Source organism: Chroicocephalus ridibundus, chromosome Z, assembly GCF_963924245.1.
Source record: "Chroicocephalus ridibundus chromosome Z, bChrRid1.1, whole genome shotgun sequence".
Classification (NCBI taxonomy): Eukaryota; Metazoa; Chordata; class Aves; order Charadriiformes; family Laridae; genus Chroicocephalus; species Chroicocephalus ridibundus.
Window position 1 is genome coordinate 42,590,934 of NC_086316.1, and position 144,179 is coordinate 42,735,112.

The following is a 144,179-nucleotide window of genomic DNA, read 5'->3' on the forward strand; positions in this document are numbered from 1 at the left end:
TATAAGCAAGTAGACTTTAAAGTGAAAACGCTAACTTGACCCACCACCCTTTCCGTTCACCCTGCTCAAAGTACAGAGCATTTGTACTTGGAGGAAAAGCATGAGGAGAAAACTCTGTGAGCTCTTAAACCGACGACAGCACTTACTTTATCTGAAAGAATTTTTTTCAGTTCAATGGCTGTTGAAATATCGGGTGGTTCACAGCTGCAGTGTACTTAATTCCTGAGCTGATACAGAACTCTGTATGATAGACATCTTATAAAGGTAGCAAAGAGTAGATTGTGATTGTTGAACTTGATGGCGGTTAAAACATCTGTAAATGAAAGTTGGTTGTATCTTTTTTAATACAGAAAAGTGGTACCTGGCCCAGCGCCGTGCTCTGTAGGAAAGACTGTCTATTTTCTGGAGAATTCCATTTTTAAGTTCAAGAAAGAAGGGCTATAGCCCATATAATATTCTCTAACAGTTATTTAACTATGAAACAAACAAATCCAATATTTAATGAAAGTTAAGTTCTGAAAAGGTAGCGTATTTGGAGTTTGTCACACATGCTTGTGCTAGCAAGTACCTTTTTGTGCTTCTGCAAGGGCTGAATGGTAGTGATTATCAGCTGGCTTTTGTGAAGTAATTGTGGCGATCTCAGTCCAGTTCTCAGTAGACCAATGTCCTAATTAGTTGTAAGCAATTATCACTTCTCTTGGCAAAAATACCAAGCATCAAAAATGAATAGCAGGTTGGTTATGTGTGTGTGAAATAATCATAGCAGTTTCAGAAGTTAACACATGTTCACTGCAGTAACGCCTAAGCTGAGATCCTTTGCTTAGAGAACATGAAAGCACTTTAACCTGATACGATACAATGAAGTTGTATGGAGCACCGATGAAGCATTGATGGAGCGCTGTTAAGGACTGATCTAATTTCTGGTACGTTATACTTGCATGGGAACATCCAGAGAAATAAAATCGCTTTTTACATAGTTTTAGGTTCCACACACGCAATTATTTTTGGAGGGATGGATTACAAAAGTTAAATAGTATTTAAAATGCCTTGGTGTATAATACAAAAGCATTTTTCTCAGTCAAGCACATACGTGCAGGATCCACAAGGTAGTCCTCAATGTTAAGCAAAACAGAAGAGAAAAGCAACCTCCAGATAATTCTTGGTGGTTGTGTTCAGAGCATGTTGTGTGCTTCCTTCTGGGTGAAGTGGGAGTAGATTAAGAATAATGAAGAGCTTGCTTCAGTGTTAATTATGGAGTACCTTTGTTCCTGTAATACAGTAAGAGCACATCATCATATATTTGACTTAAATAGGCTGCTTTGTTTAAGAAGACTTCAGCTAAGCGTGTACTAGTTTAGGGTGTAGTCAGTTGAATGCTTATTATTTTTGTCTCCAAAATGACGTTACATTTAATTTTGAAGGTACTGATGTATTTTGTATGAGTTTGTAATAAAGAGTGTCTATTTTTACTCTGTAGAAACTCACACTAAAGCATTATGAATTTTTTAAGAATGCTTAAGAGGAGAAATGAGCAAACTTGTCCTCTACTGTTCAGCATAAGAAAAAATCCTGTAAAAGAAATGTTGACAGGCATAAGCAAAAGGGCATCTGCAGTCTTTGAAGTAGTGTATGCACAAAGGTTAGTTAAATCAAATGCAAAAACATAATTTACCAGTAAGTTTTGTATGTTTATAATGTATTCTTCTCATGGTCTGGATGCTATTCTTAAAACATGGTAAATAAATGGAAGCAGATTTAAAAGATAAGTCTCCTTCATTTGCTCTAACATCAAGGATCTTAAGTGTGTAGAGTTACATATTGACCTGTTTGTACAAAATCACATCATTTGTTTATCATTTTCTGAATAACAGAGAACCCGCCTCTCCCTCAAAGTGTCCTAAGTCTGTCGTGGGAAGAGAGGTCACCTGCTGCAAGTTAGTTTCAGTCAGCTTTCCCCCAAGAAGTAGGTATCTCTCTTGAAGATTGTTATTTAGCTTTTGCCTTGTTTGACGTACAGCTGATTTTTCAGGAATTTACCATTGCTTTGGATGCCCTTGTTAATGGAAGTAATTGGTGCAGGGGGAAAAGGAAAATGGAGGTATGTGAAAGTATGCAAATACTTTCATAAATGGAAAGGTGACCTTCAGCTGGGCCAAAGTCTATTTTAATTCTTGCTGTTCTTTAATGTGCCTGTATATGAAGGAATTTACCATGGGCTATTCCAGAATAAGGGCCTGTTTAAAAACAAAACAACCCGAAAAACTGCTCCACTTTGCATTTCGTAGTACTTAGGACAGCTTTGTCCTAATATAAGATGTCAAAATCTGGTGCAGTGATATAACTAAAAATGCCTATGGTAGTAATCAGGATATGAAGAAGTAGCAACATATTGCCCTTAGTGCACAAATTAAATGATACACGATTATTTTATTTTTTTTTTAAATTTCTGAGTATGTAGGTTCTCGTTTGACTGAAACACATGAAATTTGTTCTTGGTTTTGTTTTTTTGTTTTGTTTTAATATCCTGTACATATAAATTAAATGTGATTGTCAGTAGGTATATGGAAATAAACGGCTGACTTGGTATCAGCTTTTGAAACATGGTGCATCACTTTAGAAATGTGTCCCCTTCCAGCCCTCAAAAATAACACCCACTCCTTCCCACCCCAATCCCCAGAATGCGTAGATGAAAATACCCACCAGGGTACAAATCTATATGATGGGTTATTTCAATTGTAGTCTTACAAATGCAAGAATAGCCTAATGAACCACAGATGTGAAGCTGAACTGAAATGCTTTTGTATGCATTGAAACGCACATTTAACAGAGCACAAAAGATCTTCTCAAAGGTGAAAAAGAACAGGCTATGTTGGAAAAGTACCAAGTGTTCTGATGGTTAGGGAGGAATGACGTATCTAGAGATAAAGAGCCAAAACCAGATTCTCCAGTGTGTATGTGGAGACAGGCACTGGCTTTCAAATGAGGGAGTGTTTTAGAGTTAAGGAGAGCTGGTAGCCACGTTCATTATCTGGAACTGATGATACGTCCAGTGCATAGGAGTATAGAAGCAGGCAAGGCAGATTTAACTAATAATACACATTAAGATTTAATAGTAAACAGTGAGTAGCCAGCTGATAATTACAAATGAAGAAGGTAGGATCTAATAATCCTTACACATTGCTGCCCATTAAAGTATTTTGAGAGCTTTTTCTTATTCTCCTTACTTTCCTGCTTCCAGAGGGGATAACCATGAAATCTTAAAAATTTGTGATTATTTTAGCTGTATGGTCTGATCCTGGAAGTCATGATGTACTGCATACATAGGAATAAATGTTGATTTCACAGACTATAAACATGCAGCTGGGAGTGGGGAGCCTGGCTTTGTCTGAAAACTTGTGTCTGTATAAACGTCTGCAGTATGTTGCTTGATTAATTGCTTGTATTGCCTTGTCAAAAATACTAAATGAATGCAATGTGATCTGTGTAAACGTATAAGCTGACTTTTTAGCTTATGATGCTGGACACCTCTAATGTCCTTGCCTTTCCGTACTGTGTGTAGATTGACAGATATTTGTTACTTTTTTTTCTAAGTGTTTGGATTGTCCTGTTAAGAATTATATACCTATGGCTGAATTCCTTACAAATATCAAAATCACAGATTTAATTTTGTCTGGAACCCATTTTGCTCTACAACGTAGTATTACTGTTGCTGCTGTTTTCAAAGAAGAGTGCTGGGCTCCCCATCAAGCTTTCACTTAAAGGCAATATAGTTTGCCATCACCTTATTTTCAAAACACCACAGATTTATGATTTTCTCTGGCTAAATAACATGTTGTTTGTTTGCAGTAGTCTTACGTGCCTGTTAACGATTTTACTTGAAATGTTGTAAAATTTTGTAAAATTAAAAGAATAATAAACCATTATATTAGTTTCATAGCATCAGATAAATGTTTAGAATTGTATTTAATGTGATTCTTAAGTATATCTTTCCAAAAGATTCAATGGATAAACTATTCACTTTTGCACACAGTAATGTGTTCGAAAACAAATAAAGCTAGGGCAGGTGCCTGCAGTCTCGTGTAAGTAAACTGCATCTGAAACAGTGAAAATTATTATGTAAATAAGAACGGCAGTGGCCTGCTATTGCATGTTTACACCAGAGTCAAGTTTGCTAAAAGTAAACTTTCTCTGTAGAAATAAATTCTAAACTTGGAATCACTGTATCTGTCAAAAAAAAATAATCTAGGTTCAATCAATCAATGACCTTTAACTTCCCATAAACAGACATTTTGCTAGTAAAAATAGGAGTTCTGCACAGAACAATCTTTTGGGTGAAGTAATTAAGAAAAATGCAGCCAAAAAAACTCCACAAACTTTTATTTTCTGCATTCTTTATTTACATTAACAGTGAGAAAAGTTAATGGGTTTCAGTAACTGATACAAGCATTTGTATGAGGCATGTTACTATCACTCATTTTTTCTTAAATGAAATTACACTTTTTGCTAGTCTTAAATTAAATGGATCTACTGCTATGTCCTCTTTCTTCACTAGAAAATTCTCGTATTTCTAACTGATTTATTTTTGTCATGTGCCAGGACACGTGGAGAGCTGTTTAAAACCATTCTTAACTAACGTCAATAAACTGACTTTGACTTCAGCTTTAAAAACTCTGAGATTTTTATCTACACCCCCCTTATTTGCTCTTTACTTGCAGAGCCTGCCTGATGCTATTTTTGTCTTTGCCAGAGTCGTACTTGAGTTTATTCCATGTCTTTTGCTTTGCTTTAGATAAAATCATGCATTAAAAAAATTCCATGGATAGAACTTCATGGATAACTTGTAGCTGTACTTTTTTGCTGTTTTAAAGTACTCTCTCTTAATCATCGTCCAATATGACTGCTGTTAGGGAACAAGTGAGACTGTTCCTACTTGTTGCCAATGTGCTGGTAGATTCCTGCATTCTTGATTATCTGCATTCTTCTCGTTCACGCTAGATGACTCCAAACCTGTAAGTTTGGATAGGAAGGAATCTTGCTTCCAAATACATGTGTATGTTCTGACCGCAACCCATAGGTTTGTAAGTTCTAGGAAGCATAATTAATGTTGAATTATTTGCTGGAGAAAGACCAAGTGAACAATAAAATCGAGGACAACTAGTTATATCTATTCATGGTGGGGAGGGAACTTCAGAAAATGTAAGCAAGCGTTTATGGATAAATTATATGATAATGGACTAAAGAATTTGTTATACCACTTTAAGCTTGAGTTAACTCCACCAAAACTCTAGTTGATGTTCCTGATTTAATGGATACAAACTGGCCGATGATAATTAGTGAGACACACTGTATTGAACCAGACCAAGCTGAGGACTGGGATCTTGTGTTGTCATAGCTACACAAAAGTAGTCCCCTGCTTCTGACTTGTGTGGCTTCTCCTGACTTGCCAATAAAGCAGCTTTGCTCTGTGTAAGGAAGGTATAGACAGATGTATATGTTCTCTGCACAGATCATCTGTGGACTGTTGCATGGATGAAGAATAGAACTTGCCTTTCTAACACTGTAACAGCATCTGACTTAATGGAGTAACAAGAAGTAACTGTGAGCAATTCTTCAGGGGAACCAGCCCTAAGGAGGAGTTGCTGTCACCCAAAACGCACAGCTACTTCCTAAACAGTATAAGAGTCTTGGGTATCTTTGTTCCTGTCTTTGCGAGTGGAATAAACTATGGTGTGTAAAACAGTAGTTGCAAGTGCTGTAGCCAGGTGTATGTATTTTGAAAGGCAATATGAATAAAAGTGTATACAATTCAAAGGATCTGAAATCTGCTTTTTACGGAATGGGTAGCTTCATGGTTACACAATGTTATTGGGAAATGAACTCTCCGTATTTCTAGTAGGGATTGTGCCTTTGTCATTTGCTGTTATTGGTAGAAAAGAGATTTGAACTGGATTTCAATTTACCAGCCTTCACTAAAGGGCTGCTTCTTCTTTTTAAGTTTTGTAAACTATCAGTATAAAGATTCAACCTCGTAATCTTAGGAGTTTCCTTGCTTCGAGGGACTTCATGAAAAAGGAAATATTACTTCTTTGTTGTTAGAGTGGCTCACAACTGAGCACAAAGAGGTTAGTTTGCTGTAAAGTGTAATGGTGGTGACGTGTATGAAGTAGTATTTCCCTTTTGCAAACATCTGGAGGGAAAGGAGGGGGGTGGGAAGAGAAGGGAATGAAGCCTTTGGCTTTTACAAATCACTAATCTGAGTTTTCTTACGTCCTCCAGTGCCTCCCCAGAGGCCTAGGCAGAGGGATCGGTGGCTTCACTGCAGCTGCGAGTACTCACCTGCCGAGGCAGCCGGGCTGCGCGGGTTCCGCCGGGCGGGGGAAGCACCACGGGGAGGCGGGGAGCGGCCGGTGCCAGGGGCCACGCTACCGGCGAGGCAGATCCAGGGGACTCCGTCATGCTGATCCCCCAACCGTACCAGTCCCAGGCGCCTCTCGCTTCGTGCAGTCTGCCTCAAGGCCGCCCGCCCCCTCCTCCTTCTCCCCCGCCACCCGGCCCTGGCCGCCGGCGCGGCGCCTCAGTGGCCGCAGGGAAGGCCGGCAGGGGCGGGAGAGCGCAGCCCAGGTGAAGGCCTACGCGCCTTCCCCAGCAGCCGCTGGCTCCGCTCCGTTTCTCTCCCGCCGGGCAGCAGCGGCCGGGGCGGCGCAGAGCCGCCGCGCAGGCCGGGCACCGCGCTCCCCCCGCCGGCGGCGGCGCCTGCGCGAGTCCGGGGTGCGGCGGGACGGGGGGGGGCCGTGACGCGCTGCGGTGCGGGCAGGTTCCTACCGCCGCCGCTCGCATGAAGACGGTGGGGGCGCAGCGCGGAGCCGCCGCCCCGCCGCGGCCCGGCGCCCCCGCCTGAGCGCCGCGGGGTGCGGGGTACCCCCCGCTGCCACACCCGGCCCTCGGGACGGCGGCTGAAGGTGAAGCCCCGTGGGCGGGCATCGCTCTCGGCATCGCGGGCCGCAGCGGGGTTAGGGCCGGGCGGGGCGAGGCGCCCGCGGGGAGGGGCTGGGGTTGAGGCGAGGCGAGGCGAGGGGAGGCGAGGCGGGGCCCGCCCAGCCACCGGCTTTTCCTCGCGCAGGCACCCGCGGACCGGGCGCTGGCGGCCCCCGCCGCTGTTGGGGAGCGGCGGGTGTGCGCGGGCACCCGCCGCCGCGCTCTCCGGGAGCCGCGCCCAGCGCGTCCCCACCTGCGGAGATGGTTACGGACCCTGCGGTAGGAGCGGCGCCGGGGCCTGGCCGGGGTTCGGCGTAGCCGGCGGCCGAGGGGTGCGGTGCGGGGCCCTTCAGCCGCGCTTCCCGGCTGTGCGAGGCGGCCGTACAGCAAGACTTGGTCGTTCCGCTGAGCGGGAAGGCCGTGGGAGACCCCCGGTCCTGCGGCCTCCTGACGGCGCGGGTCCGTGGCCCCTGCCCGGCCTCGCGTGGTAGCGGCGTGGAAAACAGGGCGGCCGGAGTAACGCTAGGTTCGTGCACCGTGCGGCACGGCCGGCTGGACGGCCGCTTGACCTAACGCCCCTTGGTAGGAGTTTGTTCACGTTTTGGCGTCTTGTTTTTTTTTTTTCCCTTTCCTGCCTCCTCTCACAGCTGTGGAAATGTAGCACAGCAAGTATTCCACCAGGCGCCGGTGCAGATGCTCGGCACAGAGAATCGGGGAAACAGGCTGCACGTCGTGGGGCGGGTGGTGTTTTCCTTAAGCATAAACTTCTTTCAGGCACGGAGCTTTGTCAGATGTTTAGGTATCCTGACCTGGATGAACTTCCACTATGTGCACTTAACAGCTGTAAGCTTTCCGTGGTACGTTATAGGCAGAGGTGAAATTTTTCTGTGTACCCGTATGATGTAAAAACACTATGAAACTTCTGTAGAGCCTTATGGTACGAATGTTGATTTTTTTGTGTATTTGTTTTTCTGTCATGAGGGAATTAGCTTTCCAAGGCGTGTATTCCCATTAATGGCGTTCTTTTAGAGAAATACATGTGTGAACTACGTTCATAGGTTATATTTCATGGAAAGGCTTCCCTGTTCTGCAGGTGGTATTTTGGTGCTGCACATAATGATGGGTGACAGGATGCTGCTGATGGGATAGCCCCACCTTCTGGTTAGTCCTTCAGTGAAATCATACTTGTGACTTAAAGAGTTTTTCTGGAAATTATAGCTCATGATATGCATTGTGAATGCGAGTCTGTGTTGGAATATCTTTTTATTTTTTGGGCTGGGGAGTGACAAGGTAATATCCTTTTCTGGTGACCTTCCTATTTAATGTCAAGATTATCACATGCTGATCTTTCAGCAGAACAAATTTTTATTGTTAGTTTCTGATGTCTCCGTTTCCTACTGTGTTTTTCTTTATGCCAGCATAAATTAAGAAAAGTACATTATTATTTTTTTTTAAAGCTTTGTAAAAATAATTTTCTCCTTTCATTTTTTTTCAAAAAGGTGGGAAAGAATGCCAAACCAAGGAGTAGTCTTAGTTGGTAAAGTGATACCTGATCTATGTTTGTGTGAAGTGATACCTGATCTCAGGCTTAGCTTTCAGTTCAGGTTTTGGAGATGGCAATTCTCATACTTAAGTTTTCATATTTAAGAAGTTCACAAATCTTCTTGTAAATTGGAAGCTTTTGAACTTGAAAAATACTTATTTCTCTTGGTGATAAATGGTAACTCACAATCAGCTGGTTGTGGTATTAGTCAGCTTACTGCTGCTGGGAGCAACTTCCCTGAAATTATGTGTGAAAAGCTACAATTAGAGAGGGAAAACTCGGGAGAAGGCTCTCTGAAGTCCCCTTGGCTTACAGAAGGAGCTTGCTATTTCACCTCGTGTTTAGGTTTTAGTCTATGGAAGAGATTCAGCTTGTCACTCAGCAACTTGTCAGCAATGTATCTTATGATTAGAGACTTTGCAGTCTTTAAAATTCATGGTGATACTCTGCTGGACATATCTGGGAACCACCTGTTTTTTGGCTCGCAACATGTTAGTTGAAACTTCTCCTTGAATTCCAATATCTGTGAGCTGCTTGCTCTTAGGAGATTGCTCCCGCGATTTGAATTTCTAATGTCCAAAAGAACCGAGTGCTACTCAGGTCACCCCGGCCCTGGACTGTAACTGCAGCAACCGAAAGTGTTTAAGTCCTTGAACAACTTAGAGGGGAAGTCTGGTTTCTTGGAGTGAGTGTGAGCGTGCTGAACAAGGCAGCTGCTTGTATGAGTGCTTAGGAGGGATTTGTGATGGCAGTGTATCTCTGGGTATGTTTTCAAGCCCTGCCACTATCCACAGCTTAACTGTCCAATATCCTGTGCTAAGCATCAAGAAGATTATGGACTGTTCAGTGTGTGTCCTGGATACGTGGGCAGTTCAGCATGGTTTACATTTGGAAATACAGTTTTGTGACGGTTAAACATAGAAAGAATGGAAGTAGGGGGGGAGGAGGGGAGCACCCAAACATCCTTCCTTTCTTTTGCAACAGCTGCAGAGCAGGCAGGCCTGAAACTCATCCTAAAAGCTTAATGTATTAAAAGGAACGTATAAATTTTCACTACATCTTTAAAAAAACCTTACAATTTATGAGAAGGAGGATGTCCAGGGTTTTGCATTCTGGAGGTAGGTAATACTGTTGTAATTGCTTCAAGTATAATTCATAAGCTAAATGGTACAAATCAAGGTTTTCAAAGTAAGAATGGTTGCTGAGAGTTTTAGGGATTGTGCGAGGATTGTGTTTCTGCGTACTAATGAGGTTGAAGGGCTGGAAGTATATTTGAGTAGGTAAATTTGTAACATGGAGCTACAGATTTCTTTTCTTGTCTTTTTTTATTTCTGGATTAAAACCAGGCTTGAGGGTTTGCTTTAACTCAGCTGGTGAACTATCAAGTCTAATTGTCTGTGTTGATTTCTTTACAGACCAACCTTAGCTGTCAAGAGAGTGTAAGCCAAAGGAGCAGTCACTGGGTTAGAGGCTGGGAAGCACCTCTGACATTTAGCACTGTATCAATGAAGCGTTTCCAAGAGCTGGGGAAAGTTACTGGGTTTCCAGTTCTTGTTCAGTTTTTGGTCTAGGGAAATGCGTAGTTTCTACTATGACTGTCCTTTCCCTCCTGGCTATTTTTATTGCCCCCTCTCCGTGCCATTCACCTTCTACCTGATGAAAGGGTTATGCTAGCTGGGCAAGAAGTAGCTGACTTTTGCAGTATTTCTGTCAACTTAAATCATGCAAGCTTTGAATGTGATACTCTGTGAGCCTGGTGATGGCAAGTTTGTCGTGTCTGGAAGAGTAACCTTATGCTTGCTGTGCTCGTAACTTTCTAGGAGCTTCTTTCCAGGCAAGAAATGAAGTACTGTTTTCTTATTTTGCTCTTTTCCTGATCTTTTTTTTTTTTTTAAGGGACTCACTATTGGATATTTACAGCTTTTTTTTGGCTACACGTATCAGACTTTGTTTTTACAGTTAAGTGGATTGGTGGTAAGCGGCTGCATGACATAGTTGGCAAGCTGCTGTTCAGGGCTTTGATGCTTCAGTCTTCTGTGCGACTTTATGTATGTCATCTTGAAAGTCTGATTATATGCTGCAGTTTATCTAGTCACGTAAAAAAGTCAACACTTTGCTATAATGCAGCAATGGGTAAACTAATCAGCTGACTCTGTTTCCTACTATAAATGTTTATAGCAAAGGGTACAAGGAAAAGGCAGTAGCTGATTTTCAGAAGTATTTTTTTTCTTTGACTAGAAAGGTTGTTAGCCTTCTCATTTTATTTTGAATTTGAAAATTTTACTCTTTTCCACCAAGAACTTAAGATTTTTTTGCGACTTAGAGGAGTTGGTTAGCTTTAGTCATTAAGTAAAAGGTTATTTTCTGCCATTTCTGCCATTTTCTGCCAAGTCTTACTATTAAATCTGGAAGAAAAGAATCTCTAGTTTTTCTAGTATCTTGAACAAACTTTTTTTTTCATGGAAGGAATTCTTTTAGAATCATCATTTAGGTTGGAAAAGACCCTTGGGATCATCGAGTCCAACCATCAGCTCCACTCTACAAAGTTCTCCCTTACACCATATCCCTTAACACCACATCTAAACGAGTCTTAAACACATCCAGGGATGGTGACTCCACCACCTCCCTGGGCAGCCTATTCCAGTGTCTGACCACTCTTTCTGTGAAGAATTTTTTCCTAATGTCCAGCCTAAACCTACCCTGCTGCAGCTTGAACCCCATTCCCTCTTGTTCAATCGCTAATTACCTGTGAGAAGAGACCAGCACCAACCTCTCTGCAATGTCCTTTCAAATAGTTGTAGAGAGTGATGAGGTCTCCCCTCAGCCTCCTCTTCCTCAAACGAAACAGTCCCAGCTCCTTCAATCGCTCCTCATAAGATTTATTCTCCAGGCCCTTCACCAGCTTCATTGCCCTCCTCTGCACTCGCTCCAGCACCTCGATCTCTCTCTCATATTGAGGTGCCCAGAACTGGACACAGTACTCAAGGTGTGGCCTCACCAGTGCTGAGTACAGGGGGACTATCACCTCCCTCCTTCTGCTGGTCACACTATTTCTAATACAAACCAGGATGCCATTGGCCCTCTTGGCCACCTGGGCACACTGCTGGCTCATGTTCATCCGCTTGTCAATTAGAACCTCCAGGTCCTTTTCTGCCAGGCAGCTCTCCAGCCACACTTCCCCAAGCCTGTAGCGATGCATGGGGTTGTTGTGGCCCAAGTGCAGGACCCGACACTTGGCCTTGTTGGAGCTCATACCGTTAGCATTGGCCCATCGGTCCAATTTGTCCAAGTCTCTCTGTAGAGCCTCCCTATCCTCACGTAGATCAACACTCCCGCTTAGCTTCATGTCATCTGCAAACTTGCTGATGACACACTCTATGTCCTTATCAAGGTCATCAATAAAGGTGTTAAATAGAAATGGTCCCAACACCGAGCCCTGAGGGACACCACTTGTGACTGGCCGCCAGCTGGATTTAACTCCATTGACCACCACTCTTTGGGACCACCCATCCAGCCAGTGCTTGATCCAGCAGATTGCATGCTCATCCAGGCCATGAGCCGCCAGTTTTTCCATGAGAATTCTATGGGGGACAGTGTCAAATGCTTTTTGAAAGTCTAGGTAGACAATGTCCGCAGCCTTTTTTAATATACTCTTGGGTACGTTATAATTTTTTGATGACACTAAAAGCTTTTTCTACTCTTGCGTATTAAAGTATTAGGAAGAGATAACTGTTTAGTGTGTACTCAAAGCCATTCTGTCCTAATTCACAATTGAATTTAATTTAAGAAACAGCTGGTCCTGAACATTCTCTCGCTTGGGGTTGTTGATTAGGACTTTAGCTCCTATGACACTTCCCCAAAGTTAGACTGGGGATGGGAAGAGTATGGTTTTGTTTCCCCGTTCTTGTAGAAGGTTCAGGAACTGGGCTAGGAATAAGCAACTTCAGAAAACAAATTTTCACTGTCACGTTCATTACAACTCTTCATGTATACGGGTTCTGTTTACTAGATTGCGGTTGAGTACAATGTAGGATTTGCCAACTTGAAATTTAGTTGTGAAGCTTGAAAGATTTCCCCAGGTTTTCAATCGCTAGCGTTTTAAGTTGGATTATAGATAATCAAAACATGTATTGTACTGTGGATTGAGCTTTGAGGATATGAATCAGTTCGTACAAATAACTGTGGCATCTCAAAATGGCCTGTGAGAGTTTTAACCTAATACTAGGTCTCACGTTTTTATTAAGGAAATTATTCAAGTCCAATAACTTCGGTAGTTTGTATGGCTTTAAAATAGAAGTGTTTTCAAAACCCCCAATTTTTCATAAAAATACTTGTGGAAGATGGCACTTGGGGTACTGAACTGGGAAACAATAAGTCATGTGTGAATCAATAAATGATTGATTGAGGGGTTATTTAAGGTGTAATTTATAAGCCCTTTGCAAAGAGAGAGTCATCCTTATCGTACAAGAGGACGAGATGGTTGAGGCAGCACCGCTGTTTTAATAGCAGTGGGCAGTCCTTACTGCTGCCAAAGGAAGAGCACTGTGCTGTCCTGGTGAATGCTTCTTGTATAATCTCAAGTAACATACTGCAGTTTTCCGGATTGTGCAGGGATATTTCTGGGGTTTTGCTCTATACTCCGGGTAGTTTGCTTTTTGGTACTAAGACAGCGAGGCTTGCTGCCACGTCTTGCTGCTCATCCTAAATTTTCAGCACAGGGCCTGTTTCTACAAGTGTAAATTTACTTAGGTAAATAGTCTGTTCCTGCAAACAACTTACTACTTCATGTAGTTTACTTTTTTAAGCATAGTATTTTGGAATTAAGATTGCCGAGAGCCCAAAGAATGCAGTAGTCTTTTTATATGGTTGTGTTTAAACAGGCTTTTTCAATGTCTTGAAAAAGAATATTTCAACTTAGGAACAACTGCTGGGATTTTGGGTTATGTGAAATGATATGCTATGAAAGGCCAGTTTGCTTCTGGTTTAATCTGCACTAGGACTGGGGGGGACTTGTGTACTTCTGTGAGAGGTAAAAATGTCTTTTGGAAGCATAGCCTAGAATGCAATCACCTGATCTAGTGAAGGGTTTTGATTTACTGTTTTTCTGCCTAGCATTTATGAAATTTTAAATCATTACATGTTTTCTCAGTTCGTGCCTAGTTCCTAGTTATTTTTTAATTCATTGCTTTTTGACACAATTCTGTCCTCTGAACTTTTGTATTCCTTCCTTTTTGCATACTATGTTTTTTTTATACTACAGAGTTTGCAAAGATTTTGCTTAGTTACTTGCTTCCACTATTGGTAAATAAGTATGCAACAAAGAAGTGACTTATTTTGCTGTGCATGTGTTCATTGTTATTTTTTCTATACCTTTCAAATCAGTAACTCCATGATGAGCATACATGAAGTCTGAGCTCTGTCTTTAAAAGTACGTTGAGATGCACCTAGCTTTGGGTACAAAGCAACACATGGAAATACATGTAGATGAACAATCTTGCAGGTTTTGCAAACCTATTATGATAGAGCTACAATAGAACTGAAGCTTTGGTTTGTCTTTTCATTAATATGATTTGATATGTGGTTTTCGTAACTCATTTATTTATGATAATAAAATATCTTCTTTCAATATATAGTGAACAGACTCAAAAAAAGGCTTTTCTTTATAAAGTATACTAGTTAAGAAAAGGAGTTTGTGGAGAATAAAACCACAAAAAATAGAATATCCTGCAAGTAAACCAGATTTAATAGTACCAGTAAACTTTGTATATCCATACTTAGTTTTGATTTTTCTAGTTTCATTAGAAGAAAAGAACGGTTGTCTTTGGAATGTAGTTACATGGTACTTTTCAGGAAAGTCCTAGTATTAACCAGGGTAAATTTCAGAGGTCTCTGGCTTTCTTAAGGAGTTTCTTTTCTGGGTTGTTTTGCTTGTTTGTTTTTCTTGTGTGTGGGTGTGTGTGTGTAGGTTTGTTTGTTTTTTGTTTTGTTTTGGTTTTTTGAGGGGGATTGGCATTTTAAGAAAAGAAAATACGAAGATACTGTAAATTTTTTAGTTACACTTACCTGTCCACGACAGTCACGCTCCATGTTAAAGTATTTTGGTCAATTGAAGCATGTGAATTCTGTTTATGTAAACTCAGAATCTCTTCCAGCTTCAGTAGCAGACAGATTATCTTTGCTTTCCCTAAGAGACAGTTCTAATAGCAGGACTTTAGCATGAAAAATGGAATTTTTTCAGCCTGCATGGTCTCAAGAGGTAAGCTTTATCTGGCATGTGTTGTATGTTTTGCTTTCGAGCACGTCGGTTTTTATGGCAGAGTCATTTTGTGCTGTCTGACTAGTACTGCTCCCTTGGCTTGCCATTAGCTTGCAGGGTACTGTTAGATCTGCTTTCCATGGCAGTTGTTTGAAAACATACTCTTTCGGGAGACTTTCCATTGCAAGAAAATGGGCTTGATGGCTAGACAGTCTTGTATAATTCCCAAATATAGAGAGATATTTTGAATGTATGTATAAAAAACTTCCAGTTTCAGTGAAAAAGAAAAAAGGGGGGGGGGAAGTCAACCATGAAAGCAGAGCTGCTGTTGGTTAAAATAATTGAGCTTCAGATGTGACGTTACTCTGTGTTTAATATATGAGAATTTCCTTCGCATGTGATGTTATCAAAATGATAATGAAAGTACTCAGCATTGACGTAATGGTGACTATGCGTTTTTTTCCTTATTATGTTTGTAAATTAGAGTAAGGATTGGAGTTTGGTTTTGTTTCTGCCTTCTTTACTGTCCCTTAGTCATTAATGGAAGGTAAAAGGCAAAACAATTTACAGTGAATACACTTAACTGCAGGTTCCAGTGCATTTAAGCCATACATCAGTGTACTGAGTTTAATTTGATTTCTTCAGTTTTATTTAGAGATGGCTGTTCAGAGCATGTATAAATTCTACCCGGATGGCTTGCACTAAATAAGGGGTATACTCACTGTCCACTGAAATACGTGCATCAGTTGAAGTACCATAATCTTAAAGAAAATGCAAGCAGAGCAATGTGACAGTGTATGCAAAGTATTTAGTTAGTAGCATTTACTTCTTTTTTTTTAATTCCCTCTTTCCATTAATAGGTAGAGGATTGTGAGTAAATTTGATGATTAGGTGGCTTTCTACTGTGGTATGAAGTTCCTGATATTTGTGTGAAAACGAAAAAGGATTCCTCTAGGAGAGAAGACAAACAAGGGGAGTGGGGCAGGCACTGGCCTGATTTTAGTGAAGGGGATTTTTATTGATTTGCCTATATTTTTGAAACGGATGGCATCTTAGGTTTCTCTTCCCTCAAAGCAGCGGATCTAGGATCACAAAAGTAAATGAATGCCTAAAATGGGAATGGGACTTTGATTTTTGGAAGAGTTGGGATCCAGTTTTGACTGTGCAACAGATACAGATATGTGAGATCAGGGAAAAAGAGAGTTTGTTTGGTATCCCTAGTGAACGCTTTTGGCAAGAAACATCACAAGTACCTGATGTGTGATCTTCAGAGACTGCAGTAAGGAAGGAAACCTCAAACCTGGCAGTTGGCAAAGAAAAGTCCAAATCTAAAAGTTTCTTCATCCACATGGGGAGAACTAGGGCTGATTCTGATATAAGAGAGGATGGCACCACCTGGATTCTGTGACCCTGGTCATAATTCCTTTACGTTTTCTTGCAGAAGCCCTGAGGTCCAGTCACCTGTGCTAGCAGAATGGTATTAGTAGCAAGCGTTAAGATCACAGTACCAGAATTACGAATTCCCCTTTCATGCCCCATGCAGGTTTCTACTTGTGTCAGTAAAATGTCTTCTGAATCCTGTTACAATGTGTGACGAGAATTACTGCTTGCCTGGAGAGGCTGAGCATCTTAGTGTTCTTTTAATGCATATAAATCAATTTAGTATTGATGAAGGTGGTGTCCTTATGAGTCTTCTGTGGTCTAACAGGCACTCCCAGTAATGCCTAATAGATGCGCCTGAATATGAGGTCTGAATGAAATGGTGCCAGTTCTTTTCTTTAGCCATTGTTTTGAGCAAAAGAAAATAATTTTGTAATAGTGCTCACCATTTTGTGCAGTAGCTTTGTGGTTAGAATATTCATCCAGGAAGTAGGAGTCTGGTTTCCATATTATTCTGTTACATTTCAGCACATGCCAAAGCTTACATGAAAGGTAAATATTGAGGGGTATCCTCTGCCCTTTTGCACAAGCTTTGTCAATGAGTGGCAAAGTTTCATAGGGCTGAAAAGACAGATCAGTAGAGGAGGTGAGTCAGTGGCTCAGTGACAAAGAATTCACCTACAAGGGAGACAAACATGTCACATAGGCATGTCTTTGTTTTTCTGTGGAGAAAGGAAAAGGTGAAGATTATGTATAACTTCTTGCAGTTCATTTACGTTATCTTGGTGTTGGTGGCATTATTATAGTGAGTGCAGCTTTCTTACTTGGAACTTTACCTGTCTGGAGAAGTTTCCTGTGAAGAAGCTGCCTGTTTCCCTGGTGCAGGTGGGAGGATGGAGGGGATAGCATTCCACAGAAAATATGAAAAGGCAGAGGAAGATTGCACAGAATCCAGCACATGTCAACTTGGAGTTTAATGAGTCAGCACTTCCTGCTCTCCTCTGTTCCCCTCCAGCCTGAGGCTTATTTTTATTAATTGTTGTTGTTGGTCTTTTAAATGTGGAAGAACTTAGGCTAATTTACCCTGTGCCCTGCTGCCACTGGCAGGCAACTGAGACTCATGCACCTTCTGCTTTTACCTTTCCATCAATCCTTTATTCAAAATAAGCATAATATTAAAAGTTTTTTAAATAGTTTAGAAGTGACTTCTTTGCATCACCTAGTAAAATGCTAAAGAGAGATTTTGTTGCTTTAGTATGCATAACTGTTCCACCACAACTCTCTGGATTGCTGATATGTGCATTTTATCTCTTTTATTTTTCTCCCTGCTCCTTCTCACTGTTTTTCTTGTTTGTTTGTTTTTTTGTTTGGTGGGTTTTTGTGTTGTTTTTTTGTTTGGGTTTTGTTTTTTTTTTTTTGCGAGGGTTCCTGTGCTTTTTCTTATCTGCTTGTCTTTTCCCGTTGACCTGGAGCATTTGCACATTAGTGCTTACTGAAATACTTTGTGGTGAATTTAGAGCAAAACAAATTAAGACCTTGCAGTTCAAGATAGTTCAGCTCTGTAGCTGGCTCCACTTGTACAGCAGTTCAGTACACTATAATATGTAGACGCTGTTGGCACTGGCAGACTGTTCATCATCTGTCTGACAGCGGGTCAACACTGCAAGCAAAACGGCACTTGGCTATTTGAATTCAAGAATCTAGTATTTTCTCCCCAGTAAGACCTGCAACCTGGTTAGAATAATCCAGACCTTATAATTTATGAAGTTGTCTGCATTGTGATGCACACAGCTATTCTTCTCTAACTATTCATTTTCTTTGAAGGAAGTCAAGATAGTTTACATGTGAAGGGTACTTGAAGAAATCTAGGACACCTGTTAACTTGAGTCAAGCTGGAATTCTTGTGAAAAGTTGAGCAGTTGCTTGCTGGCTGCTGGGAAAAGATTCTGCTTTCAGGTAAGTCTGGAAAGAAGCTTGATTCATACTTCATCTGCCTTAGGGTTTTAGCAGTTGTGGGGTGGAATTTACCAGTAATAAAACCCTGATTATTTTATGTGCTGAATAACAAGATTTTGAGAAGTCTTACAGATTTCTTTTTTAGGGGGGTGCAGGGCTCTGTGTGTGTGCTTGACTGAATTTCTTGCCTGTATTTCCTAAGAGAACGAGTGCTTTATTTTCTTCATTCTCCACCACCCGTATCTTTGAACATCATTTTTTCCTTTTACTCTGTCTTCTACCTTAAAACTAACCACTGTGCCCTTTGACGACACTGTTGTGTTTGTTGTTTTTTTTCCAGTGGGAGCGTTTGTCATTCATACTAAATCCCAAATGCTACTGAGGTTCAGTTAATGGTCCTGTAGACTGCAACCTTAATTGCTTGGAGGCACCGTTTGAGGAAGCGGTGTACCCTGAGGACACTATGTCCTTAAAAGGATAGGAAAATTGAGTTCTTAGCACGATATGGTTTCTGTCCAAGAAATGTATTCAGGTCTTGCTTAAATAAGAACACCAAACACTCCATGTTTCTCACTGTGCCTCTAGTCCTGGTTATCCTATAGGTACATGAAATGGCAGTCATAAATAAGTCTGTTGTGGCATCTCACAACATTGTCAGTTAAGTTTAAAGAAGTGTATTTACTGGCTTCAGCAAAAGCTTTCTTCAATAAAATTCTGTCATGGACATGAAAATATTGTCTGTTAAGTAACTGATATGAATTTCTGTTTTATTGTAATCAGGCTCTCTGAGCTTCGTAGGACTGAATTATAATGCAGAATCATACTCTATAATTATATTGCAATAGTTTATTTTAAAAGCTGGATCAAATAAATTGAAGAGAGAAGAGCTTGTGACAGTGTGGAGAAACGTAATCAATGGGAATTAACTTGTTTAATGCTTCTAGTATAGAGACATCCAATATGGTGGTAGCATTTCATCATTAAAGAATGAAAGATATTGATAATTTTTAGTTTAATATCTTCCAGGTTATTGGAGATGGTGATTTGAAGAATCAGGTTTCCGATATGAACAAATTAAAAACATCATCTGAAAAAAGGTAAATTTAAAACTATAGTGACTTCTCAACAATCAAGCTATTTGAGATTTGTGAAAAAGCAGTCTTTATCTTAATATTAAGATAAAAAAAATATACATTATGGGTCCCTAGTAAGTATGTGTAAGTTGATATCCTGAAACACTGACGGAGTCAATATTGGTTAGCATAAAGTAGCTTCACATTTAATAAATAACTTTTTAAATGTAAAAATTTCAGTGTATGTTCAAATATAAAATATACATTAAATTTCATTGAAACAATTATCAATAAATTTAATCATTTCCTGCAAACATTGGCAAAACATAAAATTACTTTTACTGAAGGAATTAAAGGCCAAGTTTATAATACTATATAAGAAGCCATGAATTTGTCATAAGAAGCATATCATTCTCTGACAGTCCAGCAATCCAACATAGATCTAGGATAAACAAGAGTGAGATTACAGAAAGGTTTCAAGCGTTTCAAAGTTGTGTTTGTTATTTTCATGATAACTTGTTTTAGCAAATATCTGAAAAAGTCACGAGATTATCTATGGAAAGCAACATGTTTGTTAAGCATCAGGAAACTATTGAAAGGCTTTCTTTCTGTCTTTACTCCTTTCTTAAGCTATCACAGGTTAAAACACCTCGTTAAATCAAACCATCTAATCAGATTTAAAAAAAAACATGGCAAAATAGAGATTTTTAGCTTAGGTCTTAGTTCTCTGAAATACCAGTTATTTTCTAAATGAGTGGATGAATTTGCATGAAGGACATGCTTTACTGTGCGTTGAAGTTATATCTTGTGATGGATTTAAAATTTGAATTTAAATGCTTGCATTTAGAATCATCTTTGCTTTTGCTGACTTCAGCAATGGAATGGCTTGATATCAGAGAGTGGCCATTCCTGTTTGTTTGAGGAATGGATCAAAAGAAATAGTAAAGAAACTATCATGTTTTCTACTTATGATATATTAGTTTCTTAGGTATCATGATAAGCAAAGTCAAACTCTCAGTCAGCAATGGGTATTCTTGGAAATAATACTAATTATAATACATAAAGTATACTATCACAAAAATTACTAGATTTTTGCAGAGTGGCTACTAAAGTGCCATTTATTCTTCTTTAGTTATTGAATTAAAATGGAAGTTTCCATCCTGCAATTCAAAATAGTTGTTCCATAAACCGTGAATAAATTACGGTGAATTTATTGTACAGAGATAGCTATGAACTTATCAGAAATACCAGCTTGCTAAAGATTATTTGGTAACTGGGGAGGTGGTTGAGGGGAAAAAAAATTAGAAAAGGTTTGCCTTGTGATAAAATGAAAACAAACTCAGGAGAAGCCTACCTACTTTAAAATAGTTTTTTAAAGGCTCACTGTAACATGCTGAAACACAGTTTGCTGTGGGGGGAGAAAACACTCGCTGATACTTCAGTGTGCTGGCTGGTCAGCCAGTAGTTTCAGAGGAAGTAGGAACAGTTGGGAAACTGAAGGCTTCTGATTACTTCCTTCATTTGACTGTTATCTTTTGGAAAGCTTCTTGCAAGGTGAGGAGCCAAAAACAATTCTAAGATAACTGAATTTTTATAAACTCACTTTATAAGTAGCTATAAGTGGCTGCCATGACAGCCATTGGAGTTACCTTTCTCATTGTGGGCACTTAGAAAGGTGTAATGATGTGTTTTAGCATTTGAGTAGTGAAAGTCGTGTACAGTGAGCGAGTGGGGAGTTGTGAATCCAGCACTTCATAATCACAGTAAGAATGCTTAAACCTTTGGGGAGTTGCTGGGACTGAAAGAAATGTCCCTGCAGTGAAAAAAATGGTCTTTGAGTAGATGTTTTCTTGTTGGTGGAGTTCTCTTTCAAATGTGAACTCTTGACATCCTGTGTTCCTCACTGTCTGGGCAGTTGCTTCCTCTGTATGTAGTCATACCTTTCCTAACCAGAGAAAGAGGAAATACACAAAGCTCTCTGGTTAGCTGGAGTCACACCGTACACTTTGGCAACAGCTGAGATGACGGCAAACTTGGTCATGCTTCCTTTCTGCAAGTAAGATGGTGGTGTGATGGGTGTTTTGAGCTGCAGCATTTGAACATGGGATGGAGAAAGTGTTTCCTGCTTATGGAGACAGGCAGTGTATGGGATCAAATAAGCCTGGTAAACTTCACCTCAGGGTGCTTATTCTGGGTTGCTAAATCCATCCCAGAATAATAATTATCAGTTGTCTTCAGAACTCATGAGATTTGGGTTAAGTAGTGAAAGACAGAGAAAGCAAACCTAACGGTTGTGTCTGTGAGAGTCAGGGAGCAGAAACCAAGTAGCTGTAGGGCAGCCACCTTCTCTTCTTTGCACAGAAGCATCCTGGAATGGGTGAGGCTGCAAACAGCCAACGGTGTTTTGAGTTTTGAGTTTTGAGTTGATCTTGAAAAAGCATCTGATCTTTTCATGTGTGAGAGAGTAACAGGTCCCATGGGCAGGAAAGTGGCATTAAAGTACCACAGATGTGTTTAAAGCTTTACTTAAAATAACCATTGCATATGACTGCCATCAGGAAGCTAAAGCGAGTGCTCTGTCCACGTGCTCTGGCGTAGGGCACTGGCTGGATACCAGAGCAGTGGTAGGTGGTTGCTGTCAGAAGGAAATAGTGCACGGTTTGTTTCTGCACGTGCTTTTTCTTTCCCTTTCTGGTTACAATTAATGACTGAAAATATTTTGAGCTTTGACTAATGATCTGAAAGAGGAGGAACAGTTCTGGTTAAAATTGCAGGCAGTTTGAAGCTGGAGATATCTGCAAAAATGTTGGAGGACCAAATGATTTCAAAATGCTCTTGTGAAATGCAGAAAATGGTTAAAAATATTTGATGGAAGTATGTGTAAAGTACCGTGCTTGGAGAGGTATACCCCTGGAACAGATAACGGACAGTCACATTTGTCGTGAGGAGAGCCAGAAATCACAAGATTAAACTGCAGGGAGAAAAACTTTCCAGTGAAGGGATTCCAAGTGTTTGAACAAAGTTGTGTTTGGTTATTGAATCCCCATTTTTGCTGGCTGCTGAGGACTGGTTGGGCCTATCTCTGTCATGAAGAGCACCTGTGGTGTTCATCCAGCTCTGTAGTTATATGACCTTATAAAGTTTCTTCTGGTGCTCCTTAGTTATGTTTTTGATAACTAAAGATAGTAGAGAGTATGTAACGTTCAGTGGCTACAGAGTGCACTTGTGAGAAGGCTTTAGAATGGGTGGGGTGAAAAATGTCTCTTTTAGTAACAAGAAGGCTTTGTCACATTTTGGGGAAACATGTCTTGTATGAAAGGCTGGCCACAGTGTTCGGGGTTTTCCTGTGAGGTTCTGCAATGTCAGCAGCTTAAGAGGAAATCATGCTCTGACAGGACACAGTTTTTATCGTGCTATTCTGACTATTTCTGTGGTTCACCTAGCTGTTGGATTAAAAATACTGAATTCCATGGGGTCTTTCTGTTTTGGAGAGCTGTCTTCTAGATTTAGATGCTGAACAGTTTGTTAGTCAAAACATATGTATTTGCATTGTAAATATCAGAAAGAGTCCCACTGCAAATTGGGTTTGCATTTTGTTCTTGGGTGAAATGGGTTGTCACAGCAGTACTACGTGCGGAAGCAGTCGGTCAGGCTTGCTGCTGTAATTTTTGTCCTACAGCCTTTTTGATTTACTGTGCAGACATTGAAATCTGTGTCCTGGTTTGAGGTAAAACAGAACCAATTTTCTGATTTTTAATTTTACTTTTTAGCTGGGCTCTTCTAACTAACTAAAGTCTGAAATTAACAGCACATTGTTCAGAAACTGTTCACTCAGAGTGATAAGACCTGATTATACCAAGGAATGGTATGCACAGGGGCTCTTGCTTAGACTTATTGCTATAACAACCAAGGCCAGCTAACTTCGCTGTTTTGCCCCGTTGGAGGGTCGGAAGCGGAGAAGTGTAGAGACGTCCCACCTGCAGGGAGGAGCAGACGGGACAGGTGACCCAAAACTGACCAACAGGGCATTCCATCCCATCTGCATCATGCTCAGTATAAAAGCTGAGGGATCAAAGGGGCAAGGCTGCTTTGGCTCGCTCTTTCTTCAGTGGCTGACGTCTGAGGAGGACCCTGTCTGTTCGTCTGCCTTTGGTTCTGATCTGAGCATTCCTGACTCTAGTTCAGGAATTCAGCTCCTGTCCGTCGCTGACTCCAGTCTGGGACTTTTCCCTGTGTCTGCTGGCGATCGTCATCCTGGGAGCTGAATAAGGTTTTGTATATATTGTATACTTTTTTCTTCTTTAATTTTTATTTTTCTATGATTATTTAATATTTTCTTATTTATTATTATTTTCATTAAAGTAGTTTAGTTCTTTTTCTGAACTCGTAAATCTCCTTATCTCTTCCTCTCCTCTCTGAGGAGCAGGGGGGGCCCATCTGTCATTCTGATTGGCCGGTCTGGCCAAAACCACGACAATCTGTCACAGCATTATAACCACTATGTTATATTAGTGTAGAATATTAATAAATAAGAGTACGATTCTTCTTCAAGAAGAAAACTCAGCTGTAGCTAAGAGGAAGGCAGGTCTTTAATTTATATTTCAGCATAGACTCTGGGCTGGTCTTATTTTCAAGGACACTTTATTTGGTATGCTGAAAACATGAAGCTTATTTGGCTATATTTCTGTTGGAAGACTTCTTGCAAGATGAAGAGCCTAAAACCATTCTAAAGATATTTCTTTAACTGCTACGAGTACTCATTGCTCTTGATAGAAACCCTGTCCCCCGGGAGGATAGTATACCTCTTAATCTTAGGACTTAAATCATTATACCAGCCAGTAGTGAGAATGACTTATTTCAACCTTTTAAAGCTGTTTGTAAGTATGGAGAAATTATGTTAGATGCTAACTTTATGTACATGGTATATTACTTCCATGTGCCAGTGTTCTTTGGATTTTGCAGGCCACAGCAGTCAAAAATCAGGTTTGCTGTAAATGAGTTTTGTCTTTATGAAAACTTACATTTTCCTTTTTTCTTTGTTCCTAAGGATCATATTAGCTTTCTTGGGTTGTTTCCAGCTTTAAAACTACATTTATTTCATTGTGAGACCAATGATATACCACAGTGGAAATTATATATACATACTGTTAAGTGAAAAGGGGCAAAGCGGTTTTGGCAGAAGATAAACCCCCTTGCGTTCTACCACTCCTCACCGAGGTGGGAGGCTAGGTGCGGCTAGGTTTAAATTATGAGTGATGCCCAATTCACCACTATCAGTCCAGTTGTGTTTAATGTGTGTTAAACTGTTACGATTTGGATACACTAATAGTGGACTGCACCTTCAGACTAGTCGTGCTCCTGAACTAGCACGGCCTCTCTCAAGTCTTTGGTCGCGTTCAGTGAGAAATCGAAACGACTAGCTCCTTAAACAGTGCAGTTTATTTAAACAACAGATATACAGGTTCTTAGGATTGCCGGTGATAAATACACCGTCTGCAAAGTGCGTGCAAGTAAAGATATTGTTAAGTATACAAAATGCGCAACAAAGTTATAAACAATACAGCCTGGCTATAAATGTAGGAGAGAGATTCTCTAGAGAAATTTCTAAGTTTCCTGAGAAAGCACTCGGTATAATCAAAGTCTTACCCAAAGGCGTCCCTGTGTTGTGGGGGAGTGGGGTGGGGAGGAAAGAAAGGCTCAGCCCGTCGACCGATCCAGGAAATCAGTGATGGAATTCTTCGTGATCGTATCTTCCCTGCGTATCCCCCCACTCTTGGGCTATTTTTACACTATTTGTTATCTTCAAAGTGGAGTTTGAATTACTTTAGTCATACATACTTTTATTATGTTTGGTGTAAAATTCTCTCACTTCACAATTAAAGGTATAGTTTACAAGAAATTCAGGGCGCAGACTCAAGGAGTGGTTGCACCTTAGAGGCACGTGGCCTTCGGGATGGAGGTGTGTTTTGGTATTATAACAACATTATAATGAGCAAAGTTTGCACAAAGGACAGCATTTCATCAAAATTTGACAAAATGTTGGCTCCAAGTATCGAGTGGGCAGCTAATTGGCAGCTTATCTGTTTCATGGTATCATCCCATTCCCACATCTGCTATACATCATAAGGTAAAGCTGCAGAATAATTGCATCCCATCCCATACCTCATGTAGCTTCACAAGCATCCTGATCAGGGAACCACAGGTGTTGTATTCTTCATGCCAGCTGCAGCTGTTTTCTACCTCAGAAGCCTCTTGATTTTATACTTTTCCTTAATGTTTGAACAATGCTGTACTTTTGTATTTTTAGCCAATTTAGTAATTATTCCACACATATACACACACAAATTGAAGCAGCATTTCTCATACACATTGGCTTATATGTGGGTTGGCTAGACTCTGAAGGTTTAGAATGTGGAGCTGGTGAAGATAAAATCTTTTGGACGTTTGATAGTTCATATACCAGGTCAACAGAGCTTGTGGATTCCGTTAAAATCTTGGGTTTATTTTGGGGTATTTCAAGTTCAGTGGATAAATGGAGGAGTAGAAATAAACAAAATGAAGCTTATGCAAGTAATAAAGGTTTTATACTATTCAGCCTGGTTTTGGATTATGTGAAAGGATTGGAAGAATTATGCTTTACTTATACAAGGAAAATAATATTTCAGCCACCAAGACAGACTTCTTTTAGTTCAAAAAAATACTTGTAACTCAAAGTCTAGCAAAAGATTGAGAAGGTGATATACTTCTCAATATAAAATTATTTAGATGTCTCATTTAGATGTCAGTATGGAAAAGTGACAGTGGTGGACGCAGTTTCCTCAACAGCTGTTACATCAGTTTGTTTTCACAGCAGTACAACCTTTGCTGTCAGCTACCTTTTTCCTTAATTTTAATGTTTTTTTTTCACACATCTAAATTAATTATTTTGGTAGAGTTAACTGTAAATGTGAAACCTTTTCACAGATGTAAAATACAAATCAAGGAATAATAATTCCTCATTGTTATAAGCAAAGCTGACAGTATTTATAAAGCTAATGTTATATACTTAAGTTTCATTGCATTCTTTCTGTTTAATCTGCCTGTCTTTGTGTATCATAGAATCATAGAATGTGTTGGGTTGGAAGGGACCTTCAAAAGCCATCTAGTACAACCCCCCTGCAGTAAGCTGGGACATCTTTGACTAGATCAGGTTGCTCAGAGCCTCATCCAGCCTGGCCTTGAATGTCTCCAGGGATGGGGCCTCCACCACCTCTCTGGGCAACCTGTTCCAGTGTCTCACCACCCTCATTGTAAAGAACTTCTTCCTAATGTCTAATCTAAACCTACCCTGCTCTAGTTTAAAACCATTGCCCCTCGTCCTATCACTACAGGCCCTTGCAAACAGCCCCTCCCCAGCTTTCGTGTAGGCCCCCTTCAGGTACTGGAAAGACGCTATAATGTCTCCCTGGAGCCTTCTCTTCTCCAGGCTGAACAACCCCAGATCTCTCAGCCTGTCTTCGCAGGAGAGGTGCTGCAGCCCTCAGATCATCTTCGTGGCCCTCCTCTGGACCGGCTCCAACAGGTCCATGTCCTTCTTGTGCTGAGGGTTCCAGAGCTGGACACAGGACTCCGGGTGGGGTCTCATAAGAGCAGAGTAGAGGGGGAGAATCACCTCTCTGTATTTGCTGGCCACAGTTCTTTTGATGCAGACCAGGATGCAATTTGCCTTCTGGGCTGCAAGCACACATTGTTAGCTCATGTCCAGCTTTTCATCCACCAGTAGCCCCAGGTCCTTTTCCGCAGGGCTGCTCTCTATCATGTCAGACACCATCCTGTATTGATCATGGGGATTGTCCCGACCCAAGTGTAGGACCTTACACTTGGCCTTGTTGATCTTCACAAGGTTTGCTTGAGCCCACCTCTCTAACTCATCCAGGTCCCTCTGGATGACATCCTGTTCCTCTGACCTGTCAACCACACCACTTAACTTGGTGTCGTTGGCAAACTTGCTGAGGGTGAACTTGATCCCAGTGTCTAAATCATCGATGAAGATGTTGAACAACACCGGTCCCAGTATGGATCCCTGAGGGACACAACTCGTCACCCCTCTCCATCTGGATATCGAGCTGTTGACCACTACCCTGTGGATGTGACTATCCAGCCAGTTCCTTATCCACCGAACAGTCCATCTATCAAATCCATATCTCTCCAACTTAGAGAGAAGGATGTTGTGGGGGACCATGTCAAAGGCCTTGCAGAAGTCCAGGTAGATGATATCTGTTGCTCTTCCCTAGTCCACTGACACAGTCACTCCATTGTAGAAAGCCACCAGGTTGGTCAGACAGGACTTGCCCCTGGTGAAGCCATGCTGGCTGTCTCGAATCACCTCCTTGTCCTCCATGTGCCTTAGCATAGCTTCTAGGAGGATCTGTTCTATGATCTTCCCAGGCACAGAGGTGAGGCTGACAGGTCAGTAATTCCCAGGGTCCTTCTTTCTACCCTTTTTAAAAATGGGTGTGATGTTTCCCTTTTTCCAGTCACCAGGGACTTCACGTGACTGCCATGACTTTTCAAATATCATGGAGAGTGGCTTGGCAACTACATCATCCATTTCCCTCAGGAGTCCGGGGTGCATCTCATCAGATCCCATAGACTTGTATATGTTCAGGTTCCTCAGATGGTCACGAACCTTGTCTTCACTTACAGTGGGAGGGACTTTGTCCTGCAGGTCCCCATCTTGTGTTCCTTCAACTTGTGAGGCGTGAGGAGAGAAAGGCTGGCAGTGAAGACCGAGGCAAAAAAGTTGTTGAGAACTTCAGCCTTCTCCTAGTCTGTTGTTACTAGTTTGCCGTTCTTGGTCATCAGGGAGGGTATGCTTTCTTTAACCTTCGTTTTCTGGTTGACATACCTGTAGAAGCCCTTCTTATTATTCTTTGCATCCTTTGCCAAGCTCAGCTCCAGACATGCCTTGGCCTTCCTGACCTCATCCCTACATAACCGGGCAGCATCCCTAACTCTTCCCAGGACACCTGATTCTGCTTGAACTGCCTGTGCAATTCCTTCTTGCCTTTTAGTTTGACCAGCAGGTCCCAACTCGGCCATGCTGGTCTCTTCCCTTTCTTGCTTGATTTTTTACAGCTGGGCATCGAGAGCTCTTGTTCTCTATGGAAAGTATCCTTGGGGATCTGCCAGCTCTCTTCTGTCCTCTTGTCTCTGAGGACCATTTCCTAGGGGGTCCTATTAACTAGAGCTGGAGATTTGCTTTCCTAAAATGCAGGGTCCTGACCAGGCTCTTGATCTGGCACACACCCCTCAGGACTGTGAACTCCACCAGTGTGTGGTCACTACAGCCCAGGCTGCCTCCGATCTTGACATCCCTGATGAGTTCACTTGCATTGGTGGCCATGAGGTCCAGTATGGCATCCCCTCAGGTAGGGCTGTCTATTTCCTGTCTTAGGAAGTTATTGTCAAGGCACTCCAGGAACCTCCTGGATTGTCTACAGCTCGCTATGTTGCTTTTCTAGCAGATGTTGGGGTGGTTGAAATCCCCTAGCAAGACATGAGCCTTCGAGCGTGATGCCTCCCTTAGCTGGAGGAAGAAGGCTTCATCAGTAGGTTCCCCTTGATCAGGCAGCCTGTAGTATAGACACCAACCACAAGGTTCCCCTTGTTGCCTCAGTCTGTAATTCCTGCGCATAAGCTTTCAACTTCCTCTTGGCTGTTCTTTAGGGACATCACACTCTATCCCTTCCTTAACATAGAGGGCAACACCTGTATGGCTGGTTTTAAATAGTTTTTTATATTAAAATGAATTTTCAAGGTGATTTTATGATGTCAGGCCAAAATACCCTTGTGTTCGAAATGAATCTAAACTCTGATGATAGCTTTGAACACTTTCCAACTTTTTTTCTTCAAAATAGTGGGTGCTGGTTTGCTCACTTCATGAATGCTAGACTTTTTCTTTCACTTCCGAAACACCAGCCTTTAAGGCAGACAGTCTTTGGGACTGTTTGTAGCCAGTTTTTCCTTGAATGGCAGGTTTGATACAGTATCCTGGCACGTAACACAAACTATATTAAGTTACTCTAATTGACGTAGATAAATAACATTTGTACTTATATCTTGATTTTTATTTAGTGCAACCGATTTCCCTGTTTACATTTGCTCTTGGAGATGCTGTTATATATAATTAGTCTGCTGCAATGCAGGCTTTGAAAAATCTGTAAGTTTGCCAGAATTAAGGAGAATTAAGACTTGACTGTTTTCCAGTCAAGATAAAATATGAAGGTGAAGGAGCCACTCCCCTTAATCTGACATGGGGTTTCTATGGCTGGTGGGTTTTTTTCTCTGTTCTAGATGCAAAAATGAATGTAAAAAATCTTTCTTGTAGCGTTTCTACCAGTTCTCGGACTATGTCTCTGCTGTCACAGCTGGAGAAGTTAAATTTGGACTCTGTATTAGGAGAAGCAGACAATGCCAGATATGTTACCTCAAAGATCCTTCATCTGGTTCAGAGTCAAGGTAAATATCTAAGTTTTGTGGTTTTGGTAGTTTTTGATTTGAGGCTTCTTTTTGTATTTCTTTCTTGATGGACTTTTCTTGAATTTTTGTTTCTGTTTGAACTTGATTATCCATCCATTTTTGCACTGATTGTTGAAACTACCTGTTTAAGGCCATGTTTAATGCTGTCTGATATAGTATTGGTTACATTAAGTGCATTTTGTATTGTGAAATAGCAGTAATTTAAGTAATAATTCAGTGTGTATATATATGTGTGTGTTTATATATGAGAAGTAGAATTATCTGGAAGAGAGCTTTGTTACAGATTTTTGTCTTTACAGTTTGTTTTTTTTTTTTCTAGGGCATGACAAGATTGTTGGACAAGTGAAAGCAAAAATGAGTTTTAAAATACCTTAAGTCTTGTACTTATTTCAGTTAGTTTTGTATACATATATGCAGTTTTTAATAGGTTTTTTTTTATTTGCAGTGTAGATTTTCTGGTATGAAAATGATCACTTTCTGATATATCATCACTTTTTTTTCTGCAAGCTAGTATATTAAAAGAAAAATGGTCTTTTTTTTTTCATTGGCAGAAAAAACCAGGAAGGAGATGACTTCTAAGGGCTCTACTGGAATAGAAGTTATCCTGTCAACCCTAGAGGTAAAACCTTTTAATCTGTGTAGTTATGGGTACATAGCAAGCTTTCGTTTTATCGCTGGGCTTTTTATTATTAAACATGTTATCCTGGCTAGTCTCCAAAACTTGTGTAGGATTGTAATGATTAGATACGGTCCGTAAGTATCATGACCTACCTAAGAATTTCTCTCCCTTATTTTTAAATATTCTAAGAAATTATTTGTCAGCTGTCACTTCTAATTAATATGCCATATTACAAACTAGGTTTCAGTTGGTTTTGTGGCTGATTCAGGCTGCGTAGTGGGTTTCCTGGGTGGTCACATCTTAAGTTATGTTTGATTTTGTCATGTCAGTTTCTTCAAGCTTTCGGTATCTAAACCACTGTATTAGACATCTCCATTAAGCAAAGAAATCTTTCTGGTTTTTATTGCAGAATACGAAAGATCCTCAGACTATTCTAAATATATTGAATATTCTCATTGAGGTAGTCTCAGTTGGTAAGTTTTCATTGAGGAGCAATTTCTGATTATATTCCTGTATTCTTCTGCAGACTTTTGGGGGTTTTGTTTTTTTGTGTATGTGTTTTGGTTTTTTTGTTTGTTTGTTTCTGACATTTCCTAAAGCTGATTTATATGCAGAATAAAAAGAACATAAAGAATGAAGTCACATTTCAAATAATCATACATAAATAATTTACGTTGCTAAGTCCAGCATGTTCTTGTATACCGCAGTCACATATGAAGGAAATATTGCTGTTCTAAAGACTTTCTTTATGATAACTGTAGCTTAGATATTTAATTGTTCTTTGCCTTCGGAGATATCAGTTGAGTTTTAATTTCTAGGTGGTGGTCGGAGAGCAAGCGTCTTAGTCACTAAAGGAGGGACACAGATCTTATTGCAGCTGCTTTTGACTGCCAGCAAAGACTCTCCACCAAATGAAGAATTAATGGTGCTTCTTCATAGTCTTCTTGCAAAAATTGGTCCAAAAGGTGATAATGATATACTTAAGTAATATGGCTTAATACTTTACAGTTTTGTAATTGAAACTTAAGAAAACTTTTCTTTCTATTACTGTGTAAGCTTCCACGTACTCAGAATTGATAGAGGAGAACAAAAGGAGGAGTAAAATAGAGGGGAGGAAAGAATGGTGAAAAATAGATATGCAGAGTTGATATTATAAGTAGAAGGAATTCACAGCTCATTTAACTTTTATTTTTTTATAATAATTTCAAAATTAGTGTGATTGATCTTGTATTTCTTTGATGTCAGACAAAAAGATTGGCATGAAAGCAAGAATTAATGGTGCCCTAAATATATCATTGAATTTAGTGAAGCAGAATTTGCAGAACCACAAGCTAATATTGCCATGTCTTCAGGTATTAAGAGTTTACTCAACTAACTGTAAGTATAGATGATAATTATTTTCTTTCCCATGTAATATAAAGTTTTTTACCTGGATATGGTTAAAATATTGGATCTAATGTTAGATGTTTAAAATAATTATTTTTATCCGAGAATTTGCTTTTTATATTGTAGAATTGCTTAAATTCTAATAAAAGCTGTGAAGCATGTTTGTACTTCTTGTGTATCTTTGTTTTTTGTTCAGTCTGTGTGTACATATATATATGTATGTATATATATATATATATATAGTTGGGGGGTGTTTAACCAGTGCTCTTGTATGTCCAGAATTTTGAGTCATCTAATTTGCATAAATGCTGATGATTTAAGATCAAAACCAGAAATGATAACATTGTGTGCAAAAGCACTTTAGATTAAATAATAATTCTCTTTATTGTACATGTTCATGATTTTTTTTCTTTTATAATTTTATTTTATTCTTGATTGCTAATGTAAGACTTCGTTCACACTGGAAATATTTTATTTCTTTATTTAACGTTTCCCTTATTCCTTGTGTTGTAGTGCCCTACTGTTGGACTAATATTTTTCCATAAGAGCTTAATTTTTTGTTTGGACAGGCATTAGGAAGTTGATGAAAATAGTGTGGTTCTTGCTGTATCTCTACGGTCAGTTAGATGCTCTGGAGTTTTTCCTTTGAGTTCAAAATGACCATTAAACCTCTTAAATAAGTGCAAGAAACTGAAAACATAACCATGTTCCTCCAAGAGAATTGATTTGACGATCTATAAGATTATGTTTTAAGGACATTCGCATGAACACCTGTAATTCATAAATCCCAGTACTTTTTAAATGTGGAAGCTTTATTTCTGTTGAACTGTCTAATAATGAGGTAAAATCCTTCTAAATGGAAGAGTTTAATACAGGTAGTTGCATAGCTTAGCTGAAAACTTGCTACATCCCTAAAATGGGAAATTGAACTGAGTCTTTAATTCGGATTCTGCTTAGATCATTTCTATTTTTCTGTGTTTCCTTCTCCTTATAAACAGAAAAAGTAGTAGCTTATTACATTCCTATGAGTAGTACTATTTAAAGTGTGTGTGCATTTGCTACCAGAATAGAGTCCTTACTTTTCTTAGATTCTAGTGGTGTAGTGTTGCTGCTAATGATCATGAAATTGCAGCTTGGGTTCAAGTACTAAATTCTACACTACTAATAGCATTTGTTAGGTTGAAGTTAATTCTTATTTGCTGTCTTCATACTTTGTTAGGCCTACATGTTGCTAAACGCAGTTGGGAACTGAATTCTATGCCTGTTTCAGCAGTTCATATTTTCAGTGGGCGTTGGACTTCAGCCATACATCCATCCAGCGTGTGTTCCCTGAACGTAGGATTTAGCATAATTTCTGTTGAGTTGCTCCCTTTCAAGTAGATTATTTTTACAGGTTTTTTTTTCCTGATAACATACATGCATAGTGAGTAGCTCAGCAAAATTTATACCAATTGGCATTCCTAAATCTTACAGTGAACGCTTGACTTTCAAATCCTGGTGGACATACTCATCTGTCCTGATACTGAAGGATAATAGCAAGTCATAGAACTTATTAGACTTGAAATTTTAAAAACCCTGCTGTCTTGATAAGCTGTGGGATTTTTTTTTTTTTTAAAGAAAATTCTTTTTATGTCTTAATAACAAAGAAAGTAGAAGCATGCATTGGAAGTAGTACATGATTTTATTTGTAAAGTAATAATCTTTTTGGTTCTTTTCCAAGAGTTATCAGGATTGGATTATCACATTATGTGTAGTGTCTGCTTGTCGTTGTATGTCTTAAAGCATAAACGTGTCTAACTGTTTTGTACTTCAAAATAAGATCACATGGATTTTAGTTTGAGTATATTGATTTTTGCTGTTGCCTTTCTTATTACATTACCTTAAAATGGATTTAACTCTTAAAATGGTTTTAACTCTTACAGCTGTAAATGCAGTGTCCTTGGGAAAGAATGGAGTAGTAGAATTGATGTTTAAGATCATTGGCCCTTTTACTAAAAAGAACACTAGCCTTATGAAGTAAGTAAGGTTTCTTTAATATAGTATATGGAAAACCTTAGATATGTTTCAAAACTTACTTTTAAATGAAAAATAATATTAGAGAAATAAAATTAACTCATATTTGAAAGTTACAGTAAAGGGAGGTGGGAAGGAGAACCACAGATCTGACAGTTTAATTTTACCCAGTAGAGTCATACAAAATATTTGAATGTCTAGTTATAGTACTGGTAAAAGAATATAAATGTTATTTTTTGTCTCTAATGTTCCTGCATGGAAACTGTACCATGGTTATTCCCAAATCAGGACAAACCGATAAAGACAATCCCATTGTTTTTCAATTTGTTGAATTGGCTCCCACATCTCCCTTGTGTTTGTAGAGTGACACTGTCTGTTTTATTTTGTAATAGAATTTTCTTTCTGTTTTACTTCAAATCAGTTATAGACTCTCAAAGCAAAAACATAAAACATACAGTAGGAATCGCAAGCAATATCTGTCTAGTGGGCTGTTGTGTTTTTAAAAAAAACAACAAATTCACTGTGTACCTTGAAGTGGTGACTTTAGTTCCACCCCCAACCATATATTTTTCTTTTTTTTTTTTCTTTTTTTTAAGTGAATTTAGGGTAAAAATAGATAAGTGGATCTAACTGGAGATAGCCCTTTCTGGGTACACTACCACGCTTTTGAAGTACATAGCTACGGAAAACTGAATTTTTCATCTGGTTAGCAAATTAATAATCTCATGTTGTTCATATTCTAACTTCAGTACAAAAGAAATAGTGTTATGTTATCTAAATCTGGTATTTGTGGTCACTGGAATATCTTTTTAAAAAAAATGCCCTGCCCCTTAAAGCCCCAGCTAAAAATAGACACATGAACTTACTATTCCATGATGTGAGTAGTCGTGATACCCTTGTTTATGGTCTAAGATCAGATGCGTGAAGTCTCTTTTTACAAAGAGATTAAAGATAAGTAGATATGTTTTCTAGTTGTACATCTTGAGTTAATTGAGACAAGATCTTTGCGTACAGGAAAGATCTTGTGCTCACGATCTTATGCTGTAGTATAGATTGATGGTCATTGCTCCTCAATATATTCATACACTGCCAGTTTTGACCTATGCTTTTCTAAAATAGTATCCTTTACTTTGTGGAAGTACTTGTTCTGCTGCTAACGTAAAAACATGAGTTTCAGAAGTATCTCATCCATTGAGTATGGTTCATAAACATTACATTGTCACTTAAGGTGGGTTTTTTTTTTTGCAAAGGCTGAAAGTTTGTATAGCCGATTACACTGATGATTTTAAATTTCACCATCAGACTTCAGGTATAGCAGAGATGCATGATATTTTAGTAAAATCAAATTTTAAAAGCAAAGTCTGTGATACAGTGCAAGCAGGAAAACATGGGGATAGATGCTAAATAAATCTGTTAGCAGTAAATATTTTGTATAGATTTATAGCGTTGTAGATTAAGTTTATTGGTTGGTTGTTGTTTTGACTTTTCTTGTTATGTTGACAGGGTTGCTTTAGACACACTTGCTGCATTGCTAAAATCAAGTAAGTGACTACAAGAAACTGTCTAGTTGAGAGAGAGGTGTGTGTGTGGGTGTGTGTATATATACACTCAGAGTAAAACTAAAATTAAGTCTGTGGCCAAAACAAAATCAAGGCTAGGAAATTTGAAATAAGGCTAAAGTTTTATCTGTAATCTCTGGTGCTTTAGTATTTGTGTGGTACATACATAATATGTTTAGTTACTGTCTCTTCCTCAGTTACGCAGCAGAAATGCTGCACTGCTTCTGCAGAACTGGTCTGGATCCAAGGTGGAGAAATAGCCTTTTACAGTCACTCATCTCAGCCCTTCAGTAACAGATATCTGTAGCTTAACTCCTGTCCATCTTCTTTATATGTACATCCAAAAATATCTGTTGGATGGCAGGACAAAAAACAGGGTTTCTTCAGGTACCTTTCTGAGTAATTAGGTCTTGGGTCCTAATGACAAGTCTGTCAGTGATGCTCACGAAGTGGAACCAAGGCTAATGACATGATGGTCTGTTCCCAGACGCTGGCTGTCTTGGCCATCAGCAGTGGCTCCTGACAAATGTCATCTATGCAGATTTTGCACCAGGACTGTAACTGAGAAGGAATTAAAAACTCGTTCTCTTCAAACGGTTGTATAAAAGCTACAGCATTCCTAGGAGTTGGATGAGAACTGAGGCCTGATTAGATTTGCAGAAAACTATTTCAGGCAAATGACAGGAAACTTCTGTATCGATTGTTACAGGGTGCAGAGTTTTCCCTTGTTTTATCATTGTGATACCTTGGTCTTACAGACGTGTGTATTTACCAATTTTAGAATTTCTCCTTAGGAAATTTAGGGAAAGAAATATTTCCAAATTATTGTCAGTATTCTGTTCTTTAAATTGGCAGTTAAATTTTAATGTTTGGGAAAGAAATAAAATGTTGAAAAGGTGTGTCTTTGAAATAGAAGGTAACTTCCCACACTTTATGTAAGTAAATCTTTTTGTAAAACCACTAATCTCTGATGTGTAGAGTCCAGTTGTCATACTGATTATCCAGTATTTGGGATAGAGGTATTTTGAGTTTGTCAAATCTGAGTGATAACTGTTGCAAAACTGTATGGATTACAAACGGTAAGAAGTTTGTTTCAAGTCTTGTAGCTACCCAGTGTGTGTGGATAGAGATAGATATGCTTTATAGAAACACTTTTTTTTTTTTAATTTGCTAGCTGACAGTATCTTACAATTACCTTTAAGTGTAATGCACACTTAAATGTGTGCATAAATGACGTGAAATGTTATTATGAAGAATGAAGTGTGGATTACTGGCCTCAGTTATTCAGTCATTTCTGTTTAGGTTGATGTAAAATTCGCAAAGAGTGGCTAAAATACTACTTTAAATGAAACAACTCAGTTACTTGGGTAAAAAAGAATAATTTTAACATTGATTGGGAAATGATATTGAAGTCTTTGGGCAATTTTTAATTTTCTTTCCTAACTTTTTTTATAAAGAAACAAATGCCAGGAGAGCAGTGGACAGAGGATATGTGCAGGTGCTTTTAACGATTTATGTTGATTGGCACCGTCATGATAGTCGACACAGATACATGCTGATACGGAAAGGAGTTTTACAGTGCATTAAAAGCGTTACAAACATCAAATTGGGAAGAAAGGCATTCATTGATGCCAATGGGATGAAAATTCTTTACAACACTTCACAAGTAAGTTTATCTCAGTTGTTTTCTTTGGTATTGTTGGTTTTGCCTCTTCAGCTTTAAAACTCCTGTCCTCAGATTTGTTACAGTTCTTTTAATGATATTCATAGCCATTCCTGATTATGGGGATAAGGATTATTTTCTGTACTTGACTTAAGTGGAATGAAAAAACAGAATTTAATTCATGTTTGGTATTATTTGGCTGTGACTATTTCTAGGAGGGGTTGTTGAATTTAATTTAAAAAGGGGGGGGGCAAAGTATTTTAATTTTGAAGTTTGGGTTTTTAATAAACATGACTTTGAGTTGGTTGAAGTTCTTCTGGCCTTTGAAGGAGACAATAGTAAAATTTATTATAAACAAAATACTTTTCTATTAGTGAATTCTAGAAATCATAGAATCATAGAATGGTTTGGGTTGGAAGGGACCTTAAAGATCATCTAGTGCCAACCTCCCTGCCATGGGTAATCTGTAAAACAAATCTGTAAAACAAATGTAGTTTGACTATTAGTTTGAGAGGTACTTTTCTTTTGTCTTCCTGTTAATAGGAGTGCCTTGCAGTAAGAACTCTTGATCCCCTTGTCAACACATCCAGCCTAATAATGAGAAAATGTTTTCCTAAAAATCGTCTTCCTTTACCAACTATTAAAAGTGCTTTCCATTTCCAACTCCCAGTTATTCCTGCCAGTGGTCCTGTGGCTCAGCTGTACAATTTGCCTCCCGATGGTATGGTAGTTTTGTAATATTTTGTCTTTGAGTATGTCTAACATTGCTTTATGTAAGGTGGAATCAATTGCAGTTATTTGTGTTCTCCACTAAAACTTGGACTCTGAGACTCGTCTCAGCTGGCAAAGGGTCTGTGACTGTTAGCGTAGAGCACCAATTTCTGATGTTAAGTTTTAACTGATGAAAATTCTGTCTACACTTGTGGTTATGTTTCTGAGATATGAAACAGGAACTAAAATGTGGTGTTCATCAAACTCTGAAGTCTAACGCGCAGGCTGTACATAGTAGTCTACAAACTTAAATGGTCTTTCTTTTTAACCCACTTATTATATACATGCTGCTATATAAAATGTAATGTAGTGTGCATCCTGTTTTGCAGGAGTGCATGTTCCTTGATTTCATTCTGTTACTCTGATAAACTGCATGTAGTGAATTTAGATTAACATGTACCATTTGAGGCATTGTTTTTTAGATTATTGTGGTTATTCCTTCATTTGCATGATGAGAAAAGTAGAGCTGCTTTCTTGGACTTTTGCAGGCTCTTAGGCAACACTTGTCTGCAATGTATTTGTATGGTGCTTTGTAAGAAATAGATTCATCCCATTGTGAACACCTTTCATTATTTTTGGATAATTAATGTTTAATGCATTTTCAGATATGGTGAAACAGCTTGGTACCTGGGTAAGCAACTGATGAAGTTGCTGTCAGAAAGTTACTCTAAAATGAAGAGGCAAAATCAGACTTTTCAGTATCTTCTTATTCACAGTATCTCGGGAAACAAAATGTGGTCGTAGTCTGAAAGAAGGCAGCTATCCGATTGGGGTTCACATGGGTCAGACTCAAACTGCAGGAGCTTAGAGTTTGTTTATGTTTTATCTTCAAAGTAGAAAATAGATTAGAAATGTGTTCCAAAATCCACAGAAATTTAGCCTCTACTTAATGTAGTATTTATAAACTTCGTATTTTATTGAAGACTACTAGTTTTGGGTTGTTTTTTTTTAAATGAGTCTGTTATCTGCTAAAAAAGAGTAGTGAAAAACCTAAGGAAATAGGATGCATAGGATTTTCTTTTTAAGGAAAAATGTCTGTATTAAAAGACATGTAGACTGTTGGGGTGGGTACAGCTCTGAATTTATTATAAGTATAATCTTGTATAGGTGGCATTGTAAAAGCAATACACGTAATCATTCTGAATGCACTAGAGAATCAGTATAATTTGTAAACCTCTGAGTGAGCCTTTTACTGACAGTCAACAAATTTCCTGCATGGAAAACTGGAAAACACTCATTCAGAAAACATAACAAAAAAACCCCAGCACTCAAACCACATGAGATTTCTAGAAAAAGATGAAATTTGCCACTAGTAATCAGTACATCTGCCAGAATAACCAGCTGATGCCCACTTCCACATATTAGGAAATTAGCTTAATTCTTCTTACTCATGTAAAAAATGAGTTTGCTTCCCCTTGTTTTTGTTTATTGAAAAAGGATGAAGTCCTAAATCCTTCAATGTACTGGGTCTCTAACTCAAGTAGAAATTAGTCATTAGTGTCCAAATAGTTCCACGTGTCTAAAAAATAACACGTCACTGTATGTTTTGGGGGTAAAATTTAGTTCCCAACCTGTCCATGCTAAGCAGTTGCAGTGACCACTCTCCATGAGTGTCTTCCTTACTGGTTGAATCTCCAGTGATATGTTTCTCTTTTTTTTTTTTTTTTTTTTTTTTTTAATTGTTAGTCCCCATTTAAGTGAGACAAAAAACGTGAAGAGGGTACTTTGTCCCACTGTTCTCTGATACTGGGTCATTACTAGCTGCCACAACTAAAAGCTGCTGAAACCTCACTTTTGTTGTTTGGACATGGTTGTCATTACTTACTTTGGGAAAAGGTGTTAGAATCATCTCATCTTGTGCTGACTTCAAGCCATGCTGAGATGTTCTTGGCACATCTGCTTTGTGAAGTAATTCTAATGGCCATCTGCTGTCTTGCTGGGCTTTTTTGGGTGGGGGGCATGTTGGGTGTTTTTTGGTTTTGTTTTGCTGCGTTTAAACCAGAGATCTTTGTTTTGACTTAAAACTACATGGAAATATAGTAAAATGAGTCTGCGTTATTGTCAAACAAGCATTTTGTTTTGTAAATCTGGTAGTAGTAATTGATGTTTACTAGTTGGTTTTCACAGTTTTTTGAAGTGGTACGTAAAAAAAAGAAACACAGAACATAGATATTTAAATTTTTTGAGCATGTTTATTGGTTTAAATGTATAATCTGCTTTACAAAACTTTTTTGTGTCTTAGTGGATGATGTAGTAGATGAAAGTGATGATAACGATGATATTGAAACAGAATCAGAACTTGAAACCGAAAATGATGATGACAAGGACCAACATTTTAAGGTTGGTATGAAACAAAATTAGCAGGCAAAAATCAGGCATAACAGTTTTTTAATTTTTTTAAGTTGCTTGAATCATGTATACAGCCATATGTTTTAAGTGTTAAAAGGACTTTGAGGAGGTTTTCCAGTCAATTTCTAAAATTAAAAAAGCTCCTGAAACTTGAGGAGGGTGGGTGCTGCGTGAAGATACCAACCTTTGTTGTTCAGATTGCTTCAATATTTTTATCAAAGCCTGTTTGCTTCACACTTCTTGTGTCTGGAGAAGTGGAACAGAACTGGAAACTCTTCTAGCAGTGCTCTGTTCTCAACTTTTATTTCTCTCAGCTCGGTCGTCCCACCTAAGCTGCTGAGTATGTAGGAGCTGCTTTAGCTTTTCCCGTCATTCTGGACTGGGATTGCCTAGGTCAGTGTTTCAGCGAGGTAACTTTGAAGTTCAGCCAACTGTAGAGGTAGGGATCAGACCTCTCACTGTTGTATCACTTTAGGAGGGCCTTATTTTGCTCTCCAGCTGCCAGTCAGGACATGAAAGGACATTTGGTCAGAACTACCTTATTCTGTTTTTATGTTACGTATATTCAGGAGTTAATTGAATTGTCTGTCCATGGACTGGAATGACAAATTTTATTCAAGGTAGTCAAGCCCCGATGAAGAGAGTATCTTCCATAGAAGCAGTTATTCATTTGTCACTGTGGTCAGATGAAATCTCCACATTCTAGGTTGCAATAGTTGGATTATGCACAGATCTCATGTGAAGTATAGTCTGATGTCTATGCATAATATATTTGGATGAAAGCAAGAAAATTCAGATGTTTTTGTAATCTGTTGAAATGGAGCCTCTGGCATACTAATAAAACTTAGCTGCTTAAAGCTTCATGGTAAGAGCTGCAGTTCAGTTAATTTTAGAATAGTGATATTCAGCTTTTAAAGCATAGCCATGTCAGAAGTAAAAGGTGAAAGTAATTATTTTAGAAGTTCACTGATTCTAGATGCACGATTAATTTGTTCTGGTGCTCTTTCAGAATGATGATATTGAGACTGATATTAATAAACTGAAACCTAGACAGGAATTGGGAAGACCCATAGAAGAACTGAAAATGTATGAGCAATTTTTCCCAGAACTTTCAGAAAACTTTCAGGTAAAGTATATGATTCCCAGGGCATTCCTCATCATGATGGGTTGACTCTGGGAAACGCTTTGACATTCTTTTTTGGTGGATATTTCCTTGAACCAAAAAATAAGAGTCTGAAGTTCTAGATCCTAGTGTGAGTGTGCTACGTAGTGAGTTACTAGTTAAATGTTATGGGTTACTTTAATCTGACTGAGAAGGGTACTGTGGGCAGGTAGAAAGGAAACCTGTTTTCTGAGGTCGGATTACTGCACACAGTAGAAAGTAAAATAATGAGAAAGAATACAAGATTTCTGACAAAGATTAATTGTATTAGGTATTTCCTTAAATGCTGTGTACCTCTTTAAAGTAGTTGGTTAAAATGTCTGGGGAATCGCATTGATTTGGTAATTTGTTATTGATGAACCACTTGTTTATTGTTTTGACACTATCTTCTTATAAAAGCTGAAACTTCATCACTATGTTTATGTAAGTTTAAAACATGATAACTGTTGTCTTTTAATTACACTTATTTTGGATTATTGCAAAACATACCTCAGGAACAATGAAAGAGAAAGGTTTCTAGTATAAATAAAACTTTAGGAACTGTTTAGATTTTGTTGTGTTGCATTTTGTTTAAATAAATCTTTCTATTATTTTTTTCCCTTTTGTTTTTTAAGGAATATGACTTAGTTTCCAAGGAACCAAAGCCTTTTGTACCTGATGCAAATCTGAGTGGACCTATTGTTGTTCCTACAGCAGGAGAGGAGCACTGTGTTGAAGCAAACCAAACAACAAAAGGAGTTGCTTTGAAGGAGAGTAATCCTTTATTGACAGAGGAATGCAATAGAAGGCCAGCCTTTCTGGAACTACCAAAGAAAGATAGTATCAAAGACAGTAGTTTACATCAGCAAAATGATCAAAGAAGCCTGCTTCCATCATGCCAGTGTCTAAGCCAAGAAATTGTGAAAGGCTTGGACAGAATCAGTCTGCAGAACAGTGCAAAAAATGATCAGTATTATGGTACAGGGTGTGTAATAAAGAAGGAAAGCAAAACTATCCTTACCACACCTGCTTTTAGTAAACCTTGTGAACATGTTTCACCCTGTGGAAGTAGCCTCTTTGAAGGATCATCTGTCCAGCTGGGAAAACTCTGCTGCACTGGAGTGGATTCAGAGGAGGAGGATTCCAGATCTAGTTCATCAGGGGAACAAATCATGCTTGAGGTCTCTGATGTATCACCAGTTCATGACTGTGACCTTTATATTGAAATGGTAAAAAACACAAAGTCTATTCCTGAATACTCAGAAGTGGCCTATCCAGATTATTTTGGCCATATTCCACCCCCATTTAAGGAGCCTATTCTGGAAAGGCCATATGGGGTGCAGAGGTGAGTTACCATACTTCTTTTTTGTTGTCTTCATTCCCTTGAGAAGCTGTTTTTAGGATGAGATTAAGAGGCATATATACAATGTTTACTTTGGCATCTAAAACTGTTTTCAGTGAGTGGGCGTTGATCAATGCCAAGGCATAAACCAAGGACACAATCTGATTCTGTAATTGCTAATTCTGTAATACAGTTTTTAAATACTAAGTTTAATTCATAGTCTCCCTTTCTGCCTTCCCACTGTCCCCATCTAAATTTTGTAGTTTGTAAAATAAAAAAACCCAAACAACAAAACAACCCCTAAAAATCCCCGACAAACAAACCAAAAAATGGCACCTGAATGCTCCCTTCAGGTCTTAGCAAAAATAGAACAGTTAGTAGTTTAAAGGTACTTCAGCTCTTCTCTTTGCTGTGCTGACAAAGCTATCTTTCAGGAAAAAGTAGTGGGGAAAAATTAAAAAAATAGTACACCTAAGTGTCTGTTCTTTAGCGTTTGCAGTATAACAGGATTTAGAGGTAGCAAATGCTGAGGATGCAGTTTGTGGTAGGTCCTGCAGAATGACACACAATAAACACAGAATGAAAAATAAAACAAACCAACAAAAACCAACACATCAACTCCCCCATTTTTTTCTTCACTGAGAGATGTTAGAATATGGTGAAGGGTGATGTGACTCTTCAGAATAATTTGTAGAGTGGTATGAAGAACTGGCTCATATGCATAGTAAGTTACTATAAAGAGAAATGAGCATGTTATCAAAACATGTAATAGTAGGTATGAGACCTTGCCACTTCCTTAATTATTATATTGAATGCTTTCAGCTTTATACTCATATCTTTAACCAGTTTCATGAGATTCTTCATATTTACATTTAGTTATTAAAATGGATAAGAGATTAAATGTCTTTAGGCTGTATAATTAAAATCTTTTGCTGTTTCACACATTGTAAAAAAGTGATCTTCCTAGTGAAATGACCAAGTGTTGGAACACTAATGACATAATGAATATAGCATTACTAGAAGGCATGGTTCAGTGTTGAAGGACAAGAATCTTACCTATAAGCTTCTTTTTAGATAAATTCAGCTGATTTAGAAGGGAGATACTTTTGAGTCAGAAATCACCTAGAACTGCATTTTAAGAAAATCTTGCAAATCTTCATGTATATTTTTGTAGGACTTCATAATTCTAAACTTTCCTGAGTAAAATTGCGTGAAGTCAGATAAAATTCATCATTCCAGTGCTCCTTCTTCAAATTTAAAGCACTGTATTAAGTCTGACTTTTAACCAACAAACCCACTTGTGTGGTTATACGTAAAGCTGATTTCTAAATTGTGAACATAATTCCAGAGTACGTTGTATTTTAACTTTAAAATGGTTTATTTTTGTTGCATTTTCTAGGTTGAAAGTAACATTTTTAGGTATTGTGTGAAACAAGAGTGAAATACCCTGTAATATTGCTAAACTTAAATCAAAAATCCTGTATCACCTTTTGAAGTTACACTGTTCTAAGAATTCACTTTTCTACAAATGACTCAGTCTTGTTACTGCAATGTAACAAACTTCTGAGAAGGCAACCCATTTAAAAAGGGCTTAACCTTTTTAGAAATTTATGGGAACGTGGTGAAATGAGTTTGGTCAGGGACATGGAGGCGCTTTTAAGTCTCTTACAAAGCTGTGTCCAAATTCGTTTGGCATCCAGTGGGATTTACATTCTCCTTAATGTAAGCAGTTAGTTACTAGTCAGCAGCTAAGTTTTCTTAGAAAACAAATTGTTGCCTTAATGCATCCTTGTAATTTAAGAAAATGTTATGGGGGGCTGAGGTGGGGAGTTAGTGGGTTTTCTTTTTAGTTTTATTAGATAAATGGGGCATGGAGTTTGGGGAGTTTTTTTTAGTTTTGCAGTATGCTAGGAGACTCAATGTTTTTGAATTTGTGCTTTGGAGTGCTTTTGCTTTTTCATTTACATTTAGTAATATGTAATTTTCACCAAATGTCTCAGCAAATTGCTGTTTTTTTTGGAAAAATATACTTGAGAATAACTGAAGTGTTTTATATTATTCTACCTTTTAGGGAAGAAAATTGTTACATAATTCAATATCCTATAAATCTGAGTTTAATTTCCTACTTTTTACCATTCCTTAATATTTTAGGTTGGTTTATGCTATACACTTTAGTATTTTCTAGTCACTTTAGTATTTTCTGATCATCTGACACTTAAAAGTGATCATCAGGTAACTCAGGATCCACAAAGGACTAATCTATGAACGCAAAACTCCACATCAACAGTGTTGTGTTTATATTTTTTCCTTTAATTACCTTAAAGTAGCTTCTCTTTTCTCTTGAATTTTTGGAACCTGAAAATGTCTGCTACTACTTTTCCTTTTTGTGTGCATCTTGAACACCACTTCTTCTTTCCTTTTTTCTACATTAGTTATTACTGTGGTATTTCAATGCCTGACATTCATTAATGGATTTTGTCTTGGCTAAACTCCTGTGATGATAGGAAGTATTATGACCCTTTAGAGCTGAGGTCATTCTGAGATCTAAGGAGTTGCTCAAGATCAAAAATCTGTAGTTCTGCTCTGAGCTGAAGCTGATCAGATAGATTGTGGTGAGTCAGCCTCTTTACAGTTTTGTCAGTACCTTGGACTTGTGACTTGTTGTCTTTTCCAGTTGGTTTTAATTTAATAAGAGGCCCTAGAGTTGTGCACTTACCTCCTTACGCCTGAACGTACTTTACCACTGTGTTCCTGTATTATTCATTGTTAATCTGCCTCCTTTTCTTCTTATTGCAGGTGCTGTGCAAGCTTTTCCACACAGCTCTGCCACTATATTTCATTCTTGAACTGCAACACATTCTTACTTTTCCAAACCAGGACCTAGATACTACCAGTTGTGCAATGGTTTTATGATCTGGATAAGCATACACCTGACATTTGGCTGACATCACCAAATTCATTCTTATTTGTTACCTAGTTGATAAATGAACCTATATCTCCAGAGGTGAAAAGCTAGTGCACTAACACACTCACTGCACGACCTACTCTCTAAAACTCTTTAATTTTAGTTATGGTAGGACTCATGTAAGTTACTAATGTTATCAAGAGCTGTCCTGGATTAAAGCATTAACATAAGTAATGTTTGAGTAATTCCTGCTTCTACTATAAAGTATGAAATGGTGCATCTTTTTTTCCATACGATAAAACCCAGTGGGGTCGTGTGCATGACAACTCAGTTCCCTCACATACAAATATCAGACTCAGTCAGCTGTGAATGCAGGTATTTAAACTTAAGTACACTTAGTTTGTGCACATAAGTGGGGGTGAGGCTGAGGTCTCTCTGAAAATCTGTCCCACTGTCTTCATGTCAGCTTTGTTGGTTTACATTGTTGTATGAGGTAATTCCTCTTTTGTAATTGGAAATAATATGCAACAATTTAAATGTTAACGCTGTTTTTTATTTTAGGACAAAAATCTCTCAAGATATTGAAAGACTGATTCATCAAAATGACATTATAGACAGAGTTGTGTATGACCTTGATAATTTGAGGTACGTTTTTACCCTTCTGAAAACAATATTCGGCAAATACTCTAACCCTGTTCTACTTTCTCTGCGGTATCATCTGTAAAACTTAAAGCAGTACTATTATTGAAGTTCCACCTGAACATGAGAAGTAACTTCTTTACTTTGAGGGTGGCAGAGCACTGGGACAGACTTCAGTGAAAGTTTCATCTGGTGTTAACAGCGTTTCTGCTATCCAGGCTGTATTTAGAAGAAGGTTCAAAATAATTTCTAAATTACCAAGTTAGGGCTAAAATAGACTTAATGGGTTTGGTTTAGTTAATTTTTTTTATTATTAATTTTGGTCCCTTTTCTTTTTCTATTTATAGTTTTTCAATACCAGAGGAAGCAGATGTTTTGAAGTTTAATTCCAAATTTGAATCTGGAAACCTGCGCAAAGTTATTCAGATCAGAAAGTAAGATATTTCAACTCTTCTTTTCACACTTAAGGCCTTTTATTTCTGCTCCTTAAAAAAAGATTGATTTGTTTTTGTTAATCTTTAGAAATGAGTATGATCTAATACTGAACTCGGATATAAATAGCAATCATTATCATCAATGGTTTTACTTTGAAGTCAGTGGAATGAAAACTGGCATTGGTTACCGGTTTAACATCATCAACTGTGAAAAGTCAAACAGTCAGTTTAACTACGGTAAGATGCATTTCCCATATTTTGAGAAGAAATTCATAGAAAAATATCTGTGCTAGAGAGTTCAGGATCAGTAGCATATTCACGTTGTCAGATCAGATTCTTTTTTAACAGTATTACTAGAAAATATTTTGACAAATTTAATTTTAAAAGAAAGTGTCTTAAAACAGTGGCATTCAGTTTTTAAAATGAAGTTTAGTTGTAAGTGAGGCCAAAGCAGAAGAAATCTGCTGGTGGCTGCAGCTGAAATTTATCCTAAGACCACTAGTGTGACAATACCAAAGCCTGTTGAACAACACAGCTGCAGGAGGAATGACAGCTGTCATCATCGATCCCTTTCTGCATAGAGGTGTGTTTTCAAATGTGAAAGTAAGCGAAGACATTCTCAAACTGTTTTGTCTTATTGATGGGAAGAGAGGCACGTTATTTGAGAAGGAAAAGTAAGTCTCCTTTGAAATGTTGGGCTTCATAGGTGACCCTTGTCTCCAATGAGTAATGTTTGCTGTTTGTACCTCATTCAAAAGTACTGGCTTACTGAATATGCCTTTCTTTCACTTGTCAGAGGCAGGGAGTGTGGTGTGTGTGCCATTCAACTTAAACCCATTTGTTTTGTGAGGGTTTTTTTTTTTCTGCTGTGTTTTCTGAAATTCATCCTTTAAGAAAGAGGAGGAGAACCTCCTCTTTCCCCACCCCCAACCTCAAACTCTTGGAATAGAGTAACATCATATTATTCTTTGTCATAATTGAACAGTTCACATTGATAAAATCCAAGAATACCAGGTAGCTTGACCAGATGCTTTGAAATTATTTACTAATCTTCATCAGTTACCTTAGATCTTCATTCATATGTTGCATATGGTTACCTGATAGTTACTTTTGTTTTAATTGAATCATTCAATGTATTTGGCTAATTATCTAACTAGTAAATGAGGTTCAATTAATAGGTATTATTTTCTACTCTAATTTCATATTAAGTATTCAACTCAGTTATACTTAATATTAACTGAAGTACACCCTCCAAAAAATGCAAATGTTAAAGAGTTACTGTTTTTTAAAAAAAAAAAATTGTCCTGAAACTTCGGTTATTTTCCAGCTATCTAGGTTAATGGATGATAGTATCAACATATAAGTGTTGTTGTGGTCCATTACTGCTAAGATTAAGCATTAAATTGAGATGTATCTTCTTCTTTAAGGTATGCAGCCCCTCATGTATTCTGTTCAAGAAGCATTAAATTCGCGACCATGTTGGACTCGTGTTGGGACAGATATTTGTTACTATAAGTAAGTACACCAATCAAACATACAGCAAATTTCACACTGAAGATTAGTATGAGGTACAATTTCTGAGGATTTATGTTTGCTTCTGAGTTTGATAATGCTGTTTTAATAGTTCTGTTGTGAATAGAATTTTCTTCCTGAGATAATATGGAGAGTAACACAAGTGACTGAAATACACAGGGTCTTATTTTGTTAGCACACTGCTTTTCATCTTTTATACTTCTGTCAGAAATTGCATACTGTTACAGAGAAGCTTTCAATGGAATGTATATGTGCATGCTTACTCAGAATTTTAATAGTGACTTCCAGTAATACTGATCACATGTTGCTTGTGATTAGGCTCCTGTCTTCTATGGTGCAATCATTGTAGAGCAATCCTGGAACACAGGATGAGGTGGTACAGCATATCTATGCGTTACCCTTCTTGGTTGACAGTTGTTTGCTTCCTTTTTTTTTTGTTTTGTTATTTGTTTTTGTTTACTCGCTTATTCCCAATATGAATGAATGTATATCACTGCTATAATAAAGCATCTTTACAGATGGTAGGAACCAGTGTATTTAACCTGGATGTATGCATCAGAAAAATACAATCACTAAAAATCTTCCGGGCTCTTGGAATGTGTGTTTAGGTATAGTCAATGATATGAAAAAAATTATTGTCATGTGTTAAAATACCTAATTGCCTTCATTTTACTCGTAGAAATCACTTTTCAAGAAGTTCAATTGCTGCTGGAGGTCAGAAAGGAAAATCTTATTACACGATTACGTTCACAGTGACTTTCCAACATAAAGATGATGTCTGCTACTTTGCTTACCATTATCCATATACATACTCAACTTTAAAGGTAAGCAGATTATGATTTATTATGTAGATAAATATTTATACTTTTGGACAATGAGAAACACAAGCATTCATGAGTTAATTCTTTTTATTTCTTTTTATAAAGAAAAATGCTCCTTAAAATGGACAATTTTCATAAAATATTAGTGTTTAGACTGGTGGATTGTGTAGGTTGATCTAAAGAACAGTCCCAAGGAAAATAAAATTGATACTTATTTGCAATCTAAATGGATTTTCTGGGAATAATAATTCATAACTGACTGGAAACGGTGCTAACTGGATGAAGTATTTGTGTCTAAGTCAAATGACTCATATCCTGCTGGTCTACCTATGCCTCTGCATAACTGACCTATTCAAGTTATTATATTCAAGATAATTAGAGACCTTTCTGTGATAATGAATTGACTGAAGTAGTGTTGTGAAGCTTTTAGGACTAAGCAAAGCTCTTGGCTAGAATGTCTGCTGGTTATTTCTGTCATAGCGATAAAAGCGAACTTGGGGATTCAGTAGCCAGAGCGTGACAATGTTTAATTCAGCTTTTTATTAAGCCATACTTGCTCTTGGAAGAAGTACCTATTAAGGGATGTTATACGCCTCTATCAGCTCTGGGGTCTGGTGGTTCCTCCTGCTCAGCTTCTGGAGCCCAGGGAAGGGACCCAGGGGTGTCTGTCCCAGGCTGATGGACATGTCTGCTGCTTTCCTGATTGCTTGTAGGTTCAACCACTAGCGAGTCTGAGTGTGTATCCCAAAGAGAGAGAGAGAGAGACTCGCGCACACAGGCTTGCACATCCCCCTCACCCCAAGCACAGCTGGCTGCACGGACACCCGTGTGTAACACTCCCAGGACTTGCTTAAAACATAACTACAGACACGCAAGTCCCTTTCCTCCTCTCCAGCTTGTAAGGATGGCTGTTCACTAGTAAAAGTACACACCCACACACCCTCTAGAATCGCAAGCACATGCACATTTGTGGACGACTGGCATGGCCCCTCCATGCCATACCCCTGCCTTGATTCCGTTGTCTCTTACCTGCTGTGCAGGCCTCCATCTTGCAGGCTAGTCCAGCCTGACGCTCACTAGCACACAGATGCGTGCGCTCACATGCTTTTCTCACAGGCACTCTGCAGTTGTTGTTCCCCTCAGATGCCAGCATGGACTTTCTGCCCAGCTGGTACTCCTGCCTCCACCTGGGGCCTTGTCCTGGCTGGGCAGTGGACCTTGAAGTTTGCTAGCAAATTGCACACGCAGCCCCCCATGCACACTAGCTTTGGGGAAGGTGCATATGCTTGTCCCCAGCCCCCAGCAGCTGGTACCAGGCTCATAGGCTCGTAACCCATGTTCCTAGTCTAGGTGCTGACACTGAGACACCCTCCCTTGCTTCACGCTTATCACCCTGCTAGCTGGTTTTTGGGACACGCACTGTTCTTGCCCCAGTGGCTGGACACTAAGACCCTTACCCACTCCAGTAGCTGGCACTGAGACCCCCTCTTGCTTCTGTTGCTGACACCACAGACCGAGGGGTGCCTACACTGCCTGCAGCTCTAGCTGGTGGCACCAAGTCTGCTTGCTTCGATCCCAACAGTAGCTGGCACTTTGGACACAAAATCTGTCGTGCCCACACAGATGCTCGCAAGAGGTGTGGCCGCTCCAACTACTGATGCTGAAACCCTTGCTCATTGCAGTTGCTGGCCCCAAATCCACTCAGACCAGTCTTGTTATTAGTTGCACCTACCCCACACAGCACTGGCATGTGTGGGATAGAGAGCAAGGCTGCATGGAGAGATAGCTAAGGGCAGACCTTAGGGATCAGGTGCAGAAGATCTGTATAGCCCCACAAGCCCTCCTTGAATATCCCAAATGCACGTTCCCCTTGTTTCCTCCTTGACCCTCAAGGGAACATCTCCAAAGCCTTGCCTTGTACATCCTTAATGGCCTGTCAGTTAGAGACTGGAGAGACTTTGGTCTTTGCTATTGTTTCTGTTATGTCTGTTATGTCTTGTCTTCCATGATTGTTTCTCTCTGTTCCCGTGTATTGCTTCTGCTTCCGTGAACAGATAACCTTAATGAAGCAGAGGTTCTCGCCTTCCACATAGATTTAGAGTATCATCCGGTAGAAAATAATGTACCCTCTGTGCCTTCAGCTTCTTCAAAGCAGTTGGAAAAAACAGACTTTATAAAGAGAAATAGTCAGTCAGAGATGTAGAGAATGATATTTCATGGTAAAAATTATGATGGAAACTTGAACGTTGTTTAGAAAACCAAAAAGAAAGGTTGATTAAATAGTACCTGTGGAATACACTGTGATATGTGACTGCAAAAGATTTGAAGTATTTTTTCGTTATTTTTGGGATGAAGATGCACCTTCAGAAGCTGGAATCTATGCACAACCCTCAACAAATATATTTTCGACAACACGTTCTCTGTGAGACCCTGGCTGGCAACAACTGTCCCTTAGTCACTATTACAGCCATGCCAGAGTCCAATTACTATGAACATATCTGTCAGTTCAGTAAGTATGACTTTTCATTCTCATCAACTGAAAATAATGTAAAACTAGCTCTTTATGAAAAAAAAAATCAGTATTAACTATTGTGCATTGTAAAAATAGCAATGTAAAATAAGGTTAATTAATTAAATGAAATTAAGAGTCGTCAATATTTAGGATTTGCTTTGTGTTTAATAATATTTATTTGTGGTAGTCAAATAAGGATATTTATATTTGGATATATAAAAGTATATATAGTCTTATATTTTAAATCAGTTGCTAGATATTTTTTTGTTACATTTTGCAGACAACACTTCTTGGAAAAGAGTTCCTGACTTCTGAGTAACTTTTTTCTCCAAATGCTTGGGTTATTTCCTTGTCAAAAGATCTTTCATAAACCCAATATCTAAGCTACTGCGATTTGAAGTGAGCTTTAGTTATGACAGCATTCCTGGTTTGTTCCTCCACCACAGTATTTTTCTTGGCTATTGGGAAAAAAAAAAGCCATCAAAGTCAGCATATCATAATTGCCAGCTCAAACTACTTCTGACTGTATAATTGTCCAACTGAATTTAAAGCTCCATTGTGAGAGTTCTGTAATTAGCAGAATTACAGCAGAATTAGCAGTTCTGTTATTAGAAAATAACAATACTCTGGCAAACTCTGTCAGTAATACTGATACTCATTAATATTCAACTCCCAAATACTGTATTTTACACTGTAATAAATGGAGCTGGCCTACTGCCTCTTTTTTCAATTAACAAACTGTTCACTTAGCTTGAATCATATTTTGCCACTTCTGTGCATACTTCTTTTAGGGAATCGTCCTTATGTTTTCCTATCTGCTCGAGTACATCCTGGAGAGACTAATGCAAGCTGGGTTATGAAGGGAACACTGGAATACCTTATGAGCAATAATCCAAGTGCCCAATGTTTACGAGAATCTTATATTTTCAAAATTATTCCTATGCTCAATCCAGATGGTGTCATCAATGGAAAGTAAGCATAAGTTTACTCACAAATATGTAACCTGTACTACTAAGTCTTTGCATCTGTTATTTTAAAAAAAAACAAACAAAAAAGAAAATCTAAACTAATCCCGAAAACATACAAACGCAATACTTAATATGAAAAAAACAACCACTTACAAAATTGCTAGGATTTTTCAATTTTTTGGCATTTTAAAGGCAGATGCACTGTTCCGTGAATTTCAGTTTTATAAAAAGTATTTTTAGTTGTTCATGGATAATAATCATTCCTATGTGATTTGACATTGCATTTTAATTGTCTCTCTCAACTACAGTTTTGGATGGGTGTAGAGTGTTATATGAGAGCATATCTGCTTTTTTAGGAAAAGCTAAACAAGTTCTCATAAAAAAGAACAGTCCTTGTATCTGAGAAAGCTTTTTATGTAACTTTTCTCTTTTTTTTTTTTTAGTTATAGTTTTTAGAAGGATGTTATGGAAATGGCTGTTTTCAAATGTTATTAAAAGGGGGAAAGTTAATAGATGTGCAAGAGCAAGGGTAAGAGAGTATCCTGATTTAATTTATTAATGGTAATTCTTTCACTTACTACCACTTTTCTTAATAAATTTAAGGGATATTTCAGAACCTTTTGATACTGCTATGAGTAAGCATTCAGCAATCTACATTTACTTGGTTACGGGGAATTCATATGAACTGGAAATTTTCGCATGGTGAATCTACAGTTCCTTCTTACCTAGTTATGGGTAGTATTTTAAAAGGTTTTGTGGACAAAATAAAAATCAAAGCAATTGTGGATTTATGTAGAACCCTGTCTTTATATATGTAAAAGCATGTATATAACAGAACCACTGGAATTAAATCATTCAGAATACAAGTGAAAGTTTAATACAAGAAATCTGTCCCAGCAGACACACCTAAACACAGATGTACTGAAGATGACTGCATGAACATGAATTTCTGCAAGTTTGAAAGTTCTTGCTGATAGTTTACTGAATACAGAGATGATCCTTATTTGTTTGCTGGGATTTTTAGTTGTCTTTTTTTTCTCACAGCTACTTGTCTCCTAGCAACCTCATGTTTCAAGTCTTAGATTTCTGGTTTACATTAGTCTTTATATTACAGAAATTAAGACACCAAAACTGTAAAAATGCCATATATTCGAAATTAGTGATTTTGAACTAGCATTTGAATAGAATTGCAAGCATTTAGTTTCAACAGCAAATAAGCAAGATTACAACTGACTTCATGTAAGAAGCTGCTTCTAATTTATTTTTAGATTTTCTGTAACATAACTTAAAAACCCCCAAACACTTCTGTTATTTGACGTGTTAGAAAACTGAAGTTTGTTTCTTGCCAGACTCCTTCCAAAGAAGCAGTGGTGACAAGGAAAACTTGAGGTGGGGGGGAGGCTTATTTAACAGTATGATAATATAGACTACATCATGCGTTTTTCCACCCCCCCACAATAGCCACCGTTGCTCTTTAAGTGGAGAAGATTTAAACAGACAGTGGCAAAATCCAAATCCAGATCTGCATCCCACTATTTACCATGCTAAAGGGTTACTGCAATATCTGGCTGCTATAAAACGTTTACCTGTGGTGAGTATGTGTGTGTAAGCAATTCTGAATCTTTTTAACCTTGTCTGAGTAGCTAGTCTGTAAAGTAAACATTTTAATACGGTCTTGTAAACTGTGTCATGCTTAACTTTGGGTTGGAGGACTGGTCTTCTGTAAACCTTTAGATCTAAATCTGTTCCTTTACTAGGGTAGAAGGTTAAACCTTGCTTAGATGAATCCTATGGTTTTTGTCTTAATGCACAAGTTAATTATATAAGGAGTTGTGTTTCTTAATTCTTTGGAACTTTCAACAGTACAAATAAAAATTTGTATTTGTCCTTCTACTATTGTTATAAAATGTTACTTCCATATGCCTTGGCTTTATTTTGCCAAATGATTTGTTGTAGGTTTACTGTGATTATCATGGTCACTCTCGTAAAAAGAATGTATTTATGTATGGCTGCAGCATCAAAGAGACAATGTGGCACACAAATGTTAATGCTGCCTCTTGTGACCTGATGGAAGACCCTGGTTACAGGGTAAGTTTGGCGTTTGTACCTTTTCACTTGGCATGAATTGGGAATATACTTTTCAAATAGCTTCCCAAGATTATTCTGTGCACATCGTGACTTTCTAAATAAGTCTGTTTATGCTATAATTATTTCTTCTTAGTTCATGAGTGTATTTCAAAGTATTTTGAAAGCTTTAAACATTGTACACTAATACAGCTAAGGATTTAATGTTAATAGAGCGCTTCATTTTTTTGAGTCTTTGTACAAACGGGCTTTTTTGGGTTCAACATTACCATTATGGTGAGTATAAGGAAAATATGCTTCTGTAAATTTACAATTACTGGATGAAATAATGAGTCCTTTAAGCACGTGTCGTGGTTTAGCCTCAGACGGCAACAAAGAACCACGTGCCGCTCGCTCGCGCCTTCCTAATACAGGAAGAATCGTAAGAAAAGGCAAGACTCTTGGGATGAGACAAAGGCAGTTTAACAGGACAGCAAAGGGAACAAGCAAACAACAACAACAACACGGATAGGGGAATATACAAACACGATTACGGAACCGCCGCTCCCCGCCGCTCGCCGACCGGCCGGACCCGGGACGGGACGCCCCAGCCCGCTTTTAAGCAGCAACTTCCTGCCCCCTCCCCTGGCAGCTCAGGGTGGGCGTGGCTCACATGGCATGGAATACCAGGGAAAATTAACCCTATCCCCACCGGAACCAGGACATTATCCACCCCTTATTCCATACCATCTATGCCATGCCCAGCAGGTTCCAATGAATTGCCACCACTTTCCCCTGTTATATATATATATATATATATATATATACACACATATAATGCCCTTAATTTATGGGCCATCCCTCCAAAGTGTCCGTTGAGTTCTTTTAATCCACGGCTTTGGGCTCCATCTGTTAGAACAGTCTCTCAGGGCAGGTGAGATGCTGGGTGGTGCTGGTCTGTTGCATGCTGTATTTTTCGGAGCTTGTGACTGGTGCACCTGGTGTGGCTCATGCATGCAGTCCGTGGGCTGAAGATGTAGATCTTGAGGAAACTGCTGGGCGCCAGCTGCTGAGATCAGTTCTTATCCCATCATCCCTGTGCCTTACTTGTAGTACAACTGATAGCAATTATAGCAATGAGGACATATTTCTTCTCATTTTCTGGCAGTTTATTATATGGTGGGGCCTTTTCTGCACGCGTCACCTCCTCCTCTGGTGACATTCCGAAATCCTTGCCTTCTGGCCAGTCCATGATCACTTCCAGAATTCCTGGGCGACTGGGGTTTCCCATTCGAGTTCGCTGCGTGATCAGTGCAATCCACTTACTCCATGTAGCATCGGTTGCATGATGTGTGGTGGGGACCCTTTCTTTGAACATCCAACCCAGCACCGGCAGTCGAGGTGCTAAGAGGAGCTGTGCTTCTGTACCAACTACTTCCGAAGCAGCTCGAACCCCTTCATATGCTGCCAATATCTCTTTTTCTGTTGGAGTGTAGCGGGCTTCAGATCCTCTGTATCCCCGACTCCAAAACCCTAGGGGTCGACCTCGAGTCTCCCCTGGTGCTTTCTGCCAGAGGCTCCAGGTAGGGCCGTTCTCCCCGGCTGCGGTGTAGAGCACATTTTTAACATCTTGTCCTGCCCGGACTGGCCCCAGGGCCACTGCATGGACTATTTCCTGTTTGATTTGTTCAAAAGCTTGTCGTTGCTCAGGACCCCATTTAAAATCATTCTTCTTCCGGGTTACTTGATACAGAGGGCTTACAATTTGACTGTAATCTGGGATATGCATTCTCCAAAAACCCACAATACCTAAGAAAGCCTGTGTTTCCTTTTTACTAGTTGGTGGAGACATAGCTGCTATTTTGTTGATCACATCCATTGGGATCTGACGGCGTCCATCTTGCCATTTTATTCCTAAAAACTGGATCTCCTGCGCAGGTCCCTTGACCTTACTTCGCTTTATAGCAAAACCAGCGTTCAGAAGGATTTGGACTATTTTACTCCCTTTCTCAAAAACTTCTTCTGCTGTGTTTCCCCATACAATGATGTCATCAATGTACTGCAGATGTTCTGGAGCTTCACCCTGTTCCAGTGCAGTCTGGATCAGTCCATGGCAAATGGTGGGACTGTGTTTCCACCCCTGGGGCAGTCGATTCCAGGTGTATTGGACGTCCCTCCAAGTGAAAGCAAACTGTGGCCTGCACTCTGCTGCCAAAGGGATTGAGAAGAATGCATTCGCTATATCAATCGTGGCATACCACTTGGCTGCCTTGGACTCCAGTTCGTACTGGAGTTCTAGCATGTCCGGCACGGCAGCACTCAGCGGTGGCGTGACTTCATTCAGACCACGATAGTCTACAGTTAGCCTCCACTCTCCATTAGATTTTCGCACCGGCCATATGGGACTGTTAAAGGGTGAGCGAGTCTTGCTGATCACTCCTTGAACCTCTAGTTGACGAATCAGCTCATGGATGGGAATCAGAGAGTCTCGGTTAGTGCGATACTGCTGCCGATGCACCGTTGTGGTAGCAATCGGCACCTGTTGTTCTTTGACCCTCAATAACCCCACAACAGAAGAATCCTCCGAGAGACCAGGCAAGGCAGACAACTGTTTAACTTCCTCTGTCTCCAAAGCAGCTATGCCAAAGGCCCAGCGGTACCCTTTTGGGTCCTTAAAATACCCTCTCCTGAGGTAATCTATACCAAGGATGCATGGAGCCTCTGGGCCAGTCACAATGGGATGCTTTTGCCACTCATTCCCAGTTAGGCTCACTTCTGCCTCCAGTACAGTCAACTCTTGGGATCCCCCTGTCACCCCAGAAATACAAATGGGTTCTGCCCCTCTATAGCTTGATGGTATTAAAGTACACTGCGCACCCGTGTCCACTAGAGCCTTATACTCCTGTGGGTCTGATGTGCCAGGCCATCGAATCCACACCGTCCAATAAACCCGGTTGTCCCTTTCCTCCACCTGGCCGGAGGCAGGGCCCCCCTAATACTGGTCATAGTATCCATTACTCACTTCTTGCATAAATGACTTGGAAGTTCCTTCAAGAGGATCAGAAGCAAGATCAGGCCTTCTGCTTTGTCTGGGGAACGGCCCACTGGAAACTGGGGCGGCACTTTTCCTGGAGGGATCCCCTTTTGTGGTTGTCCTTCCTTGCAACTCCTGTACCCGTGTCCGCAGGATCGAAGTAGGTTGTCCATCCCACTTCCTCATGTCCTCTCCATGGTCCCGCAGGTAGAACCACGGGGTGCCTCGTGGTGTGTACCCTCTGTACTCTCTCTCTTGAGTGGAGAAATGCCTGCTTCTAATAGCTGAGATGCTGGCCCGTGCAGGTGGGGAGTAGAACATATTCTCTTCAAGTTGCTGGACCTTCCGCGACAGTTTCTCCACAGCTGAGACAAGGGGGGAAGAGAGACTTTCTTCATATCGCCGGAGCCGGCCAGCTACCTCATCCCTCTTCCAGACATGGTAAACAGCATCGCAGGGAGTACATAAGCCATATAGGAATTTATGTAACACAGCCATGAGAACAAACCAAACAACATGATGACCAGTGACTATTTACCTAATAAAATAAATGCATACAAAAAAAAAACCAAAACCGTTTTTTTCCACGTTCTAGTTGGATTCTGTTGTTATCTCAACCCTTCGAGCCCCACGTTGGGCACCAAAAAGGACTGTCGTGGTTTAGCCTCAGACGGCAACAAAGAACCACATGCCGCTCGCTCGCGCCTTCCTGATACAGGAAGGATCGTAAGAAAAGGCAAGACTCTTGGGTTGGGACAAAGGCAGTTTAACAGGACAGCAAAGGGAATAGGCAAACAACAACAATAACACGGATAGGGGAATATACAAAGGCGATTACGGAACCGCCGCTCCCCACCGCTCGCCGACCCGGACCCGGGACGCCCCAGCCCGCTTTTAAGCAGCAACTTCCTGCCCCCTCCCCTGGCAGCTCAGGGTGGGCGTGGCTCACATGGCATGGAATACCAGGAAAAATTAACCCTATCCCCACCGGAACCAGGACAGCATGGCAAACAATATTCTAGCAGCAAGAAAATAAAAATACTGAACTGCTCTGAGAAATACTAATTTTTATTTATGGGAATAGGCAAGGTTCCTCTTAAAGATGTGTAGTTAAGGCATGTGCCCCTAATACATATACATAATAAACTTGTACAAACAACATCCACTGCATTGTATAATCTTCTGGGCTCCCTGGCTCAAGAAGAACAGGGAACTGCTGGAGAGGGGACAGCAAAGGGCTACCAAGATCATTAGGGGACTGGAACACCTCTCTTATGAAGAAGGGCTGAGGGATTTGGGTCTCTTCAGACTGGAAAAAAGACCACTGAGCGGGAATCTTATCAACGCTTCTAAATACTTAAAGGGTGGGTGTCAGGAGGATGGGGCCAGGCTCTTTTCAGTGGTGCACAGCAACAGGACAACGGGTAACAGGCACAAACCTGAACATAGGAAGTTCCATCTAAACAACAGAAGAACTTCTTTACTTTGAGGGTGCCAGAGCACTGGCACAGGCTGCCCAGGGAGGTGGTGGAGTCTCCTTCTCTGGAGACATTCCAAACCCGCCTGGACGCGTTCCTGTGCAACCTGCTCTGCGTGACCCTGCTCTGGCAGGGGGTTGGACTAGATCTCTAGAGGTCCCTTCCAGCCCTGGCCATTCTGTGACTCTGTGATTTAAAAAACTTGTTACCTGTTTGTTCTGTGTAACTCCACTGCCGCCTTGTGGCAACTGCAAATCTGTGCAACCTAATGCTTCCAAACCCCGTGTTTTTTTGATGAGATGTAGAGCTAAGCTTGAAAAGCGTGTGGATGCACGTAAAAGCGCTTGTTATGCATCCGTGAGTGTACATGAGTACAGATGCTTTCAGATTTTTTTTTTCTCAAATCTTCCTCACTTTTAAAGAAAATAATCAATTGCTCCTTGATTTTCTTGTGTGATTTCCTGGACGCTGAGTCTGATTCACGTCTGCTGCTCAACATGTTTATGTGGGGTTTTTCCACTTCAGCCTGCACTACCATAGTCCACAAAAGACAACAGTCGGTAGAAGCAGTAGGGAAAAATACTTTTGGTTTCAAAAAGGCAGACTGAAAAGTTTTGGCAAGCTTACACTAATAATGGTATATGTATTATTGAAATAGTACATATAAAAAAAGAAAAGATAAAGCTGGAAAGAATGTCATGATTTAGCATTAGTTGAATACATACATTTGCATAACTGTTTATTGTTTGTTGTTTTTTTTCCCAAAGCTGTCATGTAAACAGTTATATTGAACTTTGATTCATGTTCTTGAAGTTAAATATGCACCTAGTGCTTTGCTGAATATGAATGAATTTTATGTACTAATAAAATACTGCCTGTGTTAGGTCTGCAGATTGGATTGTTGAAACAGTTTGAAACTGAATTACATCAATTAATTATGCGGGGTACGTAGTACACTTAATTTGAGTAAAGTTACCTCAGTGAATTAGGAGATGGTGATCACATGAAGAATTCTTTTGTATCCTGATACTTCCCCTCATGACTAACACTTAATTTTAGTGATTGAATCTGAAAAAGACGATTTTAATAAGTAGGAAATGGCAAACCTGTTGTCACTTGAACACACTATGTTTTGAAAACTCAAGATCATGAAATGTTTTCATTCTTGTTCCTTTAATTCAAATTGCAGCAAAGTTCTCTGATAACGGTTTGTAATTGCATGTTCTCCTCCCCCCTGCTTCCGTAAGTGAAATGAAAGAATCGCTGCATTTTCCAAATTGCTGTCCTGCAGGCACTCCCCAAGATCCTGAGTCAGACTGCCCCAGCATTCTGCATGGGCAGCTGCAGCTTTGTAGTTGAAAAGTCCAAGGAATCTACAGCACGAGTTGTTGTCTGGAGAGAGATAGGAGTACAAAGGAGCTACACAATGGAAAGCACGTTATGTGGATGTGACCAGGGCAAATACAAGGTAAGAAAATATATCAGTTAAGCTGTTCTTGCTTTATAATTTCTTCCATTTGCATTGGTATCTTGTTCTATAGCTTTGCTTGCTTGCTTTAAACTTCTAAAACTCTTTTAAGATCTATGTACACTGTTAGAGTGAAATTACATAATTTATAATATTATAGGTTGCATAACAGTCTTCATCTGTCACTTAGCACCCTCCCCCCCCCCCCCATATGTTATGCTTATTGGCTGTTTTAACAAGATTAATATTAATTATTGCTTATAACACATATATATGCATGTAGTTAAAAAAAATAAGAACTATTCTTTCCATTAGATTATTAAAATTGTGTAGTAATAAATGCCAATACTACAATAAAAATTTCCTTTACACATGGCAGTTTTAGACTTCACCATGGCGGTTCATGGTTCTTACCAGACACTTGCTAGTGTGCCTTGCAGAATTTTCCTGTGTAGCTACAGAAATAGGCGTATAAATCAGCATACTTTCATATCAGCTTACTAGAACTACAAATTACATGTATCTGAACTCGTCATAGTTGCTTAACTTCTTGACTTAAAACTTGCTTCCAGTTTGTCTCCTTCGAAAGTGCTAATGGGACTGTATATTTGAAAACAAAAGGTGACCTTGTTGATAGTTTCTCACAAGTAGAAAACTTATTTTAAAGGAAATATTTGTAGGGGAAAAAAGGATAACAACAACCTTAACATCTATCTGATCTCCGACTTCTGTCACTGGGTTAAATTTAGCTACAAATGGAAGCAAGTCTTTAAAATGAACATTCATGGAAGAAGTCACAGTTTCCTCCCTGAAAATAGTGTTTAGGAATGCTAATCAAGAAGATGCCCACAAGCCTCGAATAAGATGCTTGACAAAAAGAGGATCAGAAGGCCAGGATCAAGGGGGAGAGTTGGGCAGGAACAACAACGACAACAAAAAGTTGGTACAAGGTACATTTAATGTATGTTCCAACACCCATGCTTATCTCCCTAGACAGAAGACAGACAGATATTTTGGCAGGAATTTTAGTAGGTCTGTAACTAGTAAATGAATGAATTAATTTTGTCAGTTAACAGAAGCTTTCCTGTTATTGTCAGAATATTATTATTCCTCAGATGACATCATCATAGAGCTTTAAAAAAAATGAGAACTTATACAACTTGCTTATTTTGAAACTTCCAGAATATTCTTAAACAACCTTCATGGCTTTAGCAGTGTTGCTACAGGAAGTTCTTAAGAAAGTGAACTGAAGATGCTTTGTGGGCAAACTTTCAAGTTGCTTAACCTGCAAAGCCTTTCAGTAAGGGAGGAAGACAGCTGAATTATGTGGAAAAACCATTTAGTCAAAAAGGAAGAGCATTCTTCTAGGTAATATGAACTAGCTGATGAGATAAAATTGCTGTTCTGTCATTCATTTTATTTGAATAAAACAATTTGTGAGGTCTTAGTCATTCTCTTGAAAACACAGGAAGATTCTTCATTTTTTTCTTCACTATGATAATGCTCAGACTTATTAAGAAAAGGTATGTAGAAGGCTAAGGTGACTAGACAGCACAAGAAAAGGGCAACATTTCTCCAATGAGAAGGTCAAAGAAATGAAAAAGCTCAGTCTTTTCTTTTCTTTTCTTTCCTTTTCTTCTTTTTTGTAGAGGGAGTGGGGCCAGCAACTCTATGAATAAACTTGTAGTATAAATTAGATGTCATATTTCATAGTATGTTATTTCAAAACAGAGTGAGGAGTTAAACTGTAGAAATTCCCTCCTCTTCTACTTCCCACCGAAAAAACATGACAATTCTGATCTAAGGAACTGGACTGTGTATCGTGTAAAGGTCTGAAGCAATTTTCCAGTCTCCTTCTGGTTTGGCATCATCACTGAATTTTGTTCAAATCACAGAGAGGATTATTCAACAATTCTATTCTTTGTGGAAGAAATGCTGAGTCTTTGCCAAAGCTGGATATTATCAGAACATCAATTTTTCTTTTTTTAATCCTTTTTATTTTACTCAGGCAATGGTGATGCTAGACTATTGCCAGCCAGGAAACTGTTGAAGAATTGAAGTTATCAGTTCTTACCAGAATTTAGGATCCCTGGTGACAGAGCTATATCTCTTGAAGCAATCTTGTTTTAACTGCTTGTATGGGGCCTTTGTAATGTCTTGAGAATTGGTGCTGCAAATATTGCTCAGTCATCTGTGATTCAAGATACTGAAAAGCAACTCCTCAGTTTAAAAGATGTTCCAAGATCTACTATGGAGGACAATTAATATGTGAGACAAAAGAACAATTTCTTTAATAATTGAAACCACCTGAAAACTGAAATCAGTCCCTTTACCGATTGGAGATTAACAAGTTTGGGAGTATTGCTTAATTTTTAACTATATCAAGAAGATTTTTTTATCTGGCAATTTTGTGATGCATGTAAAGAGAAGACTTTAGGAGATAAACTTTCAGTCAACAAACTTTGTCAGTTACTGTGATTCTTCAGTCTCTAGGTTTTGAGTTCTCAAAAATGATGCATCTTTGTAGCCTTTGCTGAATAAGACTGCAGAAGAACAAGATGATGTTTAACTGTCCAACTGACTTCTCCAAATCTTAGTATGGCTGTGTTCAATTTATTAAGTACCTATGGCAGGAATATTCTTCTCAGCTTGAGGTCACATTCTGATCACCGAGACACGCTATTTGTGTGAAGGTATTCTCGTGATGTGTTTAGTAAGGAGGACTTCAGTGAGCCATCTAAAATGTCACAGTCTAGAAGAAAGACAGTTGTATAAAACGTAAAGAAAAAAGAAAATCCGTGCATGTTTAAAAATAAAAAAGCAGCTACTTGAAGGTGGCTTGTGCTTAAAAGCAATGCTTGTAATACCTAAGGAACTTCAGTAGGCCACAGTTAAAGGTACTAGAACAACAGTTGAAGGTAATTAGAAGGTCAAGAAGAGGAGTGTAATTAAGGCTTCAGTGAAAATGAACTTCACCTCAGGTCCCTGAGTTAGGGCAACTGTTTATTGTTATTTCCTGAAACAGGCATTGGATCTCTTGTTTCATGAAATTAAGAGATTTGGCTGATGGAAGAATAATAATGGATTAAGAAATCTGGTATTTGGCAGCTCTGTGTTATTGCATTCTCCATTATGTTTTAAAGAAATGACAGAAGCAAATCTAGGATTTGGCATGGACTTTTAGCACAAGTATGTAGACCCTTCAGTATAGTAAGTTCAAATTTTATTGTCCAGGCATTTCACAGATATCTACCTGCAATCTGATCCATTTAGGTCTGTCTTTAGTTATATCCTCTTCCTGCTATGCTGAAAATAGCAGCCTTGGAACATGCACACGCTGTTTTATCTTTCTAACAATTGTCTTTGCATCTTCTTTCATACTGTACTCTTGTCTTTTTTTGACTTACAGCCACTTCTATTATACTGTCTATAAGGAATCTTCCAACTAACGATAACTTCTTCAGCAACAGATGTAGACAATGATTGGAAAAGTTTCTGAACCTTCAAGTTGTGCACATTAGTAATCTGTGTAACAGTGAGATTACTGTTACACTTCTCCTTCCTCTTCTGCATACTTGTTGCCTCTTGTCCTTAATGTTATTTTAATCTCTTTGGGGCAGGGACTGTGTCTTCCTGTGATTAGCGTAGTGGAGCCCCAGCTATGATTGGGGTCTTCGAATGTTACTGACGTGCAAACAAATACAAAACAAAAACAAAAAAATTGGCCTCTGTGGATAAGGTACTGCACTGGGAGTGAGGAGAACTGATTTCTGTTCCCAGCGGGGTCAGTGACATGCTGTGAGACACTGTGCAAATCGCTTCAACCCTCTCTGCCTCCATTTCTCCATCAGTAAAGTGAGGATAATTCTTCCTTTATTAATAAAGTGCTTTGAAACCTCAGCACAAAAGCATTATAAAAGAGGTAAGTAGTATTACTATTAACAATAATTCTAAAATATCCAATTCTTGTTCACTGCTAACAGGTTTCTGTACCATTTGGCTGGAGGATGGCACTGTTTAGAATAGTGGATATAGCTTTATCTCTTGTTACTAAAAAGCACCTTGTTTGTGAAGACTACCGAGGGGAAATAAAAAAAAAAAAAAGAAGTCACAAGAAAAATAAACTTTCCGTTTATTAAGTGTGCATATGTTCAAGACAGAATTACATGAAGAATGTGCAGACTGTACCATTTCTGGAGCAACATAACACTTGCTTTTAAACCTTGCATTTTAAAATACAGTGTCAAGTGAGGCAATATACACAAAGAGTGCGTGTGTTAGCTTTTTAGTAAAAAAAAAAAGTTCCTCCTCCATTCTTTTTGCTTCATGTGTTTTCCTACTTGATGACTTAGCTTACCACCACTTCCAGGTTCTTCTGCTTCCCTGCTTATTTTGTCAAAGCTCCTTTTTAACTACCCTTTACCATAAGAGGCTTAGAAGATCCAAACTAAAATCCTTTTAAATTCTCCTAAGATACAGAAGTTGCAAAGGGGGAGATTGAGTTGGATTGTGACATTGAATTTGTTAGTGTATATACAGTCAGTACTAACCAATTCCATAAGCATTGAGGGTCACTCTGGAATATCACAGAATCACAGAACAGTAGGGGTTGGAAGGGACCTCTGGAGATCACCTAGTCCAACCCCCCTGCCAGAGCAGGGTCACCCAGAGCAGGTTGCACAGGAACGCGTCCAGGCGGGTTTGGAATGTCTGTAGAGACAGAGACTCCACCACCTCCCTGGGCAGCCTGTTCCAGTGCTCTGCCACCCTCAAACTAAAGAAGCTTTTCCTCATATTGGAATGGAATGTCGTTTCTTCCAGTTTCTGCCTGTTATCCCTTGTCCTGTTACCAGGCACCGCTGAAGAGTCTGGCCTCATCTTCTTGATGCCCATCCTTTAGGTACTTACAAGCATTGATAAAATCATAGACTCATAGAATGGTGTGGGTTGGAAGGGACCTTGAAGATCATCAAATCCCCTCTCAGTCTTCTATTCTCCAGGCTAAACAGACCCAGGTCTCTCAGCCTTTCCTCATGAGAGAGATGATCCATTCTCCTGATCTCCCATAGCACTCCACTGGACTCTCTCCAGTAGTTCCTTGTATTTCTTGAACTGGTGGCCCAGAACTGGACACAGTACTCCAGATGGGGCCTCACCAGGGCAGAGTACAGCGGGAGGATGACCTCCCTTGACCTGCTGGCCATGCTGTTTTTAACGCACCCCAGGATACCATTGGTCTTCATGGCCACAAGGGCACATTGCTGGCTCAGGGACAAGTTGTTGTCCACCAGGACTCTCAGGTCCTTTCCAGCAAGTCAATCCCTAACCTGTACAAGTGCATGGGGTTAACCGTCCCTAGGTGCCCTACATTTGCCCTTGTTGAACTTCTTTAGGTTCCTAGTCTCTAGACTGTCCAGGTGTCGCTGAATGGTGCCACAGCCTTGTGGTGTGTCAGCCACTCCACCCAGTTTTGTATCATCAGCAAACTTGCTGAGGGTACACTTTTCCCTCATCCGGGTCATCGATGAATATGTTGAACAAGGCTGGACCCAGTACTGACCCCTGGGGAGCACCACTAGTTACAGGCCTCCAACTAGACTGTGCCACTGATCACAACCTTCTGAGCTCTGCCATTCAGCCAGTTGTCAATTCAGCTCACTGCCCACTCATCTAACCCACACTTTCTTAGCTATGAGGATGTTATGGGAGATAGTGTCAAAAGCCTTGCTGAAGTCAAGGTAAACAACAGGCACTGCTCTCCCCCGGCCAGTCATGCCATCATAGATGGCTGTCAGATTTGGTCAAGCATGATTTCCCCTTGGTGAATCTATGTTGACCACTGCTGGTTACCTTCTTTTCCTCCACATGCTCAGAGATGACATACAGGATGAGCTGTTCCATCGCCTTTCCAGGAATGGAGGTGAGGCTGACTGGCCTGTAGTTTCCTGGGTCCTTCTTCTTGCCCATTTTGAAGACTGGCATGACTTTGGCTTTCCTCCAGTCCTTAGGCACCTCTCCTGTTCTCCATGACCTTTCAAAGATGATGGAGAGAGGCATGGCAATAACATCTGCCTGGTCCCTCAGCACTCGTGGGTGCATCCCATCAGGGCCCATGGATTTGTAGGTATTGAGTTTGCCTAAAATGATCACTAACCCGATCCTCCTCAATTGAGGGGAGAGTCTTCCTTACTCCAGGCTCTCTCTCTTACCTCCAGGGTCTGGGGTTCCTGAGGGTTGGCCTTAGCAGTAGAGACTGAAGCAAAGAAGGCATTCAGTAACTCCGCCTTCTCTGTATCCTCTGTCACCAGGGTACACACCTCATTCAGCAGCGGGCCCACATTTTCCCTAGTCTTCCTTTTGCTACTGATGTACTTGAAGAAGCTGTTCTTACTGTCCTTGACCTCCTAAATACTCTTTTCAGAGGAAAGTGTCTTGGTATATCATTTGATTTAGAAAACAGCTATGGCTTTTGATACTTTGTTGGTTTTGATTACTAAATGTGTGAATAAATGCTTTCAGAATTAACACATGTAGCCTCTAACTTACAGGAGGAGAAGAGATTTTTGTGTCAATGAGTAACTCGTGGCCTTAAATCTTATTTAAGAACAGCAATGAACTTGATCACAGCTACAGTATGAGTTCACTCATTTTCATTCTGATGGAACTTCTGTTGAAGAATCGTGTATTTGAAATACTAGTATTTTAAATTCCTTTTCATAAATTTTGTCTCAGGTTTTTAAAATAATTTATACATATAAACTTTACATGACCTGTGTCTCTCTTCCAATGCCACTGGGTTAAGTCCTGTTAATATTGATGTGCTAGAACTGTAGACTAGAAACCTTCAAAGAAATGTGGATGTGGCCAGAAATGTCTGTTCAGCCGTAGAGGAATCAAGTGGTTACGCTCTGAGTTTTCTCTGATACTCTACAGTTCTTATTTTTTCTGTCTTTAGATGAAGAAAGTGTATTAAATAAAATAACAAAATGTGTTTTAAATAGTAATTCTGCAGCTTGTGTTGATCCATCTGCATGTACCTATTTCGTATTTTTAAATCTTGTTTTAAATTAGGGATTGCAGATAGGGACAAGAGAACTGGAGGAGATGGGAGCAAAGTTCTGTGTTGGCTTACTGCGTTTGAAAAGAATGGCCTCACCTTTGGAGTACAATCTACCTTCTAGTCTGTTGGACATTGAAAATGAGCTGATTGAATCAAGCTGTAAAGTGACAAGGTAGTGCCCATTTATTATATTTACTTTTTTTTTTCAGGAAAAATTGAAGTTTCTCAAGTAACATAAAGATTCTCTCAAAAATGTTCTTCCACTCATCAAAAAAAAAAATTGATGTGTTGTGACCTGTTAGTGTAACTTTTAATCTAAGTATATTAGCGACCTGTTGTGTTAATTCAATTGCTTCAATTTCTGAGAAAACAATAAATACAGAGTTAGACTTTGTGTCACATTTTTTACTGGGATAAAAACTGGCAATTTTAATGTCATTGGGGAGTTGTTATATGCAGTAAAACTCAGTAGGTCTTAGGTTTCAGTTGTCTCTTTGAGAGCATTTTTTTCTTTTTTTACTACTGTCTACAGTATTAAAAATACATTTAGACAGACTTAAATTATATGAGTTACAGCACTGTGAGAACTGCAGATTTTTCTTTGGAACTTTTTTTTTCTTTTTTCCCTTCGGTAGAGATATATATCAACATTTAAATAATCTAAAACGTGTGAAATAAGGTTTGGGTCACAAAAGAAATGTATTGTATCTGCTCAGTAGCTAGCTTATTAAGTTGACAATTCTTAAAGCTCTAGATAGGCTTGCAAAAGTATGCATGCTATTGCATATTTCCGTTTGCGTAATTCATCACTGAAGTATCCACACATACGCAGTAATCGGCGATGCACAGCAAGTAAGTGATTTCAAATGTGCAGACATCTCTTTCTGAAAAATCTGATTAGAGATTAAATAAAGCAGAGCCCCTACTTCAGAAAAGCATTAAATTTAGAAAAGAGTAAGATTTGCACACTATAATATGTTACCATTTGACATACTTAGAGCTGAAAATGTTTTTCTAGTGGCCTTGGCTGTTGCTCCAACTTAGCTGACGTGATACTGTGGAAATTTGCAGAAAAAATGAAATTTATTATTGTTTGTGTGCAACTGAAACAAGGAGATGCTTAAGACTGAGACTTTGATTAGATGCTAGACTAAGTGTAGGTAGGATTAGATGCTACACTGAAGTGTTGGTAGGCTGACTGGGAGATGGTCGTATGGCAGATGCTGAAAAAAGCAGAAAGTACTCTACAACTCCTGGAATGGTATTAGCATGGTGTCTCCAGTGCAGGCGAAACACAGCATTTTAATCACTAAGAATGCTTTGGTGTTGTTTACTGTACTAATGTAACATTTATACCAAAATGATGGTAGCAGCGGAGAGCAGTGCTCAGCATTTGTAACGTTACTGTTCAGTGTATCACTCTAAATTTTCATTTAATGTTGTATGAATTTCTGTTAGCCTTGTTAGATGTAGTCTGAAAGTGTAAATGAATGAAGTGTAACTGTGAATGGTTTTGAACTCTTTTATCCCTTGCCTTGGTTGAAAAGTTGCCCATTAGAATGAATTAATGTAATTATCTGCTTTGCTCTAAAATGTCTCTTGCTTGTCCATTTGTGTAGCATAGTAGTTTAATGAGCAATACTACAGGGAGATTAGTACAGAAAATTTGCTCCACTGCTGTTATGCCAGGGGCAGAGATAGTTGATCATCAGGTAACTATGGAAAGCAGCTCTCTTGTCTTAAGCTTTTGGATTAAGAAAACACTGATTCAGTGAGTTTTATCTCATGGACAGGGATCAGCCTAAGGAGAAAAAACCTGAATTGCTTACGTATTGTTTTATATACGTTGCTAGGGATTCTGGATATGTATCATCTGAAGGTAGTCTGTTTAGGATTCTTCTTAAATCAATGAGAAGCTTATACTGTGTGATAGACACTTCAGTTGTTCATTGGGATGGGATGTAGGTGTTGACAAAAGAGACCAAAGCTTGAAAAGTGAAAAATGTTAACTGATAAGGGTGTGTGCAGATGCTTGAAAAAAATTATATAGTGTACCTCAAATAAATAAATATCTTCCTTGAAATAAAGCTGGGGTGTAAGGGGCAATATTTTATACTGTAATGCTCTTGAGAGAAATCACCAGATGGAATTCCACCTTTATGATAGAGGAAGTCTTACTACAGCAAATAAAATTAATTGTTTTGATTAGTTTTCCTCACAAGGCCTTTATCAAAATGAAAAGGAAAACTAGGAGATGGAAAAGGAGAAAAGCACACGACAGCTCCCTTCAAATACAAGAAGACAGGTGCAAAGAGCCTCTTCTCCCTAGGGCAGACAGGACCATGAGTAATGAACTTAAATTACAAGGAAAAGTCAGTTTAGACTTTAGGTAAAAATTCTATATGTCAAGCAAAAATGAAGTTTTGGAATAGTCATCTGGGGAAGGTGCAATCTCCACACGAGATTAAGACTAGTATAGACAGGCTTCAGTCTAGAATGGCAGTGGGAATAGCTGAATTAACCTTAATGCACAGAGGTGCACAAAGGGACTGTGGGAAACTTCTTCACTAAGTATCATACTTAATATAAATTACTTATTCATAAATTCTAAATAGTTAAAAGTCACTTTGTTCTCTTTTTTAAAGCATTGCTTTACAGCATTCTCTCAAGCCATTTGCATGTAAGCAAGGAAGTGCCTATGAGGGACCATATAGGAAAAAAACCAGACCCTTTCTGGGAAATAAGCATGCTGGGGTGGGGGCCTCTTTGAAGTGCTTGCACATTAATGCGTGCCGCATCGGGCATAAGTATGAGCAATTAGAAAGATCTGTATGCAGTTGCAGGGCTATGATATTGTTGCGATCATGGAGACGTGATGGGGATGCCTCCCAACTGGAGTGCTGCAGTGGAGGGATACAGGCTCTCTAAGTAAGGACAGGCCAGGCAGACAAAGAGGGGGAGTTGCCCCTTATATGACAGAGCAGCTGGAATGCATGGAGGTCTGCCAGGGGATGAATGACAAGCCAAGCAAGAGCTTATGGCTGAGGATTAAAGAGCAGATCACTCTGCATGACATAATAGGGGATGTCAGCTGTAGGGCTGCCTGACCAGGAAGAACAAATGGATCAGAGCTTCTACAGACAGCTAGAAGCAGCCTCATGTTGGCAAGCTCTGGTCCTCAAAGGGGACTTGAACCACCCCAATATCTGCTGAAGGAACAACACAGCAAGGCATATGCAGTACAGGAGTTTTCTGGAAATCATTGATGGCAATTTCCTTACCCAAGTGATACAAGAACCAACAAGGAGATGGATCTGCTGGATCTGGTACTCACAAACAAGGATGTTAGGATGTAAATATCGAAGGCAGCCTTGGCTGCAGTGACCATGAAGATGGGGTTCAGGTTCCCAATAGGAGGGAGAAGGGCAAAAAAGGCAAGATCACAACCCTAGACTTGAGGAGAGCACACTTTGGTTCTTCAGGTGTCTGCCTGATAGAGTCCTGTGGAATAAGACCCTGGAGGGAAGAAGGGACCAAGAAAGTTGGTGGATATTCAAGGACCACATTCTCCAAGCTCAAGAGCAGTCCATGCCCATGAGCAGAAACTTAAGCAAAAGTGGCAGGAAGCTTGCATGGATGAATGAGGAGATCCTGGCAAAACTGAAACATGTAAAGGAAATATATGTAGAAGGTGGAAGCAGAGACAGGTAACCTGGGAGGAATATAGAGGCACTGAGTATGCAGAGACATGGTTAGGAAGGATAAAGTCCATCTGGAGCTGATTCTGGTTGAGGTACTGAATGCCGCCTTCACCTTAGTCTTTACTAGGAAGACTAGCTTTCAGTAATCTAAGGACCCAGAGACTGGGGAAAGTCTGGAGCAAGGAATACTTACCCCTGGTGGAAAAGGAATATGTTGGAGAATACTTAAGCAGACTGGATTTTCATAAGTCTGTAGGTCCTGATGAGATGCATGCATAAGTGCTAAGGGAGTCATCTGATGTCACTGCAAGGCTACTCTCAATAATCTTGGAATGATTGTGGTGATTAGGATGGGTGCCTGAAGGCTGGAGGAAAGTGAATGTCATTCCTATCTTCAAGAATAGCAAGAAAGAGGACCCAGGGAACTACAGGCTGGTCAGCATCACCCTGGGAAGGTGACGAAACAACTAATCCTGGAAAGCATTTCAAGCCATATGAAGGAGAAGATTGTGAGTAGTCAATACAGATTTACTAAGGGAAGTCATGCTTGACCAACCTGAAAACCTTCTCCAATGAAATGACTAGCTTGGTAGATGTGGGGAAGGAAGTGGATGTTGTCTGTCTTGACATCAGTAAAATTTTTGACGCTGTCTGCCATAAGATCCTTGTAGAGAAGCTGATAAAGCATGGGCTAGATAGGCAGACAGTGAGGTGGATTAAAAACTGGCTCAACAACTGGGCCCATAGAGTGATTATGAGAAGCACAAGGTCTAGTTGGAGGCCAGTAACTAGCGGGTGTACCCCAGGGCACAATACTGGGTCCACTCTTGTTTAGCATCTGCATTAATGACCTGGATGATGGGGCAGAGTGTCCCAACCGCAAGTTTCCAGACGATGCTGGACTAGGAGTGGCTCATCCAGAGGGACCACGACAGGCTGTAGAAATGGGCTGACAAGAGTCTCATGAAGTTCAGCAAGAAGTGTGAAGTCCTGCACCTGGGGAGGAACAATGCCATACACCAGTACATGCTGGGGGCTGACCATCTGGATAGAAGCTTTGCAGAAAAGGCTGTGGGGGGTCATAGTGGACACCAAGTTGAACATGAGCAATGTGCCCTGGCTGCAGAAGGCTGCTGGTATCCTGGGCTTCATTAGGAGGAGTGTAGCCAGCAAGTCGAGGGATGTGATGCTTTGCCGCGATTGAGAGACGGGACGCTGCTTGATGCAAGCAAGATGTCAGTTTATTAGACGCGTTGGAAAGCTTTTATACAGCTACTTAACAGTTACATAAATTACACAAATTCTATCATTTCTAATTGGCTTAGCTCTAAATGTTTCATTACAATAATCCCTCCTACCCGCGGTTTCGCTACATGCTAGAAGCTACAGTTTTGGAATGTGTTAAAAGCTACAGTGATAACTTGTTGTCTACTCCCTACTTCTTCAAGGTTATTTATCTCAGACCTGCAAGGCCAGTTGTTCCCTGGCTCCTCAGATTTATTTGTCTCAGGTCTGCAAGGTCGGCATACCCTCGAATTTCTTGCATACTTGTACTTTTCTGCTAGCCGCCCCCAACAATGCTTCCTTCTTCTCAGCAGCACTGAGGCCACACCTGGCGTACTGTTTCCAGCTCTGGGTTCCCCAGTACAAGAGAGACATGGACATACTGGAGAGTCCAGTGAGGGACCCTTAAGATGATGAAGTGACTGAAGCATCTCCTGTAGGAGGAAAGGCTGGGAGAGCAGGGACTGTTAGTCTGGAGAAGACGACTCAGGGGGCATTTTATTAAGGTGTACAAATACCTGAAGGGAAGTTGTAAAGAAGTTAGAGACAGGCTCTTTCTGGTGGTGTCTGGTGATGGTCTAAGAGGCAATGAGCATGAACTACAGAGGACATTCCATTTAAGCATTATATATATAACGGTTAGATATATACTTGTTGTGAGGGTGTTCAAACACTGGAACAAGTTTCCCATGGGAGTCTTTATCCTTGAAGATATTCAAAAGCTGAATGGGCATGGTCCTCAGCAACCTCCTGTAGATTGCTCTGCTAGAGCAGGGGTGTTGGACAAGATGACCTCCAGAGGTCCTTTTCAACCTCAGCCATACTGCGGTTCTGTGAAAAGGGGGAAATGTCTTTAAGTCTGTCCTCAAAAGACGCTGAGTGCTGGTGTTGTGGGCAGCTCTGAATTGGAGTGCTAATTAGATAATTAGAATACAGGGTTCTAAAATCACAATATAGTTATATTTCTCTCCCTCAGAACTTTCACAGCCAGACTCCTGATCCCTTGGCACTTCTGCCATATACGCTTTAATAATTTTGTAAATATGAAGTCTTCCATAAATACAGGGCGACCGTAAGGCAGTTGCACTTGACAGCTATTGTAGATGGTCTCTAAATGATAGTTTTTCAGCAAGGGCATGTGTTTCTTCCTTGAGTTCCTTGTGTGTGTTGATGCAGCATGTTGAACTTCAAAATTTAATACTGATATGTTACACCTATTAATCATACTTGCCAGTTTTTAGGGGGTTTACTTTTTTTCTTCATTTGCAGCTACTGTTATATGTTAATGAGACTGTAATATTTTTCCCATCCGTAAGTGTTATATCATTGTCAATTTTATTAGAAATAAGCTTCAATATAAATGTGTCTTATGTTGTTGCTAGGAGCGAGGGGCACAGGGACTGTTTCATACTGGGTTTTCTGAAAGCACTAATAAAAGACTTACTACTGCGAAAACACAGTGTAGTTGGCTTGGCACATGTGAGCATAGATGAAAAATAACATGAGGCTCATAATAAGGGTAATATTATGGAGACTGCACATGGAAATGTTTATAATCCTGTTGTGTGAGGAAGGTAACTGGTAGTCAGGAACTTCAAAAAACAGGAAGGTTCAGTCTCCATCCCAAAAGACCAGGTCCTGAAAATCACAAAATTAATTCTACTGCAAGACAAAATTTTAAGTTGGAGAGTGATCATGAATAAGTTAATTCAGTGTTTTGAAACTGAATTTGTATATAGAAAAAAAATATATTTTCCTTTGGTCATTGCACAGCTACAGATGGTGAAAGGTAATAACCAAATGCTCCTGCACTGAAGAAATTAAGGCAGTGGATAAAAAAATCAGATCCTGTGCATTGCGAAATGAACACTGAAACCTTCATTGGAGAAATCTGTTAACAACTGTTTAGATTTTTCTAATGTCCAATGGCTTTGTTTCTTAAATTTATTAAATTTAAATCTACTAAATGTAAATCTACCTTAATAATGCTAAAATAGAAAAATAGGTAGCGTGAAGTAAGAAAATAGTGCCTTGCTCTCAGTGTTCATATAGGAATATTGTATACCTATGTGAGAATCTGTGATGGAAAAACTACGTGTGTAAATTCGAACAACTTCTCTTTAAAATGTGGCATTAAGACTGAAATATGTTGTGTATTTGTACCTGACTCTCTGTGTGTTCTGGCCCCATCTTGAAAGTGATTTGATAATTATAATTATTTATACAGAGACTTATTTCATTGAATTCAGTGGAAGTGCTTTTTATTTAAAAAATGGGAGTGAAATCAGAGACTTAACAGGGAATATTTTTCAGAGAAAAGTGCAAAGTGTACTGCTGTCTCTGTCACTACTGGAGTATTGACCAACTATCAGACTGTCTCTTTTTTCAAGTGAGAATTTTCTTAAACTTTTTGTGTAACCACGGCAGCCTTATGTACAGTGACTGATTTTCTGTACATGCTGATGCATCATCAAACAGATTTGTTCATGAAAAGTTACCTAAGCAATCATCTCTAATTAAAAAATTGAAATATATTTAAGTACATAATACTTAGCCTGGCAAAATGTTCCTCTAGTAAATCTAGAACAACACAGCTAGATTTTTTTAAAAAATTATAATTTTAGTATCCTTCTGAGACAGGAATGACCCATCTCTATGCATGATAATAGGAATTTGCTATCCGTATAACTGGGTTGACTCCATTTTATTTTGATAGCTGCGCTGTGTGCATACAAGCCATCATTTTTGCATAAACAAGAAGCTTTAATTTTTTTCACAGTGCCTCCACTATTAGCAATAAAAGTCATTAATGCTTGCACATTATTTTCTTTCATTCTTTGCTAAAGGGATTAATACTGCCATAGGTGGAATTAAGAGATGATCCGATTTTTGTTTGCGGAAGCTCAGAAGCCGAGTTCTGACATATTCTGACATTCTGACCTCAGGCCATCAGACTTTTTGCCTCAATTACTTGGAAAAGTCTGTCTGGAGCAGAGCAATTTTATTCAGCTCCCCAACAAATATGTGCATGTGACAACTGGGCCAGATATCCTTGGGGTCCAAGTTTCCTGTCTTTGGTACACTCGCTGCATGTCTCAGCAGAAAGTTTAAAAACCTGTACAGTTTATGAATGATGATGCGCAAGGGTGAAGTCTCATGTTATTTATTTTTAGGGACTGGGTTATATTCAGAACTGAAACACATACTGTATAACAGATTGTAGTTACAGGCCAGCTCTTTTATGGGATAATGGCGATACCGTGTTCCTCTGTTTTGGATATTATTTAAAATAGATTTTAATATAATAGTCTTTTCTAATTAATTCTATTGAAGTCAACTTTGTGCTGTCTCAGGAAGTACAGGATGAGGACATAGTGGATAGGTGTTGAGAACAAAAAAAAAAGGAAAAAAAAATTATGAGGAATATTTTAACAGCCAAAGAAGAGCATGGATTTTTTGCCCTGATCTTTCATAGATTTGAGGGTTTTGGGGAGGGGTAGGTTCTATTTAAGCAGTATTTTTGTATGATCACTGAACAAGTTTTCAAGGCTATTCTGTAACTCCCTTGTACAGTGGAAAGGAAGACTGGACACTGCCTCAAGGTGTTAAAGTTCATTCAGATTCCATAATCATAATTTTTCTTATCTTCCTGGGGGTGCAAGAGGCATTCCAGAACATTTTGCTAGAAGGCTGCAACTAGTTTACATACAAACGATGAGTACCAGCTCCTCAGCAAACTCTTGAGCTCTCCTTTTCCCACTTCCCCATCCAATGACAATGAAATGTAAAGAATCCCAGGGCTGATATTTCTGGGTGCACTTACAGCTGAAGCACAGGGGAGTTGGGCTCCCTAGCCGTATGAGACCTCACTCCTGTTCAGAGGAAAAGTTTGCTTGGTAGGGTTTTCTTTCTCCCCCTCTGCTACCTGTAAGGATCTAGTTACTTTTCTGTGCAGCAGACGTCCCTCTCTTTGTAATTAACAGGAAATAGATTTTCATTTTTTTTTTTCTGTTTCTTAGTACTTTAAAAAAACAGATTTTTATTAACACTTCTTGAAACCTGTAAACTTCTTGAAATCTGGGAACTATGTTGTCCATTTATCCTTTGATTCAATCCTTGTATCCAAAGTGCTGAAGTTTTAGTGTTTCTGTACGGTTCTAGACAAGATACTAAAAATATCTATCAGCTGAGGCATCTGTTTATTAGGTATCTATTTACTTGACTGCTGGCAATATACAAAGAGCCTCTATTGAGTAAAATTCATAAAGCTAATGTCTATTTCTCTTCAGAGAAAGTTACGGGTCAGAAGACAGTCACACAATTCCTTGCTTTATATGCCTGGACTTTCATTCCCATTATTCTATTATAATAACAGTACTGCTTATACTTCCCTCACACCTACATGATTCATGGCTCCTTTCTTACCATTAGAGATGAATGAGAGGCTTCCTACAGAAAATGCAGGTAAAAAAATCATGACTAAAAAGTATAAAACAAAGTAGTTTTTACACAGCTGTAATGTACCTGTAATGTTAGAGTAGAACAATTAATAAATTGTAGTTATTTTCTTTTATTTTGGATGTTGTTTGTGTTACTTTTTACAAAAACACAATTTTAATGTTTTGGGGGATAAGCAGGCAAGTTTAAACATTCAAGTCTAAACACACAGAAGCACTGCTTTTATTTTTTGCAAATGATTTTGAGAGTTTCTCAAATTCTTTTTGGTTTTACTGGTTATACTTAAAATGACCAAGTAAATGTTAATATTCTAAAATATGCCTCCAGTATTTCATTACACATAGGCTTAGTTTCCATGAGTTCATTTTGAACCATGGCTGAAACACATTTGACTTAAGAAAAACAAAACAATAAGTAGATTTATTTCCCTCTGACAGTGCCCTTTAACATTTTAAGTGATGAATTAAACACTTTATTTTCCTTTAATTATTTCAGACCCATTTGCCAATGTTTTCCCCCCAGTTCCAAATGGAAAAGATTAGACGAAATGTAATACTGATCTTGTAGTAAGAATTATAGTTGTTATGCTGACAGGTTTGATAGGGTCTGTATGCAATGAAACAAAAACACATGACTGCAGTCATAACTGTTAGGCCTTACTGGAATTATCCTTTGCGCAATAACTTGACCTCTTTTTGGAAATTCTAGTCGTTTCATTGATTGTTTTGAGGCTCATTGGCGTGTTCTAGAACATGGTGTATTTTTGTTTGTTAATTTGATTTAATTATAGCAGAGAAGCAGACTTGAGCTTTTGGGACTCAGCATGTCTAGAAAATGGTAGAAAAAGTAGGCTGCCAAAAGGAGCCGTGGGAAAGAAAAAACCTGATGCAAAATCCACTTCCTGCACTTAGTCTTACACTTGAGAAAAGACAACAGACTGGTGGGGCAAGGAGTGAAGGGTACATGCAGCGAGAATGTGTCCAAGATCTTCCTGCAAAGGGTCTCTCTCTAGGCTGCCAGAAGGAAACGGGATCTGTGCTACTTTATTTCCCTCCCCCTTCATAACTCTTAAATTTGCCCACATATTTGCATACTTCTAATCTCCTTCACTTGGGAGTAAAAGTTTTTTCCTTCCTATTCTCCTGCAGCATTTGAGCTTTTCTTGCCCTTTCTTCCAGCATATTAGGAGTACAACTTAGTTAAAAAGCAGGCATCTTACACTGCAACTTTTGTTCTGTCTGTCTGTCTGAATGTTGGAAGAAAAGGCTTCCAAAAATGAGACCCAGAATTTCAGTGGTGGGCCTGGTGGCAGTGCCCATGCACCAGGACCTTCCTCTGGCCCAGGTGAAATTGATTGCTTTTTGTTCTGTGTAGACTGTAGCATCAGAGTACTGTTTGTCTTCTCTAGGGCAAGATAAGGAAACTAGTAATCTTGCAGGGGGGAGACACTTTAAAACAAGGCTTGCATGGGATTTGGATACCCAGCTTCTTATGGCTTAGAAAAGAGTTGGACATGTTGTTCTGCTCTTTAGCCTTGGAAATTCCCTTGAGGAAATACCCTTACTACTTGGGAAAAACACATAGGTGAAGAGCTCCTGAAGGGGACAGCACGTGTAGCTGCGTGTGCGTCGCTGCCTACTGTAGCAGCATTGCTTATCCCTAGAAGAGAATGTAGACCCTAAAGGGAAATTAAAAGGAAAAGTGTGGAGAAACAATTCCTTTGTGAAACTTCCTGACTCTCTTTCTCCTGTAAAATTTTCCCTCCGCTGGTAACGCAGTTTTAAAAAGAATCATTAGTTCTTCAGATTTTTCTCTCCTTCCTTTCCCAACTCCCTCAGTAGCTACAATTCTCCATAGTTTGTCAGGGAATATTTCTTAATTTTTTCTTCCAAAGTTTTAAGATGTGTACACTTCCCCTGCAGTCTCAGAAAACCGCTGATCTCCATGGGGTTGAAATCAGTAATGGTTGTGTCTGGCTTGTGTATTAATTTCTCTGTAATTGAGTCATAATGAAAAATCCAAGTATGTCTTTTGAGGGACAAATAAAATTTTAGTTTGAAAGTTAGTGAATAAGTTTATCTTTTAATATGTATGGAGCATTAATATAAATAAGAAAACACATAGTAAGGTATTGTCATTAAAAAAAATCATGTAAATACATTTTAGAAAAAGAGTTGTGTTAATTCCTAAATTTAGTGTATTCAATGGCAGGTGATGCAGAAGTACTCTTTTTTTAAACGAAAAGGATATTCTTATGGTCTTCATGTTTATGAAGAACTTTAGTATTGCATCAGATATATTAATCAGGTATTTAGGAGCTCATCTTCTTACCCATAAAATTTTGTTAAAGTAAAATCTGCGAAACTTCAGGTTTTCATATAATATTCTCTTTTAACTGCTGTGACTTCAAAGCAAATACAGGGATTATGGCATCCCTTACATTACAGAACTGTAGTTGTGTGATAAACAACCTCTGCTAACCTGAGCAAAATAATGGTTTCCTTTTAAAATGAAAAGCGGGAGGTGTAGGGGTAAAGGAAGAGGGATTATTGAGCAAGTTAATTAGAAACAGCCCAAGGGAAATGTTAGGAAATTAAAACCCAGAGAATCAGCATGACGGTAGCTAAAAATATATTGTCACAAGATATGCCGAGGGTGGGGAGCGGCAGGGAGGCATATAAAGAATTTGATTAAACAGCAAGAAATTTTTTCAGGTGTTTTGGTTTCTACACTTTTTTTGTGCCCCAGCTTCAGTAAAACAGTGAAGTAATAATTACACTCTGCAGATTCAGGCGAGCCTGTAGAATAAAGATTGATGGAAAATTAAATATCCACGTTTAACATTTGCTACATCAGACAAAAACATGCCATGGGAGAGCAAATATACGTGAGTGGTTTGTGACACAGGTTTTTCCTTTGAATGCAGAGAGTACTCAGATACAATTCTGTGAGGAATAAAGACTCAAGAAAGGGAAAGTGAAAAAATAATCTTAATAAATATAATCGTAACACTTATTTTCAGTAAGAAATGATTGAGAAGTCATGGTGCATTGTTCTGGATGGTAATAGAAAGCTAAGATTATTATGAGGCAGCTTTCAGAGCTAGTTTTAACATTAAAAGCTTATGTAGCTTTGAAAATAAGATCTGTTCATCTATTCTAATGGTACTTTTCTCGGGTAGAGAAAGTAATTTATAGTTTTGATTTTTATTTTATTGAATGGGTAATGTCAACAGAAAGCATCCCTCGGTTTCAGACGAGAATTTTGAATGTATACACGCCAGAGCAAATGTCTAAAATGTGTTGCATCATACACACTGACTTTAAGACTGTGCACAGTGGCTGAATTTCTATAAGTTAGGGGCATGCCTACATGCTTACACGTAACTAAGTAAAATAAATTTATACAAATGTAACAAATACGTATTTAATACATATAACTGCCTGTTTCTAAAGACAATATAAACCGGGACATATTCTATGAACTGACAAGCCACTTTGAAGAGGTGAACTATGTGGTTTGTTTGTGTGTCCGGTTCTGTGTTTGTTCTTTAAAATACATTTTGTTAGTTACTTTTTTAACTGGATCAACTATGCAAGGCTAATTTCCAAGTAATGACACTTACTAAAAAGAACAAATAGAATTTTTGTAAGAGCTTTATTATTCTGTATTATACCTCACTAACATGAATTTTTATAAGCACCTACTGTAATGCATTAACATCCCATTATCAGTGTTAATAAACATTGGCATAGGTCATTGTAGTTTTCTGTTTCAGTATTCAGAATTATTGGTTAATATTAGGTCAGCATTCAGATTTAATGGCTCCATTTCCTGTGAATTTAATTAGTCTATCCTGCAGTTGCAGCGTGGATTCCTTGCATACAAAAGCTAACAAGTCAATGCCTGCGTTAAGTTACTTGAAGCAGAAGTTGCAAAAAAGCTGTCTGCTTGTTGGATTGTGATATATTTGGTGAAGTTCCTTTCATTGTGTTCTTTAAATAAATGAAACATTTAAGCTTTTTCCTCCCCCCAACTTTTTTTTCCTTGGAAAAAGTGTTGGTAGGTAGTGACTTCCTAGGGTGGAAAGCGTCACAGGAATGAAAGCACAGAAAAATTGTATTCCTTTGCTGTTTCTACCACAGGTTCTTCATGAAAAGCATGTGTCGTTATGGTATGTTATGTTCCCTACCTGTAAAATGAAAAAGGTGTCTTAGCAAAGATACTGGTTATTTCCCTCACTGTCTCTCTTACATGGAAGCAATTTTGTTTTAAGCACCCAGTTCATTAACCAGTGTAGTGGGTTGTTGCCCTTGTTACAACTTAAATAATCTTTAAAAGTATTTAGTTTTGTGGACCATTCTTTTTTGCATGGCTTAAGCAGGAATTTGTTTAGTGAACTATGATACATATTATTTTTAATGTAAGTCCAGAGACCGTGAGTGAACTGATTTTTTTATAACTTTACTAGTTTAGGTCTTCTGTCCTTTTTTTTCTAAGCTAGGACTAAGTGTTATTCTCATTTGTTCTTCTCCCAGTATTTGAGCTAACTGTCAACAGCACAAAACATTACAGTGTAGCATGTCATTGAGGGTACAGGTAGAGGAGGAATACTAGGAAATTTATTTATATTGAAGAGAGATTGCATTGCAGATTTCAGGTGGTCCACTTAAGGTCCTAAAAGACCTGTAGGAAGAAGCAGTGATTAATCCTTTTAATTATAAAGCCATAACCAAGCTAGGCTGTTGTGTGGCTTAAGACAAAATTAATGAAAACTAATACGCAAACGTTTCTGCAAGTACCCTGTGATCTCAATAAGAACATTCTCATTGTTTTGTATGAGTTCTGTATGATTTGATTATTAGGTAAAATGCATTACAAAACCCTCTTAGGACTTCATCTGAATATAAAATCACTTATGAAGTATTTAGGAATACTTAGCACTTTTAAGCAGATATCTTTTTCTGTCCCAAGGGAGGTTAGTAAAACTGGGTCTGGAAAACACTTCTTTTTTCTCTGTCCTAGGGAGGTGAGAGGATCAGAAAGTCATATTTTAACCTTTCTTCAGTTAACACTGAAGGTGTTAGTCCTCTTATTCTTGGAGGCCACTAGCTAAGGGCAATAGACCATTCTGTGGGCAGTCTCTCAGTTCCTTAAATCCACTGCCTCTGAGTTGCAAGGTGTAACACACAAATTTTAAGTTTTAACTGCGTGCAAGTGTGTGAGGACCTGATGTGAGTCAAGTGATTCAGATAGGAACTTAATCTTAGTTGTAGGTATAAACGTGACTTCTTGTTCTGTCATCTCTGGTACATACAGTGCAATTGCTCACAACGCTTTTCAGTAAAATGGGTGTTTTAATAAAATACAGAGGTTTCCTGATGGAATTTTGAGACTCTCATGTGGTTTTTAGTTTGTTTATACTTTCTAGGAACTGCTATTTCTTGATGTAGTTGTATCCTTCTGCAACAACTTCTGATACTGCTGTAATTATATGAATTTCTTGCAGGCCATTAATGTAGGTCTATAATGTGTCACTGATTTGTCATGGCACATTTTTATAACATGCGGTGTATGACTGACTAATGAGTTCAGGGTCTTAGGAGTGTGGTTTTGGCTCCCAGATGTTTTATGTGCAATTAAAAAATCCATACTATTTCAGGTAAACTGCTCCTTTCCTGAAGTAATTTTTGGATTATGGTGTGTCAGGACAGGGACAGTGCACAGTCTGAATGTGTTGTTCCAAGTAAAACTTTTGACGTGATTCGTGCAACTTCTTGTTCATTATAGCCCCACTACATATGTTTTGGATGAAGATGAGCCTCGCTTTCTTGAAGAAGTTGATTACAGCGCAGAGAGTAATGATGATCAAGACATTGAATTAGCTGATAATGCGGGTGATTATGAGGCAACTAATCAAGAAGATGGACTTTCAGACTCAGATTCAACAAGGATACTCCTTTCTTGAACGATCTTTGCAGCCAGTAATAAGAGATGAAGTATCCTGGATTTTCATAGTCACGAACTTCCTCACCTTTGTCTACTAAGGGGATATGCTTAAGGAAACACAAATAACTGGGCCCTGCCTAGCTCAAGGACAATAAATATTTGTGGTTTCTGATAAATTGGCATTTGTTTTATTTAAGGAGTTTTGTGTTTTCTTTTAGCACTAAATAGATAAATCTATTTACCAGTTAATTTTCTACTAAATAGCACCGCATGGCATTTTGTGTCCTTAACTCCATTCAGAAAAATGGAGTATAATTTCTGTTGTGTCAGAGTACAGAAACTAATTCTTTGTGGTACAGTTCTTCGAGTTGCTTCCCGAAAAATACGTATGTACAAATTTTCTAAATTAATTTGTGTATGTGTGTGTGTATGCGCATGTGTATACTGAGGTGAAGAGGTTATTTTTCAACATTATTTTAAAGATACTTGATTGTGTTTTAAAGTAATGTAGTGCCTGCTCTGGAACTATTCAATAATTACTAAATTAAAAATTAAGAAGTGATGTATGAATTGTTGCACTTGTTTCTTGCTTCTGATGATTATATGGTTTTGCCACAATACTACCTGAAAATATATAATGTCTGTTCACAGTTAAGGAATTTTGCACAGTGACCAATGCAACCTGTGCTTACAAGAACTATACACTTGTATAAAACTCTTTCCCATAAAGTAGGCATGGTCTTATACGAAGAGATTGGGTTTTTTCAAGTGTACATGACTACAAGAAGTGGTTAGATATATATACCATATGTATGTTCAGCTACTCAGTTGCTCAATTTTTCTCATTCAATATGCACGTAGGAAAAAAGAGTTCACTTTACTGGGGGCACATCAACTATATACCCAATTCAAATGTTTTAAAAGGGAAAGTGCATTTTGTTTTAAACATCTTTTGCCTGGTCTGAATACAGTGTTTGCTCTGAGAAGGAGATTGGACTGTAACTTCCTGAGGTCTCTCCCAGCCTGAATAATTATTCAGTGATTCTATATTCTTCACGTTTAAAGTCGTCAGGCATAGCATTTACACTTCTTCATCTTTTCCTGTCATCTACGAATTCTTATTGCCTCTTGCCTCTGCTTAGAATAAGACCTAGTAAAGAAATGAAGTTGTACCTTGTTGTTTACAGACTGACATGTTTTGCAATGAAAAATATTTTTCCAAAATTATTTTTACTTGGTGTGACCCAATTGTGGCATTCATTTTCTGATGCATGTGCAAGGGCTTTAAGAGCATGAAGAATAACACTTCTAAGTTACAGCAGGTTTTTAACTGATAAGAACTTCGTGTATGTTTAGTGTTGCAAATAAAACTGTATTTTGGAGGGGAAGAGTGCCTTTGGTAGAAGCATAAAAAAAAAAAAAATGAAGAGAATTAAGTGTATCAATGATTCTCAGTCTGGAGATGGATTTTCACCAGAATCTGCTGTTTCATATGCAGCATTGTTTGGTGATGACTATCATACCATTCTGATTCTGAAACTGGGGAAGGGTTTTTGATCCCTCGTGATATGCTACTGTATTGTGTTAAAAGGCTTAAATTTATATTAATAACCACACAGTTTTGAGATGTAATTGTATAATGGAAACATTTACATTCTTATCCCTTTATAACTCTCTCTAGTGAAAACTGTCATTCCTTGTGTTCTGTACTGTAAATAAGAAAGTTAATTAATACCCTGCTGAAGAGGAGCCCTCCCCACTGAAACTGTAGAGGAGTTTGGGAATCTGCCAAACAGAAGGATTAACCTTGCCACAGAATTTGAGCTCTCTTTAAGTGAGCCCAGTGAGAGCAGACCAGAACGCTTACATTGCTGCATCAGTCTTATACTAGTTATCTGCATAAATAGATTTTCATCCTTAAGGACTTGTACTGCAGTACCTTACATAAATAATTTTGACTTAAATTTCAGGGATGCAGGATGCCACAGGTTGGTTAACCCCATTGCGCGTTTCTTCTTAGTTTCATATGAACCTGTATTAATCCTAGAAGACTATTTTCATAATACAGGCAAGACTAGAAATGGACTTCATCCATTTAGAAAGAATTATGGCTTAGTCCTACAAAATCATCTTTTCATCCTGAGTAAATGTGCATATATGTTCTCATGTCTTCTACAGCTTTTAGTCTGTGCAAAGGAGTTACAAATTACTTATATAATGGCTCAGGATAATGGGCATTTTCCTAAAACAATAATGTGTTTATGCATTAGATTCTAATGCACTTATACATTAGATGAGATGTATGCATTTGATTAGATGAGATGTCGGTTTGTCAGTTGTGGGTCTGAACTTCTACCAGTGCAGTCCCAGTGCAAGAGTGAAACTTTATCCTTATCTTACACGTTGTTGAAAATGCAAAGGCCTTTACCTCTTACGTGTTTTGTGGCACTTCATGTAAATTCTGAAAGGCAGCGTCTCCATCCGTGCTCACGGGGTTGCCAGTTCCTGGGAAGAACTGTCACAGTGGTAGCTGCTTCACACTGTTTATCCCTTCTCTACTACATGTTGCCATTGTTGCAGTGCTGTTGGAAGACATGCACTGGTATCCCCTTTTTATATGTTTTGGTGGGAAGTCTGGTGTTTAGCTGAAAATGGAATAGCTGAGGCTTGATTCTGTTACGCTCCATTCTGTTACTATGGCATTCACCCCGAATAAATGGGCAGAATGGATAGCAAAGAATGGCAGTTTCTTGAACTGTCACAAATCAGTTGTCTAGCATGGCCTGTCCCAGACAATTGACTGTCTTTATTTTATGCATTGGCATTCCAATGTTTCTGGTTTTAAATGATGCTCTTTACTATAAGCATGGCTGATTTTGTATAGGAAAAGAAGATATTCTTATATCTTTTTCCAGTAATAACACCAAATAAGATTATAAACAATAATTACATCCATGTTATTTATTGTCTTGGTTTTAAATAATTGCTGGGTGATTAATTACTTTATTCCCCTTTCAGGTATAATGCAAGTTGCAGCACAGATTTTGATATTGTGTCTTCACTGGTGACATCCCCTGCTGTAATGTAACTTACAGCTAAGACTGCAGTTTCTGCTGAAATCTTGGCTGGTCATTTTTGGAGGTGGATTGCTTTATCAGCCTGACTTATCAGGGAGAACTGTTGTGAATCTCAAATAAGAATGCAGTATCCGTAAACACTGTTAACAAAATACAAAAATTCAAGGTTTCAGATAGGTCCTAATGTAAAGCTGTGATGGATATAATTGTTGCAGTGTTATTATGTATGCCCCAAATAACAATACTTACTAATAAAAATACATAATAAAGAATTAATTACAATCATTTTGCTTCCCTATTATTGGTTAGAAATGTTTAAAGGATTTCTTATCATAGCATTTGCAGCAATGTACGTACCTAGAACAATTGGAGTGTGGTTAGCATTTCAAGAAGGAGAATATTTTGTTCATTGTCAAGTTAAAGTCAGTGTGCTGCAGGCTTAGAGTACCATTTGCATATTAATAGATTGAATTATAGCTCTTAAAAAGCTTAATATTCAGCAGCATATGTAAAACTTAAGAAGACTTCAGATGAACCACAATAAGCAGAGCGCACAGAAGAAGGAGAGTCTTTTGATGAGAGTCTTTCCCTCCTACACAACTAATAGACTTTTCATCTGATTTAGGAAAGGCACAAGTTTATTCGTCGCTAAGTTACCACTTTACAACTAAGCTCAGACTGCAGTTGAGGACTAAGTTATTTTTATTATTTATATTTTTACAGTAGCAATTTAAAGATTTGAGACAATTTATGGAGGGAAAGCTTAAGATAAAAGTGGATCTAGTTTTATGGAGCTGTCTGAAAAGAGCAAGTGGTTACTAGGAATCATCAGTGACATTTTGCAAATACGTATGCAGTGTACTTAACTAACATCTGTCATGTTAGTTTAAGTTGAACAACTTCGTTGTTCATACTTCACACTTCTGTTGTCCAGACTGCTGTAGGATATAGAAGAGTCACAATTAATCTTAAGGATATCTTTCTTTGATCTTAATCATAGAATGGTTTGGGTTGGAAGGGACCTTAAAGATCACCTAGTTCGCACCCCCCTGCCCTGGGCAGGGACACCTCCCACTAGACCAGGCTGCTCAAAGCCCCATCCAGCCTGGCCTTGAACACTTCCAGGGATGGGGCATCCACAACTCCCTGGGCAACCTGTGCCAGTCTCTCACCACTCCCACAGTACCGAATTTCTTCCTAATATCTAAATGTATCTAAATGTTTCTAAATGTTTCTAAATTTTAATGTTTCTGAAGTCATCAGGATGTAAAGCATTTGAGATGTGACCTTGCATCTTGTTTGTTTAAATAAAGTAACTGTAGATTGCTTTGAAAGAAGGGCTTCAAAATATGAAAAGTTAAACAGCTTTGAAGCCTAGTAAAGAATACATTTCCTTAAATTATAGATGGTTTGGCTGTTTTCAATAGTATCATATAGGGGATTTGTTTAGTCCCTGTAAAATACTTCATAACAATGAAATACCCTCCCTTAATTCTTCTGGTATTAGAAAATGTTAGATGCATATATCTTTTTTCTATTATTTTCTCTTTTTTTTTTTTTTTAAAAAAAAACATAATATTGTTAGTGCAGCTTTTGAAGCAGTTCAAAAAGAATCATCGCTGAAATTTATGGGTTTAGCAACAAAGGAAACAGCACACTATAGGATTTGTTGATCCAAATTATGTGGTTACCAAATGCCAACCAGCTGCTGCTTTTTGCTGCCTATGCAGCATTTTTACCACAAGATGCTTGTGTTTCATGCGTGCCCTTCTTTCTTGGAATGAGGTTATTTAGCATGCATAATTTTTCATTGTAGGTTGGTAGAATACTTACTTAAACTAGCAGCACCACATAGCACTACTGTAAATTTTCACTGGGAAGAATGCTAAATAATAAAAGAACCCAACTAACAAAATTTCACAATAGTACTTCCATACGTGAAACACTGCTGTCAACATGGAGTGGGGAGATTGACTTAGAGTGATCTGAAAAAGGACTCTTCTTTGCAGTGTCCCTCCAGAAAAGGATCCTGTAGAAAAGGATCCACAATTTAGTACTGATTAAGAACTTTTTTCCAAACCCCAGACCTATCCTATCTTTTGTCCTACTCGCTTCAAAAGAAAAGGGTCAAGATTTGCTTGTAGTGTATTTAGAGAATAACTCTGTTACTCAATTATTTTGGTTTCTCTCCCCCCCTCCCCCGCCACGAAAAAGGCAACTGGGGTCTCAAAATTATGTAATACCATTGTAGAAATCTTCATACAGCTTAAATCTTTATAATGTGTCTCAATTTAAGGTAAGTTCTAAGCTTATTAAAAAAGCTGTCAAGGTCACAATGAGATTTGCCCCAGAACATGTATGTCCATGGCCCAGGAATGGCCGAGACAGGGGTTTAGCTTTTACAGAACAACAGTCTTGCTTCCCCTCAAACTTGAAAATGAAACAAAGGTTATTTGCCTTCCAGACAGCTGGAAAAGGTGATGCAGGCTGACGCCAAAACCCAGGTCACCCTGCCCATGTTTTACTTAGATCTGGCAGTCTTGTGTTTAACCCTAGCACTTGAAACAGCTCTGGGAGGCTACTGGCTTTCGGAGTTGAATTGCTTTGCACTGGGGTGGTCTTTCATCACTTGATTGGTTGCAGACCGCTCTCACTTGGCCTTACAGGGTTAAATCAGAGCTGTTGTCTTCTCTGGCTAATCATTAAGGCAACATAAACGACTCTCAGATGGCAGCATTGTATTTGTGCTGACTTCATTCCTAAAAGAAAATGAACATGAAAATATTTCAGCATAAACAAGACATGAGACACAGAGTAAGGAGCACAGATGATCTTTAATATGTTGTATAATATTTGCTAAATTGTACCATATTTACATAAATCTTATTAATGATAGGAGCAGTCCAGCTGACCGCACAGATTAAAATGGCTCAGTTGTACATTTTGTGAAGACAAACTGGAACGAGGTGTCTCACCCAAACCCTCAGCCAACAATCTGCCTTAATACTTGGCTTTGATCCAGCATCCCAGCTAATTTAATTTAGTGCAATACACTGCCAAATGAAATGTCCTAAACTGGGTCAGACGCAATTCCAAAATAATGTATGCCTTGGGTTTTCTGTCCTGTGAAGACTGTTGCAAAATTTGCAGATTCTCTGCAACAGTCATCCTGCTGTTACTGCTTGTGTATAATCACAAAAGGGACAAGTTCAATTTAAGTAGATCTTGTGTACGCTTGTACACGAGTTCAATTTAATCCACGTCTGCTCTAGGTTACTTTGTTCTTCTAAAGCATCCAGTCTGGTCAAGCCAGTCCTTCAGCGATTAGCCAGCGACATTTCACTCTCCCTTTGAGTTTGACCTCGCTGTTGACAGAAGCTTTCTGTTATGAATCACATCAGTCAGGGTTGCTTGAAAACTCTGCTGTTACCAAATGACACCTTGAATGCATTCCAGAATGAAAGAAGGACCCCCAAATCATCTATTTAAATACAGTAAGTACCTCATTACTTACTATGTCAGGCACTTGCTTCTTTTGTCCAAAGACAGAATGTCTAGAACAGAGTAGACTATATTTCAAAAGAATAATTTTTCAGATCTATGTTACTGGAATGAGTGAATTCAGGAAGATATTAACTATATAAATCCCTTTATCCTAAGCACCTGGACCCAAGTTTTAATAGGGAAGCAGATGAAATCTAATGTACTCAAGCAGGGGCGGCTCCTGGTCAGCGAATTCTATATGGAAGCCAAGTCACTTGGCGTTCCCTCTCACGCAGCTTCTTATGTTGAGGAGGAAATGCCACCATTCACAGCAGAGGAAGAAGTCATCACCTTAACATCTTCACCTGGCCGCATCTGCCTCACAGACCATGGAGATTTGTGCGCAGGTTTTCCTCTGCCCTTGAGCTGTGTTCTGTGGTACAGGGAGAGGGAGAGAAGGATAAATTACAGCTTGCCAATATTAAGAGTCACATAGGCTAGTGCTTAAGAGCATCCACCCTCATCCGTGACTCATCCACCAGGGCAAGATGGCTCTGGGCAAAGCACCTATTGGCAGTGAAAGGAAACGGAAGATGGACACAAGAAATGCCTCCTTTGTTTCTAGTCTAGCAGAGGCAAATGGGGCCTGAGGAAATCCTCGGCTACCTGGGAAAATCCCTCTCCACAATGCCTACTGTGAGCTTCGCCCCATGCCATGGTGAGGGTTGGCCAGGTGCTGGGGGCCCTGATGGAGCACCATTGCCTGACTTGGTGCCAGGCCAGGCTACTGGCACAGCTGTGAGAGCATCCCCACAGCAGAATGACAGGTAACGCTGAAGGCAGGAGCAGTGTTGTTGAGATGGGAACATTGATGGGTCAAAGATTCAAGAAAGAACACACTAACCTAGATAACTTCATAGAATCATAGAATGGTCAGAATTGGAAGGAACCTTAAGAATCATCTAGTTCCAATCCCCTCTGCCCTGGGCAAGGACACCTTCTATTAGACTGGGTTACTCAAAGCCTCATCCAGCCTGGTCTTGAACACTTCCAGGGATGGCGCATCCACAGCTTCCCTGGGCAACCTGTTCCAGCTGAATTTCTTCCTAATACCTAGTCTGAATTTCCTCTCTTTCAGTTTAAAACTGTTACCCCTTCTCCTATCACTACACTCCCTGATAAAGAGTCCCTCCCCATCTCTCCTGTAGGCCCCCTTCAGATACTAGAAGGCCGCTATAAGGTCTCCCCAGAGCCTTCTCTTCTCCAGGCTGAACAACCCCAACTGTCTCAGCCTGTCCTCATAGGAGAGGTGCTCCGGCACGCTGATCATCATTGTGTCCCTCCTTTGGACAGGATACAACAGGTCTGTGTCCTCCTTATGTTGGGGGCCCCAGAGCTGGATGCAGTAGATGGGGTCTCACCAGAGCAGAGTGGAGGGGGAGAATCACCTCCCTTGACCTGCTGGCCACACTTCTTTTCATGCAGCCCAGGATGCAGTTGGCTTTCTGGGCTGTGAATGCGCATTGCCTGCTCATGTTGAGCTTGCCATCAGCCAACACCGCCAAGTCCTTCTCTTCAGGGCTGCTCTCAATCCATTCTCTGCCCAGCCTGTATTTGTGGTTCGGATTGCCGTGACCCATGTGCAGGACCTTGCACTTGGCCTGGCTGAACTTCCTGAGGTTCACAAAGGCCCACCTCTCAAGCCTGTCAAGGTCCCTCTGGATGGCATCCCTTCCCTCCAGTGTGTTGACCACGCCACACAGTTTGGTGTTGTCAAACTTGCTGAGGGTGCACTCAGTCCCACTGCCATGTTGCCAACAAAGATGTTAAACAGCACTGGTTCCAGTACCAACCCCTGAGGAACGCCACTCTTTACTGCTCACCACTTGGACATTGAGCTGTTGACTGCAACCCTTTGAGTGTGACCATCCAGTCAATTCCCTTATCCACCGAGTGGTCTATCAGTCATATCCACGGCTCTCCAATTTAGAGACACGGATGTCATGTGGGACAGTGTCAAACATTTTGCACAAGTCCAGGTAGATGACATCTGTTGCTCTCCCCTTACCCACCAATGCTGTAACCCTGTTGTATAAGGCCATGAAATTTGTCAGGCACAATTTGCCCTTAGTGAAGCCATGTTGGCTGTCATCAGTCACCTCCGTATTTTCCATGTGCCTTAGCATAGTTTCCAGGAGGATCTGCTCCATGATCTTGCCAGACACAGAGGTGACACTGACTGGTCTGTAGTTCCCCAGGTCTTCCTTTTTCCCCTTTTTAAAAATGGGGGTTATATTTCCCCTTTTCTCCTCAGTGGGAACTTTAGTGGACTGCAATGACTTCTTGATAGTGGCTTGGCAACTTCATCTTAGGGGAAAAGTAGAGGGCAGGTAGGTGGGAGTCACCGGGCTGAGCTGCCGGTACCAGTGTGTGGGTGGCAGCCGCCTTTCTGTGGGGCTGAGAATCCCATGTGAGCCGATGCTGCCTATGGACCAATGCCTGTCTGGCCCCCAGAGCTTTACTGGGGTGGTCATCAGACTAGCGCTTTACCTAGCAGCTCGCTAAATACCAGCTACCTTTTGTGCATGCTAGCCAGTGAAAAATTGCTTTATGCTTTGATGTTGTGTATATCCTGCTTGCAGCATCTCTTTGCACACAGAATAAGATGTGTGAACAAATGGGCCCAAAAGAAGGGTCATAACATGTCTTACAATGACGGATCAACCCACTTGGGTGAATCATACAAGATTTTGGGCCTTCAGGAACAGAGTTGCCAGTCTGCAGAAGCGGGATCCTTGGGTATATGGTTCTGTGAGCAGCAGGGCCAGGGATCTCAAGTAATTGCATATTTCTAAATTATGACTTGCATGTTCTATTTCTACCATTCTCCCTCCTATATTCGTACAGATCTTTAATTATTGCTAGCTGTATCATTAATATCTCAGTCTGAGGAAAAAATTTTGTTCTACAAAAACGGGCCATAAGCATTCAGTTATAACTTAAAATAATCACTTTAAAACGAGGATCCACCTACAAAGTTATCCCTGCTAAATGTAGTGATTTACATCACAAGGATTTATGTTCACCCTTAGCAGGTGCTCAAGTGAATGGAATAATAAAAACGGAGTACTTCAACAAAACTGTAGAGGTATTTGTCAAATCTGAGGGTGGAAAGAATGTGTCTGAGACCGAAGCCTTACGTGCAGGAAGACTTATGTGTAGATTGAGTTCTGGGGTTTGCAGGAAGAGACATTTAAGCCAAATGTGTCTGCTGGAGGCAGAGAAACCTCTCAGCCTCTCTGCTGGAGGCTGAGAAATTTGGAAAGGCATTTTCTCATTCCCAGCTGAAAGGCTCTCTATGCCTCTAAGTGCTAAGGATTTAAACTATGCCAAAAGAGGAAGAGAAGAGGTTATGGTATTGCAAATTACGGAGATGGCAAAGAGGTTTCAAACAGCTTAAATGTACTTATTTTCAGTGCCTCAAAAAAGGGAGAGGGGGTCATGACACAGTGTAGGTACAACAAATTCACTATTATTTCTGCAATCACTAAAACTCTGAATTTCTAAAATTCAGGTTCTCAAATTAATTCATTTTTAAACTAGTAAATTCCAGTATTGTCTTGATAGGAAAGAAATTTTTCCTGGTATACTGACAGAAGCGGTACTCTTTCTTACAAAAGACCACCTTCCACTTCAAGGATATGGCCATGTATAGCACAAACCCAAGCCCATTCTTTCTTCTTCTTTTTTACTGATGTCCTTTAAAGCTTCATTCATAATGTAGGTCAATACTGTGTAAGAAATATACCATTTTCCAGCCCAAGGTTTGTAAATTGGGAAGGGCAGTTATAGTACATCATGTAAGGATATAAAATATTGATTGCTATAATAAAAGCTATCATAACTGGTAATACACTTAGAATGCACTGCCCGATAGTATTACGTATGTAAGAGATTCACATCCCCACGTGATGCCAGTTATTAGAATAATCCCTTGAGAAAGCTTGTAAAGAAGTGGAAAAGCAGTCCATACGGCATTCAGCGATGTAGCATGTTTCCAAGCTGCAAGACTGTTCTGAGAAGAAGCTGTGTCTTATTTTACACAGAGTTCCTGTTTATGCATCTTAAATTTCATTATTTTCACCATACGCATCTGGCTGCCAGTTAATATCTTACAACCAAATAAACAGCAGAAGGTTGCACACCACAGCTGTGGAAGTGTTGGGAGGAGTAAAGCAAATGTTGCTCCTTGTTTGGGGGCAGGAGCCTTTCCAGGCAGCCCTATGAGTGGCAGCTAAAGGTCATATTTATAGTGTGTTTCCCTGGTGACTGGGATTTTTGAATGAGTGTCTGTAATGATGAGGCAGGCTTTGGCCTAATGAAGTGGCAAAGGAGATGTCCTTCAATATGTATTGGCCATGAAATGCTACCAGGAATCATTAAAATAATGTTTTCCTGTACCTCATTCCTCTGGTTTGTTTTAAGTTATGCAGTTGCCTTCTATTTCTTGAATAGTCACTCATTAACCTATGAACAAGGTGATACTAAATACCTATACTATAGAAAAAATGTCCACTATGTTCCTATATACTGGCACAATTTACAGGTTAACAATTTTATTTCCTCACAGACTGGAAAAGACATAGGACCTGTGCTACTGAACCAGGGAAAGGGTTTGTAACCTCATATCTGCCATCAGCCAGTGTTGACAGCTCTAGGAAAGATAAGAGGAGCGATTTGGCCCCAGTCCACATCTTGTATTTCGAAGTGGAAATGGCTTCAGTCACAAGCCAGTGAAAATCCAGGATGCCTGTTACATTAAACTATCATCATGAATTCAGAGTTAATGGGTAGGAATCTAAGCAGGTAAAACAATGGAAGAGCAGGACAGAAGCACTTTAATAGTCTGACCTCCAAGCTGTCAGTAATGCTCTCATGGAAAGAAATGACAGATAACAGCACAAATCTGTCATGCCCTTCCCTCCTTTCTGTTCAAATGCCTGAAAGTTCTGTGAGTTTCCAGTTTTGGGGAAATGTGAAAGATCTGCGTTATTCCTTTTTTTTTTTTTTTTTTTTTTTCAACTTTTGGGACAGTCGCATGAGACCATGCAGTAAATTTTCAAAAAAAGCTGGTTTTGAAACTACTTTTAAATACAGTTCATATGATTTGCTTGCAAATTAGCAGAGACTTTATAGATTTTCAGGACAAGAGGCACCATCACACCTTACTTTCATTAATGCTTAAAGGGTTATCAAGCGGCTCCTGTCCCAGACTAGTCAGTGGTTGTTAAAAGTAGTATTTGTAGTTTGGCCCTGAATTAGACTCTGAGAGCTGCTGAATCCTGAGAAACTTCTTAAATTGCTAATTACTTCCGATGATTGACAAGGAAAATTCCCATTTTCTAGTTTTAGCATATCTAGCTGTTGATATTTAGTACTGTGTCTCACTTTGTCTTTGCCTGCTTACAATTTGGAAATGACTACAAGGAAGTCATCCTTCAATCTTTTCTTTGTTGAAGCGAGTGGACTGCACTTCTTCAGCCTGTTTTCCTGTAAAGTGTCTTCCTAAACTTGCACTCATTCTCACAGCTTTTTCTGAGTGGTCCCTGGGTCATGGGCTCCTGTTCAGCAGTGGTCACCAGAGACCATATGGCAGCCCCGTGTGGTACCCACAGATTCCCTGATGCTGTGGGCGGCAGTATATGAGTTCTTCTGCTTCTACTAAGCCTTCTCCTGGCCATACACCCAAGTATATCATGGTCTCTGTGCTGAGGTTTCACATAGCTTCTCTGCCTGGACTCTAACTTCTTTGCCTATGTTATTGTTCTCCAAAACTACAGTCACTACTCCAGAACAGTTTTTTATTTTTCAGATATCTGGCCTTGAACTTCCCTGCAGGAAAACTTGTGAGATCAGCTAATCTTGCAATTTACTCTGTGTTCAGCAGGTAAGCACTCTCATTTTGGGGAATAAGCTCTCTATTCTTCTTGCAAAAAGTAGAGACTTATACGCAGATTTTTTAATTTAAATTAAACTTTAAAAATTCACTGAGCATAATTTTCCACTTCAAAATATGCCTGTTTAAAATTCAATGTAAACTTACGAAAACCTAAAGTTAAGCAGATTGTAGGAGCCATTTAAAAATTTGGCACAAACTTATTTTAATATTTAGTGCCTATGAAAACTATGGACTAGTGATGGGGAAAAGAGTTAGTATGTCATAAGTGAGCCCAATGTGGGTAGGAAGGACTCCTCTCTGTCGACCATGGGAGTTGTGTGGCAAATAAAGCACAGATCAATCACCAAAAAAGCGTCAGTTGTTAATGCCAGCCTGAAGATCTAGGTTTGGTGTCCACTGCTGCCTCTGCTTTGTGGAGTTAGCCAGGTTGCTGCTCCTGGCTTCTCAGCGGCTGGTGAGTTGGTGTCAGTTGCTGAATGCCTGACTTGAGACCACCAACACACTTGCTGAAACTGACGGGAGCTAGTTGTGAATACATGAAGTGGAGTGTAATGCTTCACATTTCTCAGAAGGCACTGAGCATTTGTAGTTATTTTGCATCTTAAATTCTCAACACCCCAGGTCCCAGCTAAAAAAATGGAGGAAAACCATTTTTGGTTTGCTCAAACATTTTAAGTTTGCTGAATAGAAATACAGCGATGAGCATCATGGTATTTTAAAAAATCTGTTTATGAGTCCTGCGAGGAACTTGAGGATTTTGGTTTCAGAATACTTTGAATAGTGCAAAGTTAATAAGGCAGGAGATCCTGCACTGAACAACAGGGATGAAACAGCATATCGAATAGTCGCTCATGAAGGGTGCAGAGTTTCTTTCATGCAGTGAACGAGGCACAGATGCAAGGAAAAAAAGTTTATACCTAAAGAATGCATCAAAATTTATAAGCATATGAGGGCTGAACAGAATCTGTACAGGCAACTTTCGAGTTCTTGAATGCAGCCTTATTACTACAGTAATGCTATTTTATATGGAGCATACACTTAGGTCTTTCACTGCACTCCAGCAACCAGTAAATGCTGTTTCAATCTCACTGTCTTCAAATGACTCCAGCAAGTTATACTTGTTGAAAAAAGAACAAAAAATCTGACAAGAACTTTTTCATCTTTGTAGTAACATATGTAGAGCACATAGACGTTTTGACAGGGTAACTGTAAAATATTATTAGTTTATTTACATAATAAAAAAGCTCAAAGTTCCCTAAAATATCCCCGTGCAAGAATTCAAATATCTGTTTTTATCTTGTGCTTATTTTCAAAGGAAAGTATGCAAAATAATTATGTTTAAAGTGGAATAAAAAATAGTAACTCGCCAAAAGCAAACTTACCTCCAATGTTAAATCTCTCACTTGCTCTGAACATAAATTGCTTTTATTTTAAATGTTTTTACATGGGCTGTTATTCATACTCCTGTTTGCTCTTTATGTCAAAGCAAAAAGGGATAAGCGCTCTTTCCTTTCCAGAGACCTTGGGAGATACAAAGTTCCACAAAGCAGAAGGAGGATCGCAAACTTGAAGTTTGTTTTTGTTGTTTGGCATCATAATTGAGGTTATGAAAGATCAAGTAGCTCTCCTAGCTGTCAGAAATAGTAAAAAAAAAAGGTAATGCAGGACCTCATTAGCCTAGAAATGGACCACAGAAAGAATTAAGCTTGGAATCTTTGTAACGTGAACATGCAAAATGAAATTCTTATATTGCACCTATTTTTTCCCTCCTTAAATTGCCAAAAATACCAGAGAAATACAGAAGATACACAAATATGAATCACAGCTTTTTTGGTGATTCAGCATGTCCGAAAACCAAGACTGGGATCATTTTTGGCTTTATAACAAAAAAATGTAACAATCGCTGTCCTCAATTTTTCCCGGTTTTGCAGAGGATATATCCTGTTAATGGTGTTCTGAGTGGAAGCTGAATAAGTTGTTTGCCCTGAATTTAGGTCCTGGTGACAACTTTTTAAATTCTGTTTTAAGAAATAGCTCTTGCTTTACTTATGAGGTCTTCTGAGACATAATGGATTATAATATAAACTACCCAGTATAGTAAGTGAGAATTGAAATAATGGAATTTGTAAAGTGTTCAGGCTCCTTCTCACAGGGTAGATGTTCCCGTCATCAAATTCCCTCCTTTAAGATGCTTGATTTAGTATTCTTCTTATACAAAAAAGAAAGAAAGAAAGAAAAGAAAGTATATTCCCCTGGTTGAGGGATGTCAATCACACTCTGAGCTGGTTTTCAGAGTGCAAAGCCATGCTCTTTGTTCTCGCACTCTGAGGATGCCCCAACAGAAGCCGTTCAGCACCCCAGGGACACTGTGCTGAGCCCAGTGTCGTGCTCCTGCTGGCCTGGCTCTCCAGACAGATGGCATCCCTCTTGGGAGAGGACACAATGGCGGTGGGGCTGTGGCAGGCAGGGCATGGCACCACACAGAGGGCAAATGCTGCCCACCCACAGTCAGGTCCGACACACAGCAAGCTGGGCACGTGCAGAGAGAGAACTGTTGGGAAAACACATCCTAGGCAGCTGGGATAGGGACTTTGGAGATGGTGAGGTCCAAATGCCAGGGCTACCAGTGATCCCGTGTGTCTCGGGCACTCAGCAAGAACCAGGGGAGAAGCAGAGCAGGGTGAGGCTCGGCTGGCAGGCAGGCAGAAAGCAGTGAGGTCTGGCCAGGCCCTACCACGCTGGGGATGCACAGAGGCCAGAGGTCTGCCCTGTGAGAAGAACCCAGCTGCAAGACACGATCTCTCCCTGGACACCACATGATGCATGACAGCAGACACCTTCAGGGGCGTCTCATGGGGTCTCCCTGCACTCCTCAGGCTCAGGAAGAAGTCAGAGCTGCTTTCATGCAACCTGCTTCAGCAGTCTGGCTCAAACCAGAGACTTGTTTTGGGGTGGGGGGAGTGTCTGCCCTTTTATTTTCCTCTGGTCTGGGTTTTTTTAGTTTGGGGTTTGTTGTTTAGGTTTTGTTGTTGTTTTTTTTCTCCAACCAGTTTCCCTCTCCATTTTGTGGAAAGATCAAGTTAATCCTAGACAGCTACCAAATGATGGCACTGAATGGCTTTTGTGACTTTTACCACCTTTCCTCTGTTAGATCTAAGCAGTGAACCAAACATGTATGTATTTTTTGGCTGCAGAAACTAGTTTTGAAAGAAAAACAGAACAAGCAAACAGTCAGACTGAAACTCCAAAAATTATGCCAGAGGCACAAAAATCACAGTTGTTGCCTAATAGACTTTGGATAGGAGAAACAGAATTTTTATGCCACCTAACCCCTTTGTAATAGCTTCCAAATATACAGTGGGACATTTCACTACAATAACTGTTTCAGTTTGCCCTACAGCATACTGCCAGGAGCTTTATGGCATCCTTGAGGTAATAAGCAGATCTGAAGTGCTTTAGTTCTGTAGAACTTTTCCCTCTGCAGACACTTCACATTACCTGTTTGCATAAGCTAGAATGTTTGAAATAAACTTTAACTACGAAAACTAGAGTCTCAGTCTAAAATCCACCAGCCCCATCTTGTTGTGAAACAGCTGGAGGTGATCAGTGCCCTTGGCCAGGGGGCTGGAGGGCAGCATCCATGGCGGGTCTGGGCAGACCTTTTTCCTGGTGGAGGTGGAAGAGCCCAAGTCCCAGCAGGCTGGAACTGGCAGGGCCCCTTGCCTTGTGCCAGCAGACAATATCCTGGGGCGAGTGAACGGGCAATGGCTGCAGGTTGCTCTTCCTTTCTAGTTCCCCCACAAAGGAAGAGGAGGGATGGCTAAAGGGGTTGGGAAACCAGGGGTCACCTTGTCCTTCCCAAGGCACCTCCTCTGGCCCGGAGCGAAAGTCCAAGTGTGGCAAGCATGGAGGAGCTGGGGAAAGCCACACCAGCCCTGGCAGACGAGTTGCTTCATTCATCTGCATCTGCTCTTCTCTGTGTTGGGCTTATTGGTCCCAGGGCTGTGGTGCCGGGGCCCCTGCTCTTGCAGGGGTCTTTCCCCTCATTCAGACCCCAAGGGCCTTTGTGCTATGGGACCTCTTTCCCCTGATTTGATCTCCATTGAGCCTGGCCCTCTGGTCTTGAAGGGCCTCTGTGCGCTCCTTTGAGCATCACTGAGACCAGCCGACTTGTTTGGCTGGGCCTTTTCCACCTCATTGGAGAGCCATGGGACTTAGCCCTCCACTCTTGCTGTGGTAGTTTTTACCAATTTGAGCACCCTTTTCCCCTGATAAAGCAACATAGTGCCCGGCCCTCAATCTTGCAGGTGATCTTTCTGTGCGATGTGAGGGCCATAGGGCTTTGGAGCACCAAGGGGCTTTGCCCCTGCTCATGGAGAGCCTTTCTGCCGTGCTTTTGGCAGGATAGCCTGGCAGGCCCCTTTCCAGACCACGGGGCCTGGCTCTGCTTTTCAGGGCTTCTTTTCTCTGCCATGGCTGCCATGGCATCTGGCTCCTGCACTGGCAAGGCACTCGAATCAGGAGAAAGAGGCCCTGCACGATGCAGGGCGCGTTCCCACAGTGGTCAGTGACCTGGTTTGAGGGACTCAGGTCTGTGGAAGAAGACGGCCAGGCCCCACGGTGCTTGGCTCAGGGCAAAGACGTCCTGCACAAGCAGAGAAAGATGAACACATTGTTGCCCTCAAACAAAGCAATGCTTCCCGCTCTTGAAGATCCGGCCTTGGCGCTGGCCTCTTTCTCCCCTGACTTGTAAAAGACCCCTCTTCAGCAGATGGTCGCTGTCAGTTCGCCAGCACCCCTGACTGTCGCCACCACCTCCCCACTGCGGGGTCTCTGCAGGACTTCCCCCAGCCCAGCCCCTCTCTGCTGTGAGTGAACCCTGCAGAAATGGCAGCAAGGTGCAAAGGTCTTTTTCACTTGCATGGAGTGCACTGGGATTCAAGGATCCCACTGTTAAACCTGGGCAATTACACATTAGCCGATGATCCTTGTAGGGAAGGCATATTCAGAGAGCAACTTTTCATTGCTGTTCATCACTCCTTTGAATGGATTTCCTTTAAGGCGGAGGTCTCTCCTGGAGATCTGCCTGGTTGGTCTCTCTTCGGTTGTGCAGAGATGTGTTGGGTGCCTAGAGGGCAGCCTCAGGCCATGACTGCTCCTTGTCCAGCATTATCCGCTCTCCCCAGGGGAAGTTGAGGTCTGCAGCCAGCCCTGGTGTTACAAAGTTCTTCATGCTTGGCGGAAAAAGAGTGTCCTGATGCCGCAGGAAATGCTGAGAGCCAAAGATCAGGCATGCTGGAGTAGCAGGAGGAGCACTAAATCTCCTCCTAGTCTATTTTGGGAGATGCAGCTGAACAATCCTCACCATTTACAGCAGCCTATAAACCAGCTCTAAGTTCTCCTCACAAATAGGAAGCCTTTTAAAGTCAGCTGTCCTTTCAGGACACCACAATCAGGCAGTCAGAATGGTATCAGTCTGATCCTGCACTGTGAAGTGTGACTTTATGATACAGATTCAGGTTTTCTGCTCAAGTGCCACATTCTATAATTTCCCATAAATCTCATCAACTCCACAGATTTTTATGTTATCAGCTCAGTCTCAACGCGCACTGAGTGTATCTTTTCTTACAGTGGCCTTTAATGATTTTAATTATTTTTGCAGTTTACACCCTAGTAACTGCTTGGTTCACTCCTTGAAACACTCAAGTGTACTCATTTTCAGACTTAGCATTGTAATGGGGGGAACAGAACTGTGAAACCTGTGCACAGCTAATGTGTGAGCAATACCATGACCTAAGACAACAGCAGGTGATAAGAATTTCAGTGTCTCTGGTTGACTAGAAAGGACACTGTAGAAAGACTTTGGTTAATCTAGTAAACTGCCAGATCTGCTATCTGAAAAATAAACCCAATTGCAAATGGTTGATAATAGTGCATGTGAAGAAAGTTCGGAGATTTGGGGATGATTATATTGCATAATGTAATATGCCCTGGGCCTGAGCAATATCCTGTAACCCTACCGTGTTACATTAAGCTTTCTCATGAGACTAGAATTTATTTTACTATCAGTTAGCAGACATTGTCCCATCTGAGTCATAATTCATAAAACAACTGCATACAACAAGGAAAACAGCATCGGTTATTTGCAACCTGCTGCAAAATGAGAATTGCTTCAGTTTGCTCTAGACTCACCAACAAAATAATTTCCAGGACTTGCTGAAAGTATTTGTATTTTGAAAAGGATTATCAAGGTTACCATAGCTTTTGTAGGTCTGTGGAATCTGATTTTCTCTATTTCATGCAGCTCCATAAACCATGAATATATACTTTCAAACACCTAGGGCACGTATATTGTCATTAACTTCCTTGTCTTTTCTTTCTTATCATTCCTGTTGCATGTGTTTAATATTCTCTTTTATAATGTTTCTTCTCCCAACTGACTGATGCAGGATTGCTGTTCTAATTTAATAGTAAATATAGGAAAGTCACAGATGCTGTTTCTGACATTGCAGCTGTAAGCATTTGGAAAAGCAATGAAAAAGAGAAAAACCTTATTCATTTACAGACAACATGGTAATTATCTGTGATGGATAATGTGAGTGGGTGGAAAGGCTCTGTCCCTCATTTAGCGGCTACTTTAATATCACCCTTGGGACAGAGGATTCCAGAGCAAACCATATGTGATGCCAGGAAGAAGGGACTCACAGACAGGTTTTGAAGCAGAGGCTGGCTGTTCTACCTGGCCATGTGCAAGATTTCAGTACAGATGTGCAATGCAGTGAAGTATGTGATCCATTCAGTCTAAAACTGACAATGCAATTAGAGTCTTGATTACCGTCTGACATTTAGGTAGATCGCTATGCCATTTTGATGTTTCTCTGTCAGCTCATGAAGTGAACCCAGTTATTCACTCTTCTTAGCTATGTAAACCTAACTGAAAAAACTGCAAGGCTGAGTTTCCAGGGAGGGTTAAAATGTGTGTGGCAATAGATATAGCCTACTGTGAGTCAAATATTCTCCCTAGAATTATTTTATTAGTTTTACGGTAAATGGAAGCCAAACATTCCCTCAAATACTTGGGAAACAATGCCAGAACTGCCTATTGCTTGCATGTATGTGATAACAAGCTACCTCTGCAGAGACCCACAGGAGCTACAGCTGCTCCCTGTGTTCACAAAGGCAAATTCAAGAGACCTTTATATTTTCCTAAGAGCACTGCCTTGATCCGTCCATGGCATATGCTGGTCCACCTAAGGTCACACTATGTCTGTCATGGGTTACTTTCTCATTCTGCTGGGCTTTTTGGTAACCAGGGGATGAACAGCACTACTTGGCAAATGTATGCCACAGTTGACTGACCACCTGTTACGAGTATCTCTGATTATGATTCTGTACTGAGAATGTCCCCCAAACTAAAGGATTACTAGTGGTGGTTATTCTTGAGTTCAGATACCAATACTAACATTGCTCTGGCTCACAACTGGAGATCTTGGCAACCAGGAAAGTCTTTAGAAATGCCTGCAACCTCATTTTTGGATGTGTGAGGTTGACATGAGTGCAGGTGTGAGGGAAGACAGTAAAAAGAGGGTCTGGCCACTAAAACAAATTTGGAGGATTGAGATCCCAGATGCAGCTGGCTAGAAATCTACCTGGCACATTCATTAGTGTGAAACCACACGTAGCACTTGACATATAACCCCCTTTTTCTGTTAGATGTCCCTATTATTTTCTCTTTTTAGTTAATATCATGCATTCATCATGGCTATTTGAAGTAAACAGAAGGAAGAAGTAGAGTATGTATTTATTTATCAAAGCAAATCTGCCTAGTTTTAAGTCTGACCACTGTACATGCAAGAGAAACCAGAAAGAAAATGAAGCTGTAACTGCAAACAAAAGCTGACGTCCCTTGCACTGCAGCTGTGTGACTTTCTTCACCACCACTTTCTGAGATGTTTTAGTCTGTTTTATCAAATCAATCAATAAAAAACATCCTTCTGTGCAAATACTATGTTTTTAAATGTTGCTAAGAAGTACTTTAAGATGTGCCCACCAGTACATTTCTTGGACTTTAAGGTTTTTATAGACACCAAGTGTCCCTGCAGGCTCCTTTTGCTCCATTCTTCAAGAACATTCACAGAAGCAGCACCATTTTAACTTAATGGGATGACTCACGGGCATAAACTAACATACTAATTTGATGCAATGAGATATAGCCACAAATAACATCTTTGCAGGACTTTATTAATAAAGGGGAAAAAATTAAAATCACATGAGTTTGCATCTAATGTGAAAGTAATCATGTTATCACATGAATACAATGTTTGAAGAACAGTTACGTTACTAAATCTCTGTATTTCCCAGCCATGGACTGAAATTCAGTTCAGTCCTTCATGAGACATACTCCTTGCACAACAGAAAATAGACTCGGTGACAGGGACTGTACAGGAACCAGACTTTCTGTTTGGCAGCAAATTTTACAAGTTTAACAGAAAGTTTTGAAAATAACTCTCATGAAAAAAAAAGCCTTTGTGGTAATGAAAACAAGATGTCAACACCCTACAAATAAATTTTTAAAGTGAGGCTAATACAGAAATTCTTTTCAAAATGAAAAACCAAATTACTCCATTCTGGAGCTGTCCAAAAGAATGTTAATAGAAATTCTTTCCCCTTCTTTTCTTTATGACAACTGGTGTCAGAACTGAATATTTCTGTAAAGTGTTGCTGTTTTAAGCAATTGGTAACTTCTGATGGGGAAAAACACTGTTGGCAAATTTCTGATCATCTCTGAACAGCAGGATCTGCAAACAAGAAGTGGCAACTTTTGGGATGCCACTTAAGTATTTCTCAGCTGAAGGAGGAAGTTTGATTCAGGTGTGATTCAGAGAGAAGATTTGGTCCAGCTTTTATTTTACTAATTATTTTACCTAATTGCTAATAAATTCACATTAATTGTCTCAGTCAGCCTTCTCCAATGTAATACCGAGTAGCTCTGTAGGCCAAGAAAACTTCTACTTGTCAGTGCAGTAAACCGGCTGCTGTTTTTCCTATGCCAATGAGCTGTATGTATCTATGCAGGGCAGAATTACAACATCCTTTGTTACAAATCAGCAATACCCCCCTGTTATGTGAGCTGTGCTGCCTTTCCACTAGCTCAGGCATACCAAAAGAAACTGTCTGGGTAGTTCAGGGAATTGTTAATGGACTAAAACCCCTTTTTATGTAGTTCATTGGTTTGGACAGCTGGCCGTTTTCAGCAATTATGAAGAGTTGATATAACCCATTGGCTTGTTTGTAATCCCTTGCTGGGAAGCAAATTGGTAGTCTCAAACCAAATGCCAGTGAGAAAGGCTGCAGTAACAAAATCCACAGACAAGCAGCAATACGCCAGCACCTTCAGCCAGGAGAGCTGCAAGCGGGTCAGGAGACACACCTGTTGGATATGGGGACCCCCATAAATGCTGGCTTGTGGGTGCCCTGTTTCCTGGAGAGCTGCTACCAGTGGGGCTGCCTCAGTAGTTGCACCTGCTGCATGGCAGCACTAGCTAAACAGGGCTGTCAGTAGGAAAACAAAGTGCAACCTGAGCAAAGCCAAGAGCCCTCTGGGAAGCTGCTGTGGTGGCTGCTCCCTGGAAAGCCACAGGTGAAGTGCCCCTGGGGCCAGCTGGAGTGGCGTGGGGAGCTGAAGGAGCTGGGATCTTCTCTGCCTTGCTCCCCTGAGGCATGATAGAGGAAGCAGGGATACATCTCATGCCTGAAATATGCTGGTGCAGAGGAAGTTTGACTGTTTGTGTTTTCCATAAAGCTAAACTAATGTTCACCCAATGTGCAAATGCATGGTACCATTTATTTGACTTCCTCCCTGATAAATACTGACTTTCGTTCTTTTAAACTTTTTTGGTTTTCTCTTCTTTTATCTTTTTTTTTTTTTTTTACCTTCTCATGAGTTGTGTAAAATGAATCCACGACTGTTGCATGTGATTGAGGCAAGTGCATGGTTTTCTACTTCCCTTTTGTTCCAAGTATGTGGGAGGATTCTGTTTTATTCACTTCCTCCAACAAACTTTCGAAGTACATAGTACTAATCCAAAAGGCAAGCCTGGAAAATTTCTGACTGCAAGGTAAAAACTGTAGAAAGTTTGGTATAACCGAAAGAAAAGGTTTATAATAAAAGCAGTTCAATAAATCTGTTTGTTGTGGTCATTGCACGTTCAGCAATAAGACAGTCCTTGTGTAGCACGACATCACATTCCTGGGGAACTCCAAGAAATTATAAGATAATAGATGGCTGCGTATCTTGCTTAGAATGACCGCAAAGAAACCCTGTGGAATATTACTGGGTAATAAATGAGGTAACTAGTTCTCATCTCCATCTCTGCTGGAAGTTGTGTGTTCTTAAGCACTTACATTATCCTCCTCTTTCTGATCGCAGATGATATTATTACCCACCCTGAGCGCTGTGTGGATGTTACCTTCACATCCCAGAAGGATGAAAGGATCCTTGTGTCTGCCACAGAAACCTGCAGATGACCCCACTTGTTTATGGGCTAGGAGTATGCAAGAGAAGTTACAGCCTGGTTTCAGATGCCTTAGCGGGGAGGCCTGGGATTTGAATCTAAAGCAGCCCTTCAGGAAAATGCATCTTAAGGGTCTTGTTGCCAGGCAAAACTATTTAGTTTAGAAGTTGGAGCTCTAATGCACTTTTCAACATGATACTCAATGAACTTGACTTCACAAAACAGGCAATAAAATTCTTGGCCTGCTTAACAGCAATATCTTTGGTGAACTGATTGCTGTAACACTTTTTCTACCCTTTATTAATCTAGAGGTGAGTGATGAATTTTCAGTGGGTTCTGGGGCTGCTTTTCCCCAAAATGCACAATGAAATTACTTTTCTTTCCCAAATGTTTGACTCCTTTCTTCTGTCACAAAAGCATTATTTAAATTGTTCCAGACACAAATGGAAATGCTGACGTTAAAGCCCCTTTCACTGACAATTCTCCATCAAAGCAAATCCTGCATCCTTATCCATTCACCCTGTAGTTTGTATTGACTAATGGGGGATAACTGGGCCCAAATTTCCTAATGCAACTGGTATATCTCTGGGCTTTTTGAAAAAAGTTGTTATTTGAAGCCGAATACTTCAAGGTATATTTCTACTGTGCTACACATACAGAACTTTCTATTTTGTGTGTATGCTAATTGCACGTCTAATTCTCTGTGAGAAATATAGCAATAACTGTAGCACATGCTTGATTTTTGTTTTCCTGCTAGCAGTATTGCAGTATAAATTCCTGTGTACATGTTGGAAGGAGTGTGGGGAAGCTGTGCTTGCTTTATTCCATGTTGGCACCACCTTTGCAATGACTTGGTGGTTCTAGAAAGCCTCCTGAACAGGCTGGACCTCCTTTAGGACAAATATTTCCTTAAATTGACCTTTGCTTTGTTTTCTTGCACACCAAATTCAAAAGGAAAGTTTCCAAATTAGTATGAAGAAGCAATATACCCACATGTTTCTTGTCAAAATGATGTTTGAAGGAAGGGTTTCTTCAGCTCTTGCAACCTCAAAGCCACCCAAGGAAAAAAGTAAAATAATTGTGAAAGAAAGCAATGCTGAGTTAGAGAGACAGGTCCTAGAAAGAAAAGACGATGTAAGCAGCTACTGCAAAGTCCCAATAGCTCCTTTGCCTCCAAAGGAAAATATCTTGCAAAATCAGTATGTTTTCTTTGCTTTCTGCTTATAATAAACAATTAAAGAAGCAGAGAAAAACTAAAAGAAGCATAATTAGGAAACCACACAAAAGTTAATCCAAGTCCTGGAGAACAAAAATTTCTGTCCTTTTTTTAGGCGGATGGATTCAGCATCTGATGATTTGTACGAAAAGCAATAAGAAACATGGCTTGCATTACTCCATTCTGCCTTTGATTTCTCTCCTCGACTGTTATTTGTTTATTTGTTCATGCTATCATGACTCTGAGTCACTTGTGATGCGTGGAGCAGCACGGCTCTGAGTTGGCTGGCAATAGTTCGTAAGTGGTTCCCTTAAATGAAATCAGAATGTAACTCTCCTGACCATGGTGTCCTTGTGTGAGATCAGCAGAAAACCTGCATTTTAAGGGCTGTGTTTCTCCTACCATGCCCATCCCCACAGCGAGCTAACCCAAAACACAGATCGGAGTACTCCTGGGGGAATATTACAGAGCATCTTTGGTTTGTCCCTGTGAGACTTCTTGCTTAGCAAGGGTCATGATTTCCCTCCTTCCTCATCAGCTGTATCATCACCCATCTTCCACTTTTTGCTCCTTTTCTTCCTACACATTCTCCCTGTACAACACTTGCCCTCTCTCTCTGCCAGCAGGATACCTGTTCTCCGCGTGCCTCACTTCCCAGATTGCACCATGGCAAACTGAGGGTTGTTGTCCTAATTTCTTTGATATTGTCTGTATTCTGGGTAAGGGGTGCCTAGCAGCAAACTTGTTAATAACTACTTAATGAAGCAACTAATTATGCATTCTTAATATAGCAAGGACACAAAATAGTCTGATATCAGGCATCTTTTCTGTTGAAAAAAACTATAGCTGGCACCTCACAAAGTAAGGTAGGAGGATGATGGCTCATACGGTAGCAGTTTTGGCTTTTTTCTGATTGCAGAGGACTGGAGTAATCCTTTCTATCTGGTGGTTACCAGTCCCTCCAAAGGCTGTCTGCTGGCACTTAAGTAGTGGCTGTTACTACCAGCCATCCTGCCCTTGGAGCTGGTAGCAGCACTCGCAAGAGGAGAAAATAGGGCAATTTCAGATTCTATATTTGTAAATCAGCACAAATATTTTAAAACTATGGTGGCAGTTGAAAACTATGGGGAGTGAGGCAAACTGGGAATTACTGGCAAGGGAAAGTTGGCTTCTGACTGCAGCGTATGTAATGCATGAGAAATTTCCTTCTCTGCTCCTTCCTTACTCTCCTTTTGGAGGTGATTTCTGCCAGAAAGATGTAGATATCTAAATTGGAGAGACTGGAGATGAGAAACAAAGAACAAAGGTGCTCTTCTGTGTGCTCTGGAAATAGCAAAGATCTGACACCTTCCACTCTTAAGAGATAATTCTGTACTGATTTCTGGCTTTCCGTCTGACTTTTTTTTTTTTTTTTTTTAATTTAAAGATGCTTTTGACCCTTTTGGCTGTTTAAACTCCAAGTTTCATTTCAGTTTTGCAAATCCCACAGAATAAATGGTAGGCGGTTTCTCACTCAGTAAAAGCTATGAGAGCCTGGTAGGTAAATGAGGGTCATTCCCAGAAGGAAGAATACTCCCTTGCAGAAAATACTCCAGATTTTTTCACCTAGAGCTGCCATCTTGCTAACTGAGAAGCAGCTAGAGGTATCCCTCCTGGCATCCTCTCTGCCATGCTGTTTGGGTGAAACTGATGGCACATTTCCTTGCTAATGGCTTCATGGGGGCTGCACTGAAGGGGACTCTGCTTGGCTCCATATGGTGCGACCATGGTGGAGGAAACCTCTGTCTCCCTCCTCCTTTCAGCTTAAAGCCTGAAGGACAGTCTTGGTCCCGGAAAAGGAGAAGTATATTCTTATGGAGATAGCAGAGGTCACCCTTTTCTCTGTGTTAAGTGGGTGGTCCTTGGACTGACCTTTTAAAACAGATGTGAGCATTTAGTAGCCAGGGTTAGTGATGCACCCTTAGCTCATGTAAGTGTTGTTAATGTGGATGGTCTAAAAAATTGCATCATATTTACTGGTGCCGCTCTATGCAAAGGAATGGAAAACATCTGCTCAGAATAAGAAAATCTGGATTCTGGGTTTGTTGCAGGATCTGTTAGGAACAGACTGGTCTAAGTTCTGAAGCCAAACCCGTTCCTAATTTAATTTCATTGCTATCCCTTTGAATTATGTCAGAGACAAGTTTACTCTGTAGTCTTTTTATGACGCTATTGTTAGTGGCAAGTTCAGAGACTAAACATTTTCCCAAGGATTTGCAACAGTTTCCAGCTTTTTGGGAGAAGTTTCTTACTACTGCATACATTAAAGCAACAGAGGGCCAAGCATCTTAGAACGCATGTTTAATAGAAACAAAGCCAACACTGTGACCATCTCTTCTTTTCATTCTCTGAAAGTTGGTGGCAGACAAATAGAGCTGAAAAAGTTAAATTATGAGATATATTTTTCTCCATTTGGAAATACTGACTTTAACACATTGCAGCGTGTCTGTGAGTAATGACATAAGGTGGAACACAACTTGCCTATCTAAAAGGAAGAGATGACAATGACGATGCAAAGAATAACTCAGATAATTATTTTTTCAAAATTACTGTAAAAATAAGATTACATCTTTGTAATAAATCCATGATCACTCACTCCTTTGCTTTAGGAAGTAAAACTGGTTCTGAAATGTTTAACTGTGTTTTTTTTCTTTTGGCTTCTAGAGCAAAATGGTTCTTATTAACCTAAAAAGTCATAAGTTGAATCTGTTGAAACCAGTGGGAAGCTTTCTTGATTTTAGTTGTGTACCAATTTCCTTCATAACACTTGACACTTTTTTGCTGCTCTTCCTTTATTCTACTTTTGATGTACATGTAGAAATAGAAGGAGAAATGGGGGGAACTGTTAGGAGGTACAGTATGGCTACCATGTGTTTTCAAATTGTCTACCTTCCTTTTGAAATATTAATTTCTTTTCAGATACCTCATATAAAAATTAACATACTTTGGATTTTGCATCTAAACAGTAGCACACAGACATTTGTGTTTTTCAAATCACAGTATATAGTGTCTAATAACAGGGGGTGATAGCTGATCACATTTCAAAACACAGCATTTTGGGTTTGTACACAGATAAGTACATCTTGGCTTCTCACAGCAATTTAAAAATAGATGATTCTCTGTTTATAGACAGAGAAACTGAAGCACGGAAGGGTCAAAGGATTTGCCAGAGAGATTTATTTCCAAAGCAGATCTGGAAATAAAATTTCCTGACTGCACACTCTGTTATAACCACAATGTAAAACTTTTCTCACTTTTGAATGCTGATGTTTCTGAACTGATAGGCAGAAACTATTGTCGGAGAAAACTGTGATACTGGTAGTTTAGGGCAGGCGATGAGGAAATGCCATAATCTCTGGAAAAAATATTTACCAAATGAAAGGAGTTGGAATGTATTTTGACTTCTAATGCAGGATTTGAGAAGGCAGCTAAGCAGTTCTTTTTACATATTTCTCATACAGTAATTTCTCTCCCCTGCCCCGCCAAACAATAACTTTGCAGATCAATGGAAGCAGCTTAAATATACAACATTTAGTTATGTATTAGAGAAATAAATGCAGAGAGGATCTCTCTTGGTAGGCTGTACTGTCTGCTTAGTGGTTGTTTCTGATGGTTGGGCTTTGCGTTTTATTATTTCTGCTTCCTTGACTTTTATTTTTCATAATACACACGAATGGCTGTTCTGTTTTCTCAGCTGAGAGGCAGATTTGCTTGTCCCAGCTGCAAAACAGGCAACTGGGGGTAGGAGGTTTCTTGCAGGCTTGACATGGTCACTGCGCTGAATGTGATTTCTATTTCTTGTTGGCTAATCTCCCCCCCAGGCATGGGAACCTTTCTGGGTTAGCTGCAAAGGCAGCACACCGATGAGTGGTGGGGGCCTGAGCGCCGGGTCACTGGTAGGGAACAGCAGCCCTTCACAACCAGCCTGGTAGCACCAGCAAATAGGAAGGAGGCCCATTTTGGGGAGACACCTGCAGTAAGAGAAAGTCCACTGGTTCAGAAGGGCTTTATACAAAAGTATAAGGTGGAAGAGGCAAAGAGAATTGCTGAGCCTTTCCCAGGCACTGACTGGCAAGACATGAAACACATCCCAGCATCCTTGAGCCCAGCTTCCACACCCTCAGACACTGATCTGAGCATACGCCCATGCCTCAGGGGCGAGGTGAGGTGCCGAGGCACGTGTACCTGCCCCACGTGCATGCAGACAGCGCATCATCAGCAGGGAGAGATTCAAAGTTGCTTGTGGCATAAGCAAAACACAAATTAAAAACACGATGTAAGGCAGCTGTGGCAGGCCATTGGGAGACTAGAAAATCACTCGTTGGGACCTGGTTTTGCAAGGGGATCAGAAGGTGCACAGCAAACACAGGTGGACCCTCTGCCTGGGTGCCCATTTGTTGTGCTTTGCACACAGCTAGTAGGTCCCTACAGTGAGCATGTAAAATAGGCCTTGCTTTTTATTGAGTTTTGTTGCTTAGAATATTGGAGGTTTTATGATTCATTTTCTTTAAGTACCCAGAAGAAATGAGCTAACTATTAGATCGAAACGTTTATTTCCCCTTTCATAAGTACATGTGCATCCCTGCTCTCTTGTGCTCTCTCTTCCTCCCTCTCTTTTGTGTTCACATCCTCCCAGACAGTTCTTGTGCTCACAGCTTTCTTTAACAGGACTTTTTTATTCTTTATAAAATTGAGACTTATAAAAGAAATAAATCTTGCTATTGTTCTCTTGGGGTGCAGCTGTGTTAAACTGTAATCATGGGAGTTGAAACAGGTTTCCTCTCACAATAACATTTATATTCGTTTCCTGACACTCTTTCCTAATAACATGAGTGTCTTCAGCTGACCAAGGGGAAAAAAAGCCCTCTGCTGAGCACTTCTGAAGGTAAAATAATACTGGTGCAGCACACAATAGTTAGTGCTATATTACCGTATTTTTTAAATTTTGTTGCGTTGGATAAAGATCCACTAGATCTCTAATTTCCGAGTTAATATTTCCATTTTCTCCTGTTTCTCCTCTGTCTGAAGTTTCTCCTACCACTGAGACATCTTTTTCTGTTGAGGATTAATTAAGCCAGGCCTTACCATCTACCTTTCCTGCTTCTTTTTGTCTTTTTCCTCAAGGACAAGGACAAAAGAGTGGATCAAAACATCTGAGAAAGGCAAAATAGAGCTTGCAAAGTCTTATGAGTATGGAAGAAGAGCAGACATCCAGCTTATTGAGGCACTTCCTCTGACTTCTGTGAGCAAGAGTGAAATGGGTCTCTTTGTATTTCAGCTTTTCCACCTGTAAAAGTTAATGGAGTAGTAAAACGGTGTTATTTGCATCTCCTATGTCCAGATCCTTAGATGAAATGTTTGCCTAAATATTAGTCTGACTTTAATCAATGATATATACATAAATGTGATACTCTCACTTTGGAGAACGGAGGCTAGAGATTGATACCTTAGTGGCTGAGATCTGATCTCGTCCCATTTAAAAGGATGTCTTTCCCTTTTTTTTTTTTTTCTCTTGACATGCCAGTTAATAAATGAGTATAGAGTAGCCAAGATATTACAAATATTTTTGAAAACAGGAAGGAGTGAGCTCCTTTGACTTTCTTTTTCATTTCAGAAGATGTTGCTATGGAAAGCAATATCTGTTTTAGATAAGTGTGAAAAAACAGAAAACTCATTTTTTTGAGGTTAATATTTGTAACCAATAAACTATCTTTGTTTGTATATGAGAGAGACTTCCAAGCCCTTCAGGAAAGCCTGCATAAGTATATATAAACACAAACCAGTCCCATGTTGTGTTTGCATCTTCCATGTCTGCCCTGAAGCTGACACATCCCCCTGTATGCTTTAATGAAGACTAAAAGCACTGTGAGCCTTTGTTATTATAAACTTCCCTTTAGCACAGGGGACAGTCTGGATCCGGTACTGAGTAAGAAGGAAAATAACATGAGAAAATGCCTTTTTTTTTTTTTCCTTTTTTTTTGTTTTCCAGGGGAGTAGGGTCATGAAAATGATAATCTGCCGGATGCAATGCCTGGGTAAACTGCTCGTGTGGAAGGAGCTGCCAATAGGAAGAACATCTGTAAGGGGCCCTGTACTATCTCATCCTCACCGTGTCTCCGTTATTATACACTAAAGAGTACTTTTGGCGGAGTGCTGTCACAGACCTTTGCTGAACGTAATCCTTCGGGGCAGCATAACAGATCCAGTCAGAAGATATCTGACCCAGCTGGTAAGTACCTGCAGAAGTGACTCAGAGCTGCTCTTCTGTCTCCTTTCCTCATGTCCGCAGCTCCGTGCTAAGTTAACTGTTTCCATTGGTTAGCAGAGTTATTCACAGTAAGGTAGAAACACAGACCTTGTACATGCTGCCTATAAGCAGTATGAATCCTTCCTTGATACTTGACTAAATGAAAACCGGTAGAAAGGAAAAGAAGAAAAGAGGAGCAACTTCAAGTTTGAAGAGAAGAGCAGCCGTCCAATCTGGAGTCTCTACCCTGCTATTTATAACTGCTTTATTTCTTGCTCCAAGGCAGTCTAGAAAAGGGGTTTTAAGAGCATGTTGGTCACACCCTTCTTGTCTAGCCTGAGAGGAGCACAGTTTAAAGCAGTATTCGAAGCACAGGGCAGATAGAGAGAAAGCAAAGAGGTGGCTGCAGCTAGGAAGAAGGCATTTTGGACTCATGCCTTTAGAAATGGGAGGGCAAAATACCACCATTGAAGTTGTAAGGGCCTATGTGGTAGTAAAGGTGTTGAAAGAAAGCATAAGAAAGCATGAAACTGGTGCAAGGAAGGAAGAGGGGACTGGAGAAAGGAAAATAATTCTGGCTAGAGAAAGTGGCTTTTTTTGGTGAATCACTGGGAAGGGAGTGAGAAGGCTGTTCCACTGACGTCTGTGGCAGCATTTGCCTCCTGTAGAGTATTCACAAACGTAGCTATTTATTTAAGCATAGCATTAAATGGGTTTCAGAGCCTGACTTCAGGAGTCTTGGATGTCACACTCCTTGCATGCCACACAATACTAACACTGCTCAAAACCAATAATCAGCAGTGTATTGAAGGGCAATGACATGCTGGAGAAAAATGCCTGGCACTGGACATCATATGGCCTGCCTTCAACTCTTTGTAAAGTTGCTTACTATGAGGTCTTGGGAAAGACATTTAACGTGCATTTAACGTGTGTCAGGTCCTTCAACATGACTAATTGTTTTTAACATCTGTGAACTTCTGTGAGATCTACAGTAGAAGAGCACTTGGGAAGCCTGATGCATAACCCTATCCAGAGCCCTCCAGTCAGCCATCCACATGTCTCTGGCGTGACTCATTCCTAACTTTCTCCTACCAGCCTGAAGCTGTGTGCGTGGGCTTTGCCTGAGGCTGAATTGTTTTTGAAAGTTTGAGGAAAAAAAATTAAAGCTACACCATGTTGAAATGTGAGATGAGAGGAAGGAGGAAGAGCCCTAAACAAACAAAAATGAGCAAATGAGTCCCGGGGATTTTATGTGAACATCTGGTAGTGCCAAAGCCATATGAGGCCAAAGTCTGAATTTCTGATTCTAAGAAAGGACTTAATGAGTATAATAAGTGCCACTGATTGTTTCAGTGAACGATGGCTGTGATTTAGCAAAAATGAACCATTGAAAGCCATCGTTTCAGTAGTTTCAACCATAGCAATGTTTTTAATCATGATTTGCCAACTTTCCAGAAGAAGATCATACGCTTTGTTCGTGTCTTGATGGCTAATTAGTCTCCTTACTAAAAATACACGAAGTTAAAACTGTTGCCCATGGTTCCAAAAAGCTTCTTGCTGCTGTTTTAACTTCAGCCCTGACCTTACCAAAGCATAAGCACAAGTTACTTTAATTACAATTACCCAAATAAAGGTAAGGTGTTGTTTATAGGTTTACAAGAAGGAGTCTTGAATCTTTAATTACTATTCAATTACTTGTTAATTATTGATCACTTAGAGAGTGAGCTCTCTACCTATGACACAAAGAAAATGTCTAATTTTAGCAAAAAGGTGACATAATTCTTTCTCCCTTCAAACCACTGACGTAAAGTCACCGAAAACCAGCTTTATCTGATTTGGACTGAAAATGAATAGAAAAATTTTTGTCTAAAAGCCAAAACCTGCCCTTAGATGCAAGCACACACCTCTTGAGTTCATTTGGAGACCAATGTCTGTATCTAAAAATATAGAATACAGCTCACCTGGTTTGGGTTAAAATTCAGTGCTGCTGTGCCATGAATGAAGAGATTATCGTATATTAAATCAGTGATTATCTCTTTCCCTAGCACTGGTTAAAAAGGCTGAAAAGAAATCACACTAAATTTATATGGCAAGCTGAGTGTTTTGAGTAGTACAATGGACTTAGACTTATTAAATCAAACTTGAAGGAAGGTATTTCTCTATGCTTCTTACCAAATATTTCATCGGAAATACTTCTCTGGTTAGAGAAAGTTATCACGTTAATACTGATACAAACAGCTTGTCTGAAAACTCTGTAAACTGTGACTTCATGGTTTTGCCCTGTCTATGCACTTGTCCTGTGAAGTGTCAATGCGAGTTACTCTGTGTTAACTTGAATCCATAAAACTGAATCAAGACCTGTCATGAGCTTTTTTGATGTTCATCCATCTTGTGTCAGGGCATTTTGCAAATAAAGTGCAAATAAGCCAAAATAAAACATTAAAAAGTGCCTTTCTTTGTGGTGCTTATGCTGAAAAAAGATGGGCAACAGTTAAGTATTTCCAGAGAACTGTGCCGAGTATCTTGCCAGCATTTTTTCTGAAGTAAAAATGAAGAGACTATAGTGTTGTTTCCTTCTTAAAACTTTTTCTTCCTTCTGAAACTTCCCCGTGACTGCAAAATACAGCTCCAAGGATCTAAAACATTCACTGATCAGAGTTCTGTCTGCTTTATTTTTCTTTGCACATGTGTACTGGTTGAAAGGCAAGAGAAAGGTTTTAGCTGCATAACAATACAGTTAAAAACACTCATGGAATACACATGCTAGCAATGGTTAGCATGGTCTGGATAATCTGAACTTCTGATGATTTAAGAAAACAGTAGCTTCACTGATTTTATCCTCCTGTGGATTTATATTGGTCTAACAAAAGGTAGAATTTTCCCAAGTATTTAGTATTTAGTTGCGTCTGACATGGTGCAATAAGTACTGCAATGACACTGTCTTGGAAGTAGTTTGGACAAAAATAGAGAGGTTTTTTTAGTAATTTGTGTCAGAAGGCCACATTGTGGGTCAGAATGCATCTTTCATGGGAAGAATTCTGAAACTGAGAACTTCACCTTGGCCAAAGTGTTTCTCCAGATGTTTTCCCATCATTTAAAAAACAATCTTTTTTGTGCATGAAACCATCTTCACCGTTTGACAGTGCAAAGCATTCAGATTTCATAGTCACAGACTAAAATATGGGCATACTTCTATTATGAAATGTGGTAGCGGGAAAATGATTTTAGCCTTGCCCTCTTTGTAAAAATCAATAAAGATTTGGCTTGTATGAATGATACAAAGCTGACTGGATTTTGTATAAGAGCAAAGTTCTGTGATTCCCCATTGTGAGTATGAAATAGGTGACTAGGTTCAGAATAATTCTCAATTTAGGCCAAGTTGAAGGATTCAAACCCACGAGCATTTTGTGATTTTTCCCTGTTCAGCAAATGAAAAAGGGGTATTCGTTGTTCTCATGTTATCCCTTTTAGCGTGGATTAGTCAGCAGGAAGCCATTAGAAGAAGAAAGTGAGTGGAAGTTACAGGGCTGGGTGGAGAGAATGAACCTGCTCAGTAATGAAGAGTTAATTTGGATGTGCATTGGAGAGAGACCACAAAAGCATGAGACATCTGTATTGCCTGGGTGCGCAAATGGTGACGACACCAAGAAATCTCTGTGGAGACACAGTAGGTTTTGAAGTCACTGAGCCAGGACACTGTAGATCTCTCTGCTAAGTGTTTTGCACCTCCCAAATTTTTAAAGGGTGTGATTTTATGTGATCTATTGTATGTGTTACGTATTCAGCAGATTATGATCAAGTTGTTAAATTGAAATAAACAAAAACCCAACAAAAAACCAACACACAAATATTATTTTAGAGTTAGTTTTCAAGAGTTCTGCTACCCTTAGCAAAAAACTACTGCCCAGCAAAAGTTTTCCTGCTATTTCCAATAACGCTCCTAATGATACTGTTTATGGGTGTTGGAGCCAAATAACCAGCATGGTAGCAGGGTGCAAACTGATTAAATGATCAGCATTTAATATGACACTCTTTTGTTCTTTGTAGCTGTTTACTGGTATACACAGACACAGATAGATACTTATATATTGCTGACAGCTGGGGGAGGCCCATGAGAAGTTAATCCCAGACTAGCTAAATGAATGCAATCTTTAAGTTTATGCCAGTTTTTCTTCCCTCTACCCCAAATCAGCCAGTTAAGGATGTTTGTTTGCTTGATCTTTTTTTGTTGAGGCAAAACCGAAGTCTCAGTCTTTTGGAAAAGCTTTGTGCTTTGTGAATTATTAAAAAAAACCCCAAACTATTCAAATTAGAAATGAGAGACTGCAGCCAAAACTATTGCTAAAATCTACCACCTGAACTGTGAGGCAAACTCAGCCCCAGGCTACCTGCAATCCAAATAGGCAAATGTGTGAAGGAAACAAGCTCAGAAAGAAAAAGTGACTTTTCCACTGCTGCTAGAAGCAAAGCCCAGTCTTCCAACAGAACAGCTGTCTTCCTGCTGACCTTTGCCTGGACAAAAAACGCCCTGATTTTCAGCCAAACGCAAAGGTAACATGCATGTCTCTGAGGCAATGCACAATCTGGATGTCATACAGAAGAACAACATGCTACGCACCATCTCATATTAGTAACGTATGTGTTTCCTTGCTCAGTGTTAGGATAGTGATTCTCAAGCCCTTCTTCATTAGGCAGGCTCTGAACTCTGAACTGCTGACCATTTTCATGCTGTTTCAGGAGTGACTGAAGTGCTTCAAACAGCATTAAGGAGATAAAACACTCTTTAGTTCTTTGTGTGATTACATGCATAACTGGTGTTGAAGTGTTTTGTTACTTGCTCCTGGATCCCAAATACTCCCATGTTTACAAACCATTGTGCTCTTCTTGTTCTTAGGTTTCATTTTAGGTAGCTCCCACTTACCACACCAGGAGAGCATTCGTGCTAGGCAACGTATAAATTTCGTACAAGCTTACATAAGAAGTTTATAAAACATTATAAAGTTTTTATATACTCTGACTGCACACTGGTGCAGAGAGGTGCTGGAATCTCCATCCTTGGAGATCTTTAAAAGCCGCCTGGACACAGTCATGGGCAACGTGCTCTAGGTGGCCCTGCTTGAGCAGGCGAGTTGGACCAGATGACCTCCAGAGGACCCTTCCAATCTCTACCACTCTGTGATTCTGTGAAACTTACAGAGAAAACAAATTAGACCTGTCCTTCCTGGGAAATATATGATATATGCAAGGCAAGACAGACAAGAAGGCAAGGCAGAAAAAGGGTGAATGCAGTGTAGTTCCATTTCTCTGTATTTACAGAGAAAGGTAATGATTTACTGAAGGTTATTACAGAAAGCTCAAGCAATTCCAATATGTGAACTTGGATTTCTTGAAGCATCATGACAACAATCAACTTGATTCTATTTTCCTGAGCTGGTGGTTTTGTTTTCTATCAAAGCAGAAATGTTACCATCCTACTTTCAATTTTGGTTTCCTACCCAAATTCATCGCTGCTTATGTGACCAAGAAAATACTTGCCCTCACAAGATGCAGGACTCCTTTACCAGCCACTGAAATTGAAACTGAATTCAGCAGTACCGTAAATATTAATGAATGGGGAAAGTCTCCTCACCTGCTCTTTACAGAACCAGACTCAATGGTTAAAAAAACAACTATAACACCTTTTCACAGAAAGACGTAGCTATGTGCAACAGGGAGCAATGGAGCTCTAGCCCTTAGTAATAATTCTGTTTTCAATGACTTTGAGATATTTATTTTTCATTCCTTCTGGTGCAATTCTGTTAACTGAATGTGGACATTGAATAAGTGATTCATGTGAGGTTGTAATTTGTTTTACAGGAGGTGAAGACCAACAAGGAGAGCAGTAGTAGCCAAAGGAATTAGAGCTAGAATCTGGAAACCATGAAATGTGGTGTTTGTGTAAACCTGATGAGAACAGATCCTTTAATCAGAAGTAGAGCATGAAAAATTCTGTTGGAAGCAGACACAAGGAAGCTATCTTTACGTTCTTGCTCCTGAAAGATTTTTCCCTGAAGCAGATTTGAAAAGGAAGAGGAGGGAATAACAAGTGGTTCCATATGACTTTTTTTTGGAAATTACTTTTTTTTCCAAGACCATCTCTGCTGAAATCAATTTCCCCTAATGGAGCTGCCCCAACTACTGTTCTATATTAAGGAGCCAGGTGTTCTGCTTCATCTGTTTTGAATAAATGGCAGAGTATTTCTGAAAGACAATTTTTCATTTCTACTTTGTCATATTTATTTGGTCTGTTCCTGTTTCAAATTGATGACTTTGTTAATCTAAAATTAAAAGGCCTGCACTGAGCACTCTCAGCTCTTCTTGGCTTTAATTAGAATTTTAAAGTGATATTATCTTCCAAGAAAAAGTTGATGTTTATAGCATTCAAAATATAGACCCATGAGCAAGGAACTGACAGATTCTTCTCGGCCAAAGAAGCTGGTCAGGATTTTTAAAAATTGTTTTACAATAGAAAGTGTAGTTTCTACAAAACAACATTGCATCACAAAGCTTTCAGCTTGTCTGAGATACTTCATGTTGATATTTTGCTTCAGGTCAGCCCAAGTGGCTTTGTAATATTTTGGTTTGTTCAGACAATCCCAAATGTTTCTTTCCTATTAATTAAATTAGGATGGATTTCCCTACCATGGCAAGCTGCTGCCTGGGAATACCACACTGTTGGGCTCTCATGATGCAGCGTCATCCTTCCTCCGGCTCACAGCCCACTGCTGTCTGACTGCAGAGATAGCACGGGAGATGTAATCTAACAAACCACAACTCATGTGGTCAGTCACACAACAGGTCTACTCCCACCAGCATCTGCGTGAGTCTCTGAGTGTGTAAGTGTCCAAATAAGCAAATCAACCGATAATCTACATCTTTTTACTTCTGCAGGGCTTCTGCATGTTTACAGCAACCTATACATTGACACAGGCTTGCAGAATACCTTGGAAAAAGAGGGTAGTCTGGGAACTAATTGTGTCACATTGCCTGATGCTGATTAGGTAGTGCTGTACGCTTACTGAGATTATTGCTGTAGTAATTTCAGTGCTGCCTTCTTTAAGAAATGTTGGAGATAAGTTGCTTCCACTAAGGAAATTTTCTAGACTTAAAACAAAAAAAAATCTTGTTTGTAAAATCAAATTTATTCTGACTAGCTTTGCCTTAAGTGGTCAATTTTAATGTTGTTCAGATAAGTAGCAGAAATACAGAAGCATTTAACTTCCATCATTGTATGACATAAAATCCACAGTCTTTCAATGAAACATGGTCATGGATTTCTGTTGTAGCAAAAGAAGCAGGAAATCACTCTAGGTGGCTCTCTGTGTAGTGACACGAGTCTACAGGCTAGTACAGGACATTGGAGGTTTAGCCAAGTTAGGAATCTTTGCTTGCTGCCACTTTTGCAAGGGATTTCTGGAAGAGTTGGAAGATGTCCATGGACTTCTCTGAACAACAGTAAAGAGGTGCGCTGCCACCCCTGTTTCTGCACACCAGTGGTATTTTTCTGGTGGGTCATGCAAGGAATAATTATTGTCTGTGGTGAGTTGACATCAAAAGAAAGAATAAGGTGGAAAAGCTTATGGGTTGAGATAAGGACAGGGAGATCACTTACCAACTACAATCACAAGCAAAACAGACTTGACTTGGGGAAAATTAATGTATTACCAATTAAAAGTGCAGCAGCATGGTGAGAAACAAAGGCAACTTTCTCTCCACCCCCACAGGATCAACTTCACTCCTTCACTCCCAACTCTTCTACCTCCTCCCCAAGCAGTGCAGGAGGATGAGGAACAGGGTTTGTGGTCAGTTTCTAACAGTTCTGTGCTGTTCCTTCCTCCTCACACTGTTCCACTGCTACAGTGTGGGGTCCCTCCCACAGGATACTGTCCTTCACAAACTGCTCCAGCATGGGTCTTTTCCATGAGCTGCAGTTCTTCAAGAACTGCTCCAGTATGGTTCCCTCCCATAGGGTACAGTCCTTCAGGAATAGACATCTTCAGTGTTGGTCCCCCATGGGTTCACAGGTCCTGCCAGAAACCCTGCTCCTGTGTGGACTCCTCTCCACAGGCTGCAGCTTCCTTCAGGGCATGTCCACCTGCTGTGGTGTGGGGTCCTGCATGGGCTGCATGCAGTGTAGACATCTGCTCCAGCATGGCCTGCAAGGGGACACCTGCTTCCACATGGTCTTCACCACGGGCTACAGTGGAACCTCTTCTCTAGCACCTAGAGCACCTCCTCCCCTCCTTCTTCACTGACTTTGATGTCTGCAGTGCTGTTTCTCTCTCAGTTTTCTCATTCCTCTCTCTCACATCTGGTGAGAGATGTTTTTTTACCCTTTCTTAAATACATTTGCCCAGAGACACCACCAGCTTGACTGATGGATTGCTCACCTCTGGTGAGTGGTGGGTCCATTTTAGCGCTGGCTGGAACTGGCCATGTTCGGCATGGGACAGCCCCTATTCTCTTCTCACAGAAGGCACCCCTGCAGCCCGCTGCTGCCAACTCTTGCCATTGCATTCGCATAGTTCATTTGGTAGACAGGCTTAAACATCTTTTTGTGTTGGCTGCAGCGGTGCAGGCCCATTATGCCCTTGAGCACAAAATCCCTCAACTGTGCATCAGAATTTCTCTTCAGACTAGCACTAGGGTGCTAGTCTCCTACACCTCAGGTGACACCATCCTTGCGCCTCATGTAAAACTGGCATAGCTTTTGCTGGAAGTCCCTGGCTCTCCCTGTCATGACCTGCGTTGTGTGTTCATAAAGCCCTGCAGCTGCGACTAACACTGGCGCATTGTTTTGTCCCAAGCAGCAGCAGTGACAAGGTGCATGAGCCGTGTTTTGGCTGGCGTGCACAGATTGCATGATACGGTTTTGAGCTACAAGGATGTGGGAATTCAGTGAGTGTTTAGCATTTCGAGGTAGAGGAGACAGGTCCAGAAGCAGTGAGAGACAGCATATTTCCCAGGGTGTTGGAACAGCCAGACAGTGAGCTCTCGCATCTGGAAAGGATGTTGATCCCAAATGGGAGATAAGGATGTTTCCTAGTGCTCCTGTGGTTCGAACTTGTTTAGAAATCTGTCCAGCCTTGTTTCTGGGCAAGTTTTGTGTAAGGAAGTAAGGACCTTGTTCAGTGGGGTGATATGGATAACCAGCCCACTGCTCTGTGTCCATTCCCATAGCACTGGGAGTCTAATGACACCGCAGCAGGCTGCAGCACTGGGTGTGAGAGATTGAAGGGGAGAAATCCTTGTGAGGGCAAACATATGATGGACTGACTACATCGGTGAACAAGGGAAGAGTTATGAATGTCATCTACCTGGATCTCTCTAAGGCCTTTGACACAGTCCCCCACCACATTCTTCTCTCTAAGTTGGAGAGATACGGATTCAATGGCTGGACTGTTCAGTGGATGCGGAATTTTGTCGGATGGTTGCACCCAGAGGGCAGTGGTCAATGGCTCAATGTCCAGATGGAGATCGGTGACAAGTGGTATCCCTCGGGAGTCCATAATAGGACCAGTACTATTTAATATCTTCATCAATGATATAGACAGTGGGATTGAATGCACCCTCAGCAAGTTTGCAGACAACACCAAGCTGCGTCGTGCAGTTCACATACCTGAGGGACAGGATGCCATCCAGAGGGACCTGCACAAGCTCAAGAAGTAAGCCCGTGTGAGCCTTACGAAGTTCAACAACGCCAAGTGCACAGTCCTGCACCTGGGCTGGGGCAACCCCTGGTATCATTACAGGCTGGGGGATGAAGGGATCAAGAGTAGCCCTACCGTGAAGGATGTGGGGGTACTGGTGGATGAAAAGCTGGACATGAGCTAGTGATGTGCACTCGCAGCCTAGAAAGCCAACCACATCCTGGGCTGTATCAAAAGAAGCAGGGCCAGCAGGTTGAGGGAGATGAACGAACCTAATGAAGTTCAACGAGGACAAGCGTAGGGACCTTGGGAGGAATAACCCCACGCACCAGTACAAATTAGGGGTTGACCTGCTGGAAAGCATCTCTGCAGAGAGGGACCTGGGAGTCCTGGTTGACCAGGTTGAACAAGTTGACCACGAGCCAGCAATGTGCCCTTGTGGCCATGAAGACCAATGGTATCCTGGGGTGCATTAAAAAGAATGTGGCCAGCAGGCTTAGAGAGGTCATCCTCCCCCTCTACTCTGCCCTGGTGAGGCCGCATCTGCAGTCCTGTGTCCAGTTCTGTGCTCTGCAGTTCAAGAAAGAAAACAAACTGCTAGATAGTGTCCAGGGGAGGGCTACAAAGATGATCAAGGGAATGCAGTATCTCTCTTATGAGGAAAGGCTGAGAGACCTGGGTCTGTTTAGCCTGGAGAAGACTGAGAGGGGACCTCATCAATGCTTATAAATATCTAAAGGGTGGGCATCAAGAAGAAAAGAGGCCAGACTCTTTTCAGTGGTGCCCAGTGACAGGGGGCAATGGGCACAAACTGGAACATAGGAAGTTCCATCTCAACATAAGGAAAAATGTCTTTGAGGGTGCCAGAGCACTGGAACAGGCTGCCTGGAGAGGTTGTGGAGTCCCCTTCTCTGAGATACTCAAAGCCCACTTAGATGCATTCCTGTCCAGCCTGCCCTAGGTGAACCTGCTTTGGCAGGGGGGTTGGACTAGATGATCTCCGAAGGTCCCCTCCAACCCCTACCATTTTGTGATTCTGTGATTTTGACCTTTTACTCCATGCTGATGAGACTCTGCCTGGAGTACTGCATCCAGCTTTGGAGTCCGCAGCACAGGAAAGACATGGACCTGCTGGAGTGAGTCCAGAGGAGGGCCACAAAAATAATCAGAGGGCTGGAGCAGCTCTCATATGAAGATAGGCTGAGAGAGTTGGGGTTGTTCAGCCTGGAGAAGAGAAGGTTCCAGGGAGACCTTATTGCAGTCTTTCAATACTTAAAGGAGCCTTATAAGCAAGATGGGGACAAATTTTTTAGCAGGGCCTTTTGCAATAGGACAAGGGGTAATGGATTTAAACTAAAAGAGGGTAGATTCAGACTACCTACAAGGAAGAAATTTTGTACAATGAAGGTGATGAAACACTGGCACAGGTTGCCCAGAGAGATGGTAGATGCCCCATCCCTGGAAACATTCAAGGTCAGGCTGGACAGGGCTCTGAGCAACCTCATGTAGCTGGAGATGTCCCAGCACATTGCAGGGAGATTGGGCTACGTGATCTTTGGGGGTCCCTCCCAACCCAAACTGCTCTATGATTCTATGATTTCTTTATCCACCTTTACATACATGCAGAGCATTGGTAAAATCATGTGGTGTATTAAATCAAGTTATTTTCAGGTAGTGTAATTGTTTTCTTGATGCTGTCTCACAGTAAATGAAAGTGCCTAGATTATTTGAGATCATGTCCATGAATGGCAGCATGCATAAATAAGATTGGGGGTGGCGGGATTATATAGCTAAATCCTATTTAACACTCCTAAAAGATGAGAGAGCATCGACTCTCTTACTAAGGAAAACACTGGGCAGTGAGGGGTCATTTCGCCCCTTGGCTCACTCAGTTGATATCTCTGACCATTTTAGACTATGCCATTAATTTTCTCATGTTTATCACTCCCCTGATTTCCCAGTCTTTTCTTTTTTCTTTTTCTTTTTTTTAACACTGGTTTCAGTCATTGTTTGCGCTATGCTGTAGGCTTAATAGAAAAAGTACTTGTAAGGAATGGGCAAGTGTGATTATTCCCAAAAAAATTTATTTAATCATCCCTAATATTTAGCAGTCCAGAGCTGTCTCAGCCCCATGCTGTTTTAGAAGTTAGTTGCCATGAATTAGCTAGCACAAAGTAGAAATTCACTTTGCACTGCCATTATAAAAAGCTGAAGGTTACCACTTATTAAGAGAGACTAAATTCATGTCTACATGGGTGAAAGCCATCTCAGTAGCCTAATCTGCCTTTTGGAATCCTGTAATAGAAACACACAACACACAGAGAGCCTTGGTGTCTCCATCACCAGAAGTCAAATAGAGACCATTTAGTGGGATTCTATTATATTACAGGAAAATATCACATGGTAACTTGAACTGCTACAGTCGTTAAAAAGAAATTCCTTGAAATATTAGTCCATTTGTATTGTTTATGTGTTGACTTAACTCAGATTAGAAGGTCAGACTGTCCAGATCACTTTTCCTTTCTGTCTTAGTGAAAGATGAATAGTTTAATTTTCTCACTAATGTTTTCCGTTCCACGAACCAACGGAACAGCACCAGGCTGTCCAACCCTTTCCTTACCACTGCCTCAATGTTATATTCATTTCCTGGCCACCATTTACTACGTCACTTAACTCTCTTGTCTTTTCAGTTTCTCAGGTGTAGTACTCTCTAAATGCAGGATGGTCACAACTTTTTGGCTAGCGGATCCTTCCCATCCCCCAGTTGCGGCAGTGATACCAGGAATGCTAGGCTGCATTCAGGGACTGTCATTTCAGCTGTAAACACCCTCTGCAGGTCAGGCAGTTCAAAGTCTGCTGGGATAAAGAAAAAGAGCTTGGATTGCAAATGCACTGAAGTAAAAAAATCTTTGTTTATTTGTGTCTAACAGGCATTTCTCTAGTGCTCCTTTCAGCTGTGTACAATATACATGTCGCAGAGAAACTGTGTGTATTAATATCACAGAAGCAGGTCTTATACCCAGCCATAAAGCACAGACATAGCTGCAGTGACTTAATTCCTAATATAAATAACATGCACTAGAGAGCTTGGCTAAAGACATGTTAATATCATAGCAATAACAATCCTCTTGAAGTTCATGGCCACTGCAGAAAATACAAGATAAAAAGCCTGCAGTATGTCTTGTCATTCCCCAGAATACAACAAAGCCTCTTCATTTTTCCCTTTTTTAATCTTTTGTTTGCTGCATTTTTCTTCAGGGCTTACTAGGGTCTTTGGTCAGATACCAGTTTTATGTGCGTACTACTTCAACCGTGGACCAGTGTTCCATGGGGCTACCCTTTTTCTTTCAATCATTTAGAGACCACACAGAGAGAATATCTGGGGGTTTTTGTCCCCCTTCAAAGGCTTTTTGCCTGTGTGAAAAAGCACTGCATATTTCAAGGGATCTCTTCTGTATACTTCTTAGATGGGAGAGGATGAGTTAAAAAAGAACAGCTGAAAACTGAAACAATCAAATACAAAAACGTCTGCTCACCCAGAAAAACATTCACGAGAAAGAAGAGGTTTATGTCCAGGCTGAAATGACGTTCACACCTTGTTTGCTTGGAAACATCTTGCTCTTTCAATGGCACACTTTGGTTGGTAAACAACCATTAAAATTCTAAGCAGAACTGCATAGCTTGCAGGAAAACCTCTCAAAACAGCTGCAGCCTCCTTTCAGCAGATGGGAATTAATAATAGCCTTTGTTCTACAAGCTCTTCCGTTTGCACCCTCAAAATGGGGTGAAAGCCGCTCTTCCCAGACCACTGGTGTCCACAGGAGCCTGACGCCGCAGCGGTGTGAGCTGCAGGTTGAGGACGAGGAGGGGAGGGTGACCATGGCACCAACCTCTGCTGCTCCCTTCCCCCTTGATAGCAGATAACAGCGCTGAGTCCAGCTGGTACGGCCAGAGACAGACCTGCTCTAACCCCCTACTTCCGTCTCGTCTCTCCTTTCAGTGTGGGTGAACCCACTGGGGATGCTCCTGCAGCGTTGCCAGGAGATGTGCTTTTGGGACTGAAGGTGCAATTTGGTGCGTGGCCAAAGTGCCACCGTGGGCTTGGGGACTTCCAGCAAAGGGTGATGACCCATCATCAGCACAGATGATAGCTCACCTCTGCTGGGTAAGAGAAGCTGCCAAGTGTTGCCACTCTGTGTGCAGTGGGTGACGCCTTCCTGAGGACGGAGGCAACCCCCAGCCTGCAAGACCCAAACAGGCTCTGCCAGTGCCCACATTGATGAGGGGTGTGGGACTGCAGCAGAGGGTGACTCTAGCTGGACCCCTTTTTATTCACCCAGAATTCATTGCTTTGACAGCAACAGGTCCAAATTTCAGCTGAAACCTCTGGCCGGACCCTTTACCCTATGCTTTATGTTTTTGCACTGGAGCTTTTGCCTCTAATAGCGTAGGGATTGTCAGGAATGTCTTTTGCTTCCCAAAGCTGCTCTTTATAAGGCCTTGAAGCCGCTGGCAGGCCATCCGCACTGAGCTTGGCCACCGTCTGCGTCTGGAGCCACCGCCATCCTTGCTGCCTGCATCCCGCCAAGAATCCCTGTGCCCTGGGTTTTTGTCCTTACGCTCCCCATGGATTGAGACCCGACCACCAGAGAAGCCACCAGCCCCTTTGCGATGCCCCGAGACAGCATTGCCCCCGGGGACCCCAGGGCAGCGAAGAAAAGAGGGAAGCATGTGAGACGCAGAGACAGAATGTTCTTGGCTGAGGGCGCTCATCTATGGCCGCAGCTCCTCCAGGAGACGAGACCCAGCCAAAATCCCCAGGAGATCAGAGCATGCCGCAAAGCCTTCCAGTTCGCAGGCACTTTCCCACCCTCCCCGAGCGGGGAGGATAAATGAGCACGGCTCGGCGCTGCCAGGGGCGGGGGGCGGCCGCGGAGGTCCCGCACCAGCACCACCAGCCGCAGCAAACCCGGGCCTCACCGCGCTGCTCCCAGGCCCGAGCCCCGCGCCGGCAAGCAGCTGCGCGGTCGCCTCCCGCCGCTCCCCGTTAGAGGGTGCTCCTGGGCCGCCGTTCGGCGGGGCGCGGGGGCGGCGGCGGCCCCGGGGCGCCCCGGCAGCAGCTGGCTCCCGCCGAGCCCCGCTCCGCCCCGCGCCGCGCCGCGCCGCCCGCTGTGGCGGGGTGGGGGGTCCGTCGCCGTCCTCTGCCTGCGTCGCGTCTGGTAGCAGGACGCGTGCAGTTCCCTTTCGTGGCTGCTTAGGTGTGTTCGATGTTGTTAATTTGCCTCTGCCGCTGTGGTCAGTGTCTGTTTAGGAACCTGAAAGAAGTGCGTGAAAATACAGTGATGCGTGCAATGCCGCGCTCCCCCCTTTCCCCTGTTGTAAAAAACAGAGGGAACAAAACTTTATCGCTGACTAAAAGAAACTACAGAACGCATTGGTGAATGATAAGTCTTCCCTGGTGTAAATGCTGAGGTCTGCTGAATTTCTTTCATATTGCCATTTGATTAAAGAAGGGGAACACATTTCTCCATCATTTTTAATTTCAGTAATTTCCTTGCATTGTTTGGAGTTGTTTAGGCTTTCTCATTTTTATATACATGTTGATGACGTGTGCCTCAAAATCTCTTTACTACAACTATTGCCAGATGCCCAACTGCACAGTGGTGTGAAGTTCTAACTCAGATGGCAGTACGGAAGAGTTGCAGACAAACAAGAAGAGGTTTTCTGCATAGTAAAATCTCAAACAGCCTGAATCTTTTCATGTTCCCTTTACCTGCCTCTGCTCGGACAATATGTTATCTCTATTATGCTTAGAAGGGAATACATCCACATACTGTGACTAGTGTTTATGTTTTGTGATCAGCTAGGGCAGTAGTCTACAGTGTTAGACTTGCAATGTTTTGAGAATGCAAACTTAGCTTTCAGATAAAACTGGTTTTGCGTGTTGCCTCATGGGCACCAAGCCTGCTCCCCAGACAAGTCCCAGTTGTCGTCCAGATGCCAAAGTCTGCAAGGCATCGGCAGGGGGGCAGTAAGCAATTCAGGCTGATCACCGTCGACAGCCATCTACTGCTGTTGCTCTTTTCTGATGACTCATAATTGCCTTGTTTGGCTCCATTTTATAGAAGGAACAAACATTGCTTCATCGGCAGGGAAAAGGGAGCAGAAGTGAACTGAAAATGTCTGTACTTTCTAAAGGAAGACAAAGTCAAGATGTTGTCTTTCAAGGATGACTGCTCTTCAGGTACGCTGGGTGGGATCCAATCAAGTACTGCATCTGAAGTGCACTCGAGTTAAATTCAGGATAAGTTCATATTAGGCCTCCACTTTTTTCCAAATTTGTAAGCCTTTAGTTAAAGTTGGAATTTAGACACATCTCTCAGCTACCTGAGCCATAAGTTAGGAGGTAGAAATCAAAGAAATAAACTCCAAATCCTTGCAAATTCCATCACGAGATGCACTGTAAGTATGTATAAGGTTTCCTTGTAATCCATTTGCTAAATGGAGGCCCCTGGAGTACTGTGTACCCCAACATAAGAAGGACATGAACGTGTTGGAGTGGATGCAGAGGAGGGCCATGAAGATGATCAGAGGTCGGAGCATCTCTCCTATGAGGACAGGTTGAGACAGTTGGGATTGTTCGGCCTGGAGAGGAGAAGGCTCCAAGGAGGTCTGATAGCGGCCTTCCCGTACCTGAAGGGCGCCTACAGGAGAGATGGGGAGTGACTCTTTATCAGGGAGTAGAGCAATAGGATGAGGGGTAACAGTTTTCAATGAAAGAGAGGAAATTCAGCTTATATATTAGGAAGAAATTCTTTACTGTGGGAGTGGTGAGACACTGGAACAGGTTGCCCAGGGAAGCTGTGGCTGCCCCATCCCTGGAAGTGTGCAAGGCCAGGCTGGATGGGGCTTTGAGCAGCCTGGTCTAGTGGGAGGTGTCCCTGCCCACAGCAGGGGTTTGGAACTAGGTGATCTTTAAGGTCCCTTCCAACCCAAACCATTCTGTGATTCTATGATATATGGAAATGCAAAGAGAATTTATTTTCTCCCAATCAGGAAGAAAAATAATTTACTGGGGTACATATTCCTATTAATTTCATTGAGACTGGTTAGAAGTAGAGGTATTCACACAATGCTTGCAGTACAGGGCGCATATGCTATATATAGCTTGTCAGGGAAATCTAACTGTGAAAACAGTTGCAAAACATCTGCTTTGCTTTACTGGAAGAGCCTCTTCACATTTCAGGGAAAAGTCCCAGAAGAAATGGTACCAGAGAGGTGTAAGAAGGAAAAAGTATATTCTTTGTGTTTTCACTTCTGCCTTAAAATTATAGCGAATAATAAAACATGACCAAAAAGTTACACTCGAAAGAATTCTGTCATAAAGTGGAAAGTCTTATGGTTCAGGATCAAGAATAATAAAATCAAATAACCCAATCTCCTGAATGGTAGTTGGGAAATGAAGGAACCCACGTAGATAGAGTAATTAGGCAGCCGATAATTTCAGAGAAAAGAGGACAGTTAAAGCAAAGTGAATTGCCTCCATCAGACACATGAGGACAAATAGAAAGGGTTTTATCAGTATGCTGGGGATATAGCGGTTCTTGGTAGAAAGTCCATCTGTTAATAAATTGGGATGGAGATTAAATTAACAGACACTTAGCACAGTTGAAACACTAAACTTGCTTTTGCATTCATCTGAGGAAAAGTAATAGACAAAGTGGGTGTAACAAATAGTAAATGCAAAAGGGAATAACCTACTAAAAAAAAAACCCGGTGAAACGATATAGGAAATCTGGGCACACATTGGTCACTTGGATGACACACGTCCTTAGGTGATAAAGGTACTGTTTCCTGAATAATTTTCTGCCACTTGCAACTATTTGAAAACCACGGGCAGCTGTGGAAGTGCCAGAAGATGGAAGAAAAGGAAGTAGCACAATGTTTTTCTAAAACAGAATGCAAACTAATTCTAGCAACAGCCATGCCAGCTCTATGGATCCCATCTCTCCCCAGAGGGCAGAGCCCATAGGGGCAGCCCTCCCTCCTTTACCCTCTGGCCCTCTCAGCTTGAGGAAGCACCTCAGCCTCTCAAGGCCAAGTTTACCTTCAATGGTATGTAAGCTTAGGTGTAAGTGCTTACTTGGATCTGCGCCCCTGGGAAGAAAATAATTTCTGAATATTTCAACTCAGGCTTTTGGCAATGGAAAAAGAACACGCAGATACACAGGAGATGCTGGAGAACGAGATGAATGAGATATAAATACTATTTTGCTGGGTATTAAACATCCGGGATTAGCACAGCAAAATGCAGATGATCTGAAAACTCATAGAGTGAAAATATATTGGTGCAGCACAACACAGTTTCAAGAGTAAAGCAAAAAATCTGCAGCAGTATAAAAAAAGTACAAAAATAAAAATAACCCCGCTCCTCAGGCAGGATGCCATTGATTTTGTCTTTTGTATGCTGAATAAACTGGGGAGATACAAAAGAAATCATGAGATTCATTTGCTATTTTTAATATCCAGCAATGAATTTTAATCCTTAAAGTGCCCCAGCGGGTGTAGATGTGGATGTGGAATAAAGGGATGCATGGAAATTCAAAATGATGAGCAGCTCAACAAAAACGTGCAATCTACTGGCGTTATGAAGAATATCAGGATATTATTAATTGTGGTAATTTTTTCCTGTTTCAAGAGGGAGCTTTTCTCTATTGGGAATGTAAATATACTCACTGCAGCTTTATTAAAGCGTTTCATAAACTAAGTTTCATTAAAGGGAAGATCTGCAGCATTTCATCATGCCTCTAATGTCTCATTTGGACAGATCAGCTCCTTGATCTAAGCTTCTGATACTTGTGTAGCCCTGATTCAGGGAAGCATTTGTATTCAGAAACAGCCCTTAGTATCAAGCATAGACACAAGCGATTTTGTAAATGTGAAAGGCCTCAAAGACACATTTAAATTCTTGCTTGGCTCAGGGTTTGCTTTGCGGTCTTTTATGATGCTGTGAAACAGAAACAACTGTGACGATTATTGAGGTGTGAGCTGTGAACTGCAGCAATTTCAGCTGGAGATGCCCTCCTCTCTGAGCCTCTGACTGCCCTTGCATAGCCTGATCCCAAAGTAACTGGGACCCTACTTTTACTAGCTTGCTTTCTTTTTCTTCCTCAAGGACCTAGCAGTGCATTCAACAAAACAAAAAGGGCGGGCACACATACAAACTTTTTAGTTCAGCTGTTGAGTAGATAGGAGTATTTGCAGGTCTGTCCTAGCAGAAATTTTATCTTGTTTCATGGGAGGAGGCTTTCATTCGTAATGCTGTACTCCCATGGAGTAACACAGCTGATGGCCGCAGAGCAAGATTTCCCTGCCTGGAAATCCAAACTTCCCTTTCTTGAAACTGAGAGCAAAACCCATTGGGGCCGCTTGTCCAGGATGCATGCAAAGGGACTTGCACTGGCTGGGTGCGATCAGGAACTTGGGCTTATTGTGGTGATCCTTGAAAGAGGATTTCTCCTGGGATCTGCTATTCTGCTTTGGATCTTTTTTTTTTATAATTATTTTGTCCTTTAATTTTTGTCCATCGGGTTATGAAGTGGTTTGTGGGTTTTGCTGGGTTTTGTTTGTTTGTTTGTTTGGGTTTTTTTTATGGTTGCCTTTTGCATTTCACAGGAGCATGGTATGTAAGAAAGTTTAAAGATACTTTAAAATGAATTGCAAATCATATTCATCCTCAGAAATTTGACTGGTAGAAAATAGGTACATAGTGTTACGAGAGCAATGCTCTCTCATTAGCCAGTTAGGTGGGAAAGAATTTTGCACGGTCAAATTGGTTTGCAAATCTGCTCCCCATCTCAGCCCTTGTCACTGTTTTTCTGTGAGACCTGAGACAAGCTGCTGTGCTTCTCAGTGCTGTTTTTTAACCCACGATGTCCTTTGCCTGTCTTAGCTATTGAGCTTGTAGCCTTTGAGGGCCAGAAATTTTCAAGGTTTTTTTTACGTGTTCCAAAGATGTCTACCCTCCATTTCATTCAGAAGCATGGAGAGGAACCCTAACACAGACTGTGTCTAAAATTGCCTCCCTCAGGCTCCTTTACACTGCTGACACTGAACTTTCAGGACAGGTTTTGTTCCAAAGAAAGCCAGTCAATACTTCTGCTTACCTAGCATGGGGCAAATGAAACATTTAGCACCAAGAATCTACTAATGTACGTCAGCTGTCCTGGTTTTCACAGTTTTACTTCTGCGTACGATGGCCCTTTCTTATAAAATCACAATGGTGGCAAAACAAAAGCTCAGCCTACCCTGAGGTGTCCTGATCTGTTGGACCACAGGTAAGATTTACGAGGATGGACAGTAGCAGTGAAAACCCAGCCGTGGCTAATTGGTCCTAAACTGACACTCACCTTCCTCAGGTGGCTTGTGGCACTTGTACCACGCATTAACTCAAGCAAGTAGTGATGGACATGGAGCCGTCTCCAGAGCACTGGATTCATCCCTGATCAGCTGGTAGACGCTGAAGGTGGCAACCTCCTGGTTTCCACTGGGGCCTCCGAGTGGCCACTGCTCTCCTGGGTCAGCACCGTGGGTCAGGAGGAAGCAGGCAGGGCATGGCAGGGTCCCTCCAGCTGCTCACGTTTGTGTCTGCCAGGTAGCACCCCAAGGCCGGGAGGCCTGACCTGATTTAGGACACGGGGCAGGACAGGGACACCCATGTGTGGGCTATGGGGCCGCCCCGCTGCTGAAGCCCCGCAGGGGAGGGATGTGGAGCCCTGGCATACAGGGATGGGGGAGCGCTTCTGCTTCTACCTCTCATTTCTCTCTGTTCTCCCTTCTCCTGCCATCTCTTTTTCTCCTTGAAGTGTTTCTCCCTCAGCCCCCACAGCGCCACAGGAAACCTCACCCACTCTACCTATTTTTGCCCGCTGGTGTGTGGGCAGGTATACCTGCCCTGCGTGCCTTAGCTCAGTGCTGCATCACGGAGCAAGCACTTTTGTTCAGAGCTCTTTTTAAAGCTATTAAAATTAAAAAAAAAAAAAGAAAAGAAACACGCACCCTGAAGCCTGAATAGCAGCATTTCTATCATCTGTTGTCATGACACACAGCTGACGTGGGAACACGGCAGTGAGGCTGACTGCTAGATGGGTTTAATTTTGGTGCAGAAATTTGCTAGAAGAAGCTTTCAAAAATATCTCTGGGTGGGAGGAAAACAGGTGGGTGCTGGTTATGTGTATGAAGCAGGAGGAAATAGTTGTCAATCTTACCTAAGCGTTACTCCACATCCATCAGCCCTTTGGTACCCTCACTACTCGACAGGGGAAATAAATGATACCGTCTCTCTCTCTGCTCCTCTCTCCTGTTACTTCTGGAGAAGGTGCTGGTGGGCCATAGACTGCAGGGAGACCGAGCATGGGATGACTGAATAGAACCATGGTTGTCTTGGTCAAAACGCACGTTGCCCATGCAGTCTTGGTAGAGATGTCCATACAGGAAGGCAATCTCAGTATCATCCACTGGAGCCAGGTGACAGTGAGATCCATCCAGGAGAGACTTCTGGGCCAGTAGCATCTAAAATGACAACTGACACTGGAGATGGGTGGTGAGTAGTGTACTATCTGCAGGGACTACTAAACTGAACATAATTTCTGTGGTTGTCCACGTAGGTGAGTGAGTGGACTGAGTAGCCCAGGTGGTCTGTGCGGCCCTGTGTTCCTATGCCCCATTACGCACTTTTGTTTAGAAAATGTCTTGTTTTTCTCTGTCAGTGTCCCGAGGTAAGTCAGACCTAGTGTGGTTTTTAGACATTCCTGAGCAGTCACAGCTTCTGCTGGTTATGAAAGAGTGTAGGTGTTCAGAAATATTCTCTAAAAATCACTCTGCTAACCCATTTGAAGCTCATTTTCTTCTACTGCAACTACTCTCTATTAGTACATCTCTCATCTCTGTTAGTCATCTTGACTAATGACTTTACTCATCTATACTAGTTTACTCACCCATTTCAATACTTTCCTAGATCACAGGAACATTTTGTGACTTAATTAAGTAATCAGTTAGAAGCTCAGAGGTCTTTGAATGAAAAGTGTTGTGTTTTATAAGAGCAAAATACTACGATTACACAACTGGAAAACGTAATTCAGTGGAGGGAGTCTCTTTCTCCTCCACATTTGGTGTTTGGACATCCGTGATAACAATGTTGGCAAAACTGGTACTGAAGACTCCAACCTCCAGCACTGAGAAGTTTGAAAGAGGACATCCAGACTGTTGCAAGTCGGTTATGTGGGCTGAGATGGAGGCAGAGGAAGAAGAGGAAGAGCTTACTTGGACAGGAGGTTCGCTGGAACAGAAGGACACGTAAGTCTGTGTGAGCAGAGTAACGCAGAGCTCTCTTATGGAGTAAAGCTTCTACATAATGTAGTCATAATGCCAAGGAAACTACAGAATTTTATTTTATCCCATTTTCATTGTGTTTCAACTTGGTCTGAAAATCTGGCTTTTCCCATACTACTGCTGCTGTTTTCCCAATATGTGAAATGGTCTCTTTGGAATTCCTGCTTTAGGGGTCCCAAATGAGACGCCTTGTTAAGTGGAAAATTTGATAGCAGTTTATCCTTTGCATCCTTACTTTGCTTTTTGGTTTTGGTCCCCTCCCTTTGTATGCCTCTGATTCTTCTCTTGCTGTTTCCGGCCTCTACGCTGAATATCCCATAATATGCTCAATAAAAGTTGAATAGTTTCCACTTAGAATTCTAAAAATGGTTTTTCATTTCCAGAAAGTGACAGCACCAATATTATCGTCAGTCTCTTATGCAAATTGCCACCCTGTTGCTACTTACCAAAGTATCTCATATTTCTCTGAAGGCAGGCCTCACACTTTTCCACTCAGGTGCTCCTGGGACTCCTGAGCTTCCCACTGGAGGTGCCCAAACCACTGGTGTTCACCTTGCTGCTGGCCAGAGTGGATATTAATTATACAGGGGCTATGAGCTGTTGTCCGCTGAGGAACTGTTCTTATCAAACTCCTCCTGTGCTAGGTTACGTCCATCTGGTTCAGCCCATCAGAGTATGACATGCTCTGCCGTTCTCCTGACGAAAGTGTCCAGTGCCAACTTTGAAAGCAGGTCTGTGTTTGGTGGGTGACATTAGGTCTAGAGGGTGAAACTTGGGCTGTCTACGTGGCATGCTAACCTCCCTTTTTGCACATGAAGAGAAAAATGAACCAGGATGGTTTGTCTGAATTCTCATCACACTTCTTTTTTCTTTTCTTTCTTCCCCATCTTAATTCTAGGGGGCTGGGAAAAAAATTAATTCTGAGTTTGTCGTTGGGGAAATAGCCATCTGGGAAAAATGTAACTCTGGCTGTAGGGGCAATCTAGCTTCTCATGCTAAACAAAGACATTGATTTTCCCTTCTTCCTGGTTATCGCACTTCACATAATTTTTTTCAAGCCACCTTGAAAAGACAGGCTGGAATAACATTCTTCCTATATAAAAATCTCTGTCTTTAGTAGAAAGTTTGCTTTCCTTTACGTGAATAGCAGCCATGCACTTTAAATCAGAATACCCTACACAAGAAACAGCTCAATTACATTTTTAAGAAACATGTTTTCTTTGTAGACTCTCCGCTGCCTGCTCCAAACTGAAGACAAAATGACTGCCTGTCTGAAGACAGCAGATGTCTGAGAGATGTAAATGTTCACCAGCCCTGAATCAAAGCCCCAGCATAGCTGAATACACTACTGTATAAAGACAATATTGACTGTCTTTGTGTTTGTTTGCTTTTTGTGTAGGGGGTTGAAAATGCTAGTGGTGTTTAAACACCTCTTTAGAGTCATTACAAGATATTGTGCAAATATAGTAATTTTTCCCTGGTAAACAGGCATGAAATGCATGTTTGCTTATCGGAATGAAACAGTTACAGGGGAGGCCTTGATGTCTGTCAGGTGAATCGTCTAAATCTCCAGATTTAATGTATTGAACTGGGTAAATAAGTCACTTTTTGGAGATATCTAAATATACATTTCCCTGAGAGCTTTTCCAGTCTCTAGGGTAAATAAATCATGCTTATATAAAGATTGGGTTTTTGTTTAAAAGATATGATTACCTGAATAAATAATTGTGGTATAACCATGTAATGCACACAGTAAACGTACTTAATTCTGTACATTCTTCCCTGTAAAATGCCTATTGCCAAGCTGCATCAGCCATTTAGAATTTAATAATCTGTCATAAGATATTTCCCCCTTCTACTTAGGAGAAAAAGAAAAGCAAAAATAAAAGAGATACAAATTTCTCAGTCAACAAAACTGCAGTACCTCTTCGGAATGTTTAAGTTATAGCATAACCTGACAAAAATCAGGAAATTAGAATGCAAAACCAAGCCTGTGTCCTTATTTCACCCCTTTGTACTTGTTCTTATTATCATGCAGCAGAACACGGCCATTTCTGCTATGAATCTTTGCGACACTAAGCTTCCCTACTGCATTTTCAAGATGACTTATTCTGGCTGTTAGCTACCTCCAGAACTGTTACGGTAGGTCATCTAGTCCTTGTCTGCCAAAGTGCAATTAATCCCTGCTGCACATTTACAAGGGCTTGTCCTACCTAATGTAAATGTCCCGTGTGAGCTGGCTTTCTCTTTCTCTTTGTTTTACCACTGAATTATTTTTTGGGTTAGGAATATGTTAAAAAAAGCAGATTTAATCAGGATCTTTCCCCTGACATCATGAATTTTGTACTAAAAAGGGTGTTTGGTATTTCCCTACAGCTGCACAATGTCCTTTGCTGTGTCTTCCTTTCCTTCCCTTCCCTTCCCTAAAGCCTGCATCTGGAAGTATTTATTGTCCTCTTCTCTGACTCTTTGGAGCAGGGCAAGAAGTACTGCCCAACCTTTGGCCTCCCTTTTGGGATGGGTCTTCTACCCCCAGATGCCCCTTGCAGGGCTGTTGTGCTTCGTCACCTGTTTGGGAGTACCGTGTCCTCAGTTTGTCTGCCTGGCTGGTCTCCCTCGCTTCCCAGCACCGAGTGGTTAGTGGTTAGTGTTAAAATTCAGCCGAGATTTATTCAGAAAGTGGTGTAAGGTCAGACGCTATCCATCTCTTCCTGCCTTTCTTTGCAGCTCCTACCTTGGAGATCCTGCCTGAATTTGAAAATCCTCTTGATGACTTGAGCTGAAAGTACGTGGTGCCTCAGGTACTCATCCGTCCTGTTTTCTCTGAAACCACCCAGGCTATTCGGCCTTCGCAGTCTCTCACCAGGGCAGGGCATCTAAAAGACCCTAACCCACTTTGTCTATGGTGCCTGCCCAGCAGCATTGTCCCTGACTAACCTGGGCTTTTCACATGAAACACACAAGACATGTCTTGTCTGTCATTAATGCTGGTAACACCTCCACGACAAAGTGGTGCCATGATTTACGGACACTGAGCAAGGGGCAGATGCTCTGCAGACATCACACATGGTGGAGACTCATGTGGCCTATGAGAAATTTCGTGCTTTGCCCATTTTGGTGTGTAACCGCTTGGACAGGCCACTTCTTTCTCAAATTAAGCAAGGGATTTGCCAGCTTGCTCTCTGTCTTTGTTCTCAGTGATTTCCCCCCCCTACATTTAATTTTTGCTAAGGTGAGGAGGGAGAATAGAAGGAAGAAGCAGAGAAAATATTTTCAGAACTTTTGTTTTCAGGGATGTGTAGTATGTAAATTATGAAGAGCATTAGTGGGAATGTAGTTATTAAAAGTAAGCAACAGTATGACTTTGTACAGCTGATCACCAAGAAACAGATGATAGCGTATTGCTGTAGAGTCCACTCTGCTGTTATGAAGCTGGGAATAAACTGCAATATCTACTAACAGCCTTTAACATTTCCTTCATTTTATTTCCCTTACCTTTAACCATGATGTGGAACTGAGCCAGGAAGGAACTGCTTATTAGCCTTGCTAAGTGCATTGTTCATGGCAATTCTGCACAGTTTTGCTGGCATCCAGAGGACTGAACCAGGCACAGACGGGTTTTGGAGACTGTGGTGGAGCAGAGTTAAGCTGTTGTTCCTAAATATTGCCTGATTCTGAAAACAAGTATCTGTAGCTCAGATCCTCCATTGGTTTATATTTACAGGGAATTTTGCTTGGGTGACTTGATTTCATCGGTAGTACAAATATTTAAATGCTTATCACAAGCATTTATAGTCTTATTAATAGTATAATGAGGAAAGAAAAGTAAAAGAACTAAATTACCTGTCCTTTCTTAGCCAGCAGAGCATGTTTTTTCTGTTTATCATGTTACATCTTTCAGTGCTGAACAGACAAGAGCAAACCATAAGTGTTTTCTTCATTATTTACCCTCTGTAAAGAGCAGTAGCATTCCCATTCTGCAGGTGAGTAAACCAAAGACAGAGATGGTACTGTTCAGGTAACTGAAGCAGTGGCCAGGCTGCTTTTTCCGATACAGGAGTGGAGCAGAACCAAATTCATTTCAGCAAGCCAGTGCCAGAGGGCACCACAGGAGGGAATATCACTGTTTTGAACCGCTTTTGGTTGTGCCTGCATTGTGATCTGGGGCTAGTCTCTACAGGGACCGGACCTGCAGGAAAGTTAATCAAATTAACTTTTAAATGTATTGGGTAAATTGCATTGCCTCACTCTAGTGCCATTTTTATTTTGATTTAAAATAGGCCTTAATTCTGCTTCTTTTAATTCACTTCGGAATGTAATGCGGTTTACCTGATCCAATTTACATTCACACCTTGAATTAGCTCAACTTACCTTTCCTTATCATCCCCACGGAGTCAGGACCTAATTTTATTTTCTAAGTCTTGAAGCTGTATTCTACCTTCTCTTCTCAGCACCACTGGGAGACTTCTTATTTCTGCACTTCACAGCTTGCTGGATGCCCTGCCATCACACAGTTAATTTAACCAGCTGTTGAAAGGTCTGTGATATTAGCAGCTTTTGTCTACGCAGAATTACTTAAAAAAACTGCTGGTTAAAAAGAAGGTGAAAGAACAGGATGAAATATTAATTCATGGAGTAAAAACGATGAAGCGATGGAGTAATTATAGGCTGAAAAGTCCAAAAAAGCCAGTGTGACCACCTGTGGGACTTGTGGCAGTTTCATTAAGGCAAGGGACTGAAGAGAATGTGTGAATATGGGCTTTTAAAAATCATTTTCCCTGCGTGGGAGATGCGGAGGAGCTGGGTTTGCACTTGGTGGCAGTGCTCGCCCGCGCTGCCGGCAGCCCTGCCTGCTGGGGCTGCTGCTGCTGCCTGCAGAAGACATGGCGGGGGGGGGAGTGATGGCTCTGCACAACCGGGGGCTCATAATCTGCCTAATATTGTTTTCTTAATTCATTTTAAATACTGTTCCTCTGCTCTAATAGAGCTCTTCTGTTTTGGAGCTTTGATTAACATCTAAAGGACTCCCTAAAAGGAAAGAGAGGAAAGGAGGTGATGGAAATGGGTGAAAACGTTTGTAGTTCAGGACAGGGGGAGCCTGTCAGAGTCCCTTGAGGGTAAGGATAGATGATGGGAGGGAAATGGATGGGATGGATGGGGTGTCTTAGGGCCATACTTGATATTTAATTTCTGCCTGGTACAGCATTGCCCCTTATGGACTGGTCCTACTTTTTCCTTCCTTCCTTCCTTCCTTCCTTCCTTCCTTCCTTCCTTCCTTCCTTCCTTCCTTCCTTCCTTCCTTCCTTCCTTCCTTCCTTCCTTCCTTCCTTCCTTCCTTCCTTCCTTCCTTCCTTCCTTCCTTCCTGCCTGCCTTCCTTCCTCCCTCCCTCCCTTCCTTCTTCCCTTCCCTCCCTCCTTCCCTCCTGCCTTCCCGCCTTCCTTCCTGCCTTCCTGCCTTCCTTCCTGCCTTCCTTCCTGCCTTCCTTCCTGCCTTCCTGCCCGCCTGCCTTCCTTCCCGCCTTCCTGCCTTCCTGCCTGCCTTCCTGCCTGCCTTCCTGCCTTCCTTCCTCCCTCCCTCCCTTCCTTCTTCCCTTCCTCCCTCCCTCCTGCCTTCCCACCTTCCTTCCCGCCTTCCTGCCTGCCTTCCTGCCTGCCTTCCTTCCTGCCTTCCTGCCTTCCTTCCTCCCTCCCTCCCTTCCTTCTTCCCTTCCCTCCCTCCCTCCCTCCTGCCTTCCCACCTTCCTTCCCGCCTTCCTTCCCGCCTTCCCGCCTTCCTTCCCGCCCTCCTGCCTTCCTTCCCGCCTTCCTTCCCGCCTTCCTTCCTGCCTTCCTGCCTGCCTTCCTGCCTGCCTTCTCTCCCAAGCTGTCTGTGCTCTGGTAAGGGAAGCACCATGCCTTCCCCAGTCTTTAACTGTGACATGTCTGAAAGCAGGAAACACAGCAGCCTTCAGCAAACACCCATTGCCAAGGCATTTATTGACTGCCCTTCAGCTCTCCAAGATGACCAGACAACTGGTGCTGGAGGTCAGGTTCATTGAAAGGTTAGCTGTCAATGGTGGCACCCGAAGCCAGAGGCTGCTCTCAAATGAAGCTCTGGTCCCTGTGAGACTCACCAAAATTACAAGGACTGAGTGCACTAGACCCATGCTCTTGCCTCTCCTTCAACAAGACATCTATAGTATCATAGCTGTGGAGAGAGAAAGGGGAAATAAGATATCCTTCAAATGCCCTGTTCCCTGTGTAATGGGAATCTTGCATTCAGATAGTGTCCTCACTGACTCTGCTGATAAGAGATGACAGTCCTCCAGCACCTCTTTAGGATGAACTCACTGCAGCATGTGGTAATGTAGACCTACCAGTCCCTCTGGTGTAGTGTTACCTGGAGAAAAATAGAGTGTGGTGTGGTCAAGTCTCACAATCTTATTAAGAATTTAATGGCATCAGGTGCTTTTCTCAAAGCTTCAGTCTGCATTCATATGACACGCAGAGACATCTCTCTTCCTTCTTCTTTTAAAGGGAATTTGTGGCTTTCCTGGCGGCAAGGAATAGCTTGAAAATGTGAAAAACAGTGGCTTTGATGGCAGAAACCAAATTCCTGCCATTTGTCCAAGAAAATGCAAGGCATTTTAAGTCTCAAAATTTTTGCTGGCCTCAGATTAGGTCAAGATTAGTGGAGTTGTCTCTGCTGCAGCCTCATAGGCACATTTTTAGCATAACAAAATAAAATGTGCGAGACTCTGCAGCTGCTCCCTCAAGGTACATTGCTTGGTAGTGCACCGTAGTGGAAAGAACTATGTAATTGGAGGGTAATGATGTTAGCGCAAACAAAAAAAAAGGTTCAAAAGTGACCATGTGTAGGTACAGAATGGAAATTAGAGTAGAGAGAATCTGGAGGCCTCCTGGTAAAAGCAGTGGGAGAAGGGAATCAAACAGCTTTTTAAAAACAGTTTGACTTGTTCCTGAGAAGAAGGTGAGGTTCACAAAACCAGACTCAGTGACGCAGGACAGTTTTTTATCTACTCATACTTGGAGGCTGATTATGCACCATGCGAGTTCATAGCCCATTCTAGGTGCAGAGGTGAAGCATTCAGTGCTCAAATGGGCCCAAAGCACAGAAATCATCTTCCTTCCCATGACACACGGTGAAAGGTGAGTTTAGTGTGGTTTCTGTGGCTGAATGGGGCTAGTTGTTCAGCAACAGCTATTGTTCATAGATTTATCTATCAGCAGAGATGAGCCTCACTGCTTTTACAGCTCAGTGGACCTTCCGATCAGCCCAACCTCGGTAATGAACAAAGGCGGTGAAATAACTTGTATCCCCTATTAGAGACAAACAAGCAAGAACAACACCACTTAAGGAAGCAATATAAATAATGAATGAGTAGAGAAATATGGTCCTTTCTGACAGAAATGATGCTGGTTTTAATTTGTGTCTATGGCACCTAAACTAATGGGCACATGAAATATGCATGGAGAGAGAGAACCAGGAGAACAATCCCTGCAGAACCCGACCACAATCCCCTGGACCCTGACCAAAGCTTGCAATGGGAAAAGTGTAACTAGGAAAAAGAAAGCTCCTGTAGGAAGCAAAAATAATAAACACTGGAAAAATACCGGATGCCAGCTACACTACTAGAAAATCAAAACACTATTTAGAAAACGAGCTCAAAGTGTAAGATTGCCTAGTGAGGCAGTCTTTAGCATTTGGCATATTGGGGACAAATCTTCATGTAGGGAAAGATAGTGTTTCAGTGCTGCTTGTGTATAGAAAGTCTTTGTTTAAAATATCTGAATCCCTCTTTCGGGACTCGTTCAAGGTGGTTTTCTTCTAAATTTAAAGGTAGTATGCCATGAATCAGATTAAAATAAGGATTAAAAAAGCCCATGATCTTGAATCTTCCTCTGGAAAACTAAATTAAGTTTAGTTAAGTTTTCTCCCAAAGAATATTTTAGAAATTTGTAAAGTAAGAACTAAAGTGATTTTAGCTTTCATAGCTGAAATTAACTTCTTCCTGGACTTTTAAAAATCTATGGAGGTGTTAATGTGTCTGAATATGATGAGTAGGTCTATGAAATTATACATTTTTTTGATTGAGCCGCTGAACAATAATGTCCCAAACGTGCAGTCAGTCAGACTGATTACAGGATTTTTTTTTTTCCTGGAACAACAGTGCAAACATTTTTGATTGAGCTTGACCATAAAATCTGATTGACCCGAAGTAGCACATTTCATTTTCATCCCAAGAAACAACGGGCTAGCTTTCTCAGCAGGGGCTGAAATGGAATGGGGTACAGGTGTTATGTACTTGAACTTGAAATGTGGACTTTTCTAAATAGATTTTTCCACAAAGGTACCATAGATCTCATAACAGGACTTCTACATATCATAACAAGGCTCCTGTACTTTCCCTTCAAGAACTGCCCAAAGCCATGTGGCTAGAACACCCAGTATGGGTGTGACCTAAGTGTTAAAACCACATCTCCAAGGACAGTGTCTTATCCATGAACATGTTGTAGTTATGAATCATGGGAAGACTGTACTGAAAGTTGTTAGTCCAAAAAGAAGTGAAAGATAATAGTCTTCGGATAGGTAAAAGGTTCCAGTAAAGAGAGAAAAACCCTCCATAGCAAGAAGAAATTCAGAGAAAATCTAAAGGTAAGGATAGCAAAGGTGCAGATGCCCTGGTTATGGCGTATCCATCACTGAGAT

General features: G+C 40.6%; 1 protein-coding gene across 9 annotated transcripts; it reads left to right on the forward strand.

Moving 5' to 3' along the window:
• Positions 1 to 4,235: 4,235 nt before the first annotated feature.
• AGTPBP1 (ATP/GTP binding carboxypeptidase 1) lies at positions 4,236 to 86,208 on the forward strand. 9 transcript variants are annotated; one of them, XR_010069026.1, is made up of 27 exons: positions 4,237 to 6,959; positions 17,979 to 18,110; positions 19,137 to 19,207; positions 29,553 to 29,683; positions 30,256 to 30,323; positions 30,733 to 30,796; positions 31,142 to 31,288; positions 31,569 to 31,700; positions 33,632 to 33,725; positions 35,226 to 35,263; positions 36,739 to 36,947; positions 37,488 to 37,665; positions 39,958 to 40,055; positions 41,074 to 41,190; positions 41,841 to 42,550; positions 46,014 to 46,097; positions 46,439 to 46,525; positions 46,614 to 46,762; positions 47,953 to 48,040; positions 48,738 to 48,882; positions 51,235 to 51,388; positions 52,183 to 52,363; positions 53,821 to 53,950; positions 54,316 to 54,447; positions 60,227 to 60,403; positions 64,184 to 64,325; positions 67,475 to 67,609. XR_010069026.1 is itself a non-coding variant. In XM_063319601.1 (27 exons), the coding sequence occupies exons 3-27, from the start codon at positions 19,176 to 19,178 to the stop codon at positions 82,872 to 82,874; spliced, it is 3,684 nt and encodes a 1,227-aa protein (XP_063175671.1). In that variant the 5' UTR covers positions 4,244 to 6,959; positions 17,979 to 18,110; positions 19,137 to 19,175; the 3' UTR covers positions 82,875 to 86,208. The 9 variants fall into 9 exon arrangements, 8 of the variants coding, with proteins under 8 accessions (XP_063175676.1, XP_063175678.1, XP_063175677.1 ...); XM_063319601.1 differs by lacking the exon at positions 64,184 to 64,325 and adding an exon at positions 82,697 to 86,208 and having other exon boundaries at positions 4,244 to 6,959; positions 67,475 to 67,635; XM_063319602.1 differs by lacking the exons at positions 4,237 to 6,959; positions 64,184 to 64,325 and adding exons at positions 7,067 to 7,557; positions 82,697 to 86,208 and having other exon boundaries at positions 67,475 to 67,635.
• Positions 86,209 to 144,179: the final 57,971 nt, after the last annotated feature.

Coding starts and splice junctions, on each gene's coding strand:
- AGTPBP1 (XM_063319601.1), top strand. CDS start 19,176: ATGAACAAATTAAAAACATCATCTGAAAAAAG. Junction 41,191..41,840: donor AACTTTCAGAAAACTTTCAG/GTAAAGTATATG, acceptor TTGTTTTTTAAG/GAATATGACTTAGTTTCCAA. Junction 42,551..46,013: donor AGGCCATATGGGGTGCAGAG/GTGAGTTACCAT, acceptor TTTTTATTTTAG/GACAAAAATCTCTCAAGATA.